This window comes from Candoia aspera, chromosome 1 (genome assembly GCF_035149785.1).
Source record: "Candoia aspera isolate rCanAsp1 chromosome 1, rCanAsp1.hap2, whole genome shotgun sequence".
NCBI lineage: Eukaryota > Metazoa > Chordata > Lepidosauria > Squamata > Boidae > Candoia > Candoia aspera.
The window spans coordinates 69,893,580-70,037,758 of record NC_086153.1 but is presented as its reverse complement, the minus strand read 5'-3'; the positions used below and the strand labels follow the sequence as shown (position 1 = coordinate 70,037,758).

At 39.7% G+C, this 144,179-nt stretch overlaps 2 protein-coding genes across 2 annotated transcripts; one reads left to right on the top strand and one right to left on the bottom strand.

Annotated features, from left to right (window-relative positions):
- Positions 1-32,775: 32,775 nt before the first annotated feature.
- OPN3 (opsin 3) lies at positions 32,776-47,346 on the bottom strand. Its single transcript, XM_063306334.1, has 4 exons — positions 46,690-47,346; positions 36,562-36,881; positions 35,237-35,488; positions 32,776-34,386 (listed from the first exon to the last, which is right to left on the bottom strand). Exons 1-4 carry the CDS (start codon positions 47,060-47,062, stop codon positions 34,123-34,125), a joined length of 1,209 nt encoding a protein of 402 aa, XP_063162404.1. The 5' UTR covers positions 47,063-47,346; the 3' UTR covers positions 32,776-34,122.
- Positions 47,347-57,274: 9,928 nt separating this feature from the next.
- Positions 57,275-143,829, top strand: WDR64 (WD repeat domain 64). Its single transcript, XM_063291047.1, has 30 exons — positions 57,275-57,422; positions 58,706-58,836; positions 62,190-62,292; positions 66,186-66,289; positions 67,535-67,564; positions 72,522-72,632; positions 74,506-74,723; positions 78,313-78,447; positions 78,926-79,005; positions 82,354-82,493; positions 89,417-89,543; positions 94,969-95,117; positions 95,524-95,647; positions 96,952-97,124; positions 105,214-105,393; positions 107,544-107,671; positions 110,329-110,421; positions 113,152-113,245; positions 117,492-117,534; positions 118,795-118,940; positions 120,639-120,744; positions 126,030-126,091; positions 128,130-128,239; positions 128,837-129,025; positions 130,518-130,617; positions 131,615-131,695; positions 138,043-138,204; positions 139,803-139,901; positions 140,584-140,658; positions 143,719-143,829. Exons 1-30 carry the CDS (start codon positions 57,275-57,277, stop codon positions 143,827-143,829), a joined length of 3,552 nt encoding a protein of 1,183 aa, XP_063147117.1.
- Positions 143,830-144,179: the final 350 nt, after the last annotated feature.

Here is a 144,179-nt window from a genome sequence, read left to right as displayed (position 1 = left end):
AGTCCATACAGTACCCTGTACCGTTGGCCCAAGGCCAGCATCTTGGGGTCTGCGTGATAAGGCATCTGCTAAAAAGTTTTTCCTGCCTGGTATAAACTTGAGTGTGAAATCAAAGCGAGTGAAAAATTCAGCCCATCGAAGTTGTTTGGGGCTGAGTTTTCGACTGGTGCTTAATGCTTCTAGGTTCTTATGATCAGTCCACACTTCGAACGGGTGGGAAGCCCCTTCTAATAAGTGACGCCAGGTTTCCAAGGCTGTTTTGACAGCAAACGCCTCTTTTTCCCAAACATGCCACCTCCTCTCTGTTTCTGTGAACTTGTGAGAGAGGTAAGCACAGGGTTTTAAAGTTCCAGATTGGTCTGCTTGAAGCAGAAGTGCTCCGATGGAGAAATCAGAGGCATCAACCTGCACTACGAAAGGTTTAGTTGGGTTAGGATGCTGCAAAATAGGTTCAGTGGTGAAAATCTGTTTGAGCGCATCGAACGCTTGTTGGCAGGCTGGGGTCCATTTAAGGAGTGCGCCTGGGTTCTTCGAGCGCCGCGTATCCCCCTGAGCTTTAGTTTTTAGTAGTTCAGTAAGGGGAAGGGCAGTTTCAGCAAAATTTTGGGCAAATGCCCTATAGAAATTGGCGAATCCAAGGAAACTTTGTAATTGCCGCCTGGTACGGGGAGGCTCCCATGCCAAAATGGCTTCAACCTTGGCAGGGTCCATCTCAATGCCCTTTGCTGAAATTCTATATCCCAGGTAATCAATTTGTGATTGATGGAAGGCACACTTGGACAGTTTCGCATACAACTCTGCTTTTCTCAGTTTAGCAAGCACTTGACGCACCAAGTGAATATGTTCTGCCATGGTTTCAGTATAAATCAATACATCATCCAAATACACCAATACCCCTTTAAATAGGTGGTCATGCAAGACCTCATTGATGAGTTGCATAAAAACCCCAGGTGCCCCAGACAAACCAAAAGGCAACACGTTGTATTGGAAAGCCCCGAGAGGACAGTTAAATGCTGTTTTCCACTCATCCCCTTCCCTTATGCGAATGTGAAAATAGGCTTCCCTTAAGTCTAACTTTGAGAAGATTTTACCTTTGGCCAGATGTGATAACATATCTTTGATGAGGGGTAAAGGATATCTATTTAATATTGATACTGCATTGAGCCCGCGGAAATCGGTACATAGTCTCAAAGAACCATCCTTTTTTGGTCTAAAGAGAACAGGTGCCCCCACTGGGGAGTTTGCTGGCTCAATGAAACCCCTAGCTAAGTTTTTGTCAATGAATTCCCTCAGTGTAGTCAGCTCTTTAGGGGACATGGCATAGATTTTTGGGTGAGGTAATTTCGCATTGGGCAGAAATTCAATGGCACAGTCTGTCTTTCGGTGAGGCGGTAACCGATCTGCTTCCTTCTCTCCAAACACATCTGCAAAATCTTGGTATTGCCTGGGCAGTCCTTCTAGGGGTTCAAGGGTTTGTACAGTGGTGGTAGCCACCCATCCACCCTCAATGTCCTCCAATAAGTCTTTTTCTGGTGCTTTATAAAATCCATCAGCAAACGTTACTGTTCTATGCAGCCAGTTGATAAAAGGGTTTTGTTGTACGAACCAAGGCATTCCCAAAATGACTAAAGGACCCCCCACTGGAGCTATGACAAAAGGTAATTTCTCCCAATGGGTACCCATTTGTAAAGCCACTAGTCCTGTGGAGTGGGTGACCGCTTTTCCCCCAGCCATAGTTCCGTCCAATTGTGTGATGATCATTGGCCGTTGCAAAGGGAACGTGGGCAGTTCTAAGGCAGCTACAACATCGGGATGCATTAGCGAACGTGAACAACCTGAATCTAGCATAGCCCAGACTTCCACAGTTTTGGTTCTAGATCCCAATTTCAATTTGACAGTCAGTGTAGGAAAATTCCCACTCATTAAATCGTGGTCGCGCCCGGTTTCTTCCACCTGCCCAACGGCGCCCTTCAGAGCAGGTGGTAACCTTTTCCTGCTGGCTGGTCTAACTGTAATTCCTCCTCCTCTTCCCCAAATGGGAAGTCTGAAGGGTCGACTTCTGCGCAGGCAGCCCTCATCTTACGCGGTAATGATGGCGATTTTCCCGACGGTTTTCCTGGCCACTCCTCCGGTCTGCGTCTCGGGCACAAAGTGGCACAATGCCCTTCCTTCCCGCATCTCAGGCATTGACCTTTCGCAAATTGTTGTTCTCTTTCTTCCTCCCAACTTTTCGTTTTAGGGCGGCTTGAAAATCCCATGGTGCGAGCCCCTCTACTTGCTCTGCCCTGCTTCAGTTCCTTGCTATGGGCGAACGTTTCTAGAGCGTTTTCTGTGCTGCCCGCCAACTGTATCCACCCATACAACGTTTTGGGATCATCCCGACACAAAGCCCACTGGAGGACTTCCGTCTCCAGTCCTTGTTTAAACATTTCCACTAAAGTTGACTGGGACCAATCCTCCACCTTCCCCGCCAGGGCTTTAAATTCCAAAGCGTAGTCTGCGACGGAGAGGGTTCCCTGATAAAGTTTTTTCAGTGCCCTTTTCACTCTCTCTTGGGCCAAGGGGTCTTCAAAATGCTGTTTTAGTGCCCACAGAAACTCATCAAAGTCCTCTAACTCCGTAGCTTCTGTTTGGCATAACTGCACATACCAATCCGCTGCCCGCCCCTTTAGCTTGTTAGCAATAATATTAATTTTACCCTGTTCCGAACGAAAACTTCACCCCCAATCGTCCATATAATGTCTAGCATTGGTAATGAAAAAAGAGAGCGTGGTAGGGTCGCCATCAAACTTTACCCCAAACGGTGGAAGGGTTCTTATCGGCTCTGCCGGCTGTGGTAGCTCCGCAAACGTCAACGCACGTCGAGCCCCCAGTGGTGGCCAATCCCTGGTTGCTCTCGACTCCCTTCCCCTCGATTGTCGGGAAGCTCGAGTCCTGCTTCTTCCCCTGAGTGACGGGGACCTCTCTCTCGGGTAAGCCAGTTGTGTGGGGTCTTCCTCCCAATCTTCCTGCAGGGACACCGACCCTCTGGGGATATCCTTCAGGAGGGCCACTATCATGTCCATTTTATCCTCTATTGCTTTCATGCGGGCAGGGGTGACAGGCTCCTCTAAGGGTCTAGTGGTCACTACCACCCTCGGTGATAATGGGAGTTCAGGTTCCCAGGATGGCTGTGGTGAATCCCTCCCCGTTCTTGCTTCCACCTCGGGTTGGAGTTCACCCCTTGTAGCACCCTGCACCGCCAACAATAGATCATCCAATTGGGCATCCCGCTTATCTCGGCGCGCTGCCCTTTGGGCTCGCGAACTCGGAGCCACCAGGGTCTTTGTTGAGTCCGGCTCCTCTTCACTCCCATCACTTTCGCGTAGTTGAGGTTCTATCATCGCTAGCGCTCCCCTTTACCCAAACTTGGATGGGGCTAGCGGAAGATGATATAAATGATTCTCAGCTTTATGTAATGGTTGCCTAATCCCAAATACTCAGTCTCACAAGCTCGGGCTTAAAGATAACTGATTTATTAAAGGAATAGTATGCAAATACAGAGAAAGCTGAGAATGAGCAAAAGCGTGCCAAATACAAACTTAAAAGCCTTGCTTCCAACCCAGTCCCGCCCTGAGCGCTCGTTAGCAACCACCCCCACCCAGGTGCTAGCAACCATTACATGTGCCTGGGAAAGTAACCTTGAACAGAGTTGCAAACCCAAACATACATTCCAAAGTAGCAAAATAAAGAGCACAGCAATAATGGAAAATACCAGGAAGCGTTCAAGCATGTAATACACGGATCGACGGTTTGACATGTGAAACGTTACGATGTTAACAGAACATCGAAACGGTGAACATGACACACATCTTTTGATTGGTGGGTTGTATATGCCATGGTGGGTTGTCAATAGTACATACCTGGACTAAAGTGATTTTTTTAAAACAAACTGGGGGAGGGAGAGATTGTAATAGTTGATCCCCTGAGTTGTTGAAGATTCAGGAGAACATTATGTAACAGCCAGCTGCAAGCTTCTCAGTTATTAGTGACAAGGCCTGCCTCCCTGCCAGGTCACAGGAAAGCTGATAAAAAGAAGCTCAGAAGTCTAGTATAATAGGGGAATAATTGATGCTAAGTGGGAAATAGTTCAGTTGCAGAAAAGCTAGTATTTCCATACTTGCATCTCAATAAATCTTGCTAAAAAAAACTCTGAGAATCTTGCTTGGGCATAATCACTTTCTGTTGGGAGCAGCTGTTAAAAAGCCTGACATACTGTAGATGCAGTTCTTTCACTTGTAGCACAAGCTTCTATTTTTTATTTTCGCCTGTTTCTGTGCAACCAAGATTCCTCAAGCTAAGTGTAGCCTTTCAACCCATCTGTTTATGGTTAGGGTTGTTCAGTCCCAGGCAAGTGCAAGACCAGGTAATGTAGTAAGCCTGTCCCTCTGCAGCCAAATAGGGAAAATGAGGAAATAGGCATTGCTTGGCCAGGTGGGTCACTGGATGTCTGGGGCTCTTCCTGCCTTATAACATTACCCTTTAATTAACCTTGGTGAAAAGTATGAAAAGAAAAAAATGGAGCACTGGGCAGAGCATGCCCCCTTCTAATAGGCTTCTTGCACTGTGGGCTAAATACATTGCTTGTCATCTCAATCTGTCAAGGCCTTAAATCGAAGCCTCTTAACAGGCAGGGAAAAAATAATAATTACGTATCATTTTATCCTTAAAGTGTTTGTTAGTAGCTGACATTTTGCCTAAGCCTAATCCTCTGGGGTGGTATAACACATCTTATCTGGGGACCAAGCTGTTTGGCATTCAAGTGTCACCTGGGACTAAATAAAAGCATATTTGCACAAAAGCAAACCTGCCGTACATTTTACACTGGTGACAGGACTAGTTCACTAGCTTATAGGGGAAATATCTGAACTGAAAATATTGCAGAAAGAGCTTGTTCACTGTTTCCTGTGCATTCTTGCTTTTTACTCTCTTAAAGGCCAGGATGTTTTTGGAAATGTTCATTCCTGTAGCTTTGGAAGGTCATAATTAAAAGAGGGGAATTCAGGACAGGAATTTGCAAAGAAGAGCAAGCTCACTCAAATGGCACGTGAGGAAATAATAAAAGAGGTCCTAGACCAAAGCACTTAAAATCATCTTGCCATGAAAGAAAAGATTTTTTGCAAACGGAAATGAAGCATATCAAATGAGAAGGCTTGGGCCAAATGTTTCCCTTGACATCCTTTCCCTCATTTTCTTTCAGAGATGAGTCTTCAGTCAAGTCATCCTTTTTTACTGGGTGATTGTCTTGGAACAATTTTATCACCTCAGTTGTTCTTTGTGTATCCTTAGCATTAGCGCAGGAAAGTACTGTTTCTTTTCCTGAACTCCCAACATACAAATTTCAAGGCACATGCAAAGCAATTCTATCCAAATCCCATATCCATGGTGAGAGAAAGTTGTCAGAATAGCTTGTAAGAATTTGAATGTACAAAAACTTGCATAAGATCACAAAAATTTCAGGAGAAAAATGGGGAGTTAGAATAAAGCTCTTTTTTCAAACAGTGTCTGCACTGTATGATCGTCTTTGAAGACAAGCTGGAATAGTCCACAATCAAACTGGGTGTTATCTAAGGCAGAGATGGTGTTGCACAAAAATATTCCCAATCTTCAGGCTCCGAAGAAGAAACAAGCAAATTATTGGTTCACCATTTTGAGGACCTTTTCCTTTTAAGGTGGGATGTCGGGGATTAAAACCAGCACTGCAGAGGGATCAGGCAAATACATAGATTTGTCTGCATCATTGTCCTTCGTAGGTATCCAGATTTGATTATAAGGAGCATGAATTCTTCTTGCTGAATTGGGGCACAAATGCTTTAAAAAGGCAAAAGATTGTTAAAGAATGTATGTATGTATTATCATGCAATTACTCTAGAATTACTAGCATATAAAATATGTCAGCTGTGACAGGTTTTAATGAGTAAATTGAAGAAAAAAGGTTAGTTGTATAATATATGCAATTTGTTTATAAATTATGTTGGAAGTAACATTGGGAATTTTATACTGAATCAACCCTGGCGATCAATGGGGTGACAGATGTCACAGCCAGATTGCCCACACATTTTCATATACTGAAAAGTAGGATGACTTTTCTTTCAGTGAATATTTAATTGTATTGAAGAATTTAAATATACATCTCTTCTTGTCACCCTCCAGCTAGAATTTGTATCTGGGGGAAAGTTGTACAATAATTCCTGGAAAAACATTGATGTGTTCTGGAGCATAACACATTCTGTACATTAAAAAACAGTCTGTCTCCAGTCAGTGTGGTTTGCCCCAGAGTTTCCTGCCTTTCAAACACTTAAAAGCACATTTGTTTAAATATTTTTCCACTTTTCTTGTCATAGTTATTTCTCTGGATGTCTAAATAATCAGATAAAATAGTGGAAGACAAATTGAAGAGGTGATCTAAGTAGCCAAACAGGTGGGTGATTTATGTAAATGTCTTGGATTTCACAATTTACTCATCATTAGAAGGAATTTTCAGGGGATCCTGGCATTTTTATTTGCAGTAATTTATCTTTATTACGTTATGCAGGTTTCTGAGTATACAGTAGAGATTTAAATGGCTATTCCAGTAGTTTAATTTGGCTAATGGATAAGAAAGTGTACATTTCATCAAGTCTTGCTCTTCTGGATGAGAGGGGTTAATGGAAAACTCTGAATCAACCACTCTGACTCAGCTAGGCTCATCCACATGTCTTGCTTGCTGCAAAATGAAAACACCCATCAACCATTTATAGAGAAGATACCCTTACAACATCAGCCTACGCTAAGACAGCCTGAAATCAATCTAAGAGGTTCTGGCATGAGAGTGGTGTTTTCCTTCCTATCCCAATACAGAACCTCTCAGGTGGATCTTTAAGGGCAGATGGAGGGGAAGCCTTGGAGGTTGGCAATCTCCTGAGATCCATTTGGTCTGGCAGGTTTGCTGTGGGACTGCCCCTATTGTCCAGTCTCTCGGCTCTGTGCTTACATGGTCAATTTGGCTGTGGCATTGTAGAGAGTAAGGAAGATGACCTTGAAGTAAATATGACCTTGAAGTAAATATTATCTAGGCGAAGAGGATGGAAACATTTTTAAAGTCCAGAACAATGAGATAACATTTGGAAGCACCTCTAGCAGATGCCTCCCTAATCACTGGAGTATAAGAAGGTGGAAGAGGTACAACATAATCAGACTTGCAAGATTCTGTTAGTATAGCCAACCTCAACAAAAGTAGTTCTAGCCTTCCATAGAATTGATTTCCTACCCTGACTGGATCCCTTGCCTACACAGCCTGTTTCTTCTTATTTGATGCCAGGAGGTGGACACAAGAGTGTTGATATAAGGGAAACTGAATGCAGGTTTTCCAGGAAATCACTGTTTCTATTGGTCAGCAAAAATAGACATTGCTCTTTATGTGATCTTTGACATTAATGAGACTTATGAGCTAAACATTTGTGCCACTTTGGGCAAAAGGACATGATTGCTGTCCTTCATGAATTGCCACTGGACTTAAGAACGGCTACTGCATAAAGGAAGGAAAGAGTGAACAGGTTAGAAAGTCCCCCTTCCCTGCAGCTTTAGTTTTCTCTGTCTGATTCTTCTGCCTCCCACCATCACAATATTTAGTTAGCTTTTTCTAATATATTCTTTGAATACTACAGTATATACAATGCACTTTTTGTTTTTGTTGTTGTTCTGTTTGTAACATGTTTTTCATTTTTTTTAAAGAAAACAATTATGTTGAATTTCAACAAGCCAGGAAGTCAAGCAAACTTGAGTCTACTATTAAAATTGAACTGAAAACTACAATCATGATAAATGCCTGAGTCAGTGGTCTCCACAGGGAAGTAAAAAAATCAAGATCATGAGTACAACTACAAGATCAAAGTCCTACCCCTTTGTGTGTTTATACAACATTGATGGACATGTGAAAGGGGGTACAGGTAAACTGGCTGCTTAAAGGCTATTCAAAGTTACAACGGTACCTCAAAAGTAGATTTCCAACTGAGGCCCGAAATTAGGACCCTCACAAGGCCTCAGCAATCACGTGACCTGGATTCAGCCATCCCAGAAGCGGTGGCAATTTTGGGTCACATGACTGCCTTTGGTACCAGGAAGTCCTCCAGGCTTACGACACTGGGTTTCTGAGGCAGCAAGCCCAGTCACGGGGTCACACTACTTCCTGTGACTTAGTAGCCAGTAGAGGGAGCCTTGTTTGTGCCTTACTGTACAGGAAAGGTAAGTACTGTACTTATGCTTGGCTTTAATTTTTTCCTAGTTTTTGTTTAACTTGAGATTTGTATGGTGGCATGGATGTTCCATCCACTGCCAGTCTAATTTTTAATTACATTTAACAATACTGAATGCTGGTTTACTGTTTTTAAAACAGTTGTTTTATAAAAATCAGATTTATATACAGTACTGTACAGTAACAAAAGCTGCAGAGTTTACTACAGCAGGAAAAAAATGTTACAGTACTGTACAGTACCTGTAAACCTGCTTAGTACTGTACTGTAGAATAAAGATTCCAATGAAGACGTTAAGTAAAAGTTTTTAACAATCAACCAATAATATTAGTTGAAAATAACAGTAATATTAACTGAAAATAATACTACTGTAGCCACAGAAGCATTTCCATAGTCATGTTTTGGTGGAAAACATAGGACTATCACACTCAGTTCCCCCACAGTACTACAAAGTAACTCCTGGTTTGCTTACCTTAACCACCGAAGGAAACCATGAGCCCCAATCTTGAATCACTTAATGACTGCTGTGACTCGCTTAACAACCATGGTAAAAAAGGTTGTAAAAACTAATCTGGAATCACTTAACCACCATTATGACTTACAACCAAAAATCTGGGCTCAATTGTGGTCATTAAGTGAAGACTACCTGTATGGCTTTGATCCTGTAGTCACAACTGCCATCATGGCTTTTTTACCCTTCCTGCAGACGACCATGGTTGAGGTGAATGACACTGAGCAATAGTTCAAAGCTAGCTATAGGTTTCAAAACAAAGAGTAGCAAGCACTTGTGGCTCTAAAAAGGGAACAGTAGTCTAAACCTGGGGATTATTTATTTATTTATTTATTTTCTTGTTGTTTATTCATTTAGTCGCTTCCGACTCTTCGTGACTTCATGGACCAGCCCACGCCAGAGCTTTCTGTCGGTCGTCAACTCCCCCAGCTCCCCCAGGGACGAGTCTGTCACCTCTAGAATATCATCCATCCACCTTGCCCTTGGTCGGCCCCTCTTCCTTTTGCCTTCCACTCTCCCTAGCATCAACATCTTCTCCAGGCTGTCCTGTCTTCTCATTATGTGGCCAAAGTATTTCAGTTTTGCCTTTAATATCATTCCCTCAAGTGAGCAGTCTGGCTTTATTTCCTGGAGTATGGACTGGTTTGATCTTCTTGCAGTCCAAGGCACTCTCAGAATTTTCCTCCAGAATTTATTTTCTATCCCACCTTTATTATTATTTTTTATATAAATAACTCAAGGCGGCAAACATCCCTAATATTCCTTCCTCTTCCTATTTTCCCCACAACAACCACCATGTGAGGTGAGTTGGGCTGAGAGACAGTGACTGGCCCAAGATCACCCAGCCAGCTTTCATGCCTAAGGAATGAACTCTCAGTCACCTGGTTTCTAGCCCATTGCCTATGCTGCAGGAGTTTCTTGACTTCTTTACTGAATTAAAGCTTACACAATTGTGCCAAAGAGGTACCATGGAAGACAACCATGTACTAGTATGCACATTGAAAGGATGCTAAGGGATTGTAATATCTAGCTGATGTATCTTGAGGTTAGAACTCTTCTTAAATGGTCTATTTTCCTTCCTGGGTTGGCCAATTTACAGGCCATGATGGGTTTGCCTGCTACTGGTGTCTTTACAACCAGTGAAACATTTACACATACCTGCAGTTCTATTAATCATTGGAGAAACCACATGGATAACTTGACCCCAACACCTCCACAGGTACCTGAACACTCTCAGCTAATTTCTGGCTCACCCTACTGCTTTCTGTAAACAAAACTTATCCTTGAGCCACAATGTCAGTCAAGGTAATATCTGAAAAATACAAAGCCTATAATTGTGCATCTGTGGCTCAACTGAACTGTAACAAATGATTAGAGATAGCAGTGATTGAATTGGGATCTTTGACATGCAAGAGAGGTGATCTGCCACTAAATAATGGCTATCCTGATCCATGGCATTCTCTTATATACAGGCCACCTCAGTAACAGCATGGTGAAGCAAATCCCTCCAGTTGGCTGGGAATGGTTTTTGCAATCCAGCATGTCTGGAGGGCAATACATTGGGAAAGACTATTTTGCATATTCAAGCTGCTCATACCATATTTACTAATAATCCAAGGCCATCAAAGGACCATTCTCATGTATTAACAGTCTTACTTCCAAGACTCCATAAGGCTCCTTTTTCATATTATCAACAGTCTTATTTCCAAAACTCCAATTTTGTAGCTTGATCTTCATCTGTGTCAAACTAGGGAGGAGATAGGCAACCTACACATTTCAAAGACACATGGGATTCTCAAGTGCCTTTTTTGTGGCCCTTGAAGATTCCTCTGACCATGATTGATGAAAGTGAATGGTACAATTTCATCTTATACTACAATTTTTGAAGTGTGCTAAGTCCTAAAATAGCCACATCACAGTTAAAAAAACAACAGATCCAAACTCCTTGAAAGAAATAAGCCCTTCCTGCATGTTTGATATGGTTTCATTCACATTAAGAGCCACCCCAAAAATATTAACTCTGATTCTTGGCCACAAAAAAAGATTTATCCCTTCCTGCTCTAGGATATTTATGAGTGAGGATGCTGTACAGTAAGTAACTCAGAAGAATTGTAAAGATACAATGGATTTCAGTGCTTTGCACAAGTATCTCAGTCCCTTCTGGTAAAAAAAATGAAGACCAGTAATTATATCTTTCAGCTTAGCTGCCTGATCAAACTGTTCTAATATAAGTATTCCAAACAACAGCTGCTTTTCAGCGCTTTCCTGTGCGTCTGGTGTTTTGGACATCCGGCTAAACCTTCTGATATTCTGTTCAAAATATCAAGGAGAGAAACATGGGATTAACCATGACTCAGTGATAGTCAGTAGAGTTAGGAGGATGGAAAAAGTTTGCCATATGTGCCTACAATGCTTTGTAGCTATCACATCGAACTTGATCTATACTTGTGTGAATTTCATCCTGGCACTAGATGAAGGATATCAAAGGTCTCGTTTTTTAATAAACTAGAGATGGATAGTCTGACACCCTAAGAATGCATTAACCAGCCAATGGCATGATACTCTGCTAACAGTTAGTTTAAACATCTGGCCAGAGCTGTGTGTTCCCTTCATAGCAGCCTGCTATATGGGATAGAGATAAGAGGGTATCAGAGAAAGAGAATGACATAGAAAAAGGGGCTAGGTGTCCCCATCCACTTTTAATTATGGCCACTGCCTACATTGGCATATCACCATCAAGAAATTTTCCCTCTGGGAATATGCCCCAGAGCAAAAAAAAAAAGATTGCTCATCCCTGCTTTAAAACATAATAATCATTTCCTGAACACTATTGCATATTCTTCATTGCAGAACATTCTAATTTCATTGGATAAGTCTACTAGCTACTGTGGTAATATAACTTCCTTTTAACATTTTTGTGTGTCAATACTAAAATAGCTAAACATTGTAAGAGAGACTACCATAGAATCATCGCTTTGGGAGAGGCCATTTAGATCTTCAAATCCAACCCCATTTTCAGCACAGAGATTCTACTCAAAGCATTAATGGCAGTGGCTGTCTTGTATCTGCCTGAACACATCCAGCAGTGGGGGTCACCATCTCTCTGGGTAATTGGTTTTAATATTAAATTGTTCCTACTATTATGAGGTTTTCTTAAGACTTAACTGGAATCTGCCTTACAGAATTAGCTGGGTTAGAAGGGACCTTGGAGGCCCTTATAGTCTAATCCAGTGTTTTGCAGCCTTGGCAACTTTATGATGTGTGGACTTCAACTCCCAGAATTCCCCAGCCAGCATGCTGTCTGGGGAATTCTGGGAGTTGAAGTCCACACATCTTAAATTTGTCAAGGCTGAAAAACACTGGTCTAACCCCTGCCCACTGCAGGAATCCATTACCAAAACTTCAACAACAGATACCTATCCAACCCCTGTTTAAACACTTCCAATAAAGGAGAATTCTCTACCTTCTAATGCAATCTGTTCCACTATCTTAAATGGGCTATTTTCTTTCCTGGGTTGGCCAACGTACAGGTCATGATGGGTTTGCTTGCTGCTGGTGTCTTTGTAACTAGTGAAACATTTACACATACCTGCAGTTCTGTTAATCATTGGAGGAAGCATGTGGACAACTTGACTCCAACACCTCTACAAGTACCTGAATGCTCTTAGCTCATTTCTGAGTGTTAGGAGTTATTTTCTGAAGTCCAACCAAAGTCTACTTGTAATTTAGACCCATTATTTCTTGTCATGACTTGTGGAACAACTCTGAACAATTCTGCCCCTTCTTCTACATGACAGCCATTCAGCTGTTTGAAGACAGCTATCAAGTCTCCCCGCAGTCTTTCTTTTCCAGACTAAACATATTCATCAACTCCAGCTGTTCCTCATAAGTTGGTTTTTTTTTCCTCCCAGAGCACTTATCACTGCTTGCTCTCTTCTGGACATACTCTGGTTGATCACTACCTAAAAGGCAGTGACCAGAACTGGACACAGTGTTGTATGGCCACTCTGAGCAGTGCAGAATGATCATTGCTCTTAATCTTGACACCGTACGTCTGTTGATGTTGCCTAACATTACACTTTTTTGCAGCTTTTTCTTAATTTTGGCTTACATTCAGTTTGTGATCCAAACTCTTTTTGCATGTGCTGCCCAGTATGATCTCCCAGCATACTATCGGCATGCCTTAGATTTTTCCTACCCAAATGTAGGACTTTGGATTTGTTTCTGTTGAAACTCACCTTGCTGTTTCTGCATATTTTTCCAGCTTGGGAAGGTCCTCTAGAATAGGCCCACCAAGCAGCCTAGTGCAGTCTGCCAGCACTTTTTAAAAAGTCAATGAATTCACCAATGCCACCCCAAAAGACCTGTTGCCGAGCAGCTCCAACACCTCCAGGCCTCACTGCCGCTGCCAGCTTTGTGCTGCCGCCACAAACAGCTGATTGGTGCACCAAATATTCTTTTGTGGCCCGCAATTATTTTTAATTTTTTGATGTGGCCCTTTCCCCTCTACAAGCTGTGCAGGCTTGCTCTGGAATCATGATACTTTCCTCTACTAGATTCTTGATACTTTCCTCTAGAGTGTTGGCTATCTTTGTGTTATCCACAAATGTGATAATCATATTTTCTACCTCCACATCCAAGCTGCTTACAAATATGTTAAACAGTACCACGTCCAAGACAGAGCCAGGTAGTATGCCACTCAGCACCTTTTTCTGGCTTAATGCAGAGCCATGGATGTAGGGGTATGATTGTCCAACCAGCTCTGTATCCATCTTGATAGTAGCACAGTCCAGCCCACATTTTGCCATTTTCTTTGCTAGAATCTCATGGGAGACATTGAATGCATTGCTGAAGTCAAGATACAATATGTATTCCACATTCCTGTGGTTAACTAAACCGGTCACTCTATCAAAAAGAGATCTGTTTGGTATAGCATGGTTTAGTCTTCATAATGCCGTGCTGCTTCCTGCCCATCAAAGCATTCTTTTCTAAATACTCACAGACTGACTGCTTAATCATCTGTTCCAGCATTTTTCCTGAAATTGACAATAAGCTGGCTAGTCTGTGGCTATCTGCATCCTTTCCCCCCCTGGTTTGAAGACAGAAACAGCATTTGCTTCTCCAGTCTTCTGAAATTATGCCAATCTTCCATGATATCTCAAGGGTCACAGGAAGGGGCTCTGAGATGCCATCCACAGCTCTTTAAAAATTCTTGGATGTAAATGATCTGGTCCTGGAGACTTAAATTGGCTCATGATAGCTAAGTGCTCTTCAACTGTTTCATTACTTACTTCATATTGCGACTCCCTCCTCATATCAGGTATTCTTCTTAGATCCATTTGAACATAACTGCCCTTTAGGGAAAAGACTGAAGCAAAGGAGGAGTCGAGGAACTCTCTCCTCCCCCTCTCACCTGTTATTTTATTACATTCTTCTTCTAACAGTGGGCCCATAACTTCCTTTTTTCTTTTTTTCTACCGACATAGCCATCAAAGTCGTCTTTGTTGCTTTTAGCTGTCCTTGAAAGCCTAAGTAAATTCTGCACTTGAACATTTATAACTTTCTCCAGGTATTAGTTTCTTACTGGTGATTACACCCATCTTCAGTTTCATACACATCCCCTCTTTCACTCTTAGCTCCACTGAAAGAACTCTCTGTACTTTGTAGCATAAGACTGTTATTGGGTATCCTGCACTCTGGAGTGATAAACAACAGACCTTGGACTTGAAGTGTGACTTTAGTTCCCTTGAAAAAAAGTATTTATCCCAAACACATTGAGCCCAACTAATAGAATTTTATTCCCTGGCACTTGGGACTCTATTCCTTCTCTCTTTTGCTGTTGAGGTATTTGAAAATGTTCCCCTCCATCTTTTCATCTCAAGGTATACCAGTGCTCTCCATCTCTCCTCACTCAGGTCATGCCATTTCACTGCTAGTTTTTAATAATGCTTTTTGATTCTGAACAACTCTGCAAAGAATAACAAGGCCTTCTTTCAATGTTTATTTAATAACTTTCATCTAGAAATACTTGAACAGTATTATGACTTGTGCTGCCCCAGTGGAATTTCCAGCTTCTCTCTTCCATCCTGCAGTCTCTCTCAATGCACCAGAGCAGATCTGGGAAATACAACATGAGGAGAAAATAATTCTTCAGATGAATTCATTTTCTGGGCAGATAGCCAATTATTGGATATGATCCATAATTTATTCCTACTGTCTTTTATTTGTCCTGATCAATAATAAGCATTCTCTTAGCATCTCCAGAAGGGACTTGGGAACATATTTTAAATTTTTGGCAGCCAACCTTCTCATCAGCACTCTCTCTCTCTCTCTCTCTCTCTCAGGTCCTTTGTTCTCCAAAAGATTCAGATAGGAATGTGTAACACTTGTTACAGTCTGAACAGCAAGTACTTTTTGATTATTCACAGATATTTTGGAAAACCACAGAATGACAGCCATGTAGGTGTGATCATGCCACTAGAAGTTTTTAGAAGTTTACTACCCATTTTGGAAGTGGCTCCCTCTCCATATTAATCTGTTGGAAAAGCAGGAGACTTTATGATACCATAAAGGCAAAATATAGTGGAGTATTTAGTATATGTGTTTATGTATTTAACATAATGACCGAAATGACTGCTTCAGAATCCATGAGTTTAATTTAAAAGTTTTATATTTCAAGATACCTGTGTGTCTTTAGCATAATATCAATTATATGACTTTGGTGGAATACAACCTAAATAAGCAAACAAACAAATAATATCCTTTGCAAGTTTACTGTACATAGTTAAATAAACAAATCTATCTATCTGTCATAAAGCTTGGGGGAAAGACTACTAGAGTTACAAAAGTAGGAACGAGGCAACCTTATCTGAGGACTGAATTAAATAAATGGAGAGTCCAACCCAAGAGAGACCCCTAACCCTTCCTATATGACCTGCAGAACACTGGCAAGGGAATAATATTTGCAACCAGAAGGCTTTCCTGTATACGACATCTCTTAAAAACCACTATCTCACTTTTCCTAATGTTAGGACTGGTCCTGACTGACCTCACACCTGAGGATTAGACCATGTTCAGAAGGGGGCCTAAAAATAATTTTGGCACACAAAGTATCTGGCAATCGTTTAGGAAAGTGGTCAGCAACTTGCAGCCCCATGGCCAGCACAGTTCCTAAACAGGGTTTGATAAGCGTGGTATCTTCTCCAAATGCTCCACCAGATTTCAGTTCCTTGACATTTTAAATTAGGAAATACACAAAACTGTAATGTAAAACTATAGCAGACTCAACAAATTTAAAAACAAAGGAAAAAACCAAACCACCCCCACACCAAGAACAGCAGGAAACACACTCCAAAAGTTCCAGCCCTACTGATAAATAATGCACATGTTTGGTTTGTTTGTTTGTTTGTAAGATTTATATCCTACTTTGTGCAACAGGAGTTCAAGGCAGTGTACACAGTGCTTCCTCCTCCTCCTTTCCCCCAGAAGAATCCTGTAAAGTAGGTTGTGCTGCGAGAGAGCAACTGGCCCATAGTCCCCCAGTGAGCTTCGGTGATTGAGGATGGACTAGAGCCTGGGTCTCCCTGTGCCTGCTCCCAGCTCTTTATGATGTGGCCCCAAACCATTTGCAGCATCATTCTGCCCATGAGAGAACACAGCCCCTGCCTTAAAATATTAAATGTAGTGCTCAGCTTTCAAAAGGCATTCCTCTGCACATACACGTACACACACACAAAATGTTAGGGTCTAGGATGTATAGGATTTTAAAGGCATGCTCCCAGCCTTGGAAGTGTGTCCACAAAGGGATTTGATAATCGGTGCACCTCATTCAGAATTAGTGAAAGCTGTCCCTCCTATCTGTCCCAGTGAAAAACCATGCAGATGAAAGTTGAGCCCCTGAAATTCCAAAACATGATTCAGGGCCTCACTGCAATGCATTCCCATGGTCTTCAGCCCACAACCTGATGCTCTTCACACATATTGGAATTTCAACTCTAGGCGAGGTTACAGTAATGTAATGCATTGTCCCCCTTTTGCGGGGTAGGAACAATCACTCCCTTCTAATCTCTCATCCACTAAGGCGGCTTAGGATGTCAGCATGGAACATCTCGGCTTTTGTGGAATATGAGAATCAATACCCTTGTAATTAATTTCTTCCTTTAAAGCTCTTGACAAATCAGCATAATGAAACCTCTGTTTAATTGAAAAGCAGCTCCAACAGGTTATAAACCTGATATATCTCTTCTCTGTCGTTTTGATGCAAATACTGCCTACAAGCAAAAGTACAAAGCTGACTTCATTGATTTCTGTTCTTTAAGCCTTAGGATGTTTTTTAAAAAAATGTGTTTAAGTGGTGAAAAGTGTAACAGTACAGCTCTTTCAGCCTGAATGATTCTCAGAGAGGCAGCTTAACATTAGAAGTGGGTTTTTAAAATGTGTCTTCCATGAAGCCAGTCTTTATTAGCCTTTCCCAAGCTAATATCCTCCAGATATGTTGGGACTGCATTTCCCAGAATTCATAATCAGTGTGACCTTGATCAAGGCCACAAGAATATATTTGGAACCCTAGCACATTTTTTTTCATATTAATATTATTAAATTGCTGTCACCTGTCTTGTGTTTTCCATCAGTTGGAAAAATATGTTGATAAGGTATTGGACACTTCATATCACTTAACTGCTTTACTTTTCCATGTTTGCTCCATAAAGCCAAAGGACAGCTTCTAAACTTCCTTCAGAGGGAATCTTTTTGGAAGTGTTTTTGCAATGATTTCTATGAAAGCATACACAAGAATGTTATTCTCACATGTTATGCGAGAAACTGTAAACCAGCTGCTGGATCCTGCTCAAGGACTTTTCTCTGGATGGTTGAAGAACTCTGACATGAAACATTTTACACATTCATGTTTTTTCCGGATTTTCCCAAAGTCTCTCCTATGGAAGGAATTATGAAATTTGAACTAGTCCTTAGGCTCATAGCTCATGTAGACCTAGAAACCAACGGGAAGAAGAAATGCTTTCTACCCCTTTCATCACTATATCTGTACAGCACATTATTTACATTCTAGTTTTCTTTTGAAAACTGAAAAAGGTGAAATCATTTTCACCAGCAATGTGGTATCAGGCTAATTAGAATTCATAAGAAACTAAAATCAGTTGGAATAATCAAGCACAGTATATCACTCCTGGTGTAGTGCTGCAGACCTAAAGATTAAACATGAAAAATGAAAACATGCATCAGTAAAAAAATCAGTGGCAGTAAACAAGAAAAACACATGGATAATTATTTTCAAAATGAATTGCTCTAATCTGAAGAGTAAAACCAAACAATAAAGATCATCATCAGAGCTGGGAAGTGCTACTAGATTTAGGGATTCCTGCAGATAATTTCAGACAGAAACAGAACTAGTGCCATCTATAGGATTTAGTTTTTAAACAGAAGCCAAGCTTTCAACTATATTCGTCCTTACCCCAAGCAGCCACAAAAGTAGTAATTAGAATGACCTGAGAGATAAGGGAGAGATCATTTAAATAAATAGCAGTAAGAATAGTTTGACGTAATTACAGACAACTTATGGACATGACCTAGGCAGTGTTTGTTAAACCGGTTGGAACTCATCCAGTGAGAACTGAGGCTTTGAAAGATCAAAGTGTATTTTCTTGCCACTGCTGATAAAAAGGAGCAGTGTGTCCTTAATTCCATATATGCAGGCGGCTACATTTCAGAGTAGAAGAAAGGATGTAGAAGAAAATCCATTTGGTTTTAGCTATATTGTATTTCATTTTTTAAAGGATTGGGCTCTCTTTTGTGTCAAAACTATGTCTATAACTCTCTATAGCTAAAGGACAATAACTGTATTGTTGTTTTTAATCCTTGTAAGCTGTCCAGAGTCATGTAAAGAAGGTGGCCATAGAAACTGAAATAAATAAATAATGATTGAAGGATGGATTGATGGGTAGCTTGAGAACAGTGTACAGCTATGGACTCCTCTGTAACTCCATGAATAAAAACGTAACCTGTTGCTAGAGCTGCATGCATGTATCCATGTAGGCAGTGGCATTTATAATATGTCATTCAGCTAAGATGGATATTAGACCGTAAGTTGAAAAAAGACACCATCAGCATATTTCTATGCTTGGTTTCTCCTCTTCCTGTTCGTGTTATGCCATGACGTCCTAAATGTATGGGAGAAAGAAAGGACATACACACTGTGGGTTGTGATTGACCGTGAGGGAAGTTCTGCAATTGTTACAAAAGGAAAGGGAGGAAATAATCATATCATCATATGTATAGCAATGGTCCTAGAATTCTATAGTTGTAAGGGGCCATATAAACCACTGAATCTAATCCAGTGTTTGGTCTGTCTGATCTGCAGTTGCACCTGCTCAGTGAAGGGGAACCTACCGTCTTTCTAGGACATTGGTTCTAGGACTGTGCACTGTTTTGGGTTCGACTTCAAACAGATGCTTCAGTGCAGCTCCTGCTACATTTGCATCTTTGCATGTTCTGAATCACTTTTTGGGATCAAATGCCAAATGCTGCACGTGGATACCACAGTTGAACTGCTGTTACCATGGACTTTTCCCCTTATCATTCTATTGGAATTTATCTTCCAATAAAATCTGTTGGACATAGATCTATTATTCCATGTCCTGTACTTTGGAATGATAGAGAAAATGTCTTGACCTTCTATATGCTATCCCTTCAGGTGTTTGAAGAGTGCTATCATATCCCTCCCTCAGCCTTCCCAAGGGTAAACATTTCTAGTCCTTCCCATCTCTTTTCATAGGACTTAATGTATAGCCCCCTAATCATCCCTGTTACCCATCTCTAAGCCTTTCCTCTTTCTCTGAATCTTTCTTAAAGTGTGTTTTGGCTGAAGCAGAATAAAGCAGACCACATTTCTTGCCAGACAAGTGATTGGGGAACAAATGGCATATTTATGGCATGGTCTGTAATCATTTAACGAACAGCAAAACTTTGCCCCCGTCATGATTGACAATAAAAAGGATGGGATTTTAAACAGCTTTTCCTCCCATTTTTGAAAAAAAAATAGCTAATCTTAATCTTCTGAGAATAATTTAATGAGCTTTTTCCCACTTGCATCTAACCAATATTGACATGCCCTGGAACCTCTTCACTGCACTGAATTCCACTGTGTTTCTATGACTTTGCCTTCATTTTTTCCTTACCCCATGAGTGAGACAGGTTTAAGACATGTTTAGTAATTCCAGTTTTAAAGTAGGTGTGTCCTTAAAAATGACAGCAACCAGTAACAGTTTAAAGGTGAGGACAGTCTGCTGCGCTTCCTCATCCAGAGTGATGGGCGGTATGGTCAAGTGACCAATAGGGACAGGATGCTGCCTATAGGTCAGTTTGGGGTCTCCAGCCCTCTACGTCCAGGACTCTCTCTTCTAAGTCCATTATTTTTTTTCTTTCCTAGAGGGAGAAAGAGCAGGAACAGTGGCTCCCCAGAGCCCCAAACAGCTGATTGTCATGATGAAGGTAAAAGAACAGAAGGGCAAATAATTTTAATGTGCTAAAACTCCATCTCAGAATGACTGGGTTGCCAATGAAGATCCACAGGAAGAGGCTCTCACCCCAACCAATCCAGTGCCCCGTTCACAAGATAGTGGAAGTCTGCCCATCCACTCCTCAGATTAACTATCTTGGTCCAGGGTTTTGACAAATGGCTAAACCCACAGGTCTAATTATCTGTCAAAATCATCCAGCAAATCACAGCAATAATGTGATTGGTGGATGGTTTCCTGATGACACTAATAAATGGGAAGAACAGGAAAGCCAGAGGGTTTAACCAACGGTTGTGTTAGCAGGGCCTGCAGAACCTAGATCAGTCTATCACCATCCAGTGGCAAGCCAGAACAGAGGCTTTAGAGATAAGATAGAGATTGGCATTGAGGAAAAGTAAATTTTATGCCAATAAAGACTTCTGACAATTTGAAGATGAATGGAGAGCACTTTGGTCAATTTCCCACCAGCTGCTTACAGTCTCTTTCGGAGTCATCTAGCTATCCCTGTGCCAGAATAACAGTAATGAGGACAGGCTTCAAATCACTTCAGTGATCTCTGGATGATGCTATGAAGACATTGCAAGCCACTAGTGAGAAAATTATCTTTAACTCAGCAGTGGGGAAAGGCCCTATCTCCCAAGCTAATTTGCTGCAGCAGAGAAGTTCAGGGTCAGCACAGCCTGGGAAGGAAACTTTTAAAAGCATTCCCTATTGCACTGAGGTCCAAATTCTGACTGATGACCCACCATGCCTGCTCTTTCCAGATTAAAAAACAACAACATACTAATACAGTTTCAAGTTCCAAGATTACTACCAGCAGGAATACTTTGGCCTTGACAACATTTGCTATACAATAGACCAGCCAGTGTGCTCTCTGTTGTGTTGAAGAAGTTGAAGATGTTTTCAAAATATACAGGGGTTTAAAGGATTTGAATATGTTTTCTGTGTGTTTACAATAGTCTCTTTGTTGCGTCTGGATTTGCATGTTTTGTCTTGGTGGTATTTTGATGTGTATAAATTTATATTTACACAAATATTCTTTAATCTCCTGGGGCCTGATTGTCCTGGAGTAAAAATGGGGGGGAAATGGAACAGGAAAAAAGAAACAAGCACAAGCACAGAAATCTTTAAATAATGACAAGAAATGTGAAGTATCTTCTGAAGGAATTATTTTTAGTCCCCAAGGAAAGAAAGAATCATGTATTGACAGCCATTTCCCCAGGTCTCAATTACATTGGACACATTTATCAACACTTTTTCTATGTTTATGTGAATGGGTGTTGCTTTTCATTACTGAGAAGAGTTTTAATTTTTAATTGTTTAATTCCAGCAGGATTTAGCAACCTTTCATAATCAAAGCACAACTGTTAGAAAAGGCTTTGTTGTGTTTTATTTTTTATCATCTGAGCTAGTCTCCCTTGATTTATTAGCAACTGGGTCCCAAGAAACATGGACTGTTATTCAGCAGTGTTGTTCAAAAGCTTTGCACTTGTAAAGCCACAAGTGTTACTCAAATTTCCAGTGTGTGAGTGTCATTTGCATCACTTCCAATAAATACTTACTGAAGACACAAGAGAGCTTGGCAACAATGTCCCAGTGATCGACCATGTTTGACCAACTCTCCAACTGATTTACTCTAAAACTCTGATTGGGGTTGGTGGGTGACACAAGAATAAAGTGGCTTTAAAAAGAAGATTCAGCTAAAATGAGAGGGGTGTGAGGGGCTCACTAGTTTAAAGCTGTGTTGACTGTATTTTGGCAGGACCAAATAGCATGTGCAGATGTCTCCAGAACATCAGGCTAGATTGTAAACAGAACTGAGGGACTGACTGACAGTAAAGCCCAAAATGCTACTGTACATTTAGCTACAGCCTGAAGATGGAATGTGGGAGGATGTTTGCACCAAGGTTTTCTCCAGCACTGAAAATACAGAATAAAATCCAGAGATGTGTTCCCAGGAATCCTTTCTTGAGAATAAGCCCATAGAGGTCCAAATTCAAGTGGGTTTCATCCTTCCAAATAAGCATGCGCAGAATTAGGTAGCATGAATAAATTTACACATTGCTATTGTTAGGTTTTTCTTTGGCCCCAGTATGCATATTTCTCTGTGAGATATCACCTGATCCATTGCCTGTGATAAGTATTTCACTTACACACAAATACATAGCTCCCATCGCAAGATGGTACACTGAATGCCACAGCTGTAGTTTCAGATGATAGTCCTGATGAAATCATTGTGGGCTCCCAGAGTTTTTATGCTAGCACAGGAGGTTGGCATGGATGGCCTTTTGTCTTTTGCATGCTGTCTTCTATTCCAAACTAAGAAAAAGAAGCTAGAGTGCAATGAATGCACACTTGAATTTCTTACAAAGCAGTGGTAGTCTTCATCTTTTGAGAACATGTTGGTACTCTTGAAACCTGGCTGCCAGGGCTGGACAGGCTTTCCCATTTACTGAAGCAGCTATAATCTATCAGTTGACTAGAACATTCCCTGTCATTCCATGCAACACTGCCCACCAGAAATGCTCCCTGTCACCCCTGCTTACCTTGGTCTTTTTGGGGGGCTGGCAGGCATACTTCCAAACAAAGCAATGGTTGCAACCGTCATGTTTATTTCTCTTAAGAAAGCTTATTGGGCCCATTTAGGGCCCAGAGCTATTCTGAGAAATAAAGGTGATGTGGCAGTTGACACTTCGTTTTACAGGATGCTAGCTTCCTTTAAAAAAAAAAAAGTAGTGAACCTGGCAGGAACCAAAGAAAGTGTCTGCAGGCACAATCAGGTTCACAGGAAGTAGAGATATCTGTTTCTCAAGCTGTAGCTATTGAGGAAAGTGTTGCTCAGCACTGTTGTCCATATACAGCACCCAACATGTAGGTGTGTCTCTCCGTAGACATCTCCTTGAGGATTTCCCCCTCAATTTCATTTCAATTCTCTTTGGGTGGAAACCTGAAAAGAAGGAAATTTACATGACTGCCTGGGACTTGGATAAGAAAAAGTTGCACTTTACCAAGTGTATTTTTAAGTGGAGATTTGATTTTTTTTTCTAAGTCTATGTTTAAGTTACAAAGTATGCATGTGACAAATGCTGGCTCAAAAAATGTCTACTGTTCAGGTTCATTTGTGAGAACATTCCATAATCACTTCCTCCATTTTTCACTTAATGGATGTTTGGTGGCAAACCTGAATTTGGTTAGGCATGATATGTGAATATATCTTGCATTGTTCCATTTCTTTAAGAATGTTCAGACATGGAAACTGTCTACTTTTTAAACAATTCATGAAATGCCTTCCTTCCCCTGTAAAAGAAAAAGGGAAATCATCAGTGTGCAAGGAAAAACAGCCAGGCAATTAAAGAAGCTTCCCAATCAGAATTCATAGAGCCAACATTCCCTCTTATAAGTCAGTCTGTTCCTATGGCAAGCTAGTCAGCATCAAAAGAAAAATGATGGATCATTCTGATGTTTCATACAACAGTTCCCTCCTATAGCTCCTGTCAGCTTTTCAATCACATAACTGTTCTTTGGATAAAGCCCTTAATCCTTATTTAATTCAACAGCTGCTCTTTTTCAGATGCCCAAATATCTGGAAAAGGGGAAATTGTGCAACTCTATTACACTGTCCAGAAGGCTTCTGTCCAATTTATTCAATTTTTGTTGAGAGTAGGAGAATAGTGTATTTCCAAAATACATTATAGATGTTCATATGCTCACTATCCTTATTTACTAGAGAAAGTTCCTATTTTTGATTCATTGGAAATCATGTCTGTCATGGAATGCTTAGGGCAGTTTTTGCAATCTGGTACCCTCCAGAATGTGTTGGACTTCAGTGTCCATAATCCATTAGCAGCATGGCCTTTGGAAACAGATTGCTGTTTTATGATAAAAATAAATGATACATAGCACGTGCTTGACCCACTCTTCTCTTTTTAATCTATAGGAAGCATATTGAGCTCTGATGCAGATTGGAGCCGCTGCATACAGAGCAAGAAGTCTTAATCCTCTTTTTAAGTCACTATGTTTAAAACCCCACCCTGAACCTACCAATGGCTCATTGGGAGTTTAAACATTATAAAAAGCATTGAGTGCCAACAAATGCTTTTTTTCTGTTACCAACATAAGAACAATGAATTCTGAGAAGGGTTTGTGTTGTAAATTTCCTTCCTTCATCTGCAGTGAATCAGGTTCCTATAATGCATTTATGTTAGAATGGAAAAAGTGTGCACTCTATATTTAACATTTAATCTGGGTTCATTTAACAATAAACCAGTACTGTCTAGATCCTGGATTATCTAGACCCTTTTCTGTTGGGCTTTAGGTTTGGGTACAGCACAGGGATGGTATTGATTGTGCCTGTGAATGATCTTTGCTGGGACTGGGATAGAGGTGATATAACCCTCGTGGTTGTGCTTGATCTCTCAGTGGCATTTGGTACCATAAATTATGGTATTCCTCTGGACCATCTCCAGGGTTTGGGACTTGGGGGGGTGCACTCTATTTTACAGTGGTTCTCCTCATTCCTACAGAGTGGTTCCAGTTGGTGCTGGCAGTGGGAAGAAAGAACCGGCCCAAGGCCCTTGCTTAGTTAAGTCCCACAAGGTTTGACACCCTCCTAACACTTATTCAACATCTACATGACACTGCTGGGTGAGGTCATGTGTCAGCATGATGTCAGATGTCATCAGTATGCCAATGATACCCAGCTCTACATTTCAACCTCTGGCTGAACAAGCAAAGCTATGGAAGTCCTGCCCTAGTGCCTGAAGGCTGTAAATGTTTGGATGGGTAGGAACAGACTTAGATCCAACTCTAGCAAGCCCAAGTGGCTCAGGCTTCAAGGACCTGCCATCAAAGTGATTTACCATCCTTAATTCTTGATGGAATGGTACTGCCTCAGGTAGAATTTGTATGTAATTTGGGAGGGGGGGTGATCCTCCTGGATGCTTAGCTGCTGTCAATGAACAGGTGGCAACTGAAGTCAGGAGGGCCTTTGCACAAATTCATCTTGTACACCAATTGTATCCCTTCCTGGATCTGGAGGCCTTTCTCACAGTTATTCATGTCCTAGACACTTCCTGTTTGGACTATAGCAATGTGGACTATACAGAGCTACCCTTGAAGATGACTTGGAAGCCACAACTGGTCCAGAATGCAGCCATGTGAGTAGTTATGGGCACTTCCCATTTTACCCACATAACACCACTACTCTACAAGCTGCATTGGTTACTGGTAGGCTTCCAAGTGTAGTTAAGGTATTTTGTTATCACCTATAAAGGCCTTCTTAAGTTAAGATCTGGTTATCTGCAAGACCATCTTTCTTGTTTCTGCCTGTCCCAAAAGATCTGTATGAGTTGGCATACTCCAGGTCCCAGATGAAAAGCATTGTCATCTTGTGGAAGCTAGGAGATATGCCTCCTCAGTAGCTGCACCTGACCTGTGGAACAGTTTTCCACTCATAGCCCTCACCCTGTGGGGTTTTTATAAAAACATGACTCTTCTGACAGGCCCTGGTGTTCAGCTGTCTGATAGTGGTTGATTGAGAGTATATTTAATTACCCTTCCCTGATGTGCACATTTAATCTAGTGGTTAAGGCAGTGGGCTAGAAACCAGGAGTTTGTGAGTTCTAGTCCCGCCTGAGGTGTGAAAGCCAGCTCTCTCTCTCTCTCAGCCCAACTCACCTCACAGGGTTGTTGTTGTGGGGAAAATAGGAGGAGGAAGGAGTCTGATGTTCACCGCCTTGAGTTATTTATAAAGATAATAAAGGTGGGATAGTAAATAAATAAATAAATTTCACTGGTTTAGTGAAAGTTAACTAACTTTTTGTTACTTTTTCCTGTTATTTTTGAATTCTATTTGGTAGGATGCCTAGAATCACTAGTGACTGAGGTGTCATACAAGTTGATAGACAGGAAGGTAGGTAGATAAAGTACTATATTCTTGATGAACTTCCATACAGATGGAAAGATGGAGAAAAAGAGAAAGCTTTTGAGGGCCTAATGAGACATCTCTATCCATTTTCTTATCATGTCGTATCTTTAGGCTACATCTAATTGATATATTCTGATGGTTGATTCAAGCCCACTATCCAGATTATCCAGATTCTTCCAGGAAAACCTAAATTAGAAACTACTTATGTCTTTGCAAACATCTAACACGTTTGTATCAAAACTGAGCAGCAATAAATCGTCAAGGATAAATTCTCTTAAGTAGGATTGGTGGCACAGGAGTATTTTTCCAAGGTCATCCAAACACCTTGTATCCACATGTCCACATTCATATTGTTATTGTCTCAAATAAAGGCCTAATTAAAGGTACTTCCTTCTTAATGTCCTTGATGCATGTTGCTTTCTGTAAGAAGATTCATTTACAGTACCACTAGAGGGAGATCCTGCACTTCAGTAAACACTAGAGGCATAACAAGCAATTAGTATTCAAATTTATTAACACCTTTGTGGTAATCACTACCATCAGTCAACATCCAACAAGCTTTTCACAAACTGTTGTCCTCTAACTAGGTTGGCTGGGATGATGGGAATTGTAGTCCAATTCTGGCAAGAAATGCTGTCCATAAGTTCATGAAGAGTCAGAAGAAACTGGAAAACTGAACAAGATCTAGAAAGCAACTAGTTGGAGAAGGCTGAAAGGTATGCTGACAAATTCTTAAGTAAACACCAACTAATCCAGTCCTATTACGGTGATTATCCCATCAACCTGGAAGATGAGCTTGGTTTTAAACCTGGAGGAAGAAACATCAATAACCTGCGCTATGCTGATGACACTACCCTGATAACTGAAAATGCAAAGGATTTGCAAGCCCTAGTACTAAAAGAAAGAGCACAGTGAAAAAATGAGACTAAAATTAAATATAAAGAAGACTAAACTAATGACAACAGGTAGAACAACCAGCCTAACAATTGGCAATGAAGATAATGAAGTGGTGGATACCTTCTGCTTTTAGGATCAACCATCAGCAGTAAAGAAATGAGCAGTCAAGAAATATGCCACAGACTAGCACTCAGTAGAACTGCCATGAAGGCCAGAATTCGACAGGCAGCCAGAGTTGAAGTCCACATATTTTAAAGTTGCTGAGGTTGAGAAACACTGATCTAGAGAAAGGAAATGGAAGGAGCCTGGCCTTAGATAGCAAGTAGCTATCTAAGAGTTGCAGGAACTGGTCTGTAAAATCAGGCCAGAAATCTTTTCAGTCGACCAATTCTAATAATGTAATGTTTAATTCAAAACTAGTTTTTAAAAATAACCAAGTCTGTTCTCTTGGGGAAAGTGCTGTCTTGGGAAAAATAGCCTGGGACATGTTGTCTAGATGTCTGGCAACTTAACAATAGATGTCTGTATGAGTGATAACTATGTTGGGTCCAGCAAAAATGAGTGAATTATATATGAACACACACTCCAGTGTGTGTGTGTGTGTTTCTATAAAGACTATATGGTTCTACAGTGTCTCGTATGAATTTAAGTTGATCCCTGCTAACTTCATGGACACATCCATGCAGTTTTCTTGGTAATAGAACAAAAGTGGTTTCCATTGGCTTCTTCCCAGTTTATTCTACACACTTGGGATTTTCTGATAAGTTCCCTGGTTAGCTTCCAAATTCAGACATGGCCAGCCAGTTGCTGCCACCTGCTGAGGTATATTTTCTATACAATCAAAATAGGGAAGGCTTGGTTAATGACATACAGATGGTACTATGCATTGGTTTTTTTCTCCACAAGCATAAGGAAAAAAGGAACATGGACATTCAGTCCCTTCCCTTTCTCTAATCTACCAGCCTCCCTATATAGCATTGCCTCCCCACTGCAGCTTGGTCTAGTGGTTAAGGCAAGGGGCTAGAAACCAGGAGACTGTGAGTTGTAGTCCTGCCTTAGGCATGAAAGCTGGCTGGGTGACCTTGGGCCAGTCATTCTCTCTCAGCCCAACTCATCTCACAGGTTGTTTTTGTGGGGAAAATAGGAGGAGGAAGGAGTATTAGGTATGTTCACCACCGTGAGTTATTTATTAAAATAATAAAGGTGGGATAAAAAAAATCTTTACTTCTCCTCTTCCATGGAAGAAAGTAGCCTGTCTAGACCAAGAGTCTTTCATCACTGCCATAATTCCATTGTGGTACTTGCCATTCAAGATGGGTTAGTGTGACATACACCATTATTTCTTTTCAGAAATGTAGCATTTCTTAAAATGGAAGAATTGGTTTTCAGTGCTTGAGGGAAGCAGTCTTCCAAATATAGCCTTTAATTTTGCCCTTTGGGATAAATGCTGCCCTTGGGAATATTTTGACAATAGCAACACCAATAAGAGAATACCTGTAGCTCAGGGTTGAACTGTGGAGTCCTTGGTGCTCTCTGAGGTTGGATGTTTGCCTGCAGATGTTTCATTACCCAACTGGGTAACATCATCAGTAGCAAAACCCTTAACCTCCACTAGATGTTGCATGACTTAGATTTCCCTAAAAGTGATCATGCAGAGGGGATGCAAACAGACTCTATGGCAGAATATTTTGGCTGTGTGTTCATATACCATACTAATCTATGCTTAATCATGGTTTACTCAATCGCTAGGGACTTTGGTTTACCATGTTGCATGAATACAGCTTCAGAAATGCCTTGTCCCCCTCTTAAAGCTTTGCAGTATTATTTATTTTATACATGTAATACATGTAACCTTTCAAGGAATTCAAGGTGCTATACATCCATCTCTCTCAAACTCAATTTATTTCAACAGCAATTCTTGTATGTGCAAGTCTGATTATGAACCCCACACTCCCTATATACTCAACACCCTGTAGAGTCTCATGGTCAAACATACACAACACTCATTAGCATCATTAGCACTAGCTAACTTAAAATGGATGACAAGTTGGATGTTACATTAATTGAAATACTGGTGTATAAGTACTACTATAATGTCTGGCCATTTATTACTTACTGTCACTGCATTGAGTTGCTTCTAGAATATTACTCCAAGCGTGTGAAAGAGTAGAAATAACCAGTCATTCTGTCATGTATATGCATTATCCATAAAAAAGCAAAATACAAATGACTTAGTCTATGACCAAATTGCAGGCACCTATTCCTCTGTGTCTATGCATTCACACACTAAACTAGTGCACTAAACCATAACTGGGATTACAGTCCAGAATAACCGGCTCCACCCAACACTGAATGTGATGGATGAACCCAGTGAAAACACCCTTGCCAATTATTCTTTAACCCAGATTTCTCATAATAGACCACCCCTCTCACTCTACTGACTGAGGAGAAGATAGAAGCAAACTGCACATTTAGGATCTGGCCAAGAGCAAGGAAGCAGCTTGTTAAGACTGCAAATGCAGTGACATAAAAAAGGTTAATCCACCCCTCTCTACGCATTCACACTATTTTTCAAATGATTAAAGCAGCTTTTCCAAAAAGAAAAAGAGCCAACGAGGTTTTAATAGACACTTGTCAAATGAACACAACCCTGCCAATTGGAGATTTTTTAAAATAAACTGAATAAATGCAATGCTGTCCTTCCATACATTTATCAATGATGCTATACAGGTAGTCCTTGACTTACAACCACAATAGGGACCGGAAAATTTGTCATTAAGTGAGGCATCACATGGCCGCACCTGATTTTACGACCTTTTTGCTGCAGTTGTTAAGTGAATCACTGCAGTCTTTAACTGAATCGCGACTGGGCTTGCAATTTTCATTTGGTCATTAAGTGAAATGGGGCAGTCATTAAGTGAAACAAGTACAGTACAGTAGGGGGAGGAGAATGTTATCTAGTTGTGATAGTGGTATGTTTCCCCCCAACATTTGGTATGCATTGATTTGGTTTTAGAAACCCTAGTGCCTCTTTAACTATTGCTCTGGTGCGCTTATTCCTCTCGGTCACATTTGACCCTATCTGAAGCACTGTATAGACTAAAAAGTACAGTTTTACTGGTATTAGAATCTATACCCATACAGTATAACTAAACAAGCAAGAAATGGTATTCTTAGTATTTTCCCTAGCGTCTTACCTTTTAGAGTGCAGCATCCTACTGTATTTTACTATGTTTTATTTTACTGTATGTACATATGTATGTTATTTGCTGTATTTACTATATTTTAGAGTGAAGCTTCCTGCTGTGTACAAGAGAAGTATGCAACATTTTAGGTCTTTGATTGGTGTGCCAGGAGAATTTCCAAAAGTTGGTAGGGCCAGAACAAAGAGATAGACATGGCCAGATCAAAAACTAAATTTGATTCAATATGATGCGATTAATATTAAATTTAATTACTATTTGTATATTTAATAACCTTACAGTTTTGACACTTGGCTCTATTCAGCAGCAAATTTTAGAGGAAGACTGCATATTGTCCAAGGGCCTCAGGCTGTGAACCTCTGCCATATGGCCAGATGTGCCCAGGAAAATTATTTGCACTTACAGGCTCAGATTTAGATGGCCAAGCTGTGGGTGCCAATATGTGGCCATGCTCCTGATGATTCAGCATGAAGGCACTTAATTTAAAATGGTGTATTGGCTTGCTTTCCATTTGGTGTAGTGGCTGAAGGTACCAGGGTAGAAACCAGTCTAGTCCTGCCTTAGGTACATAACATAAGCCAGTTAGGTGAATTTGAACCAGTCACTCTCAACCAGCTCTAGAAAGGAGGCACTGGCAAACCAGTTCCACGAAGTGTTGCCAAGACAACTAAATGGACTTCTCCAGGTAGTCACCAGGAGTCAAGAGTGACCTGAAGTTTGTTTGTTTTTTAAAAAGCTTGCATTATCTGAAGTCACAAAAAAAAATTTTTTTTCCCCTTTAAAGTAAGGAAGCCACAGCTAGGAGTTATGAGGACTGACAAAGGATAGCCCAACCCTAAAATTAGAATACCTTGTACTGTACTGTATACAAGTTAACAGAAGACATTTTTTGTCTTGGTGGCACAGAGGTGCCATTCTTCTTCACAGTAGGAGCAGGGAAAGTATATTTCATCAGCAAAAGATTGTCTTAAAAACCTTATCTAAGATTAAATACAATACGTGAGAAATTAAAATGGCAGCTGTAAGCCACCTTTATGGTTGCTACTGTCAGGGTAGCTGCAAAAAGCCATCACAGGGCATTTTACTTAGATCTCCCAAACCCAAGAATTGGCCCTAGCAATGCAAGCTTGCCACCTGCTTTTTATTGGCAGTTTTGTTAGAGTGTTATTTTGACAATAAGCTGTAATTGATATGTGGTGCCTTCACAGAATCCCTTCCACAGAATCCCTTTACCAGGCTAGGCTGGTATGTCAAACATAAACCTACCTGAATCCATGATCTGTTAATGACAGATTTATATTACTGTACTCTAATGCAGAGGTTCCCAAATTTTCTTGGTTCATTGCACTGTTATTTCCATAAACTGTAAGAGTGATGTGAGCACACGTTTATGAAATTATTCTAATTGCTGATGTAGAAATACAATGGATTACTGTACTGTATATTTTTTACAGTGTGTATAATAGTTGCATTTTTTCCTAGACTGTTATGTTTTACAAGAGATTAATAAAACACTCTCTCACAGCCAGAATGCTTCCAAGGAACTTTTTTTCCTCCCTTTGGTATGAGCAAAATGTTTCTGTTGCAGTCGACGTGATGCCTGAATGGGATTCCAAAGAGTGGACTTGGCCCACCCTTGAATTGCAAAGGACTTCTGAGTCATTCATACAGTGAGAACAGCGCTCAGACAGCAAGACTGTCGTGAGATACTGGGGAATTTATCGACTGAGGTCAGTCAGAGATGCACATCAATTGACGTGTTTGGAATGGCAAGTGAACAGCTTTATGATTTCCATGTACTGTAATGAACAACAGAAAAATGAACAGTTCCCTAAGGAGGATGGCTGGCCCCAAAAGTGGCTGAGTTAAACAGTAGAATTATTACTTAAGAAACTCTGTGGTTGCCATCTAAAATACAGTATTAGCAATCTGGGTAATGCCCTGCCTATGCCTGCTCATCCCTTTTTCTACTAGGTAGCTGTGACACCAGAAATGTCAGAAGACCTCAGGCAGTCATCATATTGGAGGAGAAAAAAATAGGAAAATATTGGCCTATGATTATCCATCAAGCAAAATAGGTGGGAATTTGAAACTCTGTCTTCCCAATCCTTCCCCAATACAAAACGGGATGCCTATACAGTACAGGAACTATTTTAGAATCAAATGCTTCTTTTGTTTCTTGCAATCAGCCTGTAAAACTGTATTATGAAAAAAGTCTATACATTTGAAAGTTTATTTTGGATATCGCCAAGCAGATACATGTTGGCTATATTTAGGCTAAGCATGGTTTGTTCCAAACATGGTTTGTTAAATGAGGTGCAATTGGCTGGATTCACACAACATATTAAACCATAAACCATAGTTTATAAATAAAAAATGCCTGAGTTTACAGAAGGTTTAATGAAATGTTAATGTAACCATGTTGTTTCAGCTGAAATGTAAAGAGCAAAACCAGTATAACTGTGATTTTCAGTACTGTACAATACTGTATAAAAATTACGCATATTTTAAGCCATGTGGAAAATTGTTTAAGAAGTCATTGTGAATAGTACAGTAGTCTGTTGCAGTACTGTAAATCAAATCAATAAATCAACTTCTCCTAACCAGATGCCCCTCAGCTACACTGGGAGTAGAGTTTCAGTACAGCACAGCACAGCACTAAGATCCATAATGGCTGGAAATTCTGATGATGGCACTGATCTTACCTAGTCGGGTAATGAAAGGTCTGCAAGCAAACAACCAGGTTCAGAGAGCACCAAAGCCTCCACAGTTCAACCCTGAGCTACAGATACTCTCTTCTCTCTCTACAGAGTCCCAACAAAACACATCCCCTCAGTGACCATGGTCCTAGAGGTTCAAAATAATGGTTTCTAGAATTGCAGGGACAGCCTTTCCTTATCCTCCCCATTAGGAACAATGAAGTAAAGGCGTAATTATTCTGAGCTCAGCACTGAGTATAATTTGGCTCTTAAGCTCAGATAATTACTGACTTTCTGGGTCTACTCACAGACAGGGCTCCCAAAGCTAAGTTAAATCATGGTTAAATCACTATATGGTTTATTGAATTAACTGGTTGCCCAGACACACAGCAGTAGTGACCATTCTTTCTCCTGATCAGGATTGCTGAAAGTTATAATCTGACATGTCTGCTAGGCACAGTTGGAGAAGGTTGATGTATCTATAGCACCATCTATTTTTATAACAAATGGCTGTGGACACTTAGGAATACAGTGCTACAGTTTGAATACATTCAGCATCACCATTTCTCAAGCACAGCTGTAGTTAAGAAAACAGTGGTCCTCAAGTGCTTCACATCTCATATCTCATGCTCATAGATGAGTTTTTAACAATGGAAAGCATGCATACCATGAGGCAGTTTTCTATGGCAATTGGTTTCCTCTACTTTTGTGCCTGTTTCTGCTTCTACATGAATCATAAACTGGCCTACAAAAGTCATAATGGTGTATTTCTGACAGGGAATTGAAGGTAATTGAGAGATGATAAAGAAAAATACGTTTAAAAATCCATCTTTCAGGCATATGTCACAATCTCAGGTGGTTATAACAGAGCTTTGAGTCACCGATAGTACAGTTCAGTACAATTACACAGAAGAATACTGCATTAAGCTTTGCAGGGCTCACTCCTTGGCAAATTAGTATAGGAATGCACCTGGGAAAAGTTCTGTATTTCATATTGCAAAGATAGTGCCCATCTTGCTAATTGTGCCACCCAAAGTTTTGTTAGCAGAAGTCCACTTAAATCAGAACAATTTCTGGGCTGTCTGTTATAAGGGCTTCACTTGGATCACATTTATTTTTGTGCCTGTGTCATTGGAACTGTCATCCATTTGTTGTGTTTCATCACTGGTGATAATGAAAATGACAGAGGAAGAGCTGAAAGTCACTTTCTTCTTGGGCCTGTCCCTTGCGTTCTGCGACACAACAATAGGTCTCACTGGCTTTTCATTCCTTACTGCGGGTTTTTCTTTCAAGATCCTCTGGAACCTCAAGAGGCGAACACAGATGAGCTGCATAAGGCATTGTCGAAACTGCAAGGAAAGAAAACTGCACTGAAAATCTAGTGTTTGGATGGCATAATATGCACGTAATACATTCCAGAAACAGAATGACATAAGGACAACATAAAATCAGTCATGGGTTTTGGTAAAGGCCAAAAATATGCTTGATACACAATCAGATGAAGTCTGATCAGTCAGATTTCTATTAGCATCACTTGTTTATTGGCAATTTTAAAAACTAGACAGCTCTATGTATAACAAGCTTTACTTGTACCATTATGGGATTATTTTATAAAGACTGCCTTTCTAGCTGCTAGATGTCTCTCTCAGACATTTTGTAACATTCACCCGATTCTACAAATGGTTGAGATAACAATGGAGATTGATCTGCTTCATAAAATTTGAACAGCACAATCAAAAATTTTAGAGATCAGGATCCTGGATTGAACAGTAGCAATTTGGAGCTTCCATTAGCCCAGGTTCTATTTAAGATATGGCAGAGTACAATTTGGATCATCCTCACCAGAATGTCTACTGACCTATGGCTTGGGAGTTATACCAGGATATATAGCAATAGATGGGGAAGATTGAGCAAGTCAGATTCAAGCCTACAATATCAGATTGGGGGTGAGGGAGATTGCCTCCTGGGAATCTCGCCTTGTTACTCCCGCTTTTCCATAAAAAAACCACTTGACTTTGTATCAGAAGAAAAGCTGATCTTTTTGTTTATATACTGATACAGTATTTTTACCACCAGAGCAGAACATGCATTTGTGAAATGAGGTGTTAGTTTCATCTTACTCTATTCAAGTTGAGAAAAATGAATTGAATGTGATTTTTGCAATGTGCATTAACATTTAGGTTTCTTTAAGTGGCTTACCTTTCTACTCATGAAAATAAAGATAACTGGATTGTAGGCAGTGTTTGATTTGGCAAAGAAAGATGGGATAATAGCCACTGTTGGAGTTATAAGGTGACCATAACCATAGACTATTAAAAGTGAAACCACAGCATAAGGCATCCAGCAAATAAGAAATGTGGTTATCATTAAAAAACACATTTTAGCCACTTTCTTCTCATATCTTAAGTTTTTGATAACATGGACAGCTTGCAAATCTTCCACACACCGAAACTGGAAATGAAAAAAAAAGATTAAAATATTTCATATAGAATTCTAACCATATTTCACTCTCTTGAAAGAATCAAGGCAGTGTCTTTCTGCCACAATGCACAATGGAGCTTTCCTTGGCAAATGCGACCGCAATGTGATAACCATCACTTAGAATGGTAAGTCTGTGTTGTTTTCCAATCAGCAATTCCTCTCCAGCCAGGAACTTACTTGAACTTGAAGAAAACACTGTACTGGGTGCTAGAATGAAGGAGGACTGGACAAAAATCACTAGAAATTCCTTTCCTTTAATAAGATAGCAGTGGACTGCAGTGATTAGATTCATGAATCATGCTAAACAATAATCACACTGCACTGTCAAATAAGACAGTCTTAAATATGTTTAATTTGCATCAGGAGGATTGAATTGTTTCTAAATATATTTAATATTACAGCCATACTGCAAATGCATTTCTACTGAATTATATGCTTTGATCTTTATGTCTTTCTTGGCAGCGTTATTTCTCATTTCTCACTGAATGAAACAGAATTCTGCTCTTTGACACATGTTAAAATTACTTTTTAGCCAAGTTTTTCCCATCTGGCATCTTCCAAAAATTACACTTTTTGGAAGTACAATTATAATTTTTCAACAAACATGGCCTTTGGCTACCCTGCTAGTAATTATAGCAGCACGCTGGGGAAAACTGTATCAGGATCAGTACTCTAGTCCTTGGTCCTTAGAATCATTGAGAGTCAGGTGACACAGAAGTTTACTAAAGTATTCATATTAGTATTTAATAATTATTTGTTCCATTTCCCTTAAAGGAAGTAACTTAACAGAACCCCTCCCCCAAAACTATAATGTGGGGGTATCAGCAGATCAAATTCAGCTGTCACATTTAACATCAGCCAAAATATGTTAGCTTGCATACTGTGAGAAAAACTAAGGCAAGTTATGAAAACAGGTATTTAATTAATTATAGCAGGCACACAGTAAGAAGCACTTTTTCATATTCTAATCACTATTTAGCCATCAAAATTGTATTTGCTTACTGAAAAAGTCTAGGGGCAAGCTATTGGTTTAACCAACTCACCATTCGTACTGTGTGAAGAATGTGTCCATAGCAGTAGATCACGATTCCAAGTGGTACCACCAGACAACCAAGAAAGAAAAAGAGGACAAAGGAAGTATCACTGGGTTCTCTTGAACTCCAGTCCACTGAACAACCTAATCCATGTAGTTCTAGTGTGTAGTGGTTCCAGCCAAGAAGAGGTGCTCCTGTCCAGACTAAGGAATAAAGCCAGATATATGTGATTGCCCTCCAAGACCACGAGAAATCAACCACTCTCGCATGCACTATTCTAATGTACCGTTCATAGGCCAAGACAGTGAGAGTCATAAGCGAAACAATTCCTGCAGGGAGATATAAAACAAAGCAAGCATTATTCAGTAATTTTAAATTGTCTACTATAATTGTCCTGCATTCAGACATGCGGTTTTCTAGGCTTATTTTATTGTTCTACGTTTATAGTTCTAGATACACAATGAAGTATAGTTGAAACAAATCCTGGACAGAAAAAAGAAAATACATGTTTTCTGTCATTGGAAAGGCTACAATTCAATGGTACGTAAGCTGAGAATATCTTTCACTAATCACCACCACGGTGTTAATTCCTGAAATCATGTACTGAATATCAAATCAGGCTTCTCCCACCTGATGCCCTCCCAAAGTGTTGGGACAGCAGCTTCTAAGATTCCCTAGTCAGAAATAATTTCTTACAAGCTCAGATAAGTCTCAAATACAGCAAAATCATTAAGAATGCAATTAAAATAAAATAAAATGATTTTACAGGATCCTCTGGATATGGTGGAGCAGCTGATGAAGAAACTGAAAGAATTTGGATCACTGGCAGGTCTTAAAGTAAAAAAACAAAAATAAAAAATGTTAACCAAAAATATGATCTTGCTAATCAAGAATTGTTGATGGGTAAGACTGGTTTCAAGGGATGCGGTGGTGCTGCGGGTTAAACTGCTAAGCTTGCCGATCGGAAGGTCGGCGGTTCGAATCCGCGTGACGGGGTGAGCTCCTGTTGCTAGTCCCAGCTCCTGCCAACCTAGCAGTTCGAAAACATGCAAATGTGAGTAGATTAATAGGCACCGCTTCGGCGGGCAGGTAACGGCGTTCCATGTAGTCATGCCGGCCACATGACCACGGAAGTGTCTACGGACAAATGCTGGCTCTTCGGCTTTGAAATGGAGATGAGCACCACCCCCTAGAGTCGGACACGACTGGACTTCATGTCAAGGGAAACCTTTACCTTTACCTAAGACTGGTTTCAAGATCGAAAACAAAATTAGATATTTGGGGGTGATTTTGTCAACTAAAAAGAGTATGTTGTTTCACAATAATTATGTTAAGATTTGGGCTGATGTGAAAAAGGACCTGTTAAAATGGGAAAAATTGCAATTGTCTCTTATGGGCAGAATATCTGTGATTAAGATGAATATTTTGCCTTGTTTCTTTTTCAGATTATACCAATCTTGATGACAGATTTACCATTTAAACAATGGCAGAGAGATATTTTGCAGTTCATTTGGCAAGGCAAGAAACCAAGAATTAAATACTGTATAAATTGTTACAAGATGCCAAAGAACGAGGAGGTCTGGGTTTGCCTGATTTTAAATTGTATTTTGATGCTTGTTTTCTGTTTTGGTTGAAGGAATGGATAATTTTGGAGAACAAGAAACTATTGCAGCTTTATTGATTTTCAAAGTATAGATAAAATACAAAATAGAAAAGTTAGAAAAGTTAGAATATAGAACTAAAAAAAAGAAAAGAAAAAAAACTATGAAAGTGCAGATAGACAGAAACCAGAAAGAGAAAGTGACTTCCGACTCTCTCCAATACAGATATAGATAAGTTTACAAATATAATCTCTTACCATTAATTAAACCTTAGTAACATCATTTCTATCAAAATAAACCATTCAATCAGTAAAACCCAAAATCAAAACTTCATTTTTTTCTAACACAAGAAGGTAATCTACTGCAGAGAAGGTGCCTTCTCTGGCCTTCTCTGCAGTAGCCCCCGCCCTTTGGAACATCCTTCCCCCAGATGTGAGACAGGCCCCCTCGCTCCTGGACTTTCGAAAAAGACTAAAGGCCTGGTTTTGTCAGCAGGCTTGGAACGGGAGGGGGAACAGCCACACCTGGGGATGGCTAGCGCCCTAAAGTGATTTTTGATGGACGTATTACACTCATGGACTGATTAAAATCTCTTAGCTATTTAGATTCTATTATATCTCTATTTTTATTGCATTACTGTATTTGTAATCATTCTGAATTTTAATTGTTTTATTGTAAACCGTGTGGGGGAGATGGGCGGTGATAAAGTTTGATAAATAAATAAAAATAAATAAATAATCTAAAAGTGGTTGCCAAGTGGAAATAAATCCAAGAAGAGTTCTATATACTTATTCTAATTTGTAGGAGCTGATGTGCAGTTTAAATAATCAAAAGAGCACAGTTGAGTAAGCAGGCTTCAGCAAGACACACACACACAAACTCTCATTACATGTTAGAAGTTAAGGACCTTTTCTGAGTTTGTCAATATAGGCCAACTTAGACTTGTGAATAAATCAGTGCACAGGGCTGAATTTTGGGGTGGGCAACTCAGGTGACCCCTGTGTCACCATGTAGGAATCATTCAACTATCTGAAATAGGTAGAATGAACAGTTTACATGGCACAAATAAATCCTGATTTTACAGTTCCTCTATGATAAGTATAAACTAGAATGAAGAGAAATCAGAGAAAAATTAAGTAATCTAACATCATCCTGTTCACTAATATTCTGCTGCAAATACTTTCTCCAACACCATCCATCAGTGGACATGCTGGGAAGGGAGAAGTTCTATATTATGGTTTGAATGATCAATTGATATACTGTATATCAACAAAAAGGTCATTATCAACAAAATAAAAGCTCGCAGCTTCTTTCAGAGGGTATGGTGCCCTCTTCTTAAAGGTGAGGATATACTGATTTTGTTGAAGGATTTAATCCTCACAAGACTTTAAGAAAGTCTTAATATTCCAAAGCTTTCCAAGGTTTAGGGATGCAAGAGATAAAAATAGCCTATTTTTAAGCAAGCATGATGTTCGAAAAGCTTCAGTGCAAGCTATGCCCTATTAACTTCTGAACATCAAGATCAGCAGAGCTTCTGCCTTGGGCTTCTGAACATCCACAACCCTTAAAAGATGCCTCCATCAGCAACTTTTTAACTTTTTTTTTCTATTAATGCTTTAATGTGCCTCTCCTGTATTCTTATCTAGCTGTTCTAACCAGCCTCAGTGCAATATGGCCCTGCTTGCAATGGAGAAATAGTGTGTAGCATCTTATAACTTTCTTTCTGCAAACAAAGATCTTTACACTGTACTTTTTAAACTGGAATGCACCTTTGCTTTCAGAGGATTCAGTTGCTATTCATACTGCACAATGCAGTTGTGGTACAAATCATTCCCAGATATTTATTCCCTGCAGTTAGCTCAAATTGCTTAAAAGCTCTTGCTTGTGGGGGTCAGTTTTTTTTTAAAGCAAGCTACAGTATTTTCTGGTGTAGCATTTGCCCTTTGCTAAAGCAGAATATACCGTATCGGGTCTATACTATAAACTAAGTCAAATTTAAAACCACATTATAGCTTAGCATGAATAAGATCCTAGCGGTCATTTATTCCACTAAAATGCTTAAACAAATCACAGTTAAGCAAGACATCTGAATCAGCTAAGTACCTGGAAGTACATGAAGTACCTGTGATTTTCCACCTAAGCTTTTTTTATAATTCTTCAAAAGATTCCCTCTTAATTTATGAAATCTCTGCTTCTCTTTTATGTGAATTTCCAATTTTTTTCCAATATCAAGCAAACCAACAATCTTTCCACACTTTGCTTGGAAAATCAAAGCTTTTCTTTAAGCTGAAGTATTGGCCTATGCCAATACTTATCTTTTCTTCTTGTCCTCCATGCCTATCCATTAAACTTTCTTTATGTTATTCTATAGCTCTGTTCACATGGCATGCAAACACAAAAAATGTAATCAGACTTGGAACAAAGGAAGGTCCCTTTTTATTTAAAACAGCCCCACAGGTGTTTTGGGATAAAATAACTTCCTCCAGTCAGATGTGTTTTTGAATATAGAAGAGAGTGCCAATAAGGTTAATCTCGTCAACTATAGGACACAAAAAATGTAGAGTTGCTTTGCAAAAACAGGGCTATGTGAAAAAACTAACGCTGCTAGCTTTTTGTAGTGAATAAGCCCTTATGTTCCACTTGTAATTGCAAATAAACAGGCATGAACATAGCCACAGAAGTTGGGCTCATCTGCATATCCTGTATTTTGGATGTCAAGATAACATTCCATTAGGATGTTTCAGCTATAGGATTCAACTTGGAAAAATGCAAAAATTAAGTGGGAAAACAATTTTACACATCAGTGATTCCATGTAAAAACTGACTTGTTTTTTAAAATAAAAATTTGTACATTTGGTTTTGTTTCCTTAGGAACATCTATCTGGATTCTTGCCTAATGGAATCTCTGAACCAGGCCACACTTCTGGGACAGGTAGCTGATCAATGTATGTCAGCTTACAGCTGAGGCATTGGCTAGGCTTACCTTGGAGAAGTCTGTAGAGAGAAATGACAGCTGTTTTCAAGTATCTGAAGGGCTGTCAGATGGAGGATGGGTATGTTTGTTCAATGTTGTTCCAGAAAACAGAACAAGAAACAGTGAACTTGCAATACAAGGAAGGTGATTTGGTTGGACCAAAAAATCCTAATGGTAACAGCTGTAAAACAATGGAACAGAAAGCTGTGGGAAATGGAGGACACTTCTTCAATGGAAGTATTTATATAGAGCCATGTTTCTCAAACTTGGCCACTTTCAGATGTGTGGACTTCAACTCCCAGAATTCCCCAGCCAGCCTTGAACTGGAGCTACAAATTTAATTGTCTATATAAGCAGGTCCAGATTTATGTAACTCCTTTCTGAGGTCATGCAAATGCAACTTTCTTTCATAGACATTTACAAGAAGAAACTCAATAAAGGTTGGGTGCATGTGAAGGATTTCTACAAAGCTGAATTTCCCTGGAGAATTGAATTGTGCAAAATAATTTGTGTAAAAGACATCATGGGTAATCCACTATGAACTTTTGCTCAAGTGATGTGACTCCCTTATAACTTCTCAAAAGTTTTTCCAGAGGCTTAAAGTACCTGAGAACATGTAGGGTTGTAGAAGGGTGGGAGAATTGTTCTTTCTGGTTCTCTGGGAAGTTCCTTCTAGTACAGGAACTGTGCCATTGGATTTCACCCTTCAATTTCTGTATTGTTTAATTTGCAGTCTCAGAGCAGTTCACAAACATATCCATGACCTGCTCCGTACAAGATCAAAAGCATCTTGCAGATGAAAATGAACTGCCACAGATCCAACTTTCATATTTGCTGCTGTAACATCAAATGTAATATGTTTCAATAAAGTGATATTTCTGTGCTCATAGAAGCCACCCATTATGATGCAAAACAAAAAAAGCCAAGCATATTCATACTGTACTTGTGAGGTTACACAATTTCAGCCAGCAGTATAATTGGAATATTTGAATACTTCTTCCCACTATCCCTAAAAAGACCCTATAGAGACAAGCACAGTGCAGAAAAAAAATCTACTTTAAAATAGTAAATTGCCCCTGTAATCTTTTTCCCCAGCTAACTTGGAATGTTCCCTTACTGAAACATGTAACTACAGGGAATATACCTCTCCAATTACATTGCTTGTTAAAAATTATTTTTCTTTCTCTGGGAAGAAGTACAGAAAAAGGAATTACAAGTCATATGAATTCAGAGCTCAGTTCTAAAACCACAAAAGACACTTTTGGGTAGATAATATGTGTACAAAGACAGATCAGGTCAATGGGTTGGCTTCAGAACTGCAGAGAAATCCATGAAGTACCACCTTTAACTGCACCTGGAATATAGCTGGTGAGCACTGCAGCTCCCAAAGCAGAAGTGTTACATGGAGAATGGCTGCCGTATTTTGGACCCATTGAAGTTTCTCAGTACAGTAGCCTTCAAGGCAACCTCACATAGACCACACTGTTATTTTCCAAATGGAAAGTAATTAAGGCATGGGTAAATGTAGGTACGGTCTCCTGGTCCAGATAAGGTCATAACTGGCATACAAGATGTAACTATATGAAGGACTTTCCAGCCACAGCTGCCAACTGCTCTTTGAGCAAGAGGTGAGAGTCCAGGAGGACCTCAGATCATGAATCAGTTCTACCCAGGATATTGCAAGCCCATCCAGAACCAACAATGGAATAACTCAGGTATCAGAAAGTTTCCATAGTCACAGCCACTCTGTCTTGCTGAGTTAAGCCCAAGGCTGCTCTTCGCTATCCAGATCTGTAATGATATTTGGGAAAGACCTTGAGAGATGGGGAGAAGAGATGCTGCCCAGGGAATGATTAGATTGAAGAGGGCATAGCCCGCAGCTGCATAATGGGCAGAGAAAGAGACTCAGAAGGGATCCTCCCTAACTTCTCGGACTGTACAAGAGATGGCAGGAGATTTGTAGACCAAGCTATAATTAACTAATATTACTGGATTAAGCAATGTTTTTTGAGAAGAGGGCTGCTAGCAGTACACCTTCTTTCAAGGAAGGATTGACCATTCCCCTGGTCCTGCAGAAGGGGCATGCTCCAGGTGCCATTGGCTAAGGAGTGTTGGCTGGCAGAGCCCAGGAGGAGAGCCTTTTCTGCCATGGAACCCGCCCTTTGAAACATCATTCCCTTTGAGATTAAGTTAGCCCTGACCCTGCTGGCTTTCACAAGGCCCTGAAAACTTGGTTTTGTGCCTGTGCCTGGTGCCCTGGGTGTGTGATAGAGCCTGTGGCTTTGTTGATGGTCATTTTGCAATGCTTGGCTGCTATGTGTTTTTATATTTATGTATATTATCTGTTTTGTCTATTTAATTATAAGCCACCTAGAGTCACATATGTGAGATGGGCAGCTACATAAATCAAATAAATAAATCAGAAAAAACTCTGTCCACTTTTTCAGGACCAACAGACTCAAACTTCTCCCAGATAGCAGTGCAAGATGTAGCTTCAGGCCCCTTAATAGAACCAACCCATATAAATAGAACTAGAACTGGTCCAGGAAGGAATGCTGCCATGCAGCAGGGTGGACAGTACAGCAGCAACACTAACCACTTGTTCCTGGTACCCAATTTCAATTTCAATTTCATCCTCTTACCAGCTATCTGTGGAACAGTCTCTTGTTGCCATCAAAGCCCACTGCATGATGATAGCCACTCCACCTCCTTTGCCCTGAGTTTGCAGCTGATGATAAGTTTGAAAGCCAGATCAGTATATTTCAGAGAGGTGGTTCCCTCTCTTCATCCATGCAGGTCATGGTTATACAAACCAGTCCTACCCTCTCATCCAGAAAGAGAGATTTATTATAGGTAGACCTGACATGAAGCAGCAGCAGCTGCCAGAAGTTAAGATCTTTGAAAATCTGGTAACTTGGCTTCTGAAATGAAAAGAGAGGCCAGAAGAGCAGCCCACCCCATGCCTCCCATCATATTTCCCTTTGCCCATTACAACCCTGATCTCCATCCCTTCCTTACTTCCACACCACCACCACTAGTTTCTCTACCCCAACAACTGGCTTGGGAGATTCCATTCCTACTATCCACTCTATATCAGATTCAGATCCTGGTAACCATAATACACAATTTATTTAGGAATTAATTTGGGATAAGGATTTCTCTTCATAGTGATGTGTACTAAAGCTGAGAATTGATACCCAGTGGTATAGAAATATAAATGCAGGAGGGTTAAACAAGGCAATTCAATTCCCATTTACCCCAGCTAGCACTGCTGATAATGAGTGATGCTGGAATTTGCACTTTAACATCTGGAAAGCCATATGTTGCTAACTATGCGTTGCAAAAAAGGATCTACATAGGAGGAGATGGAAAATTTTCCAGCAAATCTGAAAAAAATGTAGAGAAGTTGGGAAAGAGGAAGATTAAAACGCTGTAAATGCCAGTGACTGTATTTACCATAAGGAAAGGAAGACCAGAGGTTTTTCCCCCTACATAATTTAAAATTGGACGGTAGTGTTAGATTACAGTAGGTGAGAATAGGATACTGAAGGCAGACAAGGTTTTTATTACAATCTTCTCTTTTGGCAGCACAGGGGTGTGTTCTTGTGTCTTATATTCAGAGCCATCTTCCTTTCAGATAAATATGGCATATTACAAATGATGCATATGAGGTCCAGTAGCAAAAGAATGAGGATTGAATATACCTGTTCAGTATTTCAATCTATCATGCATCAGAAAATCCATCTGATTTTCTGAATTTTTCTCCATTTTTCACCCCTAGGGATTTTTACCCAAAGTAAAAGATTTAACTGTATCAACTAATTCCACTATTTGCACGTAGCTGACAAGATTTGGTAGTTACAGCCCTAAATGTCTTGAACAGGGGAAAATGATGGTTCAAAACATGCAACATAATGTAATGATTAATGGCTATCCCTACTCCAAAAAGCTGTCAGACTAAAATATAACAATGTTACAATGGATAAGAATTAGTTACAGCTGGGAAGGACAATTCAGAAGTTAACAAAAAAGCCCCATAGAAAAGACTTTAGAAGGTCTTGATGGTGAAGTTAGAAGCAGCAGCTAGTGCGTATGGTGTGGGGCAGCCTTCGAAGACTAGGAAGGGATGGATTGGACTATAATGTCCATCATATACATTCAGCAAAGATAATGAGGACTAAAACAACTGGAAGGCACCCAGGTTGAAAAAAAACTGATGTAGAGCTTACGTGAAATTAGACCCTGGTGGAGTGACTACAAATGTTGGCAATTATAGGAAAATACCAAATTAGAGGGCGCTAATTAAGTTCTCAGAGCAGACAGCATTGTAAGTATTGTATGATTTATTCCTTCTCTGCCCATTGGCTAGGATTATTAGGACATTTACGACTCAGTAAATATATTATGAAGGGCATAAAGAGGTAGACATAATCCTGAAATAAAAATGTTTTGAAAATGGAAAGTTGATAGATCTATGGAGGTGGTCCACAACAGCAACTGAGCTGTGTAGAATGCAAATATATTCCCACAAATGCGTAACTCCAAGGATTTGTTCTGCAGACCGATGTGACCTGCACAGCACTGTTGCAGAGCATTGTGTAACTTCCACGTTGATCCACAAATGGAGAACAGGTCTATCCAATAATTAGACGCTGCTGCCCTGATTTTGGCCATACAGTGCTTCCTTGATGGCACATCAGCAGTCTTTCTTTCACTTACTGCCACCCAGTAATAGGAATAAGATAGGAGAACTCCCCAAAGAAACACCTGCATGTTAGAAAATGAGATGTTAAATGGCACCATGATTAAGCTGAACATGGGGCTAAGTATAAAAGGGGGTGGGGTGACATGGAGCAAAGATAGAAAACAGAAAACAGTATGAGAGTGAGCATGGTCCGAATTGGAACTCCTAGCTTAATCAATGGGTTCTCTTCAAGAAGCTTTCCAAAAATTCATGCCTACCATTTACCTACACCAGGAAGCTGCAGATTACCCTAAGACCTGCTTCTATGCATTACAGAATGGTCAGTGGTGAGAAAAATGAACTCTTCCCACGTTCAAACGTTTTCCTATACAGCTCCGCAGTTTCAGGAACAGAACGGCACTTCAAGGCGAATTGATTGATTATGTGCCATCAAGTCGTTTTCGACCCCTAGCGACCACCTAGACTTTCTTCATGACGATCTAGCCCTAATAAACTGGGAGATTAAACAGAAGAGGTCAACTAAAGGAGGAAGGGCAGTTATCTTATGAGGGGCAAGAGGGAGGAGGGGTACCAAGCCTGCAATACTCTGATAGCTACCTTGATGTTAAAGAGAGGCTCGATTTGAACCCTGAATCTCTCCACTTAGAAGCATTAATATTTCCACCAACGTGCATCGGAGCCTATTATGGCGCTCAAATAGGAGTGCTTCGCACAGGCGCAGGGGTTCACTCTTTTATTCACATCCTTCGAAACCTTGCCCTGGTCACTCTGCACGAGCTCAGAGGCACGCTCGGCGCCGCCAGAGCGGCAGGCTGGAGCGCAGGGCTCGTGCGCCGGCACGTGCGCGGTCTCCTTACCGAAGAGGCTGTTGCTGAAGCCGTCCCACGTGCAGCCGGCGGCGTCCCAGGCCCAACGGTTTCTGAGGCAGGAGAGGAAAGTGAAGCTGACGCCGAAGAGCGACACAAGCAGGTCGCTGAGACTGATGTTGACCAGGAAGAGATTGGTGGGCGTGCGGAGCCGCTTGAACTTGGTGTAAACCACCAGGACCAGCAGGTTGTTGCACAGGCCCACGAAGCCGATGGTGGCGATAAGCAGGGCCAGCAGCTCGTAGGTGCTGGCGCTGAACGGCGTTCCCGAGTCCCCCGCCGCCTGCTGCTGTCGCCGTTCCAGGACCTGTTTCCCCGCCGTGGGCTCCAGGCTGCTGCCGCTGCTGATGTTCTCAGAGTACATAGCTCGGGGTGGGTGCCCGGGCAACTCCGTTCACATGCTGCCGGCGGTGCTTTTTCCTCCTGCTCAGCTGCGGGCTGCTGAGGAGTGTGAGGACCGCACAAGCCTTGCTAACACGCCTGAATCTATCGGAAAAGCGAGCTGCTGCTGCTGTGGCCGCTGCTGCTCATGCTGCTGCTGCCGCTCTCCGGAGAACCTGTTGGCGCCAAAGGCGGCGAGGGAGGAGCGAACTCTTGGAGAGATCGTGGAAATCTGGACGCGTTTCCTTGGCGCGGTCAGCCTAGTTAATGGCACCCGGGGTTGCCCCTGAGCAAGCGTGCGTGAACGAAGGCGACGACAACTCAAGAACGGAAAGGTAGGGACCGCGAATAAGGCTGCAAGGGCGGCGCCGTAGTTACACACCGCCTTTGTGAAGCACGGCGCGGGCGCCGAAACGAGAGGTAGGCGAACTCATGCTTGCACGAATGCGCGAAGGGCATGGCGCCGTGCTGACGGTCGCTTGTCTCTGGGCGCGAGGTTTTTGAATTGCTAAGATTTCGGGCCTCTGTTCGTACAAAATAGAACTTCTACTTGATGATTGGAGCTTCCCCTTCAGTGTTTTGTTCTGTTATTTTGAGACTGAATTCCGCGTCTGAACAAAAAAAGTAAGGTAGCTAATTTTCAGGCGGCAGCCTTATGTTTCTTAGAAGGAATAGAGAGCCACGGTGGAACAGACCAAGGGCCTGTTTTGAGCAGGGTCCCGTTTCCCATAATCGGCAACAACTTGTGGGAAAGAAGCAAATAAATAGGGCATGAAGGCTATAATCTTCTGGCTTTATTATTTCTCAGTAGTTTCGTATTTAGAAGCATGGCCTTTCTGGTCCTAGAAATGTCTCAGATATCCACTTTGATCATAACCTTTGATAAGTGAGTAAATCCCAGTCAATTATAAAGCAACCTATGGAACCAGCCTTCTAGCATATCTGAAAGGAGCAGAGGGAAAAAGCTCCGTGATGCTGCAGATCCCACCAACTTTGGGTTCTGCTTCCTCCCATCCTTTGCTGTGGTCAGGGACATCCTTGAGGGGGAGAGAAAAAAGTCACAGTGGTGGTCGTAACTGTGTGATTGAATCCTGCCCCTTTTCTATGTGCGTTGAGGTACAAAGGGGAAGGGCCTTAACTGTGTGGCTCCCCTCTTGACTCTGTAAGCCCCCTGCCCAGTGCTGCTGGCTGTGGTCCATAATTTGTTTTTCTTGCAGGGACCAGTCTACTGTAATAGGACTTGGACTGGGAAGATCCTAATTCAAGTACTCCCTCAGCCATGGAGCACACTGACTGCCTTTGAACCAATCATGTTTCTCTCAGCCCAAATACCCTACAGTACTTTACAGGATTGTTGTAGAAATAAAATGAAGGAAGCCTCCATACCTTCATGTACTATGTGCTGAGCTCTCAGTAGATAAATAGGATATAAATCAGTAAATAAATGATTATTCATAGGGGAAGAAAAGATAGCAACCTGCCCCTAACTTGCCGTGGATGTGTTGGATCTTAGTTCTTTTGGAAGGCATCATTTGGGCATCAAGTAATGATATGAATGTATAAGTGAAATTTAAGAGTCAGAATTTTAATAACATCCAACGCACTTGGCAGAACTCAGTTCTCCAAGAGCTGGCCCTTATATGACAAGAGCAGCTCTGTGGAGTCCTTGGTGCTCTCTGAGCTTGGCTGTTTGCGTGCAGATGTTTCATTACCTGACTAGGTGACATCTTCAGTGCTAGTGAGTGTGGGGTTATCTCCCTGTTTATATACAGTGGTTTACCCTGCCAGTCTTAGTGGGAGTGTGGTTTTCTCCTTGGTAGTTCCTTGATCAGGGTTTTGTTTCCTTCTTAGCTTTTTTATTGTTTCTTTTGAATGATGTGTAAATATGGTTTATCTCTATGTGTCTATTGATGGCTGATTTGTCTGAATTTGTCATTCAAAAAGACCAGAACACATCCTTTCCAGCAGCCAACACCCTGAGAAGCGGGGATTAACACCAGACAAACAAGCAGAAAACAATACCCTAATCAAGGAACTACTGAAGAGAAAAACCACACCCCCACCAATACTGGCAGGGCAAGCTGCTATATATAAACAGGGAGCAAAACCCCACACTTACTAGCACTGGTGATGATGTGGAGTTCTGTTCTGTTGGTACTGATGATGTTACCTAGTCAGGTAATGAAATGCCTGCAAGCAAACAACCACGCTCAGAGAGCACCAAGAACTCCACGTTCAACCCTGAGCTACAGGTATTCTCTTCTATTGATGAGCAGCTCTGTTAGCTCACAAGAATAACAGCATTGGTAGATTTGGGAAACTTTTCGTTTACTAAAGTTAATTGAAACTTTAGAGAAAAGTCTAAGGCTTGGAAAAGACTTCCCTATAGAGAAAAAACCAAAGTGTTCCACCCAACAGACCAAGGAGGACCAGGTGATTGTTGGGAGAGAGTTGAATAGAACATTGATGGCCCTATTGCTGTTTCCACATGATAGTTGATTCTAAAGCACTTGGTTCCTTGCCTCAATGAAGAGTGTGGCTTTTCATTAACTTTGAGATCCCAGACCAGAAGAAGAGAGGATCAGAATGAATCCTTGCACTGGGCAAATGAGGTCAAACCAGTCCTCTTAGCTCTCCAGGACAAATTGTTCAGTGGCTTCCTGCTACTTATGCCACTCACTTCTCCTGGTGTGCTAATTTAAAAGATCTAAATCAGCGTTCCCTAATCTAGTAGTTTCGGAAGTTTAGGGATTAAGCTTCCACAGTTTCCAGTAGTGTGGCAAATGGGGATTGTAGCACCTCTCTGTCACCCTAATCTATACACAGACAATAAAGAAATATGTCCATTAGAATGATGTGATTCCCTTTTAATGGAACAAGATCTTTAAGTTGAGCTTGACAATTTCATAGAGTATTCTTGGCAGCAGTATGGAAGTGGTTTGCCATTGCCTTCCCAGAATGTTTTTCATTTCTCAGAGAAGCCTGAAGTCTTGGTATCCTTGGTGCTCTCCCACCCAAGTACTAATCATTTCTGTTCCAGGTTACCTCTGACTCCAGACAAGGTCAACATGGTGCTGCCAGCTGTTGAGATAACTCCCCTTTAAAACCATCCAACACTACATTTTATGGTAATAAGTTCCATAGTTTATGAGTTGCTACTTTTTCCTTGTTAATTTTGCAACTTTTTTGGATAATTCCTGAGTTCCGCCATTGAGAGAGGAAGAAAGAAAAACCCATCTACTTTTTCTATGTTATGTGCAGTTCTAAACTTATAGTGTGTATGGTGTTTCTTCTAAGCTAAAAATCCTAGGGATGAGTGAATCTGTCAGGTTGGATCTGATCCACATTCCTCACTTTTCTAATGATATGTTTGTTCCATCCTGTTTTGGTATAAATTTGTACATTAAAGAAAAAGTCAAAGTATTGAATGCAATGTTGTGAGACATTTTCCTTAATGAAACCTCTTCTAGTGCATCATTTTTCCTAATTCCATGCTAATTTTGAGTTGCAGACTAGATCAACAAATAAAAATGCAGATGCTTTATAGAACTGTATTCTTAAACCTAAATGCAAATTGAGCAATTCTGTATTGAACTGCAAATTACTCCCTCATCTTACAATTCCAAAAGGTAACTTTTTCTCATAGTAAAGTGTTTACATAGCCCAGTGTTTCTCAACTAGTGTTGTACGTATGCAGCACTCATCTAGATGAGATGTGACTCCTGTCCCCTTGCCATGACAGAGAAGAGCAGAGAGCAAGGGCAAAGCCACAAATCTCCAGCTGAGTGAACTGAGGCAAAAGAATTGAGCCATCCAGTGGAGCATTTCCTAAACTCCAGAATTAGAGCATCCTCTAATTTAGCTTTAAGAGCTAAAGTAAAACAGCATTTTGCACTACTTCTCTCTCAGCATTTTGGTGTATTTCAGTGGGTTTGGAATTAGGAGAATGCTGCTTCCAGAGCGGTAGGCGTATTGATAGTTGAAGTCTTCAAATCAAACTTGACCACCAGGGACAATATGAACACATTTTCTGGCAACAATAGGCAAGTGGTTTGCCCTTGTCTTCTGGGGTGTTTTTGGTTTCCTGCTCCTATAGCCCTGGTATTTCCTGTGTTTAGCTTCTGAGCCCAGAGAAAAAGGTCAGCCAGATCTGCATAAATGCATTAGCCTAATAGCAGTATTTTTATCTCTTTCCTAATGATTCTTAGCATGGAATTTATTTCCTGGTTCTTCTTGTCGTCTCCCCACCGCCCCCAACAGAAGCAGATTATCTACAAAAGCTCCAAGATTAATTTTCTGGGCAGTCATAGCCATTTGGGCTGTATTAAACTGCTTATGTGCAGTCAGATTTTTTTTAATGCATCATTTTTTACCTAAGTACATTGTACCAGTTCTGTCATTTTAATTCCCATTAGAAATGAAAAAGCACCAGTCTCAGTCGAGATCCTTGGGCAGAAACACTGTTTATCTCATCATTGCAATAACACTTTTATTTATTCCTACTTTTGTTTTCTGTTCCTTAATCAATTAACTGTCCATAAGATAACTTCTCCTCTTATCCAGGACTGCTTTGTTTGCTCAGGTGTCTTTGAAGAGGAACTTTATCAAAAAGTGAATAATCTCTTTTGGATTTCCCTGTTACTGTGTTACTAAGGTGCATGTATTACTGGTAGGTTTAACATCCTACCTTGGACTCATTATGTGAAGATCTAAGCTCTCTGGAGAAGTCTCTAATGTTGGGAAACGTGGAACGAAAGAGAAGAAGAAGACAACCAGCAGCAAGGTGGATGGACTTAGTTACAGAAACAATGAGTGCACTGTTGGAAGAGCTGAAGGACCAAGTTAGGTGCAGATCGTCATGGGGAAAATCTATGTGGTCACGAAGAGTTGACAATGATTTGATGGCGCATAATCAATCGTAACATCTAAGCAAAATGTTTTCTGCCCATATACTCTTAACATAGAGACCCAATTGGTCATTAATGTTCTAGAACTTTGTCCCCTTTTAAAAATTGGCATCATGCTATCCATTGGTATAGTACCAAGGTTTATCTTTAGCTTATTACATGTTATTTATAAAAGACTGGAAACTGTTTATGGACTTTTTGCTGAAAATGGATAAAAATGAAGTGGGGATTTCTGGATTTACTGATTAAAAAGGGCTGTAAATGGGGAGAAGGGAACTACAGTGTGTAATTTTGAAGGTGGGAAATGGTATCTATGTCTATAACTGCTGTAAAGATCAGAAGTCACTTTTAGTATTTTTTTTCTTTTTCTTCGCATTCTGTTATTTTCAACACTTCTTTTCTTTATCTTTCTTTCCTGCTTCTATATTTTTTAGTGTTTTAATTTTGTAAAAAAGTTCTTTAATAAAAATGAAGATACAGATACAGATTATTACACGTTATTACCTATTACCTATTTTTGCTAAAAGACACATTCCAAGGTAAATGAACATTGGACTGGGGTTTAAAGGATCAATTTTCTTGAAAGCTGCAATACATTCCAGATAGCCAAATAAATGCTTTTCTTTCTGTTCTTTCAGCAGGAATCTGGATTAATTTATAATTATTTTTATTTTGTTGAGCTCCGTGTCACAGGATTTCTGAATGTCATTATGAGGCTAATTAACAATTGCAAAGAGAACAGTAAGAAAAACAGCACAAAAAGTTTGATGTAAAAAAAATAGATCCTCTTGAAACACTTGTTAATATGCCTGATCTGTGCTTTGTAAAATATTCCACACTTTACAATTGTTCAGTGGCTGAAACATTCTTAGCATAGCATACAGATTACTTAGCTTCTTACAGGACAGATGGATGATTTAGAAAACCAACCACTGTTTTTAATTGCATTTTTCTTTATATTAGCCATATTTAAAGGATGCATTGTACTTCACAGTCTACCACTTAAACCACATTGGTAGTTTTTTTCGAATTTGCCCCACATGTTTATTTTTGGGTAAAGCTGAAACACTATAAGTATATGCACTTCATAAGTGGTACAAATTCTAGATAGAATTAAATCCCACTGAGTTCATTGGAGCACACTTAGCTACAGCAGTGGTCCATGAGTTAGATCGTGCCTGCAGGATGGATGTTATTATTGGGGGAAACTGAAACTCAAAACCTTATTGCTCCCTTGGATACAAGAAGGAGAGAATTCAAAGCATTTTGAATAGGCTTGAAGACTTTTATTCTTTCTCCCTATTCAGCACTCTCAAGAAGGGAGTCTATTGCCAGAATTTTGGACTTCTTGCTTGCAGAGCACTTCTTAAATTAGACTGAAGGTTGAATGAACTTCTTAGATGATGGGTTTCACCCTGACTAATGATTCTGAATTTGTAGTGGCAAAGCTCTGGAAGACATATTTACTGTTTCTTGTGCTGTACTTTTCTCAACTTAATAGTCATCCTCTGAAACCACTCATTAGCTGTGAGAGAAAGGAGATACCAGTATTTTTCTCTAATTGGGTACATTTTTAGACTGGGGAGGAGGCATTATGGGAAGTTAAATACCAGCAATAGAACTCCACTTAAATTTGGACTGCCACCACACTACAAATCAGGAAATCCTTTTACATAGTTTGTAGTAAGAGATCATTCTGTTTAGCATTAAGAAGACTTTATATAGTCCTATCAGCTAGATCAGTGAGAAGAATTGTGCATAGTACGTATATGAAAGACCCTGAATGTCAGGATGTATCCTGCCATCGTTCTGGGGCTGTAGTAATTAGGTTAGTATACCTACATGGCCATTGGGAATGCTTGCAGTAATAGTTTGGCATGCCAGCAGGGCTGTTAGGAACGCTTTGAAGTAGTAGCCTGGCATGCCTGCAGGGCTGTCAGGAATGTTGATTAGAGCTATTTAAGCAATGGCCTGACACCAAGGATAGCGACGCAAATGGCGTTATCAGTTTGTCAATGCAGGATGTGTTAACTGGGAAATGTAAAAACAGAGAACATACAGAGGGGTTGTAACGGAATGGCCTAATGGGGAGGGGGCTAGGGTGAAGGTGGAGAATGTAACTACCATTTGTGCGGGCTTTTCCTCAGTCTAGTCTTTGCATTGGAAATGATCACTTGTTTAACAAAGAACTCTTTTATATCCTTGAATGGCTTGTAGTAAGAGTTTCTGAATTATCAGCTAAAGGATCAGGACCTTCACACTGAAACTAGCTGGAAATGCACATACAGATGCTAATGTCCTTGCATATATTTCCTCTGTTTAAATGAGGAGCAGTAAAATTTGTGAATAAATATTATAGAGCAATCTTGCCTAGTATGGTGTCTCTAATACATGGGTACCTGAAGTGGGAAGGAGGAAGGGCAAGGGACATCATGTGTGTAATGACCATGTCAAGACAGTACATAATTCATGTCATTTATACAATGTCATGGCATAATAATTTAGTGTCATTGCAATTTTTCTTCCAAAGCAGTCAAGAAGGTCTGAAACCACTAATTAACACACCCTGTCCTGATTACCAGGAAACACACTGAGACAATGACTTGGTCTCTAATATTTATTAGTAGTACTTAACAAGAATCCTAACAAACTGAGGAAGCGTGGGAAAACCCAGCCATATAACCCCCAAAGGTTAAGGCGGTCCCGATCTGTGTCTCTTTGAATGGCTGAACAGTTCCTCAGTGCTACGCATGCGCTTGACAGTCTGGGTGGGAGCCCCCTGCTCGCCATCCTTACTCATGACACAGCCTTATGCTACAAGGCCATGAAGTTGCATTATAGAAATTTCATTTTTTCCCATTTTAATTATCAGAATGGCACTGCAGGTTGTGGGAACCTTGCTTTTCTTAGAGACCAGAGTTCTGGGAAGAGAGCTAGATGAGGTGCTCTGTGGAAGATACAGTAAGTGGTGGAACAGTAACTACAAAGCAGTTGCCCAAGGACAAGATGTGTGGACAGGGCATGTAGGCCTTGTGGGCTTCTGGGAAAGGAAGTTTGAAACTTAAGCCTTTCACTCTATGGGCTCAACTGTGCTGCTACATAATGAGTTTTTCTGATATTATAATTAGTCAAATCTGTAATTCTTACCACTTCGTGAGATTTCCTCAGAAGACAGAAATTATTAGAGGGTAGGCTGTACTTCCTTATTAGTCCCTACAGTACAACCAGCATGCATTTACTCACAGAATCTAGTCTCCCATCACTGAAACTGACTGGAGTTAAATTCCTGGCTGTTGTCCTCTAAATCTTTCCACCAAATCATTATTTACTTGATTAGGGTTAGAGGAAAAATATTTCTGGTAAGAATTGACTGAGGACAATGGCTGACCACCAACAGATGCTTGGATGCTGATAGAGGAACTGTGGGGTAATCATGGTTGTTGAACACAGAAACCTTGGTCCATGTATTACACAAAGCAACAGTTTTGTTAATAATTTGTGGATTATTCAAAAAGTTGTGGTTGAGTTCACCAATTGCATAAACCATGACTTGCAAACCACAGTGGCTAGGTTTAGACAAGATACCAAGCCAAAATAAAATAGGCCACATCGTGTTTGTGTTCGCGCAACACACAGTGATTAACAACCATTATTTTCTCAACCCTGTTTTCTCAGTTTCCATGACCCACTGAAACATATCCCACTGGGTTGAGTTCACACAACACGCTGGACTTAAATTTACCTGGCTAGTGTGTGGCTTTTCATGTCACATGAATACAGCTTTTGGTAATACATGCACCCACTCAGTGATCTCTTTTATAGGGGAGGGAGAGAGATGACACACAATAGAATGGATATCATCATGGTATGTCTGAAATGTTGAATTGGAATGTTTCCATTGCAATCATTGTGCAAATTCTAGTGGTCGAGAGAAAAATACTATTTTGCCTCAAGTTACCAGGCGGAGATTTTAATTGTAAAGGCCAGTTTCAGTTTCTTTGTGTTTTATCCTGTTTCTGAAGCTTGACTGCACCACTGCTTATCATGTAATAATCTTGGAGGGATGCTAGCACCACTGTAGGTATGAAAACTTTTATTTATCAGCGATTGTGAGTGTCTTGTTTCTGCTTGGCAATCTAATACCTGGTAGGCTACCTGCAGAGGCCTCATACCACTTTAACAGGATATAAAGGAAAAATACTGCAATAGTAAAGAATTTCTGCATTGTAATTCTGCCACCATATTGAACATGTGTCTGCAAGATAGTTGATTATATTAACTGGTATGCAAGACTTGGACTCTTTCAGAATTGCTTCATATAATAAATTTTGGGATTACCAATATAGCACTGGATGGTAACTGGTGAGCTGGACCTCCAGCAATTTAGTGCAATGTAATCCAGTTACACAGGGAATTTAGACTACTTCCAATTTCAAGTTGCATATGCTATGTTCAGCTCTCATATAAAAGTAGATCAGTTTTCCTTAAGCTATTGAGGTTTAGATTTGTTGGACTGTATCAGCCCAGTTAGCATGGCTATTGGTCATGCTGGTTGGTGATGGTAGTTGTTATACATTAAGTTTGGAGAAGGCTATGCAAACAAGACATTCTCTTCTATTTCTCTCTCTGCTGCATTGTGGTGGAACAGCTTTTCCTGAGCTGGTCCCTTTCAGACCTGACAAATTTGCAGTTCCCAGTATTTCCAACCAGCATAGCCAAAGGCTGTTCTGACTTAGAGCTGTCATCCCAGCACATCTCAAATGCAGCAACTGGGAAACACTGTAGTACATTATTCAATTTAATTTACTTTGGTCTTCTTTATTTTCCTTGCATTTTAGCAAATTGCCTACAACTGTATTATAAACAAAGATCACTGTGCAATTGCTGAAATAAAAAAAATATTTTTAAAATAAATTTTTATATGATATTCCCCATAAATAGCCAATTTGATTTTTTGAGTTTACTGTGTCTCATCTTTGCCCTGAAAGTGAACCCTCTCATGGTCAGCAGCTTTCCAGTTAGGGTGGTTTGTGATCTAGATTGGCCAATTGACCAATGAGACTGAGGGAGGAGTTATGACATCAGGTATTTGATGGCTCATTGACCTGCCACAGCTGCTGCAAGGGATGCCAGTTATTTTCCTTTCACCAAAGCAATGCTTAAGATCTATAGGTGGTATTTCTACAACTGTTACCATTAGAAATAACAACAGAAAGAAAACGAATCAGTAAGCGTTACTGTGTGGCAAAAGAGGGCTTCCTGGTGTTTCATCTATCTTATTAGCTGTAATGTCCAGAAGAAAGTTTCAGGAAGATGATCCACCTTACCTAAATGGACTCTGCTTTAAAAAATCCTTGAAACTGTTTCAGCAACTGGTTGACAAAACAGTTGCTCAGAAAAGGGAGGAAAGATTAGGCTTGCAGGCAAAAGATACTGGTAAGGAAGTACTTCATTTGATGTTCTGTTCTCTGAGATACGTATCTACATCTCTCGAAGCGAATATTTGTAGCTCAGGGTTGAACTGTGGAGTCCTTAATGGTCTCTGAGCCTTGTTGTTTTCTTGCAGACGTTTCATTGCCAGACTAGGCAACATCTTCAGTGCGAACAGTTCACAGTGAAGATGTTGCCTAGTCTGGCAATGAAACGTCTGCAAGAAAACAACAAGGCTCAGAGTGCACCAAGGACTCCCATCTACATCTCTTTTTATCAACTCCTTTATGGATGGCTGAAGGAGGCAAAATACAATTATGGACAGCTGTATGGTGGCAAATATAATTATGCAATAAAGTGTTCAGATTAATAATTCAAGTTGTATGTCCAGAGCCCCAATAATAGAACATTAATAGGACAGCAGTATGACTAATAAAGTACAGTACAGTATAGCACTTGATATGGATATGTATGCAAACCCTTATAAAATAACACGATTGAGCAGGAGAATCATAAAATCCTTGGAACAGGAAATTCCATCAGGAGGGATCGCTTGTAGAAGTCTTTGATCCTGGGGTTTACAGAATTAGGTAAAGGTAAAGGTTTCCCTTGACGTAAAGTCCAGTCGTGTCCGACTCTAGGGGGCGGTGCTCATCTCCGTTTCAAAGCCTTGGAGCCGGCGTTGTCCATAGGACACTTCCGGGTCATGTGGCCAGCATGACTCACGGAACGCCGTTACCTTCCCGCCGAAGCGGTACCAATTAATCTACTCACATTTGCATGTTTTCGAACTGCTTGGTGTGCAGAAGCTGGGACGAGCAACGGGAGCTCACCCCGCCGCGCGGTTTCGAACCGCCGACCTTCCGATCGACAGCTCAGCGGTTTAACCCACAGCGCCACCGAGGTTTTAATGTTGATCTTAAAGTATAACAGGTTCATTGGGGATGACAACAGAAGAGTTTCCTTCAGCAGCATTAAATGGACATTTTTTTAAAAATCCCTCTTTTTTGTGTGACATATATTGGGACCCTTCTTACAGAGACTTGTAAAGTTGTAATTACAAACCCCAAAGCTGAAGATTTCTTATTATGCTGTTTTGGAATTTGCAAGATTTTTAGTACCAGTAAATGTTGGTAAGGCTTCCGGGTTAAAATGAAGATAAAACTAAAATCTCAAAAGCTAATGCTGGATTTCTACACAAAATAATGGTGATGGTGAGAAAAGAAATAAAAAAATTGATATTAGCCTTTGTGGTTATATTCTATGAGTGCTTTATGTTTTAATTGCAGAGGGAATGGATTATGACAAGTTCTTTGATGCAGTAAAGAGTCTTTTTGGTCCAGATGTAAAAGCTCAAGATGTTAAAACTTTCTATAGGAAGATTAGCAACAACCCAGATGGGCAGACAGAATGGTGTGAGGTAAGGGTTGCTTTTCTTGTTTATGGCGAATCAACTTGTTTGACAACAATCAACATCAAACCTGGCTGATCTGCAAAAATACAGAAAGTCAGAAGGAATAGGGTACAAGCCAGGGATGGGCATGGATAGTATGATGAAAGCTAAAAGGTTTCAGTGTAATAAAGGAGGAAGAAGGATAAAGCCACAATAGCCCAGAAAGGCTTTTCTAAGTGAGGAAAAAAGGAAGAGATAGAAACTCAAATAAACTGAAGGAGTCTGCCCTAATAGAAGGAAAAGGAAATGTTTCTTCTTACAAATGTTTTGATTAGTGATATGCAAAACTTCTGAATTCAGGTTCTCAGATTGGAAACATCCTGTTTCAATTGCAAAATGGCTTTTCACATTGGGAATGTCCTGTTTCAGACTTTGAAATGGGGTGTTTTAGATTTGCCCCATTTTAAATGTGGAACAGCTTTCAGGCTCTTTTACACTCAAAAACAGATCCTCCATACTATATTATAATGGCCGGTCCATCTAGACTACCCTACAGTTAAAATTCATTGCTCCCAAGGTGAAAAAATGGTGCCTTGATGCTATCTTATTTACATCTTCAGCAAAGAGTCATTCCTTTGATCATTGAATGGAAGTGAACTCCAAACTGTTCCAGTCAGCTTCTGATGGAAACAAGGAAACCATCTGGAATCAATTGTCAAGAGAGTTCTATTTTAAAGACTGTTAAATCAACTCAGCTGGAACTAATCCTGCTTACTTCCTCTTTTGCTTATTTTCTTTTTATTCCATTTGCAGCAAAACAAATACACAGAGACATAGGCCACTTCCTATGCTATCCTACAGTTCTGAAGTCATCCAAACAATGTAGTAATGACAGAGTAAACCCAACTACATTGCTTCAGCAGGTGACCTAGTGCATCTTATCCAATTTGTCCCTAGAAGCTAATCAGAATGTTTATACAGTACTGTAAGACTCTTCTGCTGTTAACAGAGTTTCTTTCTGCTTTCTCATGGATTATGTTTCTTGAGCCCACATCTGAGGTACCCAACTAACAGTGTCACAGTTACATCTCACCACACCTGCAGATGTTGATCCCAATCAAGTCTACTAATAAAGCTTCTTCCATACAGTTACTATTTTTAGCTACAATGTCATCTTTTAAGGAGGCCTTATGTCTTCAGCTGTCTTTCAAGTAATGAGTGGATTTGTCCCTGCACTGTGATATTGTAGAGAAGGCAGTGATTTGAGCTGATAAAAGCAGCCTAACCATTTTGTTTAAAAGATTTTTAGTGCAACCACTATCAGTAGGATCGTGAGGTTGACTACAAACCAACATCATACTTCCTTAACTGTAGTGAATAGTCACTACAGCACTGAAGTTCATGATTTGGGTTACTTTTTTATTGACTTGGAGGGTCACAAATAAGAATATCAGCCATGCTATGGATTCAATAAACATTAGGACTAAACCCCCAGTTCTAGCAGTGCACCTCCTGCATAAACATAATGTTACATTTATATTTTTGCTTGGAATAATGGGAATTAAAGGTCACCCCCATTATATTTGTAGATTTGCTTAGATGTGCATGAATATTGATTAGGACGAATATTTATTTTCTTCCTAAATGGATCGTTTTCCATGCTAGCCCATGCTATATTTGACATTTTACATTGACACTTATTTTTATTTAAACAATGCCCAAAACATTTCAGAAAGAAAAAACTGTGGTTGTGCAAATATTTTGTTGCCCATGTTAAAATACTTATAATAGCAAACTGACTTTGCTTTTGTTTGGAAAGGTCATTAAAACAAGTCAGAACAGTCTGTAAGAGCATTTGGAGCATGTTGGTCACCAATGAGATAAGGCTGTGAGGGTGGGGATTTTTGTTGCACATCTTCTGATTTTAATGATATTTTATATGCCATTGTTTAATTCTGTAAACCAATGAGAGTCATTTTGGATTGGTAGTTTACAAATAATAAATACTGTTGGCCTTGATAGAAGAGATTGAAGCATCCGCAAATGTCTGGAAAAGTTGCTGGGAATGGGGTTAATTCTACCAGTTTTTGTGATTATTTTGTTTCCAGAGGAGTCAAGGGTACAAGGAGAGAATGGCTTTAAAAATAAAAGTCTGCCAGGCCTCCCGGTGTCCAGCATTTCCACTTTTCTATCTTGCATTAATAACATTTATTAGTGCATCAATAACTTTAGAACTGATAAATACCAAATATGTTATAATAGCTATAAAAGGAAAACCCCTGGTGTTTTTATTTTTCACTTTTTCTGTTGGACTGCACTGATACCAAGGAGATATATCCATATATGTTTATAAAACAATCAAAAGTTAAAGATTTTATTTTTTTAGAAGAAGTGCTGCTAATGGAATTTTAGAATCTTTCTGTGAATCTTACCATTCCTTTTATGTCAGAGGACAAGTCTTCATATAATGGCAGGATTAGCATAAATCTGGTCAAATATTTTCTGTCTTCTATCATCCATCTATCTATCTATCTATCTATCTATCTATCTATCTATCTATCTATCTATCTATCTATCTATCTATCTTTCTATCATCTTCAGGTCTAATAATGACATATTGATTGAAAGCAATAAGACTGTAAAATGCATTTGCAATTCAAATATTCAGATTCTAATCTTGCACAAGCCACTATCTTTCAAGCAAAATTGTTTCATAATTAGTTCAATTCAAATGCCATTTTGACCTATAGTACTTGGGAATAAGATGCATAATGTAATAAAGGTAAAACACACACTCTGTACAAATGCTATATGCTTTGTCCATAGATCAAGACAATGTTCATGATGTCTCTCCTCCCAAGTTTTATTTACTATGTACTTCTACATAGATTTAGTTCACACATTGTATGAAAGCATGTGTGTTTATGGCTTAGTGCATTGTGTGAACCCCATGTGTACACAATGTGTACTTTGTAAACTATGGTTTATGACATAGTTTCATGTGTGAAGTCAGCCAGGGGCTCTGTTCCTATCTTTAAAAAACAGAATTTAAAGTGTCCCCCTCCCCCATTTGTGGTAACTCTTAGTAATTAAAAAAATAGATATTGAAACACATTGCCTAAACTGGCTTAAGTGCTACTCATATCATGAACTTTTTTCTAATTATTTCTACTAGAATGGCCAGAATATTAAGATATGTACAAAACTGTCAAGCCTCATCATCCTTGATCTTAAAATTAGGCATATACGTTATTACAAACATTCCTAACGTTGGGAATTATTTTCACACAACATATAATACCCACATACGAGTATTTATTTTTCATAAATATTTATATTTTCTTTTCACACTGTGTTACACTTTTTTTGGCTTAATTTAGATCTTTGGATATTACATGGTGGAAGGTGATGTTCTTGCTGCCCAGCTTGATGAAGAAAATACGGTTTTCCTAGTATCCAAAAAGCAACGGATTACAAAAGCAGGTCTGATCTTTAATGTTCCACCCTCAAATAAAAGTTCAGCCTTATTGTTGTTAGTATAAGTAAAATAATTTATTCATAGTTTATAGTTACATTTGTAAAGCATATTTTTCACATTATGATACATTATGTGGTGTGTATTTTCTTTGATTGCATTTTCCCATCACTCTCTTGTTTGAGTTGGCGTTTTTCCAATGCAGAATAAAATATATGTCATTTTTATTTTGTTTCCTATACTTGAAACCTGATGGCTGTATTCATAAAATATTGAAAAACCTGAGTACTGAATAGTCTTGGTGTGCACAATATATTTGAGCTGTAAACTAACAAATGAACTGAGTTTGCACAACATGCTGAACACAAACATCATCACTAATCAAGCTTAGCAAGTTGTGCAACTGCATCTGCTAAATCTTTACCTGAGCTAGTTAAGCATGTATGAATATAATAATGGGGCCCATTGTAGACTTTGGACTCTTCTTTAAAATAGGTTTTTGACATGCTTGGTTGATTTTTTTTTAACCAAATAGAACCTCAGGTTAAATTTTGTGAATATTGTAGTGCCAACTCTATCCTGTCTTCTTTGATATAAACGATGTAGGATTCTCAAAACATAATCTTATTGTTATTACACAACGATTCAAATCTGAAACATCAGGCTTATTTGTTTGCTTGTTTCAAAAAACATTTGTTTGTTGAAAACAGAATAGGCCAAACTAGTAATCCAGCAGCCACGTTTAAACTAAGTTAAGATTCCAAGACGTGTTTTCCCATGAGTAATGCACTAGAATAGTCAGTCCAAAATGGACTGTCATAAATGTGTCTTCTTATTTATCTTTACAAGCCAGCAGTAATTATAAGAGTTCCAAAAGTGCAAGGCCACTAGTGAGAAAGCCTTGCTCCTGGTAGCACCAACCCATCCTATGTAAACTGGAGCCCTCCAGATACATTGGGCCACATCTTCTAATATTCTCAGCTAGCACAGGACTAGGAAAGACTGTACTAACCTAAAGATTGCCAGAGAACAAGAGTTATGATACTGAGTTCAGTGCTTCAGCAAGCTTATTCAGACGTAGTCAGTTCTTCAGATGATATAACCTGAACCATATAGTGCTAACCACACTTGGAATTAGGTCTGGACATATATGCAGGTAATAGAACCAATACATAACACACGTACATAACCATCACATCCCTAATCATCACAACTATAACACCTCCACACGTATGCTTTATAGAGTTACCTGTAAGTCTTTTCACCAACCTATTCATTAAGCATTCCATTATTCTCAGAGATGCTTTGTAGCAGTCATACATAGTTGTTATTGCATTCAGCAACCAACTTTCAACTTCACATCTGTGCAAAAATCTTGCATAATTCCAACCTATTCACTTTATCTGTTTACTTTCTCTAAATCAGCAGTTTGCTTTCTCACAGTCATACCTTTCTTGGTAACTACCGTCTGGTCAGTGCACAGCATTTCCTGAATTTTGTTCATTAAATGGTTCAAATAGCCACTTCCTAAGCAAATTAAATCCACATGTTAACATATTTTTAGTTACACAATTTATATATGCAGGCTTACCATTTTTCAAAGTTTTCACAGCATTTATGACTTTCTTTGCATCAGGTGTTTTTCTTGGACATGTAACATTTATAGCATTTGTTTCAATTCCACTGTTCAACATATCACTGTCATTCCCATACAAATCTATGAAATAATTCCTTTCAGCATTCCGTTGCCTTAATTTCATCCTAAGTCATTTTATAATTTTTATTTTTTAATTCATTCACTGTCCTGGAGACCTTTTACTTAGTCTTTTTCATCCATGTCCAAAATAATTGTTTATTTCCATCAAAATTGCTCTGCATCTTCTCTGTTTCTTCAAACCTTAACTGCTTCATGTTGTTTTGACCACATTCCTATATTCACATTAAATAATATCTTTTGCTGTCATATTTTGTGGTAATCATTATTTAATGTGTTCCATAACCTCTTTCTGTTCATTATTCCACCAAGCATCCTTTTTCGTACTTCCCATTAGTGTAACTCCCATACGTATTTTTTCTACTGTGATACTTTGTAACATAATGTTTACCATCTTGTTTCAAGCTACTTCCTCATTACCATGTCCAGTTTCCATTCACTTTGTAGGAAATTATCTTGTACTTTCTCCTCTTGCAATTTTTCTATTTTCACTTTCCTTTTTTTTATGGCATTATTCACAAGATCCGCTGTTCATACTACCAAGAATGGGCCATCCCACATTTAGAATCTCTCATTACCCTTGAATGCTTCAGTAATTATCTCAGTCTTTTATCATAAACAATCAAATCAAGCATGGTTTTTGATTCCTTCCTTTGTCATGGATACACAGGAACATATTTATGCTTAAACAGACATTTTTCTAAGAAGGTACCCACTAAGCCAGGGTTTCTCAACTAGGGTTCTGTGGAGTAGGAACAAGGGGTTCCCTGGGAGATCACGATTTATTTAAAAAATCATTTCAAATTCAGGCAACTTCACATTAAAGAGGTAAGTTTCATTCTTTATTTTTAATTTAAGAACATTGTTAATGCATATATACAGGCCTACAAATGAAATCGATATAATAGTTTTGTAACTTCTGGCCTATATTTGAGCCTGAATATACAGGGGTTCTCCGAGGCCTGAAAAATATTTCAAGGGTTCCTCCAGGGTCAAAAAGTTGAGACAGGCTGCACTAAGCAATCACAATTCTTGTTCATTCTTGGTTTCCCATATGGCTCAATCACTTTTTCAACTCATTCCTACTCATTCATGTTTCCTAACAAAACCACATTCATTCATAATGTTGATAATTTTTCCAAAAATTCACCCCTGCAGCAATCATCAACTTATGAATTTCTACTTTCATTCACATCTGCATCAGTGTAGATCAGGGGTCAGCAAACTTTTTTGTAAAGGGCTAGATCTCACCCCTCCTCTGCCTCTGCAGGTGTGGCTGGCAAGTCTGCAGGCCAAGGAATGTGGCAGACATTTGGATAGTGCCAGCAAGGAGGCTGCTGATGGGCTGCTGTTGCCCAGGACAACCCACCCCTTATCCAGGGACCTTGGCAGAGGCTTGGGTCTGGCAATCTGTGGTTTGCGTATTCATTCTTAGCTCACAGGCCAAGTTTGACACCAATTCCTGCTTTCTGACGTAGATGCAGCTTTATGGATGCTTCTTACCATTTACTCCTCTTAATTCCAAGTTGTGGTCTTCTATGTGACATGGTCAACACCCGATGGGCCCACAGATATCAACAGCCGAACGTCATGGTGTAGTCAATGAAGGCTGTTGTCTCATGCTTTTTAATAATATAGAGAAAGGGTAGATTAAGTTTACAGTTTTAATCATGCTATGTGATGTGCAGCATTCCTTGCTAATAGCAGGAGTACACTACTGATGATTTTTTGGGACATTTTGGACAGTATGGCACACCTGCAAACAAAGCCCAGTTTTATCCCAAGCATGACAATGTTATCCTATGCAAGTTAGGATCTCTCCTTTAGAGATTACTTTTAAAGGAAACTATATCCCATTTGCTAGGAGGCGTATACAGGTACATGCTTGATTTATTTATTTGATCATTCATCCATCCATTCATTCATTTACTGATATGCTTAGGATACCAGTACAATATATTAGTACAATATGATATGAATACTTGCATTCCCAAGTGGTGATTTTCAAAGCATCTTTAAGCATGGTCCAACTTAGTGTTTACAGTAATCTTACTTGAATGTAATCAGAATATGTTTCATTACTCCTAGATCAGTTAATTGTATATTCTCCATGTTAATTGACTCTCTGCCTTTATATATATTGGCTGATTCCTAGTTCGAGTTATCTTTTGGTTATCTTTCTGGCAGGAGTCAAGAGAAGTGATGTAATCAGATGCATGGTAAAGGTATCTCAACTTGATTTTTTGCTAACAGCATCTCAGAAAGGAATGTTGTCTGTTTTTACTGGCCAGGTAATTTTGTAATAATTTTTTTCTTTAATGCTTTAAAATCCTATCTAATGTAGACAGACACTTACAGAAATGTAAATGGCATTACCCTGTCCTTATATTTGAGTGAGATTGTCAAGTAAATGAACTTCATATGAAAGAAATACGATTTCAGATTTTCAGAATCTGGAAATTTAATTATTTACCTTGATATATTATTGTGGCACAAATTTATAGAAGCTATATCTATAAAGATAAAAAGCCAGCCATGAGTATTAAACAGTTTCACAACCATAGTTCTAATAAAAGTTCTTAAACTTTGAAAATGTCATCTGCTCTAGAAATTAACAAAAAATTAGGAAAATTAATGGGTACCCCCACACACACAAAAAAAGCCCCTCCACAAAGCCTGTAGAATACCTCTCTGAAGGACATTCTGAAACTGAGATTCCATTGCTAAAATGATCCTTTTCTTGGTCATTGTTCATCTTCTGATGACATTTTGCAACAGAGAAGAGATTGTTAATGCTTTGTTATACATTCCTCTTTTGCAACATGAAGGTTGGTACCAAATGTTAGTAAGTTAATAACATTCATTCTAATGCATATTAATTAGCAGCAGAGTAGAAAAAGAAGCTAAGGATTTGTCAACTGCTTCCCCACTTTATTTCATCTGCTTTTTCCTTCTCTCCATTCCAATAATTTTCTAATGGAGAAGAAGCAATTGTCTGGATTTTTTTTAAACTATTGGTTGCAGTTTCATGACCCCTTTGCCACCTGTACTTTATGTATGTACAAATGTGTAAGTGAATACTGCATAATTTGCGTATCCTTACAGCAGAATAGGCTGATTAAATACAAAAGGGACCAAGATTTCTACACCTCAATATTTGTGTAGAAGTAGGAATTTCAGGAAGCATCATTTGCATGGAAGAACAGTAAAGTCCCTTCCTATTGCAATCATGCATAGGACCTATAATCCTTTAAATCTAGCCACACTACTGGAGAATAAAATCCTTTGCATATTATCCTTAGCTTGTTTTTATTAGCTGAACAAACCATAATGGTCTGATTCCTGTATGTTGTGGTATGAATCATGGTTTACAAATCCAAACAGGGAAATCCACTCATCTCCCTAAGCCAAAAGAGGCACCTGTTGCTTCATGTGAGAATTGTGAAAATGAAGGAGAATTTCTGCCACATTCTTCCTGAGCAGATGTTGTTTCTTTCTTACATTTTTCTGACTGTGTCTTATTCTTGGTTTTCCAGATGCGGATCCTATCAAGCATCAGCATCCCAGTAAGTTTGCATTTCTCTCTCATTTGGTTCAGCTAAAGAAGCCATTTAATTCATTAAAAACGTATGAGGTTAATAACACTTTATCTTTCAATTTCCTATATAATTTTACATTTCCAGATAAATTAGGTACTTTTCATATAACATACTGCAAATAATATCTTTAAATTATCCATTCTAAAACCAAGTAACCTCCCAGGAAAAATGATGGAAGTCATAAAAATCAAATACAGAGGATTTCCTGAAGTGAGCTCATCTTTCTGATCTGTGGCTATTTGTGATATTTGATATCACTTCAGTAACTAGTTCCAAAATTGTCCAATTTAGAAGTTTCCTGCAGGATTATAAGACTTGATCAAAACCTGGCCCTCGGGAATGACAGTACCTCAGTACATTATTTGGTGCCCACCAGACTGCCAGGCTGATCTTGTTTTATTAGATTATTTTAACTTTTCAAAAGCATTCAGAGCAAGCATGCTCAAAGCAGAGCATCAATCTGAAGCATAATAACTCAAAGCATTCTAAGAAAAAAACAGTGGGTGGGTACAGCCAGTCCTTTGTTTGCCTTCAAGTATAAGGCTATTTTGTCATAGGTTACACCTTCCATGGCAGCCATTTTGTGAGAGTGCCCATAACAAGTCCTAAAGATTGAAAATGTGCCCACTATTTCGAAAAGATTGGGGTCCTATGGACCAAACAACTAAGTTGATGGAAGTTGATTTAGAATTTAATGAAATAAAGACTTTAGATGGGATTTGGAAACAAACTGGGATGAAGTGTGCTTACAATGGGAAGCTATAGTTCATATCCTGGTTACCATATTCTTATCCTATTGAAGTTTCCAAATATTTAAAGTGGTTCTATAGACAGTGTAGTATAATAATCAAGAGGGTTTTTTAAATTTATTTTACCACATTTCCAGGGCTGCCTGACTCTGGGCAGTTTACAGATTAAAAGAGGCAATAACCATAATAATATCAGAAAAGAACAATAGTCAGAGGGAACAATAAATACCCTCTTCCCCATACAACACCCAACCTAAAGGGGTCGGACAACCATTCTTTTCCAGGTTTTCAAGGCTTATTTTGAGTCTGACACAGTAGGGGCAATTTGAATCTCTGTGGGGATGCTGTTCCAGAGGACAGGTGCTACAACAGGCACTGGGTCCTGCTAGATGACACTGTTTAATCAATGGGACACGGGACATGCCAACTCTGTCCAATCATATAGGATGGACAGACACTACAAATAACAGATGGTCCCTCAGATAACTAGGACCTATGCCATGTAGGGCTTTATAGGTGAGCCTATAAGCACCTTGAATTGCTCCTGGAAGTCTATTGGTAACCGGTGCAGCTCACAGAGCAGGGGTGATACATGGCTATAATGAGACCTACTGTCATGACCAGCTCAGACTCAGATGAGGAAACCAACAATGAGCAGCCAGTTCCAGAGCTGCATGACGAACTGCTGCCTGAGGAGCTGCAGGCAGTGGAGGCTGCACCATCTGGTAACCAGGAGTCACAGCTACCACCAGTTTCTGAAGATGAGGAATCTGAGCTGCCACCCCCTCCCAGACTCCATGTGCCTTGACTCCTGACTTGAAACCTCATGACTTTGACTCTGGACCTGGACTGGCTGACAGACCTACAATGTTTGGACCGTTGGACTTTGCTTGATCACTCTTGTGCTTTCTGTTTTGGATTTAGAACTCTCTTAAAGCAAGCTTGCTGGACTTTTGGGGACTTGTTTTCTCTACTGTGTATGAGTGTGCAAGTGGTCTTCAAGGACAGCCCCATGCAGAGTGGATTGTAGTAGTCTGTGAGGTGACCAAGGCACCCTCCAGGAATGGGCACAGCTGTGGCACAAGATAGAGTTATGCAAAGGCTTCTTGGCCACAGATGCCACCTGCTCTTCAAGCAAAAGCTGAGAATCCAAAACAAAAAACAAAAAAACATTGCTCACCAGCCCTGAATAAGAAAATACAGTCCCATTCAAGATTGAAAATAGAAAGTTCCCTGAATCCAAAGCCAGTCAGTCTTGCTAGGCTGAACTTGAGCCTATTTTTCCCTATCCAGGCCCTGACAACCTCCAGGCACTGAACAAGACGTTGCAAGCATCACTTGGCCTGTCTAGGGTTGAGGTATACAATTGAGTATCATCAGTGTACAATGGATGACTTCACTCAACAGTTTCATGGAGCTGTTAATCAACAGGATGAGAGCGTCAAGCCCTGAAGCACCCCACAAAGTGGGGGCTTTGGACTTGGAGTTTCCCCACTCTCTTCAACACCAACTGAAACTGGTCATGGAGAAAGAGAAGACCACAACACTGTATTCCCCACTCCCCGCAGTCAGTCCAAAAGAATACTGTGTTATTGAAAGAAGGTCTGGTTAGTTATCGGAGAATAGCTGGGAATTGTGGAATTTTCAGTCCCTATGCATCTGTAGCCTGCAGGGGAACAAAATGGCTTCATTTTTCAAAAAGTAACTCGAGTTGTCCAATCATGTTTCTTCTATCGTTACCAAAATGCTAAAGAATCAGGTATAAGTGAAAATACACACACCATAATTCTTGACTTCTGCAAGGAGGGCAAGAACCATTCCTGGTGATGCTAAGAAAACTCACCTTCATGCCATTTGTTATCATGGACAGTTTCCTTGGCATGTGAAAATTGCAATCCATATCCCTTTTCATTTTATATCCCATTTTCTCTAGCCTATTCCAGATAGTATGTCAGTTTTCACAAACTGTTGGTGCAGTTGCTGGCTAGGACTATAAAGGCATATGAAATGATTGATTTTTGTTGAGGTGCTGCAGAACAATGTAGTATATTTATATAGAAACAATTCATTTGCCAACCCCAAACTGTTCGTTTTCTAAGAGAAATAAATGGGGCCTCTCTCTCATTTCAAGATCCATAGCCTTGAAGGCTGGACAAGTTGCTGAATGCCTGGTACTAAATCTTGCACAAAGATCACACCATAGAGCAAATATACAAGACCAATTAGTGAAATATCTTCTAACCTGCTCACCTTGCCTGAGGCATTTTTTTAATTTGATCTTACAGTAGAGAGGGTTTGATTTACAAGTTAGAAGTCACTGCATTTAATGTCTAAAAGGTGCTGCTGACCTGATGGTGTGTAAGTTGATTAATTAGGAAGTACTTATCTAGCTCTTCTGATGATGTGGAAGCCACCTCTTCTTGTTTGAATGCATTCCTGAGGTGGTTAAATTGCTTAAACTTTGTTCTTATTAAAAAAAATTCTCTCATGAGGGCATGTCTGTCCTTCACTGTGTTCAGCAAGCTATATAATGAATTGCAACTCTTTCTCTTTTAACATGATTATATCTCATTATAACCACCAGTAATTACAAAGACTGTAGAACTTGAGGTTTTGGACATAAATACTGCCAGCCCTAATTGCTACCTCCTGAATTGGATTTAGAATGCTATCAAAGTTTCACATTGCTCCAGACAAATTGCAGAGCACAGAGTAATTTCTCTTTACATATAGGAATGTGAAATTAACTTATAGTATATTGAAATGTTGAATAGTTTCTACCATAACCTGAGTATTCATAGAAATACAAGTCTCCATCAAATTCTATTTATTTCCAACATATTAAAAAATGCAAATGGTCTTCTCAGAGTTTTTCCATTTTTTATAGTGCAATTCCATGCATGTTTGTTTAGACTTCCTATTAAGTTCAGTGGAATTTGCTTTATATTCAAGTCTGTACTTTTTAACAACAGTGTTTTCAGTTCAGCTCACCCCCCACCCTACAATTATATTAAAAATTATAACTGAAATGCATAGACTTAATCCACAAAATTACACATGAAACTTCAACTGCATGTTGAAACTGAAGCTTGTATACTCAGTACTGCATTTTGGCATGTCCAAGTCTATAGAAACATCAGAAAGAGCTGTGGACTGCTTATAAATCTTCACAGTGTACAACCAGGGATTTGCCAATGAAGTCACTGAAAAAAAGGGTAGAAAGCCGAACCCACTTCCGCATTCACTTACTGTATCTCCAACTCTTCCTAGAGATCATAGACGTACAGGTATCTGCAAGAAATTTTTCCAGGGGCGTAGGGGGCTACACCATGTACCTCTATCCTAGCTCTAAAAGAGATGAACTAGACTGGCTGCCACTTGTAGCAGCAGGCTTAGATATCCCATAGAACATCTATCCTTTTCTACAAGGCTCATCACATAGTCTTCAACAAGGTACTTGCGCACTAGATCTAATAGTGGTAGAGCCAAACCTGATCCACACCATCCTTCTATAAAGTAATGGTGGATGATGCTGAATCCTAAAATAATCTTGAATAAGGAAGATTAATTCTCATGTATCCTTACTTACCTTCAATTAAACTCTTCACCAAATTATTTTCTTTCAGTCTATCTAATTTAGTCTTGAAATCTGTAGAGTAGAAAAGTTCCAGCAAGGATTGCCTATAGGAAGGTAAGACTATCAAGCATGGACGTTTTGGTATCTTTGCCCATACACTTCTAAATTTTGCCATCTTCTACTGTAATTAAAATGTAGGCTTAGATTTAGGTGAAAAGTCTGCTGCGTCTTGTTTGGTCATAAAATCACTTCACAAACATGCTGCGATTTTTTTTCTGAATTCATTGGAAGCGTAGGATACAAATGTAATCCATTATAAAAATTAGAAACTATTCATATATCTCTATATGTATATGTCAGTAGCATAATATTTAATATTTAATTCTGTAATTTATTAATTCTATAAATATTCCTGAAAGTCAAAATTGGGAGTTTTGCAAAACTTGTTGATATTTTACTAATAATTATTGCTTGAGTTCTTTCTCTTTATAGAAATTAAATTTGAAAGTCCTTTGAACATCAGTTATAGACAAGGTGGTTGCCTAGGAAGCTCTGTCATCAGAGAGACTGATTCTGCCAACATTATTTTTTTCATCAGGACAGTTCCTGGATCACTGGATGTGATTACCTTGGTCAACTCAAGCGTGTTGTTGCTGTGACAGAAAGAACTATCATCCTATGGGATTATAAAACACAAGAGAGTGCCCTGGTATGAAACTTAGTGATGGATATGTAGTAATCATTAAGGACATGTGTTTCCAGCAACTGCTAGATCATTTGTTAATAAAAAAACCCATCACAAGTGCAAATGCAAATGCATTCAAAGGTATCTTTGCACTGTGTACATTCATCTTTCAAGCTGAAAAAAAATTGATTGAGATTATAACCCTTTGGTATGCATGGAATATCTAAATTTCTCTAAATGTTCAATATGAGGGGGAAACTGTATTGTATTACAGTACAGTGTTGACATTGAAAGTGGTCCCCAAAGAGGTGAGATTTTCCCTGTTTCCCATTATGTATAACAAATAAAATTGTCTTCAAGTCAAGCTGAACTCCAAGTATCTGCTTGGTAGCAATACAGAAGTGGCTTTCCATTTCCTTCTTCTGGGGACTTCTCACTTTAGCCTGTAACCCTGGGATTCCCTGGAGATCTTCAATTTAAGTAACAATCAAGTCTAACCTTGTTTATCTTTCAAGCCCAGTCATGATCTGCCCTCTATTAAAACCTCCTTTGTGTAGATTCAGTAGCGTTGTGATGTGATCATCTTACGCATTTTGCTATTCCTGCTGTACATTGTTGATTGCTGCTAATGGCACTTGGGTTATACATTACAGAACAAAGTTAGAGATGAACACTGGGATGTCCTTTTGGACCTAAAGAATTCATTGCACCTTCCGTTTTTTCAGCTCAGACTAGAATTGGCCTCATATCCCTTTCACCTTTAGACAGCTATAGTGCACCCCACATGGTGCTGCTGCTGTACATCTCAAAAACTATAATTGCTTCAAAATACATCTGCCATGCTTTTGACTGAAGCCAACTATACTGATTATTTTACATCAGGCTTATCTCTTTAAGGTAGCTGTTGTTAAGTATTATATACTGTATATATTTAATTCCATTCCATCTCATCTTTTCAGGGCAAGTACTGTTGTAAACCACAGTACTATTTTAGAATTGTTTTTTATGATGAAGAATTGGGTGAGAAAATTCATTAATTAAATAAAGAAGTTGTTTTATCAAAGGAACTACTGGATACAGTGTGCAGGAACCTACTGTTCACCAAGTCCCACTATTGGTTCATAGAGTATATTGGCGTACAGCAGCCTTCATATACAGGATACACTTTAACACTATGGATTTAAAATAATTTTATCTCAAATTCTGCTGGAAGCAAATTGGAGCATTCTATTCCCATTAGCAGCGGGACAACTGCTAATATCACACAAAATTCACTAGTGTTTATTTTTTCCCTATAAAAGGTCTGCAAAACCTATTTCTAAAGAAAGGATAGGCTACTGAAGGTTGCACACAAGTAACAGTAAAGTTCTATAAGAGGAAGATGCGTGGAATATTTTTAAAGACAAAAAAGGAAATAGTTTTTTTTAAAAAACCTCCATTATTAATCCGTAGGGAAAAAGCCAGAAGAGAATATTGTCCAGCTAGCATGGGCAGGATTTTTAGCAATATGCATATATTTCTGTTAAGTTTGTAGCCCTATTATTTAAAATTGTACATCTCTAGTGTATTTTTTAAAATTATATCAGTTCTGTATTATTTATTTATTAACTTTATAACCACTCTTTCTTCCCAAAGTTGTAAGAATTTTCAGTTATAAGAACTCCTGTTAGAGAACTATACAATATTCACAGTTCATAGAGGAAAGTAATCAGTATGGATATACTGTAGATATCATTACAAAGTAAATAAAACTTACAGATTGAAACTAAGCCAAGAACACTTCTCTGAAATTTCTTCTAATGCCTTTTTAAGAAGAGGTCTGAAACCAATTACTGTTTTCAGTGAACTAATAAGATAAATACTAATGTATATAATAAATGTTAACTTGTTTTCAAAGGATAACTGCTTTATAATCAAGCCCATGGAACACTGCATCCTCTCTATTTCTGCCATTCCTCACCCATCGGAACTGCTATTGAAGGATGACATCTTACTGGGGGATGATGGTGGATATGTCACTTTGTTTACGCTTACCAGTGATGACTTTGGTCTAAAACAAGCTAAATCTAAAAAGAACTTGCACGTGATGGTTATAGATTCTAAGAAATTCAAAAGGTAAGTCCATATGCTCTGAAAATTCTCACTTTTGAAACTTTTAATTTCAAAATCATAATTTTAATTTTTAAAATGATGTTGTGAAAGAAAGTAATTATGCCTAATACATACTATGTAAATAAATAAGTTGGAATTTTCAAGATAAATTCTGCCTCAAATATTAAATTTTGAAGTGCTTATAGTTAGGCTTTCTACTAGTCAGCAATGTTATTTCTAAGAATATTCTATTCACCTTCCTTGTGGTTTTCAATTTCCTTATTTCTTTCTGTAAGGAGTCAACATGATAATCTAAATTCAGTATTACTCTATATGACCATCCTATCCATCACCAGCTAAGTATTCCAACTTTAATAATTGATCTGAGGGTTTTTTTCCTAAAGCAAATAAAATATAGAATATAAGAGCCATTCTGGATCTGACCAAAGGTCCAGCATTTCTGGGAAGCTCAGAAGTAAAATATGAGGGGGCTAGCTCTTTTTTATTATTTCTCTCAAATAACTGGATATTAAGGATGTTGTCTTTGTGGCATTGAGGTAATGTAAACCATCATGACTATTGATAGCCCTATTCTCCAAGTATTTGTCTAGTTCCCCTTTAAATTCCTTAAATCGCTGGGAAATCCCACATTTAGCAGCAATGAATTCCATAGCTTAAATGCTGAATTATTGGAAGGGCAATTAAGTAACACACAATGCTGGTAGAGTGGACAAGCTTTTTGTATGTAAAATAGGGGAACAAGAAAACATACACTCATGAAAAAGCTATAAAGGTTATCTAGCTAATACTGTCCACAGTGAGTTGTGGGAAAACATCTGGAAATATGGCATATGTGGAAGAGGACTATTAAATACATTTCTGAACACATAGCATATTTAGTAGAAATGTAGTTTAAAATGTCAAATAAAGAAGAAAAGAGATGCTATACGGCACATACCATCACAATTTCCACTCCCCAACATCTCAAAAGTAATTTGAAGATGTAATAGGTTTCACTGAAGTTTGGTGAGATGATACAATTGGCTCATAGCTGTGGAAGGAGAATGTTTAATCAAAAGAAACAGATTTAGTAGAAAGAGTGGGGTATTGCACTGTATGTAAAGAAAAAAATATACATGCAGAGAAATTCAGGAACTGAAACAGAAATCCTGTGAAAATGTTTGGGTTAGAATGAAAGGAGAAAGAAAGAAAAGGGATACTTTTAGAATTCATTATAGATTGCCTGGCCAGGGAGAAGATAGTGATAAGGCCTCATCTGCTGAGAATCTGTCAAGATTCAGAGGTCCAACAAATTATTTTCCTCTTTGGTTGGTAACTAAATTTGTCAGAAGATGGGGAAAAGATGGGTTTTGCTTTCCTAAACCTAATTCTCACTAGCAGGGGGGAATTGATGGAAGAAGTGAAAGTGATAGGCACCTTGGATTAAATGATCATGTTAACACTGAATTTGTGATATCTAGAGGAGCAGCTAAGAAGAGTCAGACATGCATACTGGACTTCAGGAGAGTGGATTTTGATGAACTCTGAAAGAAGGTAATAGGACCCAGTGGCTTCAAATCCTAAAGGAAAAAAAGTGTCTACTGTAGGAAGGATGGAAAATCCTATGACATGCAACCCTGAAGGCATGGTTGCAAACCATCCCCACCAGGAGGAAAACTGGCAGAAATGTAAAGATACTATCATGGATCTGTGCAGAACTTTCCAAAATGCTGAAGAGAAAAGAAATATTTGGAAGAAATGGAAGAAGGAGAACATAACCAAAGAATAATACAAGGTAATCTCCAGAAACTGTAGGAAAGTGTCAGAAAGGATCAGAATGAACTGAAGCTTGCAAGAGATACCCAAATCAACTCAACAAAAAAGGATTCTTTGCATATGTTATAAATAAAAGGAAAGCCAAAGAGAATGTTGGTCCATTGTAAGGAGAAAGTGGTAATGGAGTGGTGAGAAGGCGAAATTTCTTAACTTCTATTTTGCATCAGTCATCTCAGAAGGGAAATGAAGTCCTAGCTGGTCATCATTATCCTATAACGGGAATGAATGAACAGGTTAGGATAGGTAGGGAGAGGGTAACAGAAAACTTAGCTTATTTTAAAAAATTATCCAGAGCCAGATGAATTAATCTGGTACCTAAAGGAATTAGCATGGCTGATTGTGGAACCACTCTCAATAAATTTTGAGAACTCCCAGAGGACAGGAAAAGTCCCAGATGACTGAAGAGTAAATGTCATCTCCGTCTTCATAAAGGAGAAGAAGGACCCTGGAAACCACAGACCTGTTTGCTTGATTTCTATAGTGGGCAAGGTCTTCTAAACAGATTATCAAGCAGCATGTTTTTGAGCACTTGCTAAAAGTAACAAGGCAGAAAGGTTTGTTGCAAACAAATCATTCTGGACTAACTTTGTCATCTTCTTGATAGAGTTACTAGCTTAGTAATTTGGGGAATGCCACAGATAATAGTATTCCTGGATCTCAACAAAGTCTTCAGTGGAACATGGTGGCTATTAATTGTCTTCTAGAGGTAGAGCCTGATACTGGTTCCTGAGTTCCATTGGCACTAAGGGCCTCCTGATCCTCTTGCTTCTTTGGATCACAGTCTTCCATGTGTCTGCCTCTGCTAAATGGTTTTTTCCTTGTTCTTTGGTGTATCTCTCACTTCTCTATCCCTTCTGGATAACGTCAGCTGTCTTATCCAGTAGCCTCTTGTCTTCACTGAGAGTTCCTTTGCTTTCTCCTTCAAAAAGGAAATAAGTTTGCATTTTTAGCAAGTATACCTAGGTCCTCTTCAGGCAGGAAGACAAATTTTGCATCCCTTGCTGTCCATGCTGCTTGGAGCTTTCCCTGCCCATTCCCCTAGCAAAACTTCTACATAAATCTTCCCTACTTGCTTGTTCTAGGTGCAAGATCCCAGAATTCACACACCCCCACCCCCCGTGGATTGGAACTAGCCTGAACTGAAAGAAGATGGGGAAAAAAAGAAAGACAAAGGGCAATATATCTATATATCTATATCTGTGTATCTGTATCTGTATTGATATCAATATATATCCTTTCCCTTGAGCTCTGCTACCAAACGCCTGTTTTCTTTTCTGTTTGTTCACACAGCAATAAATTCACAGTTGACTGATCACACCCAAATAATAGTCAATAATGGCTCCATTTCAGCTTGAATGGAAAAATGAACACTTTTCTCAATGACTGGGATGAGAGAAGTTGAAGAGACAACTATAACGTTTGGCACAGTACATGTGAAAAAGATCTAGGTGTCCTTGTTGACCATCATGATCCCCAAAATGATCCAGCAGTGTGATGCAGCTGCTAAAAAGCAAATGCTGGGTCCAGGTCACAGAAAGTAATTGTTCCTTTCTACTCTGCCCTGGTCAAACCCGACTTGGAACATTGTGTCAGTCCTGAGCACCACATTTCAAAAAGGACAGTTGCAAATTGGAGTGTGTTCAGAGGAGGGTTACTAAGGTAGTTAAGAGTCTTGAAACCAAGCCCTTTGAGGACCATTGCACGCAACATGAAACTCATTTTCTGATGCATATATAGACGTGCCTTTTAAATTAGTGTTTTGTTTTATCCCCTCTAGCATTAAACGCAAACTGCATGATGACTGGGTTGTAAAAGTAAAATACATTCCAGCTTTGAATTGTTTTGGATCCTGCTCATTGGATAGCATTCATTCATTGGTTTTAGATGATCTGAAAAGACTTGAAGACAATGTGTAAGTGTGTTTGTTTTTTTATAAGGCCACTCAGCTCAACCAGTGTGACTACTGAAAGTATGAATCTTAGTTATCCAAAACCTGGCAAAGACATTGTTCATATAACTGATCATTTTACCAAGTAGTGTTTAAAGGGCACACTAGAACCTTCAGTTCTGATTTGTTTCCTGCAGTGTGTTTTTAAAAAGTAGACACAGACACAGATCCATGGGATATTTCCCTTCTGCTCACTATAACTCTGCTTACATTGTCTGATAACATGAAGACTCTTACCTTCAGTGACTTTTCATTTCAGAGATCATGCAAGTGATGTTGTTGGTTGTGCCTTTGATAGAAATTGGATTCCTAGTACAAAGTCTTCTATAGACTTAGATTATGAAATCAGTTTCCCAGGACTCCCATCATATAACTATGGATTCAGGCAAGAATCACTAATACTTACATGTTTGCATGATCAAATGTTTTGTTACAATTACAGACCTGTCAGGGATTTTTCAGTACCAAGAGGAGTTAACACTTTCACATATTGTGGAAAAGCCAATATTATTGTTACAGGAGGTAAGTAAACTCCATTCATCTAAAGTCTTGGTGATTGTCTTGAATGTTTCTTGGCTGAAAAATGTTCATTTATTATAGGTAATTCTTCCTATTTGTAAGAGAATCAATTAGTATGGCCCACGGAGGAGGAGGAGGATTTAGAGGCCACTTGACACCAGAATGATTCTGGATGGCTTACAATTAAAAAAACAAAGAGCAATAAAGAGACATTCTGAAGCAGCCAGACAACCACATCCCATACGCCAAGAAACACCACTGTTGGGGCTCCTAAAGCAACCTACCCCAAGGCCTGGGAGAACAGCTAAAAGTTTAAAGATTTCCAGAACATCATCAGGGTGGGAGTTCCACAGATTTCTGGGGAAATATCATTCCAGAAGGCAGGCACCGTAACACAGAACCAAACTAGGTATTATGTAGGAAGTCTAGGATCACTTTTTTTTCATTTAAACAAGTGTAACTGAACTTGAAGTTTTCTCCAGTGGGGTAAATAACAGTTTGGCTGCTGGGAGGACATGTTTAGCCAACTCTGAAGCAAGGAAAGGTTAAGCTCAGTCTTGTTGCTCTGAGTAAAGTGGTGTTAGCCTCTCAGCCTTTTGACTACGATCAGGTGTAATATTAAATAAATTTATGCATTTAATGTGGAGTCCCTGGTGCTCTCTGAGCCTTGTTTTCTTGCAGACATTTCATTGCCAGACTAGGCAACATCTTCAGTGCGAACAGGGAGAGGGCCTTGCTCTGTTTATATACAGTGGCTTTCCCTGCTTGTGTTGGTGGGAGTGTTGTTCTCACCTTGGGAGGTCTTTATACTCCTTGATTAGGGTGTATTGTGCTGTTTGATGGTTCATCTGGTGTTAATCCTTGTGTTGATTTTTGCATATCTAGGTGTTGATTGCTGGCAAGGGAGTGTACTGGTCTTTTGGCTTTTCTATTGTCTCTTTTGAATGGTATGTAAATGTTGTTTACCTCTTTGTGTCTGTTGATGGCTGCTTTGTCTGAGTGCCAGGCTTCCAGGAATTCTCTGGCGTTTTTGGATTTGGCTTGGTTTAGGATGCTCACAGTTTCCCAGTTGAAACTATGGTTGAGTCTGTCCATGTGTTGTGAGATTAAGGAGTTCTCATCGTGTCTTCTGACTGCTAGTTGATGTTCGTAGATGTGCTCTGCTAGTCTCTGCCTGTCTGTCGTACATAGTGGCTGTTACAGTCTTTGCACTGTATGTTGTAAATAACTCCTGTTGTTTCTTCTTGGGCTATTGGGTCTTTTGGGTTGCTTAATATGTTTTGAAGAGTTTTAGTTGGTTTATGTGCTATGGTGATGCCATGTGGTTGTAACAGTCTGTTGGTAGTTTCTGAGATGTTTCTGATGTATGGCAGTGTTATCCTGTTCATAGCTTCTGTTGGTTGGGTTGTAGTGGGTTGGCTGGTGAGGCACTTTTTGATAAAGTTGAGAGGGTATCCGTTTTGCTGGAAATAAAATGGATACCCTCTCTAATGTAAATTGTTCAAAAAGTTCTTTTGTGAGTTATGCAGCTCTGACAAATTGTTGTTATATCCAAGTGTTTTTGAAAGCAACTTTCTTAAAATGAGTGCCTTTGTAACTCAATAGCTTTTTTTTTCCAGTTGAAAATTTTAAGTGTCTTCTAGTCATCTTGCCCAGAAGAATTATGAGAAGTGGCAAGGGAAAGACAAACAGTGCATTCTTTCTTGTTCATGTCAACAGATTTCTTAAAGTGATTAAGAAAATTAATCCTTAGGAAGTCTGATTGCCTTCAAAGCTATTGTGTAGTCTTCTGTGTCACATAAAGCCCATATTCAGAGTAACAGATTGATTTCTCTGAGCCAATTCTGTGACACACATAGCTCCTTGATAAATGCAAGGGACTGTGCAGTTGCTTCTGATTTTTTCCATATTAAAACAGTGCTTCCAATCTGGATGGTCTCCAGAAATATTATAGAACTCCTCCACCTCCCAGCCTAACTCACCTCACAGGGTTATTGTTGTGGGGAAAATAGGAGGAAGGAGCATTAGGTGTGTAGTATTAGGTATGCCTTGAGTTATTTATAAAAAATTATTTATTTTTATTTTGAATTTCATCACCACCTATCTCACTCAAAGGGTAGGATAAAGTTAGGGAAGAAGACAACTGTATAAGGTATATTAGCTAGGGAAGGCTGTATTAAACGTATGAATTAGATGGGCATCTATTTAGTGACTGGGGCGATGTTTAATATCTTTTGGGTCCAAGGATATCAGTGGGCATGACAGTGATGCAAGCCAGAAGTTTATGCTTCTCCTCCCTAGGTTTTGGAGGGGGATGAGAATCTCAAATAACAAAAAAATCTGGAATTCAGTAATGCATACAGTCATTCAATTGAAACTCAAGTAAATGCGCTTGAGTAGCCATTCTCCCCTCTTCCTATCCATTTCTGGAGCTGCAGCCCAACTCAGTCTGTGTCTCTAATGAGCAGTAAGACAATAAGAAGTGCCTTTATAGCATACAGGGCTACTACTGCCTTGCTGCCAAAGCTGCTACCACAGATGGACAACACCCAACTTGTCCCAACACATTAAATGCCATTTGCTGCTGCTGCTGCTACCACCCTCACCCCAGGCATCACACTCCAAGCCAGCCCATGCCCCAGTTACAAACTGGTGGGAAGGGTGCTGGGAGACAACTGGGAAGAGGCCTGGGAATGTCATTTTGCTACTCAGTGCCTTTCTGTAATTGGTAACCAGTCGTCCCAGATGGGTATGGAATATGGGAATGAGTATGGTCATCTTCCTGAGCAACACACTGTGGAGCCTTATGTGATACCCCGGCTGGCCTGTGGTGACTTGATGAGCATCCCATTCTCCCAGTGACCAAGACTAGTTTGAAATTGGAGAGCAAGAGACCAGTGGTGCCCTCTGCCCTATGCAGGACACCTTCTGCTGTGTAGTGAGGCCAGGCTGGTAGGGAGCTGTGGATACTACTTGCAGCCCCAAGATAGGTGTGTTCCTGTGCCACTGTGTGTGGATTGTACAAGAGTACACTTGAAGGGTAGCATGCATGGGATGGCAAATTCACTAGACGCAGAAGTTTTTTGTTGCCTGAGCTCGACTAAGAAATGGTGCTTCCTGATCTTCTTTCATGAAAAGTATAACATCTGAGAGAAAAACGTCACTAAAAATACATTAAGATAAATTAAATCACTTGTTGGGCTGACAGCAAGATTATTGTTGCTGACAGAAATCACACACATTTCAAATGTTCATTGAACTGAAGTTAATGATATTTACTTTCATAAGCCTGGTCTAAATACTGCTTTCTATAAACAAGATCAGAAATTAAAATGATCCGTTTATTCCCAGGAGATGATAAAATTCTTCGTTTATGGCATCCAAACATCAATACCAAGCCAGTGGGGAAACTGATGGGACATTTGTTTAGTATCACAGAGATTGTCACCAATGAAAAAGATCAGCACATTATCAGCCTTTCTACTGCAAAAGTATGTATTTTCCCCCTTTGACTTAATGAAAACCATATGCTTTGCCAGCAAATGACATCTTTTTATGTTATGAATTATAAAATACTATTTTCTGCTAATAGGTTCCAGATCTGAAAAGTATACAGTGGAATTCCACCTTCCCATTCACTAAAGTACATATGCATGTGTTTTGTCTGTGCTGCACCGTATATTTCTATGGGTCATAATTTTAAACCAAAAAGCAAGATGAGAGGCTGACAGTATTAAGAAGATGCTACCAATGTCTCATATCTAAGAAAAATTCCTCTTGTCATTCATCAAAATGTTTAACAGATACAACAAACTTTAAGAAAGTTTTCTGAGATTCCTGAAAACATGTTTGTTAGATTTGATTACATAACAAACAAGTTTAGTATAAGTCAGCTTTGGATTTTGTGCTAGCTTGACTCCTGATGACTTGAATGATATGATTATTTAATTTTCTTAAGTAGTTTGCCACTACAGTACTTCCTTCCTGAATGCTTTTTCGATTTCTCAGTCTGCTGTTATGGAGCAAAATATGAGGAGGGAGCAGTATACATGCTGTCTTAATCTCCTAAACAACAGGCAGAATATAAATCTAATAAATTAATTTAGTCTGTAGACCTAATATTTCCTGGTGATCTTCCATCAAAGGGCAAACTATGGCCAGTGTTGTTTAGCTTGAGGTCAGCCAAGATGAGCTTGCTAGTAGGCAGCTAAGAAATGAATGTGAGCATAAGACTGGAATTCAGTTTTGACAGGTGTGTGTGTCAGAGGTGAACTGGAACACTGTACTTTTTCTGCACTGCATCATTCTCCATCTATTCTCCCATCTACGTTTTCTCCCAAATTTATTATGAGCTTTTATGCAAGGCTGTCCTAAAAATTGATAGTGATATGATAGAGTTCAATCCTAAAAATGTATTAGCTATACAGGCAGCTGTCACTGAGGTCAAGGATGGTTGAAAGGAAAGAGAATGGTGGAAGGTGATAGGATTCTGCTCAGCCTTAGAGATATCCAACAGTGCACGTATAAGCCAAGTTGTGGATCTGTTGTACATAACATAGCCAAACTATTAACAGGTTGACCACCTCTTCTCTTAATTGATAGGTCTTAAAGTTTAATTTAGTTTAAGATGTAGACCTAAATATAATTACTAAATTAATAACTGTTGAGTATTGCTTTGCTTTATAGTGCACATCCCACTGGAAACAGTAAGACTGCTTTGCTGTATTGGTTTGAGACTAAAATTGCACTTTGCATTGCTTAATTAGAAATTTCTCTGACAAATGTGGAGGTGTCAGCTCTACAAGACAGACCAGACTAAGAAACTAAAGCAGTGTAGGGTTTTATTATATGTAGGTACTTTTATTAACAGATACAGTAGCAGAATCTTGGAAGTCTGAAGGTGCTTCCCCCTCCCTCGCTTTATCTTCATGTGAACTAGGGAGGGGCTTGTCTCAGACATTTTCAAGTTTCTTGGCCTGGGCTCAGGCCCCCTTTTATCTGACTGTTGCCTTGGCAGCTATTCTTCCTCCTGTCCTTCAGAGCCATTCCCTCTGCTCTCTACAGGAGCTAACATCTGGGTAGGTGTACATAGCATCTGCCTGAATTGTGACTCACTTTAACTGGATGTGAGCAAAATGTATCTGCCTGCTCTGAGTACAATACAAAGAAGCTAGGAGCCCAGCATCTGCATCAAACAAGGTACATAACATCATCAGTTCACAAAAGCATCGTCCCTGAAGCTTCTTTTCCATTGCCTCAAATCACTTCTGGATGTCAAGGAACTCTCTAGAATAGCAAGAAATGAAATGAGAATTGGCAGAGCCGTAATAGCCATGCAGGTATATTCTACTCATGGACATGGTCTCTTTGGATCCTGACTGGATTTCAGCTCCTTTACCAATAAAACCCAGCCTCCTCATAGATTTTGTCCTTCTATAAATATTGTTTTTATATAGCACGAATCATTGTCACACACCTACCTGCTAGCCTGACTTATGAATGATGACCTTTAGGATCCTGCTGTTGTGATACCTTTTTTTGAACATTCTCTTCTTTAGGCTAAATTTATCCACATCCTTCCACTATTCTTCAGATTGCTTGTTTTCAGTACCACTGACCTTCTTCATTGACCTCTTGGTACTACTAGCAGATTTTAAAGTATAGGGCTCATAATATAACAAAGTATTCCAGGTATCAGATTAGTACAGATTAATTTCTTTACATAACAGATACATTGCGGATTTCACTACCATCAAACATTGCCCCAGATTAGATTTTTTTTTCAAATTCATGGAAGACTGGACTACTAATCTTAATGGCTGCATATTACCTCCTAAATCACAAGCAACATAGTTTCAAAACTAGCTTCTAGGGAACAATACTTCTGGACAACACATAATGCTGGATTAAATGGACTACTGATGTGATGCAACAATTCTATTCATATGCTTTTCTGTTCTTAAAATAAAGTGGGATTATTACTTCTAAAACTGCATGCTAAACTGAGACATCAAAAAAATACTTTCTGGAAGAATACAATGCCAAATCATTTCTATATTGTTCAAGATCAACGGAGTTTTTATTTTCCCCTTTTTATTATTTATTGTAACTTTGAACTTACACTGTTCTCTCAAAGTTGCCTTTCATAGTTTTTTTTTTTACAGCTGCAACACAATTTTGATTCATGTTAATTGATTAGACTCACATGTTCCTTTTCTCACTAGCTACTGCTAAACCATGGCCTATGGGGCAAAAGTTTGGGATTGTGTTTTGCTTTATTGTGTTTTTTGTTTTGTTTTGTTCATTTAATATACAGTATTTAGCATAGTTTTCCATCCTGTTAAGATCACGTTGATTATTTGTGCCTTTTGAGTAGCTGGTTACCTTTTCCTACATCTGTGCCATTCATAAAGTTGATGTGGATCTCTTCTACTCCTTCACCAGAATCTCTGAAAAAAATGTTGTCCTTGGCTCTGGATTGAGCTCAGTAGCTTCTCATTTGAAGCTTACTTCTGGATTCACAAGGGGTCATTGCTAAGAACTGTTAGAGTACAGTTTTTATACACTTGTGAATTCATCAGATGTTGTATCATTTAGTCCACATTTAATCCATGTGTTATTCAAAATATTATGGAAGATTTCATCAGGTGGCTTGCTGAAATCACAATAAATTATGGTCAGAATTTACTAATACAGTAACCTAATCAAATAAAAAATTCAGATTCATCTGGCACGACTTATTTTCAATGAACCCATGCTGGATGTTGCTTGTCACTGCAGTGTGATTATTCCTATTCAAATACTACAGAGAGAGAGAGAGAGAGTCAGAATGATTTAAGAATGAAGTTGTATTGTGAAAACCCAGCTTTACTTAGTCATTTCTGGTTTTACAGGTTTCCAACCAAATTACCTTTTTTTCACAATGTCAGACATGCTAATTGAAATGACACTACTGTACAGTAGACAAATTTCTCTCATTCTACATTATACACAATTTGTACCACTTGTACCTACAAAGAGGTTCTTTAACTCCTAAGTAACAGAAAGCTGGGTGTTAAAACCACTGCATCTACACAGAGTTAGTCTACAAATCTCTGCTGGAAAACAAGCTTACCAAATGTATGCCGTTATTATTATTTTTTTTTATCAAACTGCTTAGGTGAAAAAGTGGCATACATGTTTAATAGTAATTGTATTTAACTAGCTTGGGTATAGAGTGTAAAACAAGTATTACCAAATTAGGCAAATTTTACAAGTATCACTGTAATTGGAACTACAGTTTCAAAATTTTCCAGACATGACTAGCTCTTTTGCATAAAAATTATTTAAAAATAAGCTTACAGAATGGTTTTTCAGCACCAAGCAAATATATTTCCCTCCTCCTGGACATTTCTATTTTTTAACTGCTTTCTTTACGTTGGAGTAGTGGATTTTGGTGTGTTTTTTTTCCTCTCTCTCTCTTTCCTTTTTAATTACTTGCATTTTGTTTACTGATGTTTAATTTATTTCATTGTTTAATTTATTGCATTTGGCAGTGGGAAGTTCTGAATATTTTAAAGAACTTTAACTCCCCAAAGGCCTTTGTTTACAGGACTAAGCAAATCCCCAAATTAGGGGGATGATGATTAAAATACGCATAAGGTTATTCCTATTCCTATTTTAAATTAAATAGCTTCTATCCTAAGTTACTTACTTTCATTTTAGCATTCTTTTTGGAAAAAAATTACAGTTGCTTACAAGATGTCAACTTGTCAATATAAGTACAGTATGTTTAGATTCAACCTCTTCATTTTTAGCGTAGGCACTCTCTACATATTTTTGTACTTCAATTTCCAGCATCAAGTCAGAATAGCCAATTGCCAGGGAAGCTTGGAGGTGTAATTAAGCTATATCTGCAGGGTCATTCCTGCTTTTGTGACAACTTGGACTGTATTTTATGCAGAACATTTGGTATAATGGTCTCGGAAATTATTGGAGCAAATAACAAAGGTTTTCTGCCCTTAGTAAAACCATATAGTTGTAGGATTTAAATTATAATGTGATTCTTTTCCCAACCAAGGACTTAAAAGTTTCACATCTCACTAGTGCCACTGAGCCAAGAGCTTATGCTTTGTTTTGAACACCTACACTGCCTGAGAAGAATGTTATACACACTGGCACTTAGGTTTAGGTTAATATGCAAAGGGATTGCTATGTCAAGTGACTTAAAATGACTGGGCTACAAATCTAGACAATTTGACGGAAATGGGCAGCACTTTATTCTCTAAATGTCAGAGATCAGACTGAAGAGAAGAAATCAAACAGAGAGAAAAATGACTCAAACTTAAAATCTGCATCTTTAAAAATCCTTGGTAAGGTAATGATTCAGGTTTGCAGTGTTTTAATTCTGTTCACTACTAAAGTCTCATGAAAGAATTTCTGCCATTGAAAAGCCAGAAAGATCTTCTGCTTTAAAAAAATTATGAAAGCTGAACAATATTCAGCAGAATGAAGCAGATAAGACCATTTCAGTTCTAATTGCTATTGGAGATGTCAGAGATTGGAAGTGATCCCTCCCTTTCTTTTTTCGTTGCCAATTAATGTAAGGTATTAGAAAAAAGGTCTTAACTAAAATTAATGAGATGATTGAGGATGATACAATTCAGAGAAGACAGTGAGATAAAATATAATGAAAGAAAATAGTCAAATAAGGTAATAGAATCTAGAATGAGCTTTGTGAAACACTGGAATTTAAAATTCCAGGACAGTGTATGGCCTTATGGGTTTCAGACTTAGAAGGTGATATTTGTAAATTATCAAATGTATTATATAATTAAAAATTAAATACCTAGTATGGAACATATTTGGACTGGAAAGTTGTCATAGAGATTGTACTAATGATAATGTCTATTAAAATACATATTTTAAAAATGAAATGCCTCTTTTTTCCTATTTGGAAAATGACCCATTTCTATATTTTTACAGAACAGTCTTGCAGAGTTTCCCTTGAGGCAACCTTTTTTTTTTAGTGGAGACTAATTACTGTTTAAATACATAAAAATTGAGAGAACCTTTTGATTCCATCTGGATTGAAACATGGTTTAGAATAGAGTTAGAAAATCTCATCCCCTGCAGATGTTTTAGATTTCAGCTCAAGCAGATACTGGCAGTGTCAAGAAAGTTGGGAACTATAGTCCAAAATGTCTAGTAGGTACTAGGTTGTTTAACCATATTTAAAGAAGCAAACCATAAATTGCAAAATCAGCTGGGATGTTACTGACATATCCCTTAATCCCTTCTCAAGCCAGTCAATGGAGAAATTGTAGGCCTTACAATGCTTAAATGACACAGTCAGGAAATGGGTACCTCATACAGCAGTTTTTCTTTAATAGAGAATGTAAGTCATGATCAGTAATGGTTCTGGTAGAAAAATCAGTCAAATAAGTCCCTATTGCAAAGTTTGGAGATGGTTGGATTTTGTAAATAAACTTGTTTTATAAACTTGTGGAATATTAAGAATGTTAAGAATCTAAGTATATTATATAAATATCATTGCACTGAAATAATATACTGTATTAAAACTGAGATGGAACCATAGATGGTCTATATGGATTGCTAGGAGGAAGGAGTAAAACCTGTCCCTTTTACCTTTCTCTGAGTAACCCTGCTCAGTGTTACTGAGCTCACACAGCCATTAGCAGCAGGACAATAGAAGTGTTGAGCAGCATTCCTCCTCTCTCCCAGGGACCCAGTTTAGGATGGCTGGACTAATTTTTCCATCCCGCTCAGTGACCTTGTTTAAAATAACTAGCTTTCACAGGATCCTAATTTACCACTTTTCCTAATCCACCATCTGAGAAGGCTGTCTCCTGCCTAATGATGACTCTGGTCTCTGCCATAAGTGTGAAGATTCGTGTAATTCCTGACGAGTCAGTCAGTCTTTATTGTGGTCTCAGATCAGTACAAGAAATTCCTGGCCAGTGTCTTGTCAAGTAGTACCCTGTCAAGTTCTATGCTCTTCTGTCTGCAGTGCATTAATGGCAGGGGGCTTGGATCCCTCTCTAACACAAAAGGAGTCAGTGAACCATGTGTTTAATGCTCGGCTTAGACTCTGGAGATCTAGGTTTGATCTGTGTTTTGGTGATGAAATTCATTGGATTTGGACTGATCACTTTCACAGAGTCATTATGAGAATAAAATGGGTTAAGTTCTAATGTGTGTTACAGAATGGCAGAATATAAATATAATAAATTTGCTATGGTAGGATAAGCAAACAATAGGTAAAACACTGATATGCATATCCAGCTCTTCCATTCTGTTTTGTATATTGGACCAGAGACATTATAAAGGGAAGTGCAAGGTCATACACATTCTGCATGACCATTTTGTCGTGGCACGTAATTACTGCATATAATATTTCTTGGTGTTTCTTCAGATTTTCAGGGTGTGGGACATCCAAACACTTTCATTGATGCAAATCTTCCATGATGCTCAAGGGGTACCCAGAGAGTCACAAATCTTTGCTCTGGTATTTGACAATAACCACGGGACACTTATTGCAGGTAAGTATGAGAAAAATTTATCCCTGTTGATTATAAATAGGCATGCTGATTGTCTGTCTGTCTGTCTATCATATTTCTATCATTTTATCACTGCCCATCTCCCCCACATGGGGGACCCTGGGTGGTTCACAATAAAAACAATATAAAATTCAATAAAATCATAAATAATACCAATAATCAATAAATGTAAAATACAATGAAATCCAAGTAATGGTGGATCTAATTCAACCCGTAAGGGGATAAAACCATTCCCGGCAGAACTAGAGAACCAACCAGCCCCAAGAATGGCTTTTCCTCTCCCCATTCCAGGAAAGGCAGCAAAACCAGGTCTTCAGCTGTTTTCTGAAATCCAGGAGGGAGGGGGCTAACCTCACTTCCAGGGGAAGGATGTTCCAAAGGGCGGGAGCTGCTGCAGAAAAGGCCCACCTCCTGCATGCCAGATGGAATTCTCTTATGGTCGGGGTCTGCAGCATGCCCTTCTGCATGATAGGGTGGGATGGGTTGATGTAGTGGGGGTGAGGCAATCCCTTAGGTAACCTGGCCCCATGCCATGTAGGGCTTTAAAGCAACACCTTGAATAGGACCTGGAAGCAAACTGGCAGCCAGTGCAGCTCGCGGAGCAGAGGAGTTATATGTGCTGATCTTGAAGCACCTAAAATCGCGCAGCTGCATTTTGGACCAGCTGTAGCTTCCGGATAGTCTTCAAGGGTAGTCCCATGTACAGGGCATTACAGTGGTCTATATGGGAGATGACCAGGGCATGAGTGACCATTCGAAGGGCCTCTCACTCCAGGAAGGGGCGTAACTGGCGCACAACATGAAGTTGCACAAAAGCCCTTCTGGCCACGACTGCCACCTGCTCTTCAAGCCGGAGTCGTGAGTCCAAGGGGACCCCAAGTTACACACCGGGTCTGTCTGGGGCAGTGCAACCCCATCCAGAACTAAAGATGGCAAATTACTAGGAGCTGAGGGGCCATTAACCCACAGCCATGCTGTCTTACCAGGGTTCAGCTGGAGCCTGTTGTTCCCCATCCAGAACCTACAGCCCCCAGGTGTCCTGATTACCAGGAAACACACTGAGACAATGACTTGGTCTCTAATATTTATTAGTAGTACTTAACAAGAATCCTAACAAACTGAGGAAGCGTGGGAAAACCCAGCCATATAACCCCCAAAGGTTAAGGCGGTCCCGATCTGTGTCTCTTTGAATGGCTGAACAGTTCCTCAGTGCTACGCATGCGCTTGACAGTCTGGGTGGGAGCCCCCTGCTCGCCATCCTTACTCATGACACCAGGCACCTGAAAAGGGCAGCCACAGCATCATTTACTTCCCCCGGGATGGAGATGTATAGCTGGACTGGAACTAGCAATATCTTTCTGATAATGGAAGACATATACTTTAACCTAAAGATCAAAGTCTCCTTCTCTCCTGGAGTCCTTGTATCTTCTCCAAATATTCTTCAAAACTTTTGGAGGCCCTCCAAAGTAGTTTTCAGGCATGTGGGCAATTGTTCAAGGAAATAATGGTAGAAGAAATAAGTTGCATGATGGAAGTCTGTTCACTTAACAGAGGATTTTGCCTAAAATTATAGAAAATAAGAGAGATGAATGAAAAGTAATGCCTCTAAAACTTTATTTTAAATATGAATATTTTAAAGATGATACAGGAAAATAAGTCAGGTAATGTTCAAGATCCTGCAAGGTAGACTTCAGCAATTCATGGAACGAGAATTGCCAGATGGACAAGCTGGGTTTAGAAAAGGCAGAGAAACTAGGGACCAAATTGCCAATATCCACTAGATAATGGAAAAAGCCAGGGAGTTTCAGAAAAACATCTATTTCTGTTTTACTGACTATTCTAAAGACTTTGACTGTGTGGACCATAACAAACTGTGGCAGGTTCTTAGTGGTATGGGGATACCAAGTCATCTTGTCTGCCTCCTGAAGAATCTGTATAACGACCAAGTAGCAACAGTAAGAACAGACCACGGAACAACGGACTGGTTTAAGATTGGGAAAGGAGTACGGCAGGGCTGTATACTCTCACCCTACCTATTCAACTTGTATGCAGAACACATCATGCGACAAGCTGGCCTTGAGGAATCCAAGGCTGGAGTTAAAATTGCTGGAGGAAACATTAACAATCTCAGATATGCAGATGATACCACTTTGATGGCTGAAAGCGAGGAGGAACTGAGGAGCCTTATGATGAAGGTGAAAGAAGAAAGTGCAAAAGCTGGGTTGCAGTTAAACCTCAAAAAAACCAAAATTATGGCAACCAGCTTGACTGATGACTGGCAAATAGAGGAAGAAAACATAGAGGCGGTGACAGCCTTTGTATTTCTAGGTGCAAAGATTACTGCAGACGCTGACTGCAGGAAATCAGAAGACATTTAATTCTTGGGAGGAGAGCAATGGGAAACCTTGATAAAATAGTTAAGAGCAGAGACATCACACTGACAACAAAGGTCCGCATAGTTAAAGCAATGGTGTTCCCCGTAGTAACATATGGCTGTGAGAGCTGGACCATAAGGAAGGCTGAGAGAAGGAAGATCAATTCTTTTGAACTGTGGTGTTGGAGGAAAATTCTGAGAGTGCCTTGGACTGCAAGAAGATCAAACCAGTCCATACTCCAGGAAATAAAGCCAGACTGCTCCCTTGAGGGTATGATATTAAAGGCAAAACTGAAGTACTTTAGCCACATAATGAGAAGACAGGATGCCCTGGAGAAGATGCTGATGCTAGGGAAAGTGAAAGGCAAAGTGGCCAACCAAGGGCAAGATGGATGGATGATATTCTAGAGGTGATGGACTCGACCTTGAGGGAGCTGGGGGTGGCGACGACCAACAGGAAGCTCTGGCGTGGGATGGTCCATGAAGTCACGAAGAGTCAGAAGCAACTGGACAAATGAACAACACAGGAAAATAATCCCTGAAATGAGCTCTTTTGTTACTTGCATTTACTTCTCCACATAGGTAAAGGTAAAGGTTTCCCTTGACGTAAAGTCCAGTCGAATCCGACTCTAGGGGGCGGTGCTCATCTCCGTTTCTAAGCCTTGGAGCCGGCGTTGTCATAGACACTTCCGGGTCATGTGGCCAGCATGACGACTCGGAACGCCGTTACCTTCCCGCCGAAGCGGTACCTATTGATCTACTCACATTTGCATGTTTTCAAACTGCTAGGTGAGCAGGAGCTGGGATTAACAACGGGAGCTCACCCCGCCGCGTGGTTTCGAACCGCCAACCTTCCGATCGACAGCTCAGCGGTTTAACCCGCAGCGCCACCGCGTCCCTACTTCTCCACATAATCATCACTATTTGCTATAATTTTCTTCCACTGATGGACAAGCTTCTTAAAGCCATCACAAAAGAACTCTATACTTGTTCTCTTCAGTGAGGTCTTGACAGTCCTTTTGACCTCTTCAGTTGAGTCAAACAGCCCCACAAAGGTATTACTACTTTTCCATTTTGGGAAAAGGTGGAAGTCACATGGCACCAAGTTTAGACTGTATGGTGGATAGAATAAGAGGAGTCCAACTTCACAATTGCCTCTTGGGTGTGAGGCCTGGTGTTGTCATGCTGCTGAAAAATTTCCTTCTTGCACTTCCAAACTGCTTAATTATTGTTTCAAAGTTTTGAGATTTGCAATGTAGTGCTCCAAGTTGATAGTGGGGTCAGGTTGAAGGAAATCTATGTGAATAACCCCATCTATAGTACATGTCAAAAATCTGTCATTGTGGGGTTTGCAATTTTTATTTTTGGCATGTGAAGCTTTGTGATGATATTCCATAGATTGACATTTCATTTCTAGGTCATAATGCTTACAGCACACTATTGAGTACTCACTGCAGGCTCACACTTCATAAACAATAGCAAAATAACCTTTTCTCACGGCAGCTCCCTGCTAACTGAAGTGAAAGAACAGATGCTAAATGACACAGAGTTTAGCATGTCAATACTTCCATCTGTTGGTGACTTACAACATTGAAGTCATTAGTTTTCATTCAATCATGTGTGTGTGTGTCAGAGAGAGAGAGCGAGAGAGAGAGAGCGAGAGAGAGATCTTGCAGTGCAGTTAATTGTTTAGACAAAGGATACTTATGTAATGTTCAGGGAAATCATTTGAAAGTATTAAAGTAATCACATTTTTTAGAAATCCATTATATAACTAAGGATAGGCTACAGTATTGCATACAGTTTCGGTCATCATGCTTCAATTGTATTATTGGACATGATGCATTAACGAGTTATCAAGGTATTTAATAAAAGCCTAGGTCAAGTTTGCTATAAAGATATGGGAATTTGAAATTAGAAAAAGATAAAAAAGGGGACATTAAATGTATAAACAAACGTGCCCTGGATAGAAAGACAGAAATTCTCTGATTAAAGATGAATAAAAGATATTTAAGACTGATTTAAAAAATGCACTTACTAATATTTCTTAGTTAAATAATGGAACGTGCTAGCACAAAGTATTAGGATGACCACAACTTCCATCATTCTTTTCACCAACCTTAAAGGTGTGGTATCTTCATGCTATCCCAGTAGGTTTGGCTGTCAGATGGCTCCATCTCTCCATATGTTAGAGAATTCCTCCATATAGTAGCTTGGTTACAGGTGATATTACCAAGGGTATTGCTTTCATGCCTCCCTCCCAGATGTAGGTGCTTACTACTAATGTATCCATGGCAGGGTAGGGAATGCATCAGAATTCTAGAGAATATAAGCAGTTCAGATTTGCTGGTGACTTAATATCTGCAATTTGCCTGCAGTTTATTTCAAAGGGAAAGGTTGGTATATCTTTATTTATTACAGACCAGAAATGGACACTGATAGCCTATAGGCTGGTACTCCTTTGCAGCCACCAGCCATCTGAGATCAGACTGTATCAAATTTCAGTGGTGAAATTTCAGCCCATTTTTTTTGCAATTTGTGCTCTTTGGGTCCTCTAGGAGTCTTCCCATTCCTCTCCTTACCCCAAAAAGGCCTGAAATGTTAGCATACTTTCAGTGGCATCATAGTGTTACCAAATGCCATCCTACAGATTTCCAGAAGATAGGGAAGCAGAACTATGGCCCCCAGCCTGTCAAATATTGCCTGTCCTTGCTATAAATGGATATAAAACATCTCTATTTTTCTCTTGTATAAGTTTTAAGGGTTTGGTTTTTGAATGTGGGTATGTAACAAGTTTTTGGAAGAGTAAACACAATGCTGTAGTATACAAAAAAACTGTACCAGTAATTTAATTTGATCAGACATATAATACCTTCAAGCTACATAGAGTAGCAAGCACATACAGTGTGTTTCCTTGAGGTCTGTCTGCCAATCAAAATTATAATTTATTTGAAATGAAAACTTAAATCTTTTCTAGAATAGCTGATGATATTCATATTCATAAACCAAATTATGCAATTCTGTAATACCCAGGATCAGCAGTCATTGATGTTTATCCTCTCACTCGGATGATACAAGACACTAAACAAGTCCCCCAGACTCATGAAAGGAGCATCAATGTGCTGGTTTACAATAAGGTGTTTCACCAAGTTCTTACTATCTGTTCTGAGTCTGTTGTAAAGGTGAGTATAAATCTTATGAGCCTTTCAGTTGCAAAGTGAAAGAGAAATTCCTCTATTTGGGCAAGTTCATTAACTAGGGTATTCTTATCATGCTCACACTCCGAAAGCTATTTTGGAGCTTGTCTTTCCTGGAGATGGGTAAGCCAGGATGAATAAGTTACTTCATTTCTTTCATTTGGGGAAACAGTTGAACTGCAAGCTCAAAGGAATTACTGAACTTTTCTGTTAAATCAAGGAGAAATTGGAACACTTATTTCCAGTATTCCTTTCCCAAGTTCAGTCAATTCCTCTCATTCTTCTTCTGTCTTAAGATTTAGTACATACATTAAAAAAAACCTATGGTGGTTATTTTTGAAATCTCTAGTAGTTATTAGACTGCATTGCATATAATCTGTTTTATTTTTAGGTCTGGGAATTGGAAACAGGACAGCTAATATACCAGATTGAAGATGCCCATGGGCCAAATGTTGAGTTGACATGTGCAGCAATTGATAAAAATGGATTTCATCTTGCTACTGGAGCATGTGATGGTAAAACAATGAAAAAATTACTCCCTAAAATAACCCATTAAGATAATTCCCTGCATTTTCAAAGAGCCATAAAGCTAGTTGAATAATTCATGCTTTCTGTACTTCATGGTTTCATAATAAAGATTAGTTGAGAATTCTTCTGGTCTTACAACATTGCCCATGCACCACGTACAGTAGTAAAGCACTGAAGAAAAAACTTCACACAATTGATACTGCTACTACATGCATTTCATATAAGGAAGTGCAAACGTTGTTGTCAGGAAACAGAATTTTCTGGAGAATTCCAGAACATTCTATTTGTCTTTAAATAGCCCAGGCCTTCTCCTCAACCATTCCATTCTGCTGGTTGGTTTGGCAGTTTCCAAATTAAATCCTCTGAACTGGAAGTGATTCAAGTGTTTCAGGCATGGTGCTCTGGACATTGTGGTTGGATCAAACAAATTTTGCTTATTTCTAATTTCTTACTCTCTCTTAAACTGTTCATAATAATGTTAAGTTTTGTACTTCTTGGATGTTTCTAAAATTGTTTTTATAGCTGTTTGTATGCTGCCCAGAGTCACGTCATGTGAGATGGACAGCCATATAAATATGCTAAATAAATAAATAACTATACAAGAACCATTGGTAATTAATTATAGTATGAATTTCTTGTTCATTTTTTCTTATAATGCAATTTAAGAAATTAATTCAAGTTTTGTTTTTAGCTACCAGGTTTAGTAAAGCATAATACTGGAAAACTGAAGTACATCCTTTGATTCTGTGGTATTTCATAACAACAGTATTTATGGCACAATAGCAAAAATCTTGGAAAATCTATTAAATAAAGATTGATCTCCTTTGGATCTCCATTTTTTAGTTAAATTTTAAATTTCTAATACATTTCTGGGCAATGATACTGAATATAGATATTTAACATTTTCTGCCTCTTTTTAGATTACATGTATACTTATATGTTCAAACTATCTTTTTTAAAAAGTACCTTTTGTGTTTCTTATTATGCTGTTTTTATCATTCTTAGTGCTTTGGTTAAATGTTTCTTTTATATTTAAATGATGTTTTGTTTTTGTGTGACATTTTTATTTTATTATTATTTGGAACCGTGCATTACTTGAGGGCTGTGATAATCAAGAAACATCTAAATATTGCAAATAAAGTAAAAAAATTACTTCATCTTTCTCTGATAGCCAATTTAGTCTTGTACATTGATACTGCATGTCATGGCTGTTTGCATTCTTCTCATTGTAGCACTCAGCTATTAATTATTTCTATGAGGAATGATAGTCCTTGTTTTATTACACATTTAGGGACTGTGAAAATATGGGATTATGGAAGTGGGCAGGTACTTAAAATTTTGCCCTTAGGCAAGGAAATCAAGGACAATGAACATTGGCTGATGCAGATGGACTACCTGAAAGCCAGTGAGAGTAAGCATGTGATCCTGGTCTTGGAGTACAGTGGGATGCTCAAAATTGTTCAGGTTTGAGCTTTGATTTTTACATCTCCTATTTCATTTGCTTCACGTTGTTCTCAGTTTCAGAAGTCAGAGAAACCAGTCTCTCCTAACTATAGCTTTCCAGACGTGCTGGGACTTCAGCTCCCCACCACAGGTTTGCTGTTATATTAGCTGTAGAAAAGGCCCCTGGTTGGAGAGTCTCTGCAGTGCTCAGTTATCAGCATTGTGAAATACTTCCTCTCATGTATTTACAGAACATGCTCATATTCCAAATACATTTGTGCAGAATTACAGCTTTAATATACAGTATCTAAAGGTTAAGTCCCTTCTCAAGCAATTAGAGGATAATTAAATTTCCATAAATCTAACGAATATAATTAGTTTACATAATCTATTTGTCTTATTTATCTTCACTGATTATATCCTGTTTATGGCTTCTAGTTCTACTACTGTTAACCCCAGCAAGGTTTTTCTGATCTCTTTTATAAGTAATCCTCAGCTAACGACCATTCAGTCAGTGACAATTTGAAGTTACAAAGGCATTGAATGAGGAGACTTACAGCCATTCCTCGAAGTTGTGGCCGTCGCAGTGTCCCCATGGTCATGTGATCATGATTTGGGCATTTGGCAACTGGCTCACAATTCTGACAGTTGCAGAGTTCCCCAGTCACATGACTGCCATTTGCAACCTTCCCTGCCAGCTTCTGACAAGCAAAGTCAATGGGGATGTCATGTTCACCGTTGCAATGTTTAATGTACTTCGTAACGTTTCGCATGCCATGGTGCTGACACGTGTTTCGGTTGGGAGGGAGCTGCTGGGAGACCTTGTACCAGGCTTTCTGTCTGTTCTCGGGATGGAATGCATTTGGGTTATCGTTTGTGTTCAAGGTCCTTTTACCCGTTGATTAGCAGAACTCGTTAGGAGCACCTGGGATGGGGAATTTGAAACGGTTGTACGGGGGGAGGGCTTACATTTGCACCGAGGGTTTTTAGTTTGTATTTGGTACGCTTTTGTCATTCTCAGCTTTCTTTGTACTTGCATACTATTCTTAAATAAACCAGATTTGATTCAAGCTCTTGCTTGTGAGTCTGAGTACAATTTAGGATAGGCAACCATTACATAAAGCTGAGAATCTTTGTGATACCCGTTAACTCCTTCCAAGTATAATTCTTGTGAGGAAAATAGTTAACGATGACAGAACTAAGACCAACATCCGGAGTACTGGAACCACAAGAGGATCCAGCGCTGAAGAGCCCCCTTCCCCCCGACATTTTGTTCTACCCAAGGGGCTCTAGCTCAAGCTCTGAGCTGGGGGGATCCAGCGATGAGGGAGAACCTAAGGCAGAGGCGGCTGGGACTTCCTGGAAGTACCAGTTCCCCTTGACCCCTGAGGGGGAATCGACCCAAGTGGCACCAGAAAAACGACCTGACACCCGACGAGGGGAAGAATCGGTGACCCCTGAGAGGATGAGAAGGTTGGAGGTGAGGGTGGAGTTGATGGAAGACCTGTTGAAAACCCTGTCGATCGCGATGGGTGACCAGGGAAGCTGCGACGAGAGTCCTCGCTCCCCGCAGCCCTCTCCCCTTCCTCCTAGCGGACGCCAGTGGTCCGAGGCAGGAGACGACATCGCGACGGAGCCTCACCATGAAGAGGGTCCTCTGGGGTGTCCTGGGGCCCTACCGCTCAACCCGCAGCTGGTTCCCCTCCAACCGGGAAGGTGGTGAAGGACTTCGCTGTCAAATTCGATGGGGACCCCACCAAACTTTCCTTCTTCATAACCAACGCGAAGAATACATGAAGCAATATGGGTCGTGTTTCACCTCTGAGGAGGCTAATATATAAGCCATTACCCCTAAGCTGAAGGGCAGAGCAGCGGACTGGTATGTCCAACTGACGGAGGCTGATGCTCCTGAACTTGGGTCGTTCGACTTCATGTTTGCCTTGAAGCTGTTCTTTGAGGACCCCCTAGCCAAAGCCAGGGCTAAGGAGGCACTCAAGGAACTCACCCAAGGACCCAGGTCGGTAGCCGACTATGCCCTAGAATTTAAAACTTTGGCGGGCAAGGGTCCCGACTGGTCCCAATCAATGCTCATTGAGAGGTTTAAAGAAGGACTTAACCGAGACGTCCTCAGATGGGCGCTGGGCAGAGACGACCCGGAGTCACTGTATGAGTGAATCTGTTTGGCCGGCAAGGCTGAGCATGCCCAGCGCACCTACATGCAGACCCGACGAGCCGAGAAAACAACCCTGATGCGGGGACCCCGGAGCGGAACGACAGCTGCCCCACCGAGCAGGAGACGAGAAGGACTGCCGCTATGCGCGAGGACAGTGCCTCCGTTGTGGGAAAGGAGGCCATCGAGCCGCCAAGTGCCCGAAACTCAAGTCCGGAGATCGAGCGACGAAAGCCCTGGCCAAGTCGCCCCAGGCATCGCGCCAAACGACCACGGCCAAAGGTGCTACCGACATTAAAGAAGACCTATATCTCTACGCAGAGGTTGAGGATGCTGCAAAAGAACCAGCGGGAAATGCCAGCCACCTGCCCTGAACTGCGCCCTGGGGCAGGTGGAGGAGGATGGGTGTGAGGATGCTATGGTGAGTGTTGATTGCCCCACTCTGGCAGTGAAAGTGAAGCTGGGCTCCCGCACCCAAACCACGGAAGTTTGGGCTCTGGTTGACTCTGGGTGTTCGAGGTGCCTCATCCACCTGGATCTAGTGACCACACTAGACCTGCCTAGTTTCCCTCTCCAGCAGTCTTCGCTCTTTACCCAGCTAGACGGGTCAACAGCAGGGGGGGGGGGGGTCTAGCAACTCATTTCACTGGGAATGTAGCAATGCAAATGGGCAGCCACAAAGAGGCTTTAAAATTCATCATTGCACCTGTTGGCGATCCCATGGTAATTCTAGGGATTCCCTGGTTAACTTGGCGAAACCCCTACATAAATTGGCAGCACCGAACCCTTACCTTTAGCGATGGGTTTTACCAAGCCCCTACAGTGGGGAGATCCTTAAGTGTGGGGGGGGGGGGCAAGGGCTGCAATTGCAGCGCTGCACCCCAACTTACCACAGTTGGAGCGGCTGCCGGACCGCTACCGAGACTTTGCGGATGTATTTGGGAAATGGAGGCAGACCAGCTGCCACCCCATCGCAAAACTGACTGTGCAATTGAGTTGCTTCCCAACGCTCAGCTGCCCAAACCGAAAATTTACCCAATGACTAAGAAAGAACTAGAGGCATTGCGTGAGTTCATTGACAAAAACCTGGCACGGGGGTTCATTGAAACTGCCAATTCCCCAGTTGGAGCACCTGTGCTCTTCTAGGAAAAGAAAGATGGCACACTCAGACTTTGTACGGACTATCGGGGGTTAAATTCAGTCTCCCTATGTAACAAATATCCTTTGCTTCTAATGAAAGACATGTTAGCCCACCTATCAAAAGGGAAAATTTTCTCTAAGCTCGACCTCCACGAAGCCTACTTTTGCATATGCATACGAGCTGGAGACGAGTGGAAAACCGCTTTTAATTGTCCCTTAGGCTCCTTCCAATACAAAGTCCTCCCATTCGGCTTAGGCGGCACGCCTGGAGTGTTCATGCAATTGATTAATGAAATGTTACATGATCACTTAATTAAAGGGGTCTTGGTCTATTTGGACGATGTACTTGCCTACTCTGAAAACAAGGAGGAGCATGAACGCCTTCTTAAGCAGGTGTTGGAAAAACTAAGGGCATCCAAGCTGTATGCCAAACTGTCCAAATGTGAATTCCACAAAACCCAACTGGACTATTTGGGCTATCGAGTCTCTGACAAGGGGATCGAGATGGACCCTGAAAAAATTAGGGCCATCTTAACTTGGGACCGCCCTCGCACCCGATGGCAGCTGCAAAGTTTTCTGGGGTTCAGCAACTATTACCGCCAGTTCATCCAGGGGTTCGCTGAAATTGCCTTGCCCCTCACAGACCTGCTTCGCACAAAAGGGTTGGGGGAAACACGCAAGGTAAAACACCCCGGGGCAGTGTTGAATTGGACTCCAGAATGCCAAGCTGCATTCGAGAAACTAAAGACTTCCTTTACCGCAGAACCTATTTTGCGGCACCCTGATCCCGAACGCCCCTTTGTTGTCCAAGTAGACGCCTCTGACTTTTCTGTTGGGGCTATATTGTTGCAAAAAGACTGACAACATCCTGAAACCCTGCGCTTATCTGTCCAGGAAATTTTCTGAGACTGAGCGCCGGTGGCATGTTTGGGAAAAAGAAGCTTTTGCTGTCAAAGCTGCTCTAGAAACTTGGCGCCACCTCCTTGAGGGGTCTGCCTACCCGTTCGAGGTTTGGACGGACCACAGAAATTTGGAGGCTTTCCGCACCCGCCGCCTGAGCCCCAAACAGATTTGCTGGGCTCAATTTTTCAGTCGGTTTAACTTCCAACTGAAGTTCATACCTGGCAAGAAAAACTTTCTCGCGGACGCTTTGTCCCGCTTGCCTCAAGACTTTGACCAAAGCCCTCAAGTGATTGGGACTGTTCTCTCTTTACCACAATTGGGACTGGCTGCTGTCACCCGAAGCCAGACCCGCACTCTGCCAGCTCAGGCCACCACCACCCGCAGACAGCCGCTCCCTTGTCAGTTGCAGTCTGCCTTTCTCCAGGCAGTGAAATCTGACACTTGGTTGCTGGCTAATCGAGACAAAGTTTCCTTCAAGGATGATCTCTCATGGGTCGGCCACCGCCTTTATGTGCCTGAAACTTTGCATGCTTCGGTGTTGCATCGCTCTCATGACGATAAATTGGCGGGCCATTTTGGTTTTGTCAAAACCCTGCATTTGGTCCGCCGCCAATTTTGGTGGCCCTCGCAGCGGGATGTTAAAGACTATGTTGCCTCTTGCCCTGTCTGTGCCATGTCAAAACGAAAAGTGGGGAAACCACAAGGGCTTCTCCAGCCTGTTGCCAGCCCATCTTGTCCCTGGGCTGAGATCTCTATGGACTTTATCGTTGACCTCCCACCCAGTCAAGAGAAAACTGTCATTTGGGTTGTAAAAGATTTTTTCTCCAAACAAGCCCATTTTATTCCGTGTGCCTCGCTGCCATCTGCCCAGCAGCTGGCTCGCCTCTTTCTGTTTCACATCTACCGTCTCCATGGCTGCCCCTCCCGTTTGGTGACCGACTGCGGCACACAATTTACCTCCCAATTTTGGCAGTCCTTTTTGAAATTGATTGGCACCGAACAAGCCTTGTCAACGGCGTTGCATCCGCAGATGGACGGATCTACTGAGTTTCTTAATTCAACCCTGGAGCAATTTCTTCACCCCTACACCAATTACGATCAGGACAAGTGGGTCGACCTGCTGCCCTTTGCCGAAGTGGCTTACAACAATGCTGTTCACCAGAGCACTGGACAAACCCCTTTCCGGGTTGTTTTCAGCCAGGACTTTGTTCCCATCCCTGAATTGCCCCAACCCCCTTCTACCTCCTGCTCAGCTCACGATTGGGCTGCGCAGCTGGCTGATTCCTGGCCAGTAATTCGGCAGGCTCTGAGTGATGCTCAGGCTACCTACAAACTCTACGCTGACAAACACCGTTCTCTCCAGCACACATTCAAAATTGGGGATCAGGTTTATCTTTCCACTAAGTTCATAAAGTCCACGCAACCTTCCAAGAAGCTTGCCCCTAAATTCATCGGCCCATTCCCCGTTGTTGCTCTTATCAATCCTGTTACTGTCAAGCTCGACTTGCCCCACAAGTTAAAACGTTTGCACCCTGTTTTCCATTGCAGCTTGCTCAAGCCGGCCCACCACTCCGCTCACTGGCACCCCCAACCTCCTCCACCTCCTCCTATCATGATCGATGGCCAGCAGCACTTTGAAATCAAAGAGGTCATCGACTCCCGCAAGTTTCGCAACTCCCTGCAGTACCTTGTTTGCTGGAAGCATTTCCCCCACCCTGAGTGGGTGCCTGCTCACCACGTCAATGCTCCTGATTTAATTCGCCGCTTTCACTTAGCTTACCTTTGAAGCCTGCGGCTTGACTGATCCTTTTCTTGTTCTATGTTACTGGGATTTTTCTGTCTTTTGGGGGGGCGGTATGTCATGTTCGCTGTTGCAATGTTTAATGTGCATCGTAATGTTTCGCATGCCATGGTGCTGACACGTGTTTCGGTTGGGAGGGAGCTGCTGGGAGACCTTGTACCAGGCTTTCTGTCTGTTCTCAGGGGGATGGAATGTGTTTGGGTTATCGTTTGTGTTCAAGGTCCTTTTTACCTGTTGATTAGCAGAACTCGTTAGGAGCACCTGGGATGGGGAATTTGAAACGGTTGTACGGGGGGAGGGCTTACATTCGCACCGAGGGTTTTTAGTTTGTATTTGGTGCGCTTTTGCTCATTCTCAGCTTTCTTTGTACTTGCATACTATTCTTAAATAAACCAGATTTGATTCAAGCTCTTGCTTGTGAGTCTGAGTACAATTTAGGATAGGCAACCATTACAGGGGAAGCTGGCAGGAAGTTACAAATAGCAATCACATGATGTCAAACTTAACAACCAAGCATGATTCACTTAACAACCACAACTGGAACTGCTGTCGTAATTTGGCACAGTCATGTGATGTCGCGCTTTATGATTGCATCACTTAGCAACAGAGTTCCTGGTCCCAATTACTGTCATTCACTGAGGACTAGCTGTACTTATTTATTTTCACATTCATTTAAAACTGTATGTAAGCCAACTACCCTCATCAAGCTGTATGCATCTTGCAAATAACCGTATATAATAAATTCTAATCTAATAAGTCATTATTTATTTATTTATTTATTAAATTTATATGCTGCCCATCTCACTGTATAAGTGGTTCTAGGCGGCTTACAAGTAAAAAAGAGAATAAAAAATCTTTTTTTAAAAATAAATGTTAAAAAATGGAGACAGCATACTCAACCCGCCAACCATCCCCAGGGATGCATACAATTATCGGATCCCCATGCTAGTTGGCAGAGCCAGTTCTTAACTCTCTTCTGGGAGGCTAGAAGAGTGGGGGCCAACCTCACCTCAGGGGGCAAGATGTTCCACAGGGCGGGGGCCACGGCAGAAAAGGCTATTCTCCTGGACCCTACCAGTTGGAATTCTTTAGCCAACGGGGTTCATAACATGCCTCTCCTGCTGGGCTGGGTGGGACAGGTCGATGTAATTGGGACAAGACTGTTCCTCAGGTAACATGGGCCCATATTGGCACAAAACCTCTAAATGCCCGCTAAATGGCCTGGGTTAAAAAAATACTCTTAAGCTCCCTTTTAAACTACAACAATTCAGTCTCAACTCCCTGAAATCTCAGGAGAAAGACAAACATGCATTTTTAGTGTAGATACCAGATTAGAGACTTCTGAAATAATGTATCAAGAATTTGATCATTATCAACAACAGTTTTCAATCCCTAATAATATATTTTAATAAGGGTGCATTAAATTTACATAATCCCCATGTGACTACCTATTAAATGAGAATGCAGAATGTTTCCTAAATATTAGGACCAGCATTTTTATTGGGAATTACCTTTTTAATCATCTAATTTAGGCTTTTTAGGAAAGACTCCAGAAACATGTTTTTCACCAGATGCCTACTTCAGTCATTTGTTCTGAAGACATTATATTGAGAGTTGATTTAATTAATTAAAGCCCCAGAAGCCTGTGGAGCTCAGAGCTGCTTCCTTGACCTTACATTTCCAGCCTATGCTGCATTCAGTGTTTAACATACCGCTTGCTACTCATGGCTACTTGTGCTGACCAGAAACCAGAAGAGTTTGTTGTATGATGTGGTCCCACCCATTTTGCAGCCCTCAAACCCCATCTCAATCTCAAAAGCTGCCCTACCATCAAAGTATTCTACATAAAGGATGATTTTGAAGTGAGTCCATCTCCCCAAAAGTAACTCTGTGTGAAATGTCCAGATGTTGATGTCATCCAGTGGTATGACCATTCAAAGCATTTACTGCTGATCTTGAACAAATGTCCTAACATGAATATACCCAGTGCATGCAAAATACAAAATAAGTTACAAAGCTAGAAACTTTTCCCCATTATGCCAGTTTAATTGTCAAGTATCTATGAATTAATCTTCTTCAATTCTTTGTTCTTCTAGGGTAATGAAGGTGAAATTTACCTGTCTATAACTTGGGAACTCCCTGAAGCTGTGTCATTTGCTCTACAAGGCTATCCACTCATGTCCCTAAAATTGAATACCAATGTCAAGAAAAATAATGGTTTTTTCCCAGATGTCCAACTGCTGCTTGATACAGATCTCATAAACTCAAATACAGAGGTGAGGAACTATTGCATTTCTAGCTATGTTCTAGAAAACATGAAGAAAGAGAAAATAATTCTAAGAAGTTTCTTTGCATCCAAAGTCCACAGCAAAAGTAAGCAGTCAAAAAGTAAAGTGAATTTTTGCTTTCTGTAAGTTCTTCTGGAGATGGACAAAAATAGTTGGAAGGGATTGTGAAGCTCTTGGTTGCCTTTCTCTATAGGTTGTCTGTCTATGATTGGGAAAGGATAGCTGACAGATAGACAATCTGGTGCCTATCAGATGCTTTGGGACTGCAAAATCATGATAGCTGGGTATTCTAGGAATTGAAGGCCCAACGTTCTAGGGCACAGATTGGGGGAATCTATCTTGCTATGCATAGATAAAATATAAATAAAGTGGCTAGCAGTTGTCAGTCCCCTACAGTTTTTCTCTACCTCTGGGTGAAAGTGTGATTACTTTTTGTGACTAGTATTATGTGCAACAGGCTTTTGTATAATGATTCCAATATTTAAAAAACGCATTCCAGTTGTGCTGAACTTCAGGTGTTCTCAGAAGATGAAAAACTCCTCTAGGAATAGCAAAGTCTAGTTTAATGCTGTGGCACCTTTGTTGATAGGGCATATCTATTCTTACAGTATTTCTATAAGATCTGTATTGAAAAAAGAAATCCTTGATCCAGGAGACCTGATGAATTATAGGCCAGTCTCAAATATTTTCTGTCTGGATGGTAATGATTATATGTGTCAGTTTCAATCATGCCTTTGACTAGAGCATGAGACTGCTTTGGTGGTGGATGATGCACACCAGAAAGTGAATGGGGGAGACCATGGTCTTGCTAGTTCTCCTGGACAATTTGGCAGCTTTTAATACCATTAACAGTAGGATTCTTCTGGACTGTTTGGCAGAACTGGACCTTGGGGGACATGATTTGCAGTGTTTCCTTTATTTCAGGACATAACCAGAAAGTAGTGCTGGTATCTCATAGACTTCCAACATGTTCCCCATATTGTTCACATTTACATGAAATCACAGAAGGATGTCATGTGGTGTTTTGGAGTGAGTACCATCAATATGCTGATTACACCCAGCTCTATTGCTCTTTGTCATATGACTTCGAGGAAACAACATTGCCTAACTCTGATAATGGGCCAAATGAGAGAGATACTCAAACTAAATTCAGAGAATACAGAGGTGCTGTTGGCTGATTTGCACTTCCCCTGAAAGAGCAGATTCACATCTGCAAGTGCTCCCTTCAGTCTCAGCTTTCACTGGATTCATAGCTAACTGGTGTAGCAAATAACATATTTACACAATTACTGCTTTCGCACTAACCGTGACAATTCCTGAGCCTGCTGGGTTTGGAACAGTTATCTAGGCTTTGCTTATGTCCCCGCTCTAGGGCTACCCTGGAAAAGTGTCTGAAAGTTGCAGTTGGTAAAAAATGCTGCATCTAGCTTGCTAACTCGCACTAGTTATAGGGATCATGTGAAGCTTGTACTGAAAGATCTGCACCAATGGCCAATTATCAGACACGATTTAGAGTGCTGAAATTAATCTTTAAAGCCCTAAATAGCTTAGGACATAAATACCTAAGGGACAGCCTCTCCCATTACAAACCTGCTCAGGAGGTAAGAACTATAGAAGAGGCCCTTGTAAAGATGCTGCTGCTGTAAAAGGTCACTTTTATGGTACGTGAGAGAGGGAAGGCCTTCTGCATTGCTCCCAAGCTATGGATTGCACTCTCTAGGAAGATGCTCGTGGGTCCAACTCCTTGGTAGTTACAACCTCTGTAAAGACATATCTCTCTTTATTTCATTTTATTCTTAATCATGTGTAGCATTAACTTTAATTTATATTTTAACTTTTTTTTTTAGATGTTTAGTTTTGAATAGAAAGGCAGGGTATAAATCAAATGGATAAATACATTCCATAATCACCATATATAACCTTGTTCTATTTGAGATAATAATTAAGAGGCAAAGAAAGGCAGTTTCACTCTCTTAAATTGTGAGCTTCTGAGCATGTTTGTTTTAAAAGTAACCATTACACTCAGCTGCTCCGGACTGCTATATAATTAACAGATAGTTGTAGCAGTACTAATCATTATGCATTTCCTCCAATAGCATCTCCACAGTTTAATTATAAATGTTTTGTGTATTTTTCAGCTACCTCCTGGGACTGAAGTGAAGTGCTTTGATTTGTTAAAAATAGAAGGTTACAGTTTGTTAGCTACTGCAAGTGCAAATGGTTCTATCATCATGTGGGATTTTGAAGCTGCCACAGCCAGACGCATGTAAGTAAAACACTTTACTAGATATAGGATGTGGAGAGGTAGTGCTAATGTCCAGTCATCCAAGATAGATGCTGCTTTAGCATCCAGTCTCCAAACAGTTCCCAGTGTGAGGAAAGGAGAAATAGATGTATTAAGCTAGGGATAAGCTACAAGAATCCAGGAACAAATCTGAAGATTGCTCATTGATTGTTAGTAAATCCACCTAGTTTAGGCACTCCACAGAGATCCTGTTCATAATGATATGCTTAGTTGAGTCATGGATGAAGCTATGGTGTCATCCAATCAGCATAAGCTAATCAATGGTTTTAGACAAAAACAGCCCAGGGGTGGTTTCGGTTAATCTCTCTTCCCCAGATCAACCATGTTTTGAGAAGAGAGAAAAGAAGATTTGCGGGGGGGGGGGGGTTCCTTTCTGCTTCTGGCATGGATGCAAACTAGACTGACCTCACAAAAAGAGGACTGATCTAGGAACTCCCTCTCACTTATGGTTTTACTTTTCATCCTAGCCCCACATGAGCATGTGAGGAGAGAGTAGAAAGAAGCAGAAAAAGAAGATAAAGCTTTCCCAACTCTCTCTGGTGGTGCTGACCTTGATTGGGCCACCACAGGGTTTTTTCCTACAATCAAAAAGTGGCAGGAAGTAACAGCTTCCCAATGGGACTTTCAAACATGGCCATTCCCTCTTTGATTGGGGCATCCATGATTGTGCACTGACTGAGTCATTTCCCTGGGATAGTCATATGTTGGCCATTTTGTGCCAACACAGCCTCACCATACATCACATGTCTTTCAAGACTGGATCCAGGAAAAGTTCTTCAGCTCTCTCTCCCCAGTGTGAGTGGTAAGAAAGGTGAAGATCTCAATTATTGTCTCCTGTGCATATACTGAGTCATAGACAAATGGCACTGAATGGCTGAGATGCATAGAGGAGGGAACTTTGGCGCAGTAAGGGTGAGTGCAGTTCATCAACCTCTTTGCCTCCATCCAGGCTTAGCTCAAGTGAATCACTGGGCAGAGCCAATGTGCCAACTCTCTTGTTCTAGCTTGTTCACAATTGAAGGGAAAAAAATGGCTGCCAGTGAATCCTCAATTCCTGGCTGTTAGTTAGCTTTGCTGAAGTATAAGAAATAGCTGTTTTCCATCTCCAACAATTTCACTGGAATTGTTCCCTTGAGGATATTTTAAAATTCTGCACTAAAGGCAGAAGAAATAACTTTGCCTTTCTGTACCCTATTTAGCTGCACTTCAAAACCATTTGTCCTGGAACCACAGTGTCTGTAAATTACTTCTTTGCTCCTTTACTCTTCTCTGCTTCAAAGAATATTTATATAAACAGTGGATCCCAGACAGTACCATGGCCTTATTTCTTCACCATTCTTGCTTTTAATCTTCAGGTTGAAAGTCTCTTGGAAATGCTAATTGAGATTGCTTCCCTCCTACTACAGTGGATAAATAATTCTTATCTCTTGGCTAAGAAAGCAAAGCTTCTAAAGAGAGATAGATTGATGGGCCCCAAAGCAAATGTCCTCTTTTGAAATCCAGTCCCAAAAGACAGCTGCAAGTTGTTGGGTTTTTTTTTTTTTAAGTCAGAAGAGCTCATTCTTAGAATATGGGATTTTATGCAGATCTCCCAGGCACAAGCAGGGTTTTTGCAGAAGTATAAAGGAACATTAGTAAAAAATAATATATCGTATTATTATGTATGTGCTCATGAAATGCTGAAAGCCAGCTGGGTGACCTTGGGTCAGTCACTCTCTCTCAGCCCAACTCACCTCACAAGGTTGCTGTTGTGGGGAAAATAGGAGGAGGAAGCAGTGTTAGGGATGTTCGCCACCTTATTTGTAAAAATAATAAAGGCAGGATAGAAAACAAACAAATAGTCATCTGGTGAATGAACATAAATAGAAAGCTGCCATGTAGACTGGGATGACCTGGAAGATTGTGTAGACGACAAGCCATTATCCAGAACAGTAGCTTTTATAAGTTTCATTGAATCCAAATTGTAGTGATTTAAACTGATGACCTAAACCTGCATTATAAGTATGTGTTGAGGAACTCCAGAGTTTTTAGTAGTTTATAATGAAAAGACGAATATTAGTTAATAGGACTTCCTGAAAAACCATTGTATCCTGCTACTAATTTTCTTCTCTCTCCTAAAACCATTGGCTGGGGGTTGGGAACATTAAATATCTTTTAGAGTACGCTTTCATCTTGTTTAGTTGAGATGAGACCAGATGAGTTTTTGATCAGTGCTCTGTAGAAACTCTCATCCTAGAAAGAGACTCAAAGGAATAAGGATGTGTTTGTAGTTTAGGCAGATTTTATTGAGATCACTGAAGGTCTGTTAGTCTGTCACTATTTATTACTGAAAAGCTAAACTTGGAGGTTTACTACTGCAAAGCATTAATTCACTGAGTTTTAATTGGAGATTTTCAATCTGGGGGAATTCTACAATGACAGTCTATGAATTTTTGAGATAAGACAATTATCTGCATTCTTATTTTGAAACTGCGTGAATTTGGAAATATGAAACTGACTTACGAAGTCTTTAAAATGTAAAATCATTCTCACCATACTCCCATGGAGGAAAGATGTGCTATTTAACAACATATTTAACACATGTGGAAAAACTACAGGCAAAATATCTTTATTTTCAGATTCAAAGCTCGAGATGATATTCACTCAGATAGACCTGAATTACTTAAAATCAACTGGTTATTATTCCTTTATCGAGGCACTATCTCTGAGAGGTAGGTCAGTTCTTTAGGAAACATATATGCGTTATGTTAGCTGGGCTATGAAGCTGTACTAATTTTTTTTCTATAAAGGAGAAAAAAAAACCTATATTTGTATAGTCACATTCTGTTAAACTCCTAGTTGTCTTAATCCTAAGAGACAGTACACTTGCCTGGTTTCCTTTGTTCCTCGACCATTGCTTCTTGTAGCAAGAATTATCAGGCAAAATATGATACTGGGTAGCTAAATCTGTTCCCCATAAAGGGTTCAGGTTTTCACTGCTGATGGTCAATGTTTGCCAAGGGAAAAAGGTTCTGCTGCATCTTCTTACATACATATGTATGAACCCATCATACTGTTTTCTCTTGGTGTTAGCAATGTTATAGAGAGTGTAAAAAAGGACTAAAAACAGTAAGCCAAAAAATTTAAGATATTAGGTTAAAAAAGAGAAAGGAAAAGTAGCCCTAACCAGTTTACATAGATACAATTCACTGAACTTCTCCATATTTTCTATCTTTGCAAATCTTCCCTGGTTCCACCATGTGCATACACCCCTTCATACATTGCCTTCTGATGGCTTTCTGTTTCAGGATCTCATCAGCTTCATCCAGTGACAACTTTCACGGTCTCCCTCTTGATCAATTGACTCATTCACTCTTCCTTTATGGATCTCTTTTGCAATATGATCCTTATTATTCTCTCAACGTCATCAAATCACCCCAACATACTTCTTACATACTGGTCAGTTATTCTTGTGTTCAGTCCACATTCATTCGGTACCCATTCATTCTTGACTTTGCTGTTCTTGCTTTATCACACAGATGTCTTGACTGCATTCAGCTTACTTTTGTTTCTCCTAACATAACCAACTTTCCGTTCCATGTTACAAAGTGGGCAGAAGCATACTCTTATAAACAGCTACTTTTGCTTCTTTCAACAAACATTCATTTCTTGCAACAGACACATATTCCCTACTACCTTTCTGCCACATCTTAAAATTTCTCCATCCATTTTTCTATCTTTAGTAAACATTCTACTAAAATATAAAAAATCATCTACTTGCTCCAATTTTTCACAATTGGTACATAACTTACAATAATTCATTCCATTTTCTCTGTCAGATAAAATTAGCTTGGTCTTTGATGCATTAATTTTCAGATCTATACCCTTTTGGCATCATATAATCTGTCTAACATTCACTGCAAATAATTTTTCAGGTTCTCAGCCAACAATATGGTATCACGTATATGAAAACATATGGCTGTTCACATCCATGACCTAACAATGCAATAATGTGTTAACCAGTGAAAGGGACAACACACATCCTTGTCTTACTCCCCATTCAGTATTGAACCATTCACTAAGTATACAGTAAACCACAAACATACAATCAACTTTATTTCTCACATTCACACATTCCTCAATTATTAGCTAAAGAACAGAAGTCTGGTCTGCACATCCAATGGTAGACATAAAGCTGCACCACACTTCCCAGATTTTGCTCATGGTCACCTTTTGGACCCTTTCAAACAGACACCTATGCTGGCACACTTAAGCAATTAATAACCCCCCTGTAGTTTTTGCAGTCACTCTTCCGATCTTTCCCATTGTATAGGTAACAGGAATAGTGTTCTTCCAAGTGTTATGCACAAATGTAGTCTTCATATATGCTTAAACATCAGACAGCTACACCCATATTTTTTAAAATTCTGGTTGTCTCACCCACACCTGCAGCCTTACATTTCTAAACTTTCTCACAATATTAGGATTTTTTTCCTTTTTTTCTTAGATGCTAACATTCAGAACCTCTCGTCATCCTTGTAACTTTTACTAATTCTCTCACTTTTTCATCATACACCTTAAATCAATTATGCATGTACCTTTATATTTATTCCTCTGTGCTGTGTTCATATGAATAGGCTTATGCTTAAACAATATATTGAATACACTTTTTCTGACCAGATATTCACCAGTCACCATTCTCATTCATTTTTCAGTCTCCAAGTGGCTCAGTCGTTTCTTCTACAGTATACTCTTTTGTCTCCTTTCAACCCCCATCCAATCATATATCCTAGCAGAATATTTTTGATTCCTGCAAACATTCATTCAGAACATTTTACAAATTTCCCCAAAACTCATATCCACAGGAGTTTGCCAATTTGCTTCCTTTCATTCATGCATGTTATCTGTTATTTCATGGTCTTTACCATGTACCCCTCCTAAATGCCTTGGTCATCAGCAGATGAACCCATCAACACTGACTACCACTGCCCATCATGGTTTACTCAGCCAAGACTTTCACATGATTGTTAATAATAAGGATTGTACTGGTCAGTTTTTGCACATTTTCATCAGAATGCCACAAGCATAAGCAAGGGGAGCTTACAGTATTCTATGCAAGGTAAGATCTCCCATTTAGAGACTTCTAGAGGGAAATCAGCTAACCAAGTTTCATTAATTTACAGCCCAGCTATATGCATCTCAGGATGTGACTGGTATTACTCAAAGTCTGAATGATGAAAATAATGACTTCAATTCCCCTTCCCTCCAAAGCATTTGCTATTTATACTGATTTTTTAAAACTGTTTTTAGAAACCTGCTGTTCTGACTTCAGAACAAGCTTTGTGGTAGGTTTATTGGGAAAAAAATAAGCTATAAGGTGGTTAATGCATTCTTAAGAATATGATCAATATTTTCAGATACTGATAATATACTGGCCCTCCTGGATTTTATTTTCCATGCAGGCAAATGAGTGAATCTTCCACCTCTTGTTCAGATCCACAGTGGGGGGATGTTTCTACACAGGAAGGAGAAGAAAATGCTTCAGTGTTAAAGATGGTATGTTCCTTTTGGGAAGGAAAAATGGTAAAAATTAGTTGTTTTTGCATGTATGTGTAAATGTGTTAAAAAGGCAGATCCTCAAGTAAAAACTATGGTCATCAGTTCAAAATGAGAGAGTTAGGAATGTGATTGCAAACCATTCTTACAGCATAACAAGGTATCAAAAATACATCCTATCATTTCCTGCTGTGATGAAGAAAGTGGGAGAAACCACAGTCATCCTGTGAGTAGAATGGCAAAATTTTCAACCCAACTCAATGACTGTCGGATTGACTAATGGCAATTACACTATATAAAGAAGTGATCTGCTTCTGCAAATTTTATCTATATGCCAAGATGGGATGTAGCAAGGTAAGGCTGCCTCCTCACCAAAATGTTTTGTTCTTTTCTCAGTACCAGAGCCAACACAGAAAGGGTGGTAGTGCTTTTTATAATTACAAAATGAGGGATAAATTTTAGATGATGCACTGGGTAAAAAAAAGTCGATAGAAGCCAAATCCTCCTCTTCCTCCTCATTACTGAAAATATAGAATTTAGTCTTTCTGGCTAGTCATTTCATATCAACAGAAGGGTACCTTGTTTTGTTTGTCTAAGGGTGGAACTTGCGGATAGGCTATTGCATGATTATTTCAAAGATGCAATATACTGTCTATTGCCATTTTGTGGCATTAGATAGCTTACAGACTTCTACAATTCTGTGTTACCTGTTAACATAACTAAGATCAGCAACATAACAATTTTGATCTGAAAGACTAAAATAAAGGTATGTAGCAAAAAGAGGACCATCCTCAAATCTTGTTGTTGTTGTTCCACAAAAAAAAGAGTAAGGGATTTATATTAGATAGTGAGAATGGCAAAATGTGTCCCATTGGTGGTCTAAAAGTGTGGGTGGATTGTATGGGATGATCTTGTAGGTAATTTGGTCTTAAAGAAGCGAGACTCTGTACCCCCATTGTGAACCTTGGAATAGACCCTGTGGGGTTTTTAAGCAGAAGCAACAGTTATCCTTCCACACCTACCTGTTCCATCACAAATATTCTAAGGCCATTGCAAATAATCAAGTACTTTCACTTCAGTGCTCCTTGCAGCTAGACTAAACAGCTCTATTTTTATAGCCTTTCTGAATACTAGGAGGGCGTGTGCTATATGGATCTTTGGGGAGACTGTTCCAGAAGCAGCTGTTTCTAGCATTCCACTGAGGGAGGAACTCCAGCACTCCGATCCATGGCTGCATTCTAATCTAATTCTAAATTGTGGGAAAGTATTACTTTAAAAAAGCTTTAGGTATACAGACTTTTCTCCCATCGCTTCCTATTGCTTATTATAGACTAGGATCACAAAACATGCTGAATCATAATAAATTAGTATCCTTCATGAGCCACTGATTGTGGTTTGTAAATCATGCTTTAGTATTATATATAATCTAGGCTATTATGGTTTGTTCCACAAACCATGATTAAAACAAACCATAGCTCAGCATATGTGACCTACCATAAATAACTAAATCCACACAAATGATGGTTAATCTTAATCATGGTATAGTGAAGCAGGGTAATTTCAAGGCATGGTTTCTGATCCAGGTAACCTCCTCCTATCTGTGGCTCAAAGTTTCAGCAGAACTGCAGAGCACCAGCTACCTTAAACTATTGTTCTGAGATTGCATTTAACGATAAATCACTGTTCGCTGAAAACAGCAGCAAAAGCATGCCAGCGGACAAGGAGAGTGCATTCTGTCCTCAGGCAGGCTGTGACTAAATATAGATTATTATGGCTTCAAGACTGAGCCAGCTCTTTTTTCTCTATTTTGTTTACCATTAATCATGATGAAGGTTCATAGCATACTGAAAAGCATCTGTGCTTCTCTGCGATATTTGGGTTGATCTTAATAAAATAATAAATTACTGCTGATGCACACTAGTTATTGCTGATCCATGCTGGATGATTGAGAAAGTCAAATACCAAGAAGAAGTCACTATGTGCTTCATTGATTATATAAAGGGCTTCAATTGTGTCAATCAAATCAAGCTGTAGAATGTGCTCAGAAAAATGGGAATCCCAGAACAGCTCATTGTCCTCATGAGAAACTTATATACACGTCAGGATGCCACAATCTGGATGGAAATGGTGAAACAGAGTGGCTCCAGGTTGGCAAAAGAGTGGAACAAGGCTGTACACTCCCCCCTTATTTACTCAACCTATATCATAAATATATATTAAGGGAAGCTGGATTGGAAGAAGGTGAGTGTGGTTTCAAAATTAGAGGAAGAAACACCAATAACCTGTGCCATGCTGATGATACTACCCTGATAGCTGGAAATGCAAAGGATATGCAAGCTTTAGTAATAAAAGTCAAGAAGCAGAGTGAAAAAAATGACATTAAAATTAAATATAAAGGAAACTAAACTATTGACAGCAGGTGCAACAAGCAGCCTTAGAATTGACAATGAAGATATTGAATTGGTAGATATCTTCTGCCTTTTAGGATCAACCATTGACAGTAAAGGAACAAGCAGTCAAGAAATATGCTGCAGACTAGCACTTGGTACAGCAACCATGAAGGCCTTGGAAAAGATATTCAAATGTTGTGATGTGTCGATACTGATAAAGATCAGAATAGTGCAAGCCATGGTATTCCCTGTGACACTCTATGGAAGCGAAAGTTGGTCTTTAAAGAAGTAGGATAGGAAGAGTATTGATGCTTTTGCACTTTGGTGTTGGAGAAGACACCTGAGAATTCAGGGTACAGCCAAGAAAACAAACAAATGGATCATTGAACAAATCAACCCAGAATTCTCACTCAAATCACAAATGATCAGGCTCAAATTATCCTACTCCAGACACATTATGCGAAGACATGGCTCTCTGGAGAAGGCTCTAATGTTGGGAAAGGTAAAATGAAAGAGAAGAAACGGACAACCAGCAGCAAGATGGATGGACTCACATTGTTGGAAGTGTGTTTTGGAAGATCTGAAAGACCAGGTTAGGGACAGGTTGTCATGGAGAAAATCTATCTATATGGTATCTATGCGGTCGCTAAGAGTTGACACCGACTTGATGGCACATAGAATAATCAATCAATCTTAATAAAGCCTGCTGTGAATATGAAAGCTTTGTTATTGCACTTTCTTACTTTTTCTTGAGCTGATTTCATCCATGCTTATATTTTCCAAGTGTTCTCATTTAACCTGGAAGATTCTGTTCTGACATCTATGCATATATGTGTAAGGAAAGAACAATTAAAATTTGTCTGAAAATGCAAGCTGCAATAGCAACTGCATGCAAACTGTATGCTGAGCATATGCATAGGGAGAATTTTCTCAGGGGCAATAATATTCCTCAGTTAAACCAGGAAATCTCTAATATGCCATGGTTTCCTTTTCACCAGAACTGAAAAACGGTTTATGAACTTTGGAAACTAAAAAATCAAACCATTAGATAAAATTAGACAAAGGCCCAAATGAAATAGGTCTAGAAAAATCAAATACAAATAAAACCTTTCTAATAAATAAAACTTACATACACTTTATCATGATGAAACGTGGTAGTGGTATGTAGTAGTACCATGGTAGGTACTATAAAAATAAATACAGAGTTGGAGTAATTCTTAGAAGCAACAGACATCGTACCTAAGCTGAAACTTCCTAAGGTCCTGTAGTTTTCAAACAACAACCAAGTACAGGAATGGATCTGCTGGAAACAGGAAACAGGAATTTACTTCATATAGACTTTCCCATCCATTATGAAGAGGACAGCAGGAAAGTGAAGCTTTTATTTACCTTGCTGAGGAACAGGATAAAAAGATTTGTATTAGCCCAAAGCTCAGCACTACTTCTACACTATTTACTCTGCTGGTAGCATTAAAGCCTACTTTCCCCAAAAATACAATGAGATGGCAGGTTGGTATATCTTCTTTAAATAAATCAGCAGGCAGGAGGAGGACTGGACTGCTGTGTCACAGTATCGAGAACTTTAGTAAGCACATGGAATTTTGGAATGTCTAAACTTGGGGACATAATTATTTGGCCCATTCTAAATTCCCAAAGGCCTCCTGATGCAGGCTAAAAACTCTAGAAGAGCATTCACCCCATATATTCAGAAAAAATGCATGTTTTATTCAATGTGCTCATTATGACAACATTTAAAAATGATTATATATTTTTTCTTAAAGTAGGCAGCAGGATTAATGTAAGTTTGAATTGGGTTGAGAAAAACTACTTTCTAAATTTCTGCTGTTTGGTTTCAGAATGGTGTTAAAAGTGAAACTGCTGGTATAGCAACTCTTTCAGGTATGGATCAGAATAATTTGAGTTCCTTTATAAAATAAGCTATATTTTAAGAGTATGTTTAAGAAATTCTTTTTAAATATTGCAACAGCTAGTTAATTTGAAATTATTTCAGTGACAGGCCAAGAAAATTGCAACTGAATGGTGGGCATACAGTACATTATTAAATCTCATGATATAATATGACAAATAATTATGTTCAAAGAAAGAAAAGCATCAGTGTTGTTTGACTGTTGAATCATGTTCTGCTTCAGAAACAAAATCTCCACATTCTTCCCCTTCAGAAAGCAAAGGAATAATTCCCAAAGCTCTATATCAATTCCAGAGGGAAAATTTGTAGAAGAACTTATTTCATAATACACATCCTAACCTTGATCTTGAAAAACTAAACAGGTTTGGATTGATTGGATGGAAAATCACTAGGAAATCCCAGGAAATTGAGAAGTTGAAAAAATATCCTGAAGGAAAGCAATGACATGCTGTTTCCATGTTGTTGCTAACAAAACTCTGTGGACATTTCCTTGAAGTCATCAGGATCAAGTTTGACTCAATAGAGACTTGATTATTTATGTCATAAAACTCTGATGTGTTTTATGCTAATTGAAAACTGACATTGTGGGTGGTTGTTGTATAAGGTTTGGTTTTTAGGTCATACTGAGCTTTAATTATTCAGAACAATCTTCCCCAAGCAGGCACTACCCAGAACTCCCAGCCATCATAACCAAATTTGGGGAACATATCTGAACAACATACAGGAGGACTGTTCAGATACTCTTTTCCTACCCATAAATGTTTGCCTCTTCCAGTTCCAATTAAGTGGCTAGTGCACTGCAATCAAGGACTGAAACAAGTTTAATAGTATAATCCTGGGGAATGGGGGCATGTAGGGGCAGTGGGAGAGGTAAAAAAGTCAAGTTGGCTGAAACTGTGCAATGAAAGCCCTGCCCTTTTTAATGGGTGTTGCACATGTGATGCACCTAAAATAAAGCAAGGCTTCAATTGCATAGTCCTGGCTGGCATCTTGACCCTTTTTTGCCACCCTTCTAGACATCTTTGCCTGGGATGCTTGATTATCTATCCAAGCAAGCTGTGGCCCATACATTTAGAAAGCTTTTCCTTGGGAGCCTTGAAAAGAATCATTGTGACTGGTTGGTTGGAATAGGGTGTGCTAATACATCTCATGATACGACATGACCAACAAGTTATGTTCAAGGAAAGAAGAATATGAATACTGTTTGAAGGATGAATTATCTTCTGCTTTAGAAACAAAGCTTCCAGATTCTCTCCCCTCGGGAAGCAAAGGAATAATACCTAATGTATTATTAGTTGGAAAAGAAACTGATCGTTGCACTGTACCCATACTTGCCTCAGCACATGAAGACGGTTTCATTTACCTGTGGACTATTACGGTAGGTCCTTTTATAAAACTGTACTGAAGGAGTGAAGAATGTATTCAAGCGCTTTCGATTATGTTCTCATCCAGTCAAGGGCCTTTTCTGCACCTTCTATGTTTTCCTCTTCTTCTGTTCTCTCCAAAACACATAAAACTACTCACACTTTTTTCTATGCCATTAGGTGGTTCATTTGGCTTTAGCTTAATGTGCTGTATTGTCCTGTCTCAGGCCACGCACCCACAAAAACACAGAGGTGGCTGCAAACTTTACTGAGAAGTTTGTGAAGCAAATAAACAAGGGGCAAAGGAACTGTGAGTACAAATGCAGACAGACATGCACACGCAGTAGAGAAACAAGTCCCCAAAAGTCCAGCAAGCTTGCCTTAAAAGAGTTCCAATCCAAAAAGGCGGGCACAAGAGTGGTCAAGCGAAGTCCAAGGGTCCAGTCCAGGTCCAGAGTCAGAGTCACGAGGTTCCAAATTGGGAGTCAAGGCACACGGAGTCTGGGTAAACAAACGGTTCTTGCCAATGATTGTTTTGCTCAGTGCTCTCCTTGAAAAGCAGCAGCCCTGGTGTTGCTCATTTGGAAGGGTGAGGCTCCTGTCTTGCGAGGAGCCTTGCAGAGCGCCTTTGCTCTGCTCTCCTCTCCGCACAGTGAGCCCTTGCAGTGGGAGGGGGTGGCAGCTCAGACTCCCCTTCTTCAGAGACTGGTGACAGCTGTGCCTGCTGGTTACCAGCCAGCCCCACCTCTTCTGCCTGCAGCTCCTCAGGCAGCAGTTTGTTCAGCAACTCTGGAACTGGCTGCTGGTTGTCAATCTCATCGAAGTCCAAGCTGGCCATGACATGTATGAACCCAGCATTTTGGTTTGTCTATGCCTAATGTGCAAATCAGGCCTTTATGCTTGAGCAACAAACCATTGTTTAAAAAAGTCTTGGCTTAGAATAACACGTGAACACAGTATATGTCATGCGCTGCCTACTACTGAGTAAAACACAGACACTAATTTAGGGAAGATCAGGTTCTGGTTTATTTCAGCATAGTGCATAGCTAGAAAAAGCTGAGAGTGAAGGGAGCGCGCCGGTGCGGGGTTTAAATAGCCCACGCCGGTCAGCGCCCTCCCCCCCCCCACCTTGGGTTGTGTCATCCCCCCAAGTCCTGTATGCTTCGTTGCCGGTAGGTGAGGGGTCGCGGGGCCCCTGCTGGTGCCCCGGGCTTCTCTCGTAATCGTCTTCTTCCTCTGGCCGGTGATTGCTTTCAGCTGGGCGATATCCTTTGCGTTCCTGCTGACAGCTCCAGGCATGCCTCGTGATCCGCCCTGTCTTTGTCGCTCTTTCTTCCCCCTTTGTGTTCTTTTGACTGGATTTTCCGGCCGGGGTCGTTCCCTTCTCCTCGGGGTCTGTGTCTGTTGTTGTGCGTCGCTTTGCTTATCTTTTAATCCCTTGCTCTTGTTTCCGTGGTATTGTTATGGGTGCCGTTGTGCTCATGCATTCAGCTCAACGGTGCTCATGACAGTATAGTACACTGAGTACAGTATAATTTTCTTAGAAGGAAGTAGGCATAATGTTCTACTGTAAGTCAATTTAATGGCTAAAACTGAAGGTTTTGATTTTGTTAGGTATGAAAATGTGTATGACTCATGCAACTCCCAAGTCCTAACTGCCAGATAATTCTGATCTGTTAAAATAAAGTGTGATTACATTTCTGTTTGTAAAGGGAGATCTACTGAAAGAAATTTTGCCTTTCACAAAACATCCTCCAATTCCTTTGACAGCACTTTGTGCTGATGCGTCTACCAAAATGCTTTTTGCTGCTAATAAAGGTAAGCTATATTGCTCAGGTATGATTGTTATACACTATTTTGTGAGAGAGAATACACCCACGCACACATAACCACACAGAAAAATTATATCCACCATATCAAATAGAATGGCTACTTAAACCATCCACCTCCAGTATGTTGGACACTATCTCCCAAATTTCCCAGTCATCAAATATAGAGGGTGGAGAAAATTAAAAATTAAACTGTAGTTGAACATTGAAGATGGCCTCCCGGTCTGGATCCATCAAGAACTATTCAAGAGAATTCTTCAGGAATACTTGATGGATCAAACCTCCAGAAGTTCTGATCAGTGCCCTGATACCATCCGAGATCCATTGTCAGCATTTTGGGTGGTTCTTCATGAACAAAATAGCCTGGATTCATACCATACTTGATTATTCTTTAGGCAATGTTGCACCGAGGGTACCTACTGCATTGTATCTTAATTTCTGTGTAAATCAGTTTTGTTGCTTGGCCCCTTAAAAGTTGGACAATATTCTTGGATCTCTTTGTGCTACCACTTACATGTTAATCCCTCCCTGACTTGGCTAACGAGCTTTTAAAGTCTCTATCCTATCAGTGATCATTCAGATAATTTTGAAGCTATCATTGGGCCTGGCTGTGGACCCACTAACAGCTAGTACGTATTCACACCAAGCTGGTGGAGAAGGCAATACCATGCTGCAGCTCTAGAATGAAACAGATTTTCTTACTACTTTCCCATATGAGCATAGAACAAGGTTTGGCCTAGAAATAGCCATTATTGTCCTGATGGATGATTATATCAGGAAAGAGATGGGGGAGCAAGCCATGGAACTCTGCAGCTTTTGATGTGGTATCTTGTTCGAGCACTGGACAGTTGGAGGCTGTGCTTTGTGGGGTTCTACTCTACTACCCTGTTTCTGGGCAGAAGGTGGTACTGGGAAGCTTGTGCTTGTCACATTGTGAATTGTCCCCTCAGGATTCTGTTTTGTCTCCCTTGTTATTTAACATCTATATGACACCACTGGGAAATATCACTTGCAAGTCTGGAGCTAGTTGTCATCAATATGCTGGTGATACTCAGTTATAGTCCTCCTCTCCTGCCAGTTCAGGGCTGGACATCTTCAGATCTTTCATGTTTCATGAGACTATAAGGACTTGGAGGTGGAAGAGTAAGTTGAAGTTACTGATTGTTAGGGCTGAGAACTCAGCATTCAGGAGTTCATCGCTGAAAGTCTTTTTACTGGTCCTACATTTGATGTCAACAACCCCTTTAGTTTTCCACCGCAATTTCAAAAATTGCTGTTAAAAAGTCCTTCCCATATAACTGTTTAGGAAGGAGCTGAAAATATATTTGGGGTTCTTTTATGTTTTATTCCTTTATGTTTTTATTTTTGTTGTTATTTATGTATGTCTGATTTTTTTTTAATATTGTGATATGGTTTAAACTGTTACTTTGTTTGTAAGCCACCCAGTGTCACTTTTTGTGAGATGGGTGGCTATATAAATTTGCTAAATAAATAAAATAAATATTTACTTTTCTAGGCTTTGCATGATACTGTTATATCAGTTATATTTTAACGTTTTTCTGAATGTGTTAACATACATATAATCCAACCGAACTGTTAAAATAGTGGGTAATTTGTATATTTTCTAAAGAAATAAATCATGTATGTAAGAAAATAATATACCTAACTACAAAAAACTATGCAAGGAATTAAGCTGGTGAGGCAGAAATCAGGCCTTCTTAGACTAGACAGAACCTTTATATAAACACCATGCCATTGTCTCCCTGTTTTAAGGCTAGGAAGAGAAGAACCAAATTTCAATTGCCTCAAAAAGGCAGGAGGAAAAAGGATGAGAATTTAAATTCTGGAGTAGACCTCTGGGTTCTGCAGGAAGCAGATCTTCTACATCTATATGACTTTTTTCTTATCTTGGATAAAGCAAATTATCTAGACATATGGGGTTCAGGAGCTACTGATATAAGCACATTCCTCAAAACAAAGTGGAGAATATAGATTTATTGCCATGCCTGGCATGAAGTCTGACCCTATGTAAGATAATAGCAAGAGTGCTTAAAATTCCATGTATCTTTAAGCTGATGGCAGTATTTGTTGAGTCTATCTTTCATAGTAATATAAATAAGGTTTTGGTAAAATGAAAATGTGTTTATAGCCTTAAACACTTTTTAAAATTAGAGAAATAGGTTTCTCTGATATGAAATTATAGAAATATTCCTATTTAAATGGAAAACATCCATCTACATTTTAGGTCTGCCTAACATATTCCATTTTAGAAATATTAGAGGAGGAAAACTATCTACATCCTTTTTTAAATGAAATCACATGTTGTCTAGTTGCTTCCGACTCTTCATGACTTCATGGACCAGCCCACGCCAGAGCTTCCTGTTGGTTGTTGCCACCCCCAGCTCCCCCAGGGACGAGTCCGTCACCTCTAGAATATCATCCATCCATCTTGTCCTTGGTTGGCCCCTCTTCCTTTTGATGGAGTGTTTAAAGGTTAATAAAAGAACTCCAAGCAGCTAACAACCATCTTGCAAAGTAGAAGCAAGACCCAAAACTTGCATATTAAGGTTAATTACATTCAGAAAATAATTCAGTCTTCACACAGTTGTTAGATGAAGAGGAGGGAAAAAACCAGTAGCTTACATCTATTCAGCAGATCTGGATACAAGTAGCTTCATAGTAGAAAGCATTTATTCATCACTGGTTCTTTGGAAATAGAAATGTCTGTGTGCAAGCGAGATGGAAGGACGAGAGCTGCATTCTGCAGGTGTGCCCAAGAGGTAATGGAGATTGTTAATCCCCAAACCCAAGGAGGAGGAGGAAGTGGAAATCAGGTGACCCATGTGACATCCCACAAGCACAAGAGAGATGCATTTACTAGAAAGACCCCCTTATGTTTATGAGACAATGCTGAGTTGATAATTCCAACACCTTTTGCCTTCCACTTTCCCTAGCATCATCATCATCTCCAGGGTGTCCTCTCTTCTCATTATATGGCCAAAGTACTTCAGTTTTGCCTTTAATATCATTCCCTCAAGTGAGCAGTCTGGCTTTATTTCCTGGAGGATGGACTGGTTTGATCTTCTCGCAGTCCAAGGCACTCTCAGAATTTTCCTCCAACACCACAGTTCCAAAGCATCTATCTTCCTTCTCTCAGCCTTCCTTATGGTCCAGCTCTCACAGCCATATGTAACTACGGGGAACACCATTGCTTTAACTATGCAGACCTATGCGGACTTTCGTTGTCAATGTGATGTCTCTGCTCTTAACTATTTTATCAAGAGTTGTCACTGCTCTCCTCCCAAGAATTAAACATCTTCTGATTTCCTGGCTGCAGTCTGCGTCTGCAGTAATCTTTGTGCCTAGAAATACGAAGTCTTTCACTGCCTCTACATTTTCTCTCTCTATTTGCCAGTTATCAGTCAAGCTGGTGGCCATAATTTTTTGTTTGTTTGCTTGTTTGTTTTTGAGGTTTAAGTGCAACCCAGCTTTTGCACTTCCTTCTTTCACCTTTGTCATAAGGCTCCTCAGTTCCTCCTCGCTTTCAGCCATCCAAGTGGTATCATCTGCATATCTGAGATTGTTAATGTTTCTTCCAGCCATTTTAACCCCAGTCTTGAATTCTTCAAGCCCAGCACATCGCATGGTGTGTTCTGCATACAAGTTGAATAGGTAGGGTGAGAGTATACAGCCCTGCTGTACTCCTTTCCCAATCTTAAACCTGTCTGGTGTTCCGTGGTCTGTTCTTACCGTTGCTACTTGGTCGTTATACAGATTCCTCAGGAGGCAGACAAGGTGACTTGCTTTTCCCATACCACCAAGAACCTGCCACAGTTTGTTATGTTCCACACAGTCAAAGGCTTTAGAATAGTCAATAAAACAGAAATAGATGTTTTTCTGAAACTCGCTGGCTTTTTCCATTATCCAGCGGATATTGGCAATTTGGTCTCTAGTTCCTCTGCCTTTTCTAAACCCAGCCTGTACATCTGGCAATTCTCGCTCCATGAACTGCTGAAGTCTACCTTGCAGGATCTTGAGCATTACCTTACTGGCATGTGAAATGAGTGCCACTGTTCGATAGTTTGAACATTCTTTCGTGTTCCCCTTTTTTGGTATGGGGATATAAGTTGATTTTTTCCAGTCTGATGGCCATTCTTGTGTTTTCCAAATTTGCTGGCATATAGCATGCATTACCTTGACAGCATCATCTTGCAAGATTTTGAACAGTTCAGCTGGGATGCCGTCGTCTCCTGCTGCCTTGTATTAGAAATCACATATTTGTTCATTTAACCGAATGATTTTTTCTTGGAAATGTGCTGAAAACTATATCTTCCTGCTGTGGTAAAGAAAAATATGTATCTTCTTCTCCTCATATTATTAAGGAAAATAGAAACTTGTCCTTTTTAACCAGGTGTACCTGGAAATCTCTCTTAAAGTCTGGTTAACTTTTCAATTCTGAATGAAACTTATTAACGGCATTGTGTGACTGAAGTTTTTTTTAACAGTGCATTTGGAAGAATTGTATATTGTAATACACAGTGTAGTGTGATGTACATAAATGATGTTGAAAAGTTTGCAAAGCTCAGACCTCGTGCTTATATTACAGCTTATATTGCCAACTGATCCATTTGTTTCCCTTATCAATCCCTCACCAATTTGTTTTCTCACTTTTTCCCCCTTGAAATTCTCTCTGTCAGGTTTCTATTCTTGTTCTCCCCCCTCTCTCTACTCTGGGTCTTTTTGTAAAGGGAACATTCTTGAGTAGGGTCATGATAGCTCCCCAGCCTGAGAAAAAGTAGAAAACATAGGTTTCCAAATTGCCCACAAGAGAGTGGGTCAGGGCTCTTCTAAGGAAGATTTGTGAAAAAAATAAAACAACAGTTGTCACAAGCAGATAGTTGGGGAGAAGGGGTTCGAGCTTATTGACAAAATTTCATGAATGGTAAATATATGTCCTACCAATTTACTTGCAATATTTGAGTCCACACATATGAACACTAAACATGAAACATACGGAGTTATTGAAGAATCAGTGCTGGAGAAACAGCTAATATAAAAAGCTGTTCATATTAAGCTGTCTTTAGTCGGAACAAGATATCAGCCATCAAGAGACCCTGTTTGAATCCATCAAATGACATTGCTCGCTTGATATCTATTCTCCTCCTTAACTTATTTACAGAATGCTGATGCCATACAATTATCTTAGGGTTGGACCTTGGCCAATTCTGTAATATGAAAAAGTTCTATTTTTTTAATAGATGATTTGTCTTACAGAGGGAAATGTTATCCAATGGAATGTTGGCTCATTCCTGGAAGATCCGAAAAATCCCAACAAGGTGAGCAAAATGCAAAATAGTATTTCCGATCATTAATTCACTTACATGGATTCACACATCATCCATGTTCTTTGCTTGGTTGAAATTGTATTAGATGCAGATTTAATTTTAAACTTGAAACTGAATGAAACATAAGAACAGTTAATGATTTGTATAATTCAAGAAACATCTGTGGGGATGAGAATTGCTTTCAGTGTGACTTACATGCAGATTTTTCTTTATTTCACAAAGCTGTTAAAATCACATCTGAAGTTAATGAAACATTTAATAATACAATATTTTTAAAATTAAGATTGGATTATTAATTTGGATTGCTAGACGAATCTAAGAATTATTAAAAATATTTTTTTATTAATACTGGCATTATAAAACTGTGTGCTGTGGGTGGGTGCACTACAGAGTACAAGATCCCCAGGAGCTTTGTTCCTCTGGAGAAAAAGAGGCAGGAGTGGAAGCAACTTACAGGTGTGACCTGTGACCTTCCCTGCCAGCTTCCCCATTGACTTTGCTTGTGGGAAGCCTGCATGGAAGATTGCAAATGGCAATCACATGATCATGGAACACTGCAACCATCATAAGTATGAGTGGGTTCCCAAGCTACCGTATTGCGATCACGTGACCACAGGGGTGCTAGGACGGCTGGAACTTCAAGGACCAGTCATCAGTACCGCTCATTCAGCACTGTTGTAACTTTGAATGGTTGCTGAACAAGTGGTTGTTAACCAAGGACTACCTGTACTATTTCACAGGAATCAGAAATCAAATGCACAGGTATACCTACAGATTTTAGTAGCGAATATGAGGCAGCAGTTTCATGTGGTAAGTATATCTTTTGGCTGCATCAACAGAAGTATAACATCATGGGATGTAATAGTTCTACATTATTCTGTGTTAAGCCCCATTTCAAGTATTATGTCCAGTCCTGGATGCCACACTTCAGAAATGATACAATAGGCTTAGAGAAGGGCAAGGAAGGAGGATGACTAAACAGAGCCTTAAAGAAATATTTAAGAAATCAGGATTTTTTTTCTTCAGAAAAGAAAGCTGAAGGTGATGTGATACTTCTTTTCACATATGTGAAAGTATGTCACAGGTCAAGATCATCATTTCGGAGTGCAATACAAAGAATAATGGATTTTAAGTTATAGGACTGAATATTAGGGGGGGAAAGATCTTTTAACAGTAAAAGCAGCAGTGCTAGGGTAGAACCAATTATCCAGAAATGTGGTGGTCCTCTCTTCATTGGAAGTGTATATCCGAGTCTGGAAAAGTAGCTGTTGGTGAAGCTTTAATTTGGCACTGAGCACAAAGATTTTTCCACTGAATGGCCTCTTCCAATTCTATTGTTTTAATTTCCAGGGAAGCCCCAACTCAATCAGGATTTAGAGGCAGAAGTGACAGCTGTGTAATCATTCCTATCTGTTCCATTGCTAGTATTAATAGCAGTATTTTGACTTTTATGGGTCTTGCAGCCAGACTGAAAATCTCCCTGACTGAATTCATTGTAAAAAAGCAGACTGTCAGTACAATGGTTGAATTGGAACTTATCTTATGAAGAAAATTCATAAAACGTGGATTAAGCCCAGATAGTGAAATACAGTATGTTTGTGACATCACATCAATTGAATAGGTAGCTATTTCTCCCTCTAGCTCAATTTTAAACATTTCAGTTTCCATATCAAATTAAGGATTTGAATGCACTTTGGTTGTTCTCATATTCTCATGTTTGATAAAATATGGATTTGAGGTGAGTGTCTTCATGCCTTTTTTCACAACCTTTTCTTTAAACTTCAACTGTGTGGACATTACAACTTCCTGTTATTCACCAATAATCCTAAAACTGGCATTGTAGACTGTCTCACACATACATACAGTTAAGACATAATGTGGTTTGTCTACTTTTGCATGATGTGAGAACCACCTATTAGGTCTTAGGGTTGTGTTTGAATCTGGTCACCACACCTTGTTCAACAGTGTTAAAAATTCTGGCATAACAGTACATGTAAAGACAGCCAGTGTTAACTTATTTTTTTTGCAGCGTATAAAGCAACAGATTTGCTGGCGGGCTCATTCTGCTAAAATAGTCAGCCTGTTTTGTGATAATGAAAGAAGCCTGGTGGTGACTGCATCCACGGATGGTTCTGTCAGGTTAGTTATATTTAGCTGTTGACAATGATCTGGAAGGTTTTTTTGTCTGAAGCTCCCTATCCCAGTTTTGCATACTGGCATAAACCAGCCTAGATGGTTCTTTACTAAGTGCCCATCAGCTCTGGAGCCAACCATCCATCCTATAAATGTGGCTTGGGGCTTTGGGAAGCTTACTTGGCCATGCTGGGCTCTCCTGATGGCAACTTAGCCACCACCATAAAAACATAGCCAGTACCAAAAGATGGTTAAAATATACATATTTTAAAGAGGACAAAGGGGAAATATTCAGGGCAGGTCTTACCTACACCATGTGCTCTTGGCAAGCATATTCAGTAAACTTTCCCTGTGAGCCAGCTGTTACCAAAGGGTGGCTGGTAACATCTCGGCAATTATATATATATTGTCCTGAATTGTTGGCATTTAATATATTGTCCTGAAAGATACTCCATTAAAGATTATTATAAAGCACATTGTGCTTGATTAGTATTTTTCATAAAATTACCACAATCCTCCCCATTTCACTGCCTCCAATCTCTTTTTTCTGTTTAAATGTTGACAATATTTTTAAAATATTTCTTGCTTGAATTTCTTTCACAGACTTTGGCATTCAACTCAAGGACTCTACTTTGGCTATTTTGGACAGCGCCGAGCATTTGAAATTATTGAATCCTCCGATATAATTTTGCCCTGTGATGTAAATGAAATTCCATTCACAATAAAAGAAAACAGCAAGTTTATGGAGAAAAAGCAGAAGTTTGAATATCCTATAGTCCTTGACAGGGAGAGGTGAGGTTGCACATCTGCTCTTCTGAAAGAGCACTTTCAGATCAGAAGTCATGGGAATGAGAAATTCATTAGTGTTATTATTAATTCTGCTCCAGATGTACTTTACACAGTCGTATCTGCACAGGGAGTGGCACATAATGTCAGCTAACTCAGTTTCTGTTAAATCTTTGATGGTCCTTATATACTGTCATGCTGTTAATAGGACCCTTATTTTTGTTTGGGATCAAGGCTTTTCCCCAGACCCTTCCCCAGAAATTTCTTCATCATTGGTCCATTCCTCCAAGGAAAAATCTGGAATTGTTTTGCCCCAACTACCTGAATCTCATCCAGGGTTACTCACACTAGCCCTGACACATGTGGTGGTCACTGGCTGCCTCTCTTTTTTGGTTTTTGTTTCATTGTTATGAGCCACACAGTGGCAGACAGCATCTTTTCTCGCTGTGATGCCAGACAGCAAACAGGGTCTTCAGTCTGGCGACAATTAACTCGCGTTGCAAATACTTATCCTCCACCTAGTTGCCTCAGGCAACTCACACATTCCCAAGTGCCTTGAGAAGCATCATCTCAGTGTCCTTAAGAACTTTCAACCTACAGAAAGTCCCCAGCCCTACCAGCAGCCACATCATATCCTCCAAACAATTGCTTGCTTCTTTTACGTTGGTAATGTCATTCATTGTGGTGACCTTGCTTTCCCAGTTAGAGATATGGCATGGGCACGCACTACCTTTTCCTACTCTAAGGTATTCATCCTCGCAGCGCTGTTTTCCTGTCAAATATGGCAGAGGGCCTGGATACCTGAGAGACTGCTTGACTCCAATAGTTTCTGCCTGCCCAGTACATTCCAGCAGAGTGGGTGCACTCCAGGTCCCCTCCATTAAACACTGTCATCTTGTGGGACCAAGGAAGCCTACCCCCATCCTCTGGAACAGCAGCTCCCCAGACTTAAGGACGGCACCCTCTCTCCTAGGGTTCTAGAAAGCTTTGAAAACCTGGCCTCGGTCCCAGGTCTGGAGTTGTTCATAAACAGGCCCCTGTTTTGTTTTGTTGATTTTGTTGTTTATGAGATCATTTTAGTTGGGCTGTTGGGCTGATTTTATATTTTTAGCTGTTTTTATGTTTTTTTCTAGTTTTGTATGCTACCCAGAGTCCACTAGAGTTGGACAGCCAATAAATTTAAATAAATAAATGTGTTCCATGCCAGAGCCTTGTCCAGGTGTATTGCTGATTTAAAGAAGTCCTATAAATGTGTATTCAGAACTAATAGCCATTATATTCAATTAATCTTAATCTCCAGTAATTGTATTTCAATAGGGCTTATGCCTAAACTGATTGCACCATTAAACTAGCAGAGTAGCACTCTTCTCTTTTTTTCCTTTTGATGACCATATTAGAATTGAGATTAATGGTATTCATCACTGACATAATCATGAAACTGAATGTTTCCTTTGTTTTGCAAGTATAATATTGCTACTCAACTTTATCTTTTTAATAGATGGAAGACTCTGACCAAGTCATCTTTAACTTTGAAAAAGCCTAGCCCACATGACATTGATCTGGATTTTAAATTTTTCAAAGCCCTGGCTTCTCCCAAGGTACTAACTTTCTTTTGAAGCTTCATTTTGCCTTATTGCTGTATTTCTCAACCTTAGCAGCTTTAAGATGTATGGACTTCAACTCCTGGCTGGGGAATTCTGGGAGATGAAGTCCACACATCTTAAAGCTGCTATGGTTGAGAAACACTGCCTTATTGGAAAGGTCAGTTAGGGGCAGTAACACTGTCAAATCTTGCCTGGTTATTTAAAATGTCAAGCCCAGCTGTCTTATTTGGGGAGGCACAATTATGGATAGTGGATTTTGGATAGGCAAAGTAGTAAGGAAGACTTGGGTTTGGCTAGACAAGCTTTTGATTTTTCCAACTCTGTAATATTAAATTTGAGAACTATCATTCTTCTGCTAGATGTATGACTCATATTAGCCATTATAATAATCAGATAAATCATTTCTTTTAATGTATTTTAATGTATTTCAATGTATTTTTTTTTAATTTGTAATTCTGGTCTGTGACCTTATTAACGATTGATTGATTATAATAATCAGATGCTGCTAGATTAATTATTTTTGTTATTTATACTAGGCAATGCTTAGTTTTCACACTTTTGAAGTATTTATTTTTAAGATAAAATCTTTGCCTTACATCGGATAATGAAAGTAGCTCCAACTTTTCTTTATTAGTACATACAAACTTGCGTTCAAATAACCAAAGGAAGAAGAATATTGCTGTTGTAAAATTGCTTCAAATTGAACTCAACTTTTGGTGACTTTATAGACATGCCCATCGAGGTTTTTCTTGGCAATAGTAAAGGGTATGCCTTGCTGCCTTCTGGAGATTGTTTTACTTCCCAGTCTAGCCTACAATCAGGACTACACCTAACCACCATTATTATTGCTAAAAAAGTGATACATCGATGAAGTCACAGGAGCTGAATTTCACTCAAGCAGATTTTATAAATACAAAATTAATGTATTAAATGCAGTGCAACTGGGAGACAATTTTCTTGGAACTGAAATTATATTATTTTAATGTTACAGATCAATAAATACCCTTTGGAAAGTTTCAAATCTGGAAACAAAGATATTGGTGTTGTATTTGGAGCTATACCAATCTACAGGGTGAGTTCACTCTAATCTGCTTAAATGGATGCTTCAGAAAGACAAAAACATTAAAATTAAGCAGTTTTGAAAGTTATTCTCTGTGAATTTGCCAGTATTTATCTCCAGTTTTGTAATACTTTATAACATTTTCCTTGAACCCCCTAATATTTTTTTCCTTCCTAATATAGAAATGTTTTTGTCAAGTGGAGTTCAACTCACCCATCATTGTTAATGAGATCTGACTTGGGCTAAGCCATTGCATATTAGGATGGACAATAAAGTATCTGTATTTGGTTCTTTCATCTTGCTCAGTGCAACCAAGCACCCTCAACCCTGTTCCAAATTCCTGTCCGATTCTTGTAAAAGAATGGACCATTTATAAAGGAACTCATTTGCCATCTGCATGTAAAGCCAGTCCCTCTCCACACAAATCTGGATGGAGATGAGGTGAAGAGGAAAGTTAACTGAGTGAGGAGGGAAAGAAAAGCCCTGTTTTGGTGTTATGGAAAAGGTTAACTTCCTTAGGCCAATAGCTCTTCACAAGATAATCTTCAGGCTACTTCAAAGACATGCTAAGTCATTTGTTCCTCCTGCCCAGTTTATTGTATTCTTACCAACAAATGTAAGCTAACCCCTTAATTCACAGGTAATTGTTTGGGGAGAAATATTGCCTCCTTATTATTAAAATAAGGTAGTAGGTTGGCTGAAGGCTAAATCTCTGGCTGATGACATGGGATATCTTTCCCTTCTGCTCAGCAACCCTTACAAAACCCAAACCCCTACTTTATTAAACCACAAAAGAATTATCGTAAAAACCCGTTCTGTTTGCTGAAACCTTCGGAGATGGCCAGAACCTTTTTGATGTAAGTTCTACAGAGTTCTTCTAATGTGATATATGCTATCATCTACCAACAATTCCCTCTGGATTCTACATAGGACAAATGGGCTAACTTTGCGTAAAAGAATTAATGGACACAAGTTTGACCCCAGGACCCAAAATAACGAGAAAGTAATATCAGAGCATTTTAATCTCCCAACACACTCCATAACAGATTTCAAAGTACCTATTTTGGAACAAAGAAATGTTATCAGCACAACTGAGTGAGAGATTGATGAACTTACACTGAAATATTTCTCACCCCATCATTAATCCTATGTCAGTCTAGCCATTCCATATATCTGATGAAGTGAGCTGTAGTTCAAGAAAGCTTATGCTTTTTAATAAAATTGGTTAGTCTGCAAATGTGCTAATCTGATTTATGGGGTACTCTAGACCAGTGTTTCTTAAAGTGTTCCCCAAGACCCTCTCAGGGGTCCACAAAATCAAAATTATGGGCCAGATATTGAATATATTTGCAAAACTGTAAAACAATGCCACTCTTCTCATTATTTTTTATCTGTTAAAAATAGTTTTTTCATGAAAAATACTTTATTTATATCTAATGGTTTTAATATTGTTATTTTTACATGATTCAATAAATAAATATTCTATGCGTGTGTCAATTTTAATTTTTAATACAGGAAATACCTGTATTAAATAAATATAACCCATACAAACAAAAGCTTTTTTGGGGTCCTCCATAATTTTTAAATGTGAGAAGGGGTCCTGAGAGCAAAAAGTTTAAGAATACTGCTCTAGGGTAATGTGGCTCTCCCTCTACAAAACCAGTGACTAAAACTATTGCATTCACTGGTTGGTTAAGTTGACCTTAAACCATTCTGTGGTTATTTTATGGGAAATAATATATTACAAAAATGAAACAGAAATGAAAAACTCTTCATCTTAAGAGTTCATGTCAGCTATTTTCATGTCTGTATGATGCAGGGTACTGCTAATTAAAAATAATGATAAAAGCCTGCAAAAGGCCTTCAGATGGCACTTGTCCTGAGAGATGATTCTGGATCTCACTTCCCAATGTGCAGCATAATATAGATGTGTCACATATGAGCAGGTAATGAAAGAGGTTCTCAGAAAATATGAACTGGTGGCTCACAGGCTTTTTCCCAGTGTCTGTGATACAACTACAGTACATGCGCTGGGTCGGGCAAACACAGTGGCCCCATGCTAGAGTCTGGAGTATCAGAATTTATTTCTTATTTGATCCAGTCAGTCTCTCTCAGTCCAACCCACCTCATAACGTTGTTAGGGAAAATATGGGAACATTATATACACTGCCTGGAGATGTACAAAAATAAAAAGGGGTATAAATTAAATAAAAAATAAGCTGCACACATTAGCTGGGAACCCATAACCTTGGTTCACAGACTACAGTGACTGGATTCATACAACATGCTAAGCCAGATCACATATAAGGCTCAACATGATGTAGGAACCCAACTGCTGTATTGCCAGGCCAAACTCAGATTCATTTGCAGATACTGTGGAGTCATCTGTAGGTACAAAATTACAAAATACCAAGAAACTGCTAAATCTCCAGATAACTTAAGACACTTGACAGTTTTTCATTTCCGGGTTATTAACTGAAGAAATGTTATATCATACTTCTTTGTGGCTTTGATTAAGCTACTCTACACTATATCATTAGAAATCAAAAATAGTTAAAGTCATGGAAAGTTTTAAAAGTGTTGAGGCTGAGAAACATTGCTCTAGAGGATAAGGACCACAGTGAAATAACATCAAAGAACAGTTAAGCATGGAGCAATACAAAGACATTCAATATGGTTAAATGGGATTTTTAACACATAAAGAGAATCATGCTCAGTTATGAGTAATGGGGGATAACTGACTTGAATGAACAACTTATAGAACAGGGTAGAGTAACATATTTTACATGCAGGGCTAAGTTTGCATGGATTTGGGTCATGGGGATAGGACATGGGCATGCCCTGAAAAGGGTGCCCTGAAAAACTGTTTCTCAAACTTGAAACCTTCCAATCTAACCCCTCCAACCTTGAAATACATTTAAAAACTGACTCACACCCCCATCTACCATTCTGTTTGACAGCTGGTTAACTGTGCAGGAAAAAGCATCAGTAGAAACTGAAAGTCCTACAGCTTTCTTAGTGGATGATTGTTTACTATGCCTGAAGAAGAAAGAATGACTGTAGTAGGACACTAAGAGCAGGAGGACTGTGTCCTCTGTCCTCTACCTTCAAAAGGCAAAAAAATCTGTTCTGTTTTAGGAAGTAGGACTAAATCAAACTTAAGCATTTCTCTTTGCTCAGTTGCCAGCGTACAGTGGACTGATGTGGATCAGAACCATTGTGTGCTGGGTGAGAAAACCATAGCCCTTTCTTTAGCCTCTATTTAGAAAAATAGCCCCCCTGTGTGTGAACTTTTCCAAGGGTCTGGGTCAGTGTTTCTCAACCTCGGCAACTTTAGGTTGTGTGGACTTCAACTCCCAGAATTCCGGGAGTTGAAGTCCACACATCTTAGAGTTGTTAGGGCTGAGAAACACTGGCTTAGAATGAAGAAGTCAGCAGCTCTCCAAGTGGCTGCCCAACTGTTTCTCTCATAGGAATGCCTTGGGGACTTTTTTCCCCTCTGCAATGCCCAGCCAGATCCAGCCCATTTTGATCTCTGTCTTTCTGTTGCTGATTTGTCCCTTCATACCAAATTGGGTCCTATTGTGTTGTTGAAGAATTATCCTGCTAGAAGACAAAGTTCTGATTTCTTTCCAACATTCTGTTGGGTTGGAAATATTAAAAAAAGAACTTCCCCAGCTTCTTAGTAAATACAAACATAACTTACTTCTTGTTTTTTCAACTTCCTTTTTGGAAGGCAGAGTACATCCATCAATTATGAGAACTGGATCAACTCCAAACAATAAAAGCATATCAACAAGTTTCATGCTGGCTGGGGAATTCTGGGAGTTGATGTCCACACATCTTAAAGTTGCCAAAGTTGAGAAACACTGGTTTGGGGTGAATCAGGTTTCCAAGCATTTGGCACCAAGTGGATTGGGCCATGGCCATCATACATTTCCAGTTGAGTAAATCAACAGCAGAAGCTTAATTTAGTCCTAAGAGACAAGAAATGGCCAAAATGACCTGTTTGATTAGAGAAAGACAGTATCTACGTTTATTGCTGACTGGAAACCCCTTTTGGACTTTTTGTATAAAACAGAAAAAAATGAACTTACGATCTATGGTTTTGATGATTAGATAGGATAGATTATAGAAAGAAGAGTGTCACAATGTAACTTTAGAGAAAGAGGTAAATCTACAATTGTACTTATAACTGCTGTAAAGAAGACTGGGAGCCACTTCTTTATATCTTTTTCTTTTCTAATTTTCTTCTACCTCTTTTTTTTCTTTTTGCACTTTAGCTTTTGCTTTTATTTCTTCCTTTTTACTTTAGTTGTATTAATTTTTACTCTTGTTTTTAAAAGTTTCAATAAAATTATATTAAAAAATAACTAAGAGGCAATAGCTGCAGCAAAAAAAAAAAAACAGGTTGTAGAAAGTAAGTATAATGTGATGAAAGAGTAACCTTGAGGAACAGGAGGAAGAGCTGCAATCAGGACAAGGGAGAATCAAGTCTGAGGCATTTTCTCAAATTACATTTCTGCTTTGGACTCAAATTTCTTTTATCTGACCATTGTCCCTCCAAGAGGGAGGACTTGCTACCTCAGTTTGGCAGTATTCTGTGTGCTGTCAAAATTCAAGGATTCCAGGAGCTATATTCAAAATTTTGGGAGAGGATGTATATGGCCCACAAATTGTGCTGTGTGATTCTAAATCATATATGGAGAATACTGGACAGCAAGCCACATATGGTCTTCTATCTTCGATTCTGCCACAGGTACCCATGGTGCCATCTTGAATTCCCTAACGTTGACTGGTGTTTTTACTACCACTATTAGCATCATTATCACTTGTAAAATCATCTGATCATGCATTTTAACAAGTTCTGGAATATTATGCATTACAATTTGTTGACACCTTTTAAAGGTGCTTTGCAAACTGCATGGAGGGTTTTTAGAGCAACAGGTTGTGAACTTCTGGTGTGAATAATATAATAGTTAAAATGAGTAATTGAGGAAATTTAATAACATAAAATGCAGATCAAAATAAAATTGCTTCCTAGCTCCTTAAAAATAATCAATACTGTTTTATTAAGCACAACAAAAATACCATTTAAAGCATAGTGTTCTGCAGCAAAAGACTATTCTTTGTTTAACAGGTAAACATTGAATGGATACAGTTTTGCAGCCTAAAAATCTTCCTGCATGCACATTGGCTTCGATGTCCAACTTCAGTGGGATGCAACCCCATAAAAGCATAGCTTCACTAGCAGAAAGCCCTAAAAGATAACGGTCAAGACTTCTTCCAGTGAGGCTGAACTCCTGCTGACTTCAAGGATACATCCATGGACTTTTCTTGGACATAATAGTTTTCTGACTTCCCAGTCTAGACTACAGCCCTAGCTCCTGGGATTTCCTGGTAGTCACTAACAAGGTACTAACTAGCTCCAACTCAGCATACCTTTGTGGGATCAGCCAAGGTTAGGGTTGGTGATTTCAAATAGAACTAATTAGATTTGCTTCTGATTAAAAAGCACAGGACTAAGTTACAAATATGGTAATTGAAAAATGATGTAAATAAACAACAAAAAAGAATAAGCAATTGCATGTCCTTTCCGCTAATGACAGTATAAGAACTGATGGCTTTAAAAAAAAGCAAGGCAAAAAACCCCTCCCACACTGCTTATAGCATCTGGAACATCTGTGCTGTATGAATAAAGGAAATTAAACTTTTCTAGATGATAGACAAATTCTTTTGTGCACAAAATTTATCTGAGCTCTAAAGCTTCTAAAGAGAAGTATTCTATACCATCATCTGGCTTGAGTTTGCAGAAGCTTCTCCAGAGTTTTTTCAAGAAGAGACTTGAGATCCATATTTTCAGACAGACATTTGGGCATTTTATATTGTCCGGGGTGGGGGGGAGTTTAGGAACATAAAAAACTGTTCAGTTTTTACTATATAAATGTGTTCAGTCAAAAAGCAAAAAAGAAAACTGCACAGAACACTGTTAAGGCAGAGTAATCACTTTGCTTCTGGATAAGGGTAAGCTGTTAATATGAATGCTTTGTAAAAACCAACACACTAATCATGTATGTAAATTCTAAGACTGTGAACTATTTCTGAGGATATCCTGGATTTCAATTCCAATATAAATCTTTTCCCAGCCATACCCGAAACAGGAAAACTACTGATTCCTACAACAGACGGTTGTAAGACTGAATGTGGTAAACATTGTAAAGAGCTTTATATACTGAAAAGCCTCTATAAAGACAATTTCAAGATGCCAGTAATGGATGTTTTTTTCCTTGTCCATGTTCCTTCATAAACTGTTGCAGCTTTTCACATAATTCTTGATTTTTCTGAATTACTTGAAAAAGGTTGTAACACCTCCAAGGCTGAAAACTATTTATGCAGATCAAGATGTTTCTTCTGACAATATGGCCAAGCGAAGCAAAGTTTTTCTTACTTCAGTAAGTGGATTAACTATTTCTTCATGTTCTATACATGTTAAGTGTAAGAATGTTTGCTATATGTCAGAAGTATTTGAATTTAAGTATTAGCCATTAAAAATGGAGAACACCAGCAGAGGAAAGGGGACAAAGGGAAACCATTTTTGCTCATAAAGAACATGAATGAGTTTTCCTGTTTATCTCTCACCTTTTCATAAGCAAGCCATTTACAAGCTCTGCTAGCCATACTTCTCTCTCTCTCTCTCTCGTTTAGACAACCAAAAATAAGTCAGCATTTTGCACTGCCTTCTGGAGCATGGGTATTAAAAAGGCCACTATCTGGGGCAGTCTTTGAAAGGAAATAGATCTGAATCATAGAATCATAGGGTTGGAAGGGACCTTGGAGGACTTCTAGTCCAACCCCCAATATTAAGAAATTTTAAGAAGTATTAAGAAACTTAAAAGGTATTAAGAAATTTGGATCTCCATAGAAATGAAAAAAATGAAGGCCAGAAAAAAGATAGAATCACCTTAAAAGTAGTGTGGAGTGTCATTTGTGGGTGCAACACTTAAACATCTTTGTGCATTTTCCTCTTCTATTTCAATCCCCTTCCTCTTTTATAATCCTCATTATCTGGTCAATTTGGCTCTTAGATTTATTTGAAACCACTTCAGTGGCCTAGGACCAAATTCAATGACTAATAGTTTTCTGAAGACTTTGGGGATTCTCCTTCCAGAGATCTGGTTTGCTCATACAGCATGGTGGGGATGATCTGGACCATCCATGTGATCCCTCCTAAACATCCTATAAAGCAGTGCTGCTTCCCAGTGTTCAGAGAAGTTGATGGCAATGAACATGGACATTGGTAGAGTCCAGTATGTCTGTTGGTGTATGAATTGTTTTGAGGTACCCTGATATACAGGTTGTCCTCTCCTAACTACCACAATTGGGACCAGAATTTAGGTTGCTAAGTGAGACATCATGTGACCACTTCGCTTAGCAACCCCAGTCCCAGCAATTCCCCTTGCTGTCATTAAGTGAATTTCACCAGTCATTAGCCATGGGCCCACCCCAATGCAAGCCATTCCGGGCTCGGTCCCTTCCAGCTCTGAGCCTCAGTAAGGTAAGGGATTGCCTCCAACTCCTCCCACCCGCCTATCTCTCCCCCATATCTGTCCTTTTAGCCTTGTGGGGCGGCAAGCAGCCCCAGGACCACTCAGTTCTGAGGCTGTTTGCCACGCCCTGGGAAGCCACAGCTGCCCCAGCCCAGTCCCAGCCGCACTCACCCTCACCAAGCTGCACTCCGCTGCCCCAGCTGACCTTCACTGGCTTCTTGCTGCCACTGTTGACGAGGCGTGCCTGGCTTGGTGGCTGGGCTTCGGCTGTGGGGGAAAAAACGGAGCCCAGGGCAAAGGGCTGCTGGGCAGGGTTGAGCTGAGCTAGTTTCTCATTCCAAAAAAAAAAGGAGGGGAGGCTCAAAGCAGCCCCTTTGCAAAGAGTTGCTGGGGGGGGCTGAGCTAGCCTTTTTTTAAGTGAAGCTAGCTCAGCCCCGCCCAGCAACTCTTTGCAAAGGGACTGCTTTGAGCCTTTTTTTCCCCCCCTTTTTGGAATGAGGAGCTAGCTCAGCCCTGCCCAGCAGTTCTTTGCAAAGGGCCTGCCTTTATCATTTTTTTTTCTTTTTCCACAGCCGAAGCTGGCCCAGCCCAGCCTAGCAGCCAGGCCAGGTACACCTCGTCAGCAGCAGGAGCAAGAAGACAGCAAGGTCAGCTGGGATGGCAGAGCACAGGTTGGCAAGGGGCCAAAAAGACATAGACTGGGGGGAAGTGGTGGGTGGGGGGAGTTGCAGCACCCCTGGAATCATAAGTATGGGCAGGCTGCCAAGCACCTGAATTTTGATCCTGTGACTGCAGGGGCACTGCAATAACCATATCTTCAGGCACCGGTCATAAGTCCTTTTTTTCAGGGCCATGATAATTTTGAACAGTCACTAAATGAATGATTGTTAAGTGAGAACTACCTGTAGTATGATTATTCTTAATTATATTCTGTAGTGATTTCTATTCTGTTATTATTATTGTTATTATTACCCTAATTTTTACATATTGTTAGCTGCCCAGAGTTACTTGTTTTAAGATGACTGGCCCTATATATTTTCTAAATAAATAAATAAATAGAAAGTTTGACTGTAAGAACATATACAGTGGGGAGAAACCTTAATCTCACAGCACATGGAAGAACTCAGTTTTAGTTTCAACTGGGAAACTGTGAGCATCCTAGACCAAGATAGACCACATTTACATACCATTCAAAAGAGACAATAAAAAAGCTAAGAAGGAAACAAAAAGACCAGAATGCATCCTCTTCAGCAGCCAATACCCAGATAAGCAAGGATTATTAGCTAGCTCAGCCCCGCCCAGCGGTTCTTTGCAAAGGGCCTGCCTTTATCATTTTTTTTTCTTTTTCCACAGCCGAAGCTGGCCCAGCCCAGCCTAGCCCAGCAGGCAGGCCGGGTGCACCTCGTCAGCAGCAGGAGCAAAAAGACAGTAAGGCCAGCTGGGATGGCAGAGCACAGACTGGCAAGGGGCCAAAAAGACATAGATTGGGGGAGATAGCGTGTGGGGGAAGTTGCAGCACCCCTGAGGTCATAAGTATGGGTGGACCGCCCAGAGCCCCTCTGATGGGCGGAGATGGGCAGTGACAAATTTGATAAGTAAAATAAATAAATTAACCCCAGAAAAACAAACAATACCCTAATCAAGCAACTACTAAAGAGATAAACAGAAAACAATACCCTAATCAAGGGACTATCAAGGAGAAAACCACACTCCCACCAACACTGGCAGGGCAAGCTACTGTATATAAACAGGGAGCAAACCCCACATACAACCAAAAGTATGGATCTGGTATGTAGAAAACAGCTTCATCTTAACAAAAAAGGAACAACTAGAGAAGATACAGGAAACAATCAATAACCTATTCAAAGGAACAAAATTCACAATGGAAGAAGAAACAACAACATACTACCCTTCCTGGATATATTATTCAGATGAGTACAAACAGACTGCAGCAACCCAGAACACCAGAAAAAGGAAACAGACTGCCTATACAACACCTTCCAACAAAATGAATACCCACAAAACTTTATCAAAAAGTACCTGACCACTCATCCCACCACAGCACAACCAACACAAGCTATGAAAAGGATAACACTGCCATGTGTCAGAAACATCTCAGAAACAACCAACAGACTATTACAACCGCATGGTATCACCATAGCACACAAACCAACTAAAGCCCTCCAAAACATCTTAAGTAAACCAAAAGACCAGTAGCCCAAGAAGAAAAAAAAACAGGAGTCATATACAATGTACAGTGTAAGGACTGTAACAGCCACCACGTAGGACATACAGGCAGAAGACTAGCAGAACGCATCCACGAACACCAACCAGCCGTCAGAAGACACGATGAAATCTTCTTAATCTCACAACACGTGGGCAGACTCAACCATAGTTTCAACTGGGAAACTGAGCATCCCAGACCAAGCTAAATCCAAAACCGCTAGGGAATTCCTGGAAGCTTGGCACTCAGACCAGTCAGCTATCAATAGATACACAGAAATAAACCATATTTAAACACCATTCAAAAGAAATCCTCTCCAGCAGCCAACACCCAAATAAGCAGGGATTAACCCCAAACAAGCAGAAAACAATACCCTAATCAAGGAGCTACCAAGGAGAAAACTGCACCCCCACCAACACTGGCAGGGCAAGCTACTGTATAAAAACAGTGAGTAAACCCCACACTCACTTGCACTGATGATGTTACCAAGCTGGTAATGAACCATCTGCAAGCAAACAACCAAGCTCAGAGAGCAACAAATTCAACCCTGAGCTACATATATTCTCTTCTATGGGAAGTAGATACACTGCTTGTAGTTATGAAGGCTATTATATTTCCCTTGTTCTTTATCTACCTGCATTTTTGAAAAGTGCCAGGTTTTGGTTGGAGACAACAAAAATTAAGGTTAGGTTATATTTCTTTGAGAGATGACAGCTAGTCCTTGATTTACAACTGTTTGTTTAATGACAGTTCAAAGTTACAATGGCCTTGGAAAAAGTGCTTTACGACCTGTACTCACACAACTGTTGTACCACTCCTGCAGTCATATGATTGCAACTCAAGCACTTGGCAACCGGCTCGCATTTATGACCAGTTCGCAGCATCCTGCGGTCACGTGATCGCAACTTATGACCTTTTTTGCTGGTTTCCAGCAAAAAAACGTCCATTGGGGAAGCTGGATTCACTTAATGACCACAGTGATTTGCTTAACAGCCACCATAAAAATGGTCATAAAATCAGGTCCGGTCATGTGGTGACTCGATTTACAACTGTAACTACTTACAGTAGAAATTGTCCCAATTGTGGTTGTAAGTCAAGGACTACCTGTAGTTCTCATAGCACTGAAGAAGGCAAAGTTAAGAATTTCAACAGAGAAACCAAAAGAATTCCACTATATGGGATAATATCCATACAATATCTAAGCCTTCCAATCTGGGAGAAAGTATTATAAGATTTATCTCCTCCAAATAGATGGATTATCATAATTAGGCTTCAAACAGAAATAGTTTTAATAGTTCAAGTAGCTGACTTACATTGGAAAATAGGGGAAGTGCAAATCTGCTGATGTCCTCATCACTTTCAGGATTTTTTATTATCAAGCAGGGTGTCCAGGTTAGGCTTCAAAAGCATGATAGTTATTTTAATCTTACCAAATGATCAGTTTCCAAAAATGGGGCTGGAGGACTGTGGCTCTTTCCTTTTGGCCTTTGAAGTCTGAAAAGCATCCGTCTTACCTCATATACATACATACACAAAACTGTTGAGAAAAGATACTCAGAGGTTTAGTACTCAGTTGTATTTCATTTCTGTCTATATATGCCACACAGAAACTATGAAATTCTTAAACTGAACTTTTGAATGTCGTTTTCAGATGGATGTGGGCAATAATCTGAAACTTAATCCAGAGAAGACTATACAGTAAATAGGGAAATTAACTATTGGGACTTAACCAATCCTAGATAAGGTTGTGTTTCTTTTGTTGGGCCAAGCCAGGCAGTTTGAGAATAGTCCTGGGTTCAACACATACTTGGGAAGCTCAGGTAATAGCAGTTATACCTCAGGTAGTAGCTTTATACCAATTTAGATTAAGAAACAGATTTCCTAGTTAAATACAAGGTTTGCATTTGCTGGTATTAACCTTGAGGTTTAATAGCTCATACAAAGAGAATGGTATCATATGTTTACCTTGATCAATGAGTTAGCTGGCATTCAATCTGATTATTTATAGTTTGGTCTAGTGGTTAAGGTGACGGGCTAGAAACCAGGAGACTGAGAGTTCTAATCCCACTTTAGGCATGAAAGCCAGCTAGGTGACCTTGGGCCAGTCACTCTCTCTCAGCCCAACTCACCTCACAGGGTTGTTGTGGGGAAAAGAGGAGGAGGAGGGAGTATTAGGTATGTTTGCCGCCTTGAGTTATTTACAAAACAGTAATAAAGGTGGGATAGTAAATAAATAAGCATATGCATTGCTCTTTCTTTTGCAGCCATCATGTTTAACCTTTCGAAAAGGTGCAAAATCTGGTCAGATGCCACTGATGCCTGTTCCTTCCTCCCACGTTGCTCCCAGTACAACTCCAAAAATTGTGAAACAGTAAGAAGTGTTGGAATGAACAAAAGTGAAAATAAAAACAAACTGGTAACCACACATATACACTCATTGTTAATTGAATCTTTGTATCAAGCAAACTTCGTATCAAGCAGACTGTAGAGATTAGGGAAGACCCACAGATCAGCTAGATATGAGCTCACTAATATTCCTAAGGAATATGCAGTGGAGGGGAAGAATAGATTTAAGGGACTGGACTTAGTAGATAGGGTCCCGGAAGAATTATGGACAGAAGTTCGCAGCATTGTTCAGGAGGCGGCAACAAAATACATCCCAAAGAAAGAGAAAACCAAGAAGGCAAAGTGGCTGTCTGCTGAGACACTAGAGGTAGCCCAAGAA

Coding starts and splice junctions, on each gene's coding strand:
- OPN3 (XM_063306334.1), bottom strand. CDS start 47,062: ATGTACTCTGAGAACATCAGCAGCGGCAGCAGCCTGGAGCCCACGGCG. Junction 35,489..36,561: donor TTCTTCACACAGTACGAATG/GTGAGTTGGTTA, acceptor TTTCATTTCCAG/TTTCGGTGTGTGGAAGATTT. Junction 34,387..35,236: donor TTATTTTCATGAGTAGAAAG/GTAAGCCACTTA, acceptor CTTTCCTTGCAG/TTTCGACAATGCCTTATGCA.
- WDR64 (XM_063291047.1), top strand. CDS start 57,275: ATGTCCAGAAGAAAGTTTCAGGAAGATGATCCACCTTACCTAAATGGA. Junction 72,633..74,505: donor AAACACAAGAGAGTGCCCTG/GTATGAAACTTA, acceptor TTGTTTTCAAAG/GATAACTGCTTTATAATCAA. Junction 130,618..131,614: donor AAGCCCTGGCTTCTCCCAAG/GTACTAACTTTC, acceptor TTAATGTTACAG/ATCAATAAATACCCTTTGGA.